The 136,045-nt window shown below is 41.4% G+C and overlaps 2 protein-coding genes across 3 annotated transcripts; both read left to right on the forward strand.

Annotated features, from left to right (window-relative positions):
• The first annotated feature begins 2,706 nt into the window (after nucleotides 1-2,706).
• Nucleotides 2,707-5,539, forward strand: LOC139680069 (D-dopachrome decarboxylase). The gene is made up of 3 exons (XM_071572331.1): nucleotides 2,707-2,884; nucleotides 3,166-3,341; nucleotides 4,145-5,539. The coding sequence occupies exons 1-3, from the start codon at nucleotides 2,777-2,779 to the stop codon at nucleotides 4,215-4,217; spliced, it is 357 nt and encodes a 118-aa protein (XP_071428432.1). The 5' UTR covers nucleotides 2,707-2,776; the 3' UTR covers nucleotides 4,218-5,539.
• Nucleotides 5,540-8,620: 3,081 nt separating this feature from the next.
• On the forward strand, nucleotides 8,621-119,154 carry CABIN1 (calcineurin binding protein 1). 2 transcript variants are annotated; one of them, XM_071571890.1, is made up of 37 exons: nucleotides 8,621-8,758; nucleotides 11,426-11,486; nucleotides 11,885-11,977; nucleotides 12,291-12,404; nucleotides 12,561-12,695; nucleotides 12,958-13,138; nucleotides 14,078-14,207; nucleotides 15,171-15,320; nucleotides 16,308-16,600; nucleotides 17,578-17,746; nucleotides 18,167-18,303; nucleotides 18,688-18,905; nucleotides 20,460-20,538; nucleotides 20,771-20,958; nucleotides 22,220-22,369; nucleotides 23,705-23,899; nucleotides 24,970-25,206; nucleotides 26,266-26,422; nucleotides 26,657-26,772; nucleotides 31,055-31,216; nucleotides 32,699-32,905; nucleotides 33,282-33,427; nucleotides 35,308-35,569; nucleotides 37,726-37,986; nucleotides 38,610-38,761; nucleotides 39,331-39,509; nucleotides 49,581-49,763; nucleotides 51,796-52,133; nucleotides 57,550-57,663; nucleotides 89,130-89,293; nucleotides 91,236-91,332; nucleotides 92,551-93,192; nucleotides 93,651-93,725; nucleotides 104,540-104,831; nucleotides 115,128-115,292; nucleotides 117,031-117,257; nucleotides 117,758-119,154. In XM_071571890.1, exons 2-37 carry the CDS (start codon nucleotides 11,484-11,486, stop codon nucleotides 117,899-117,901), a joined length of 6,555 nt encoding a protein of 2,184 aa, XP_071427991.1. In that variant the 5' UTR covers nucleotides 8,621-8,758; nucleotides 11,426-11,483; the 3' UTR covers nucleotides 117,902-119,154. The 2 variants fall into 2 exon arrangements, with proteins under 2 accessions (XP_071427991.1, XP_071427992.1); XM_071571891.1 differs by having other exon boundaries at nucleotides 16,308-16,591.
• The last annotated feature ends 16,891 nt before the right edge of the window (nucleotides 119,155-136,045 follow it).

Below are 136,045 nucleotides of genomic sequence, written 5' to 3' on the forward strand. Positions count from 1 at the left end.
CCTAAAATACCATCTTGATATTATAGAGGAAAAGAATTCTGAAAGAATGAATCCACTGTGATTTCTTGAAAGAAAATATAACAGTAAACAAATGATTTTTTCTGTGGTAATAGTGTAATAGCAATCCACATTTCTCCCTGAAAATGCAGAGGGGGAATAAATGCAGACATGCTCTTCTGAGACTGTTTTGGATGGAAGTTCACCAAGTAAGTCTCCCTGTGCAGCTGAAGTAATAAGAGAGATATTGTGGCATTGAGCAACATATGCCTCACAATTAAAGGACAGAGTTGTTTTGGAGCTTTTGGGCTCTTTTTTTGGACTATTTCTGGTTAGCTGTAGCTCAAATACAAAATCCTTTTGTACTGCAGCAGAATTTATGAGGTAAAACTGAGGAAATCCAACCATTTCTAGTTTCTTCAGTTGAAAATAACAAATTGTAAAGGATGCAGAAATGGGTGAGATATATGTATATTTCCATTCATAAGGAGTTGTTGTTCTTGGACCTTACCCTAAAATCCTTGCCCAAGAACTCTTCCTGTAAAGACTAAGACAAAATGAGTAACTAATTCAGGAATTACTTCTCTCACTAATCAAATAGCTGCTTTTTCTTTTCCCCAATAGTACCACATCTTGGCTAGTGATGCTTTTTTGTTCTGATGTGTATTTGTGATGTTTTGCACTAAGGTTTCAGTTCTAGGTACTATTTAGTCCAGAGCCCAGAGAGATCTTGAAATTACCTGTCTAGGAAGAGAACTCATTTATGTACTTCAGTTTGCATTAGCAGGAAATGTTGTTTTGTGATTATGTTCTCCATAAAGTCAGGAGACCTGACTGAAGATCCTCTCTTTTGAACCAAAGTACTGGAAATATGCACATGCTTATTCCCACCCTTCCTTTCTTTTCTTCACATGAACTGAATATGTTTTATTCATATAGTATTGTCCACAACTGGCTGAAGTTTTAAATGGGAAGTGGTTGATTATTTGAAAATACTGAGAGAGGAATTGCACAGTGAGGATGATGACACTGCAAATGTTTGCAAGAGAGAAAAACCTCATAATTTCCCAAAGGCTGAGCACGTTTGAGACTGCTTGCTGCTCTGCTGTCCTGTCTTGGTAGTTCATCCCCCTACAAGCATTTTAACTGCCTGATCCAAGACAGAAACAATAAAACAAATGTCTTTAGTTTAATAAAATCTCTGTGAGACCATGAACAATTTGCCATTCACATGGTGAACCATCAAGAGCAAAGGACAATGCATATCTTTAAAGATGTTTGTGCCAGTCCCACACCCAGTTGTAATTACTGATGTCTGATACTTCTTTCCCTTTAGAGACCTTCTGATACACTGGTTTCTTATGTGGGGGATTTTTGGCCATGAAATTGGAAGGGATTTTTAGTATTTGAAGGAATGTGAGAAAAATAGAAAAATGGATCCTAAATGGCATCTCCCCTGGAGTCAGTGACTCCCAGCAAACAGGCAGTGGGGGGCTTGCACCCCGGATTTGCAAGGCGGTTGAATACCCCCACTACCTTTGTTTTGGTGACAGGACCATCTATTTAGAAGATTATTCATTTCTATAAATTTGCCCTGGAATCTAACTTTTTGGGAGTAATTTCTTTTGCTGAATTTCTGGATTTAAAGGAAACATCTGTATTATTGCTTATTGCTGCAAGCAGCCACCCCCCTGCCAGCCTGCAGTACCCCTTCCCCTCTCCCTTTGGGTCTCTTATTTCACAATCTCTCTCCTAGAAATCTTTTCCCAGATTTACTCCTGGCTGGTTTATACACATGGCTCCTTGTGCCAGTATTGTCTTCATTAGCAGCACTGAAGGCCAAGCAATTCCCTCAGCAAAAGAATGAGCAATTCCATCATTGTCTAGGACTGTAGAAACTCAAGAAGTCACATTACACAGGGCCAATTTTTATAACAGTTCTGTGCCTTAAACAAGATGACCTTTCAGTCTAGCTGGTTCATAACCCTTTGCTGTAAATGAGCACATGGACCCTCACTGGACAGTAGCTCAGCTCTGAGCCCTGACCTCTGGTTAAGACACCTCTGATGTGTAGATTAGATTGGCCCTGCCAGCCAGTCTGCCGGGGTCACTTTTATTAACTCAGGAGCTCAAAGTCCTGATTGTTCAAAGTCCTGGTAATTAATACATACTGGATAAAGGAGTAAACCTCTCTGCTTGCTTTTTAATTTCTTTTAGTGCTGGTTTTTCTGAGAAATCACTGCATTTCCATTCTCAACCTTCCCTGCACAGACAGGTGCAGAGGTATCTGTTGTAGTGGTCTGAAACGCCACAAAAGGATGCCACAAAACTCATTTTACCCATCCGTCAGCAAGATGTGCCAGGTTTGGTCTCACAGCCTCTAAAAAAGCGTATCCCTGCATGGCACACGGTACAACCCAACGGCCCCACAGCCAGTTGGAGCAGCTGCGGTGAAGCAGAGAAAGCCCCGAGCCCTGCCTTCCTTTCTTCAAATGAACTGAATAATATGTTTTTATTGATGGTTTATTCACATAATATTGTCCATAAGTGGCTGAAGTTTTAAATGGGAAGTGGTTGATTATTTTAAAATACTAAGAGAGCAATTGCAAAGCCCATCGGCGGTGGGAGGGCAACACTCTCCCCGCACTGCTGCGGGCGGTCCGGGGGCTGAGCCCGCCTCGCCGAGGCACCGTGACGGGCCCGCTCCGGGGGCGGGGCGGGGGCCGGGCAGGGTCCGTGCAGGGGGGAGGCCATTCGGGACCGCGGGGGTAGCAGCGAGATGCCGTTCGTGGAGCTGGACACCAGCCTGCCGGCCGAGCGGCTGCCGCAGGGGCTGGCCCAGACCCTGTGCACCGCCGCCGCGGACATCCTGGGCAAACCGGCGGAGGTGAGCGCGGGGCCGGGGCGCCGGGGCCGGGAGCGGATCGGGGCGGCGGGGCCGTGGAGCGGCGGGGCCGGGAGCGGATCGGGGCGGCGCGGTCGGGGGCGGCGGGGCCGGGAGCGGCTGGACCGGGGCCGGGAGCGGCGGGGTCGGGGAGCGGCGGGACCGGGACCGGGAGCGGCGGGGTCGGGGAGCGGCGGGACCGGGACCGGGAGCGGCGGTGTCGGGGCTGGGGCCGGAGTGGTGGGGCCCAGGGCGGCGGGGCCTAACGGTGGCTGTGCCGGCAGCGGGTGAACGTGACGGTGCGGAGCGGGCTGCCCATGGTGCTGTCCGGCTCGGCCGAGCCCTGCGCGCAGCTGGTCGTCTCGTCCATCGGCGTGGTGGGCACGGCGGAGCAGAACCAGCGGCACAGCGCCCGCTTCTTCGACGTCCTGACGGCGCAGCTGGGCCTCGGCCCCGAGCGGTGAGTGCGGCCCCGAGGGCAAGGACACCGGGACAACCCCTGCGGGCAGGGAGAGGGGGATCGTCGCTTCCATCAGCCCTACAAGTGTGTGTGCTCCATGGATATACAGAACACGAAGAACCAAAGTACTGGGGGGAGTGTTAAGGGTAGTGAGGGTGGTGGCAGTTCCCACGTCCACCAGGTGGTTAAGGTGTAATAGAGATCAAAAACTAGGCTGCAAACCTTAAATGCTTTTGCATGCTGAATCCCAGACATGGATTTTGGGGCCAGATAAAACCATTTACTGGTTTGCACTTGTTGACCAGTCTGGGCTTTACCTGTTCTCTGAAGATCAGTAGTTGCGTTGGTGAAACTGGTGTAAAACCCCACAGGAACTGGTAGAGCCTCACAGTGGGGTCACCATGCCCAATGCGGGACTGAGGCTGTTCCTGAAGGTCGGCCATATCCCTCTGTGCCCCTCTTACTCGTCTCCCTAAAGGAGAGTGTTAATAGCATTTCCCTGCCTCTTGGATGCTGTCGGGGTAAATCCCTGCTGAGATTATGCACTGCTTGGGTCCTTCTAAAATGGACAAGTATCTCCTATGCAGTGTTGCAGTTCAGTCTGCTTTTATTTGTGTGGGCAAACTCTGGCACTTGTTTGTACCCTCCCCATACACAGCTTACATTTGCCTCTGTTAATACCCTGAAATATAAGACTGTGAGACTTTAGTGCAGATTTTCTACCATGTTTCAAACTGAGCAGGGATAATATTCAATTGTAAAATTATATTTCCTGTCCACATTTTTGCTGTTATACCCAAAAGGATTGTCATCCGCTTTTACCCACTGGAGCCCTGGCAGATCGGCAAGAACAGAACAGTCATGACGTTCCTGTGATCCCCTGAGCAGCTGGTTGGAGGAAAGCAATAAGGAAGACAACCCAGAGATGACCAGCTTCATCTATCTACTTGTTTTTTCTTATGATCAAATCTGTGTAGCTCTACACCTTCACCTGAATGATTCACTTTTGTCTCTCCATCCCTTGTACACAAAGCTGGAGAGTGAGGCAACCAACTGTACTGATTTTACTGAAGTAGTTCAAGGTCTGTGTCTCAAGTCTGTCACGTAGCCCAAAGGCTCTCATGGAGCTCTAGTGATGGCCATGCATGTGCCTGGACAAAGCTGTCTTGTTGCAGTAAAAATTTAATTCCAGAACATTTGGCTTTACTGAGGACCAGAGAGATTCTGAGGTTTATCCAGATTTTCTCATACTTCTACAAGGCAGAAAAATCCTTCTTTCTCTTTCTCTGTGACAAAAGCTGTCCAAGATGACCTGGAAGGCAAATTTTTCTGTTTTTCAGGCTTCCCTGAAAGCCCTTTCTGGGAAGAGAGTTATTGAGAGAGATATTTAGACATTGAAGTCTCATGTCAGACTTTGCGTTCTGTGCTCTGTCATTGCCACCCCCAGTGGCTGCTCCTACAAATTGCTAATTGTCCTTAAGATACTCAGGGCTGAATGTCTGTGTGGTGATGGCAATGTCTAGAGGAGGGAGTCACTTCTGAAGACCTGCACTGTGCCACAGGAAAATATTTTTAAAGTTCTGCTACTGCCAGCTTTAATTTCTGTTATTCACTCAGTTATTCAAGTACTTTTCCTCATCCCACTGTGGCAGGGAGTTTTAGGACGATACAGCACCTCAGCTGTGGTCTGTGGCTGGTGTTCCCAGCTCAGTGTCCCTGCAGAGAAGTGTTTTGGGTTTTTAGGACCCATATGCTCCCTCACTTTATAACTGGAATTCACATGGCATTTTATTAAAACAAAAGCAGGGAATTTTTTATGTATAATCTTATCTCTGCTTTCCACTGATAATGAAAATATTTATCAGTTTCCTTTTCACGTTATGACTTGGTCAGGTCAAGGTCAGGATGCTCAGCAGAGCTGAGAATGCATCCCTGGGGCATGGAGTCCATGGGAATGCAAGGCAGAAGAGGATTTCTGTGCTCCTCTGTCATTCTGGTTGGAGTTTTATTTGTTTATGACTTGAAGTCTCAAGATAGTTGAAAATATTTCTTCTATTTACCATTTGAATTTGGTTGTTCCCTATGCAACATAAGTAACTTCTCTTTGACAAATCTGTAAGGAATATACCAAACACAAATTTGTGTGTCAGGCTGGTGGGGCTACACCTTGGGCAGTTAATAAACTGTAGCAAAGCCTCTTTTGGTGTCAGTTTATTGGCTCACAGCACTGGGGGCTTGTAGGTTTAGTGCTTGAGGCAGATATTGTGGCTGCCCAGTTCTCTCCACTTTCACATGTCTCTTCAACCAAAAGTTTTTGAAACTCAGGTAATGAACAGGTGGGTGAACTGAGCCTGACACACAGAGTAACTCAGGAGTGCTGCGTTGCAGGGAATGGGGTGGACAGCTCTGACTTTGCAAAGGGCTCCAGCAGCCTGAAGTGAATATTCTGAAATGCAGAAAATAACCTCACTTCAGTTCTGATCTGCAGGTGGCTCATTTCCTGGAGGTCCTTCCACCTCATGAAGGAACAAACACAAACTCTTGTCAAAGCCTTTGCCTCCTTCAGAGAAACCTTGCTCTGCCCTGTGCCCCAGCTCTCCTGTTTTGGGCCATGTTGACCCTCATACTCTCACCCTTGGCTGCTCCCCATGTGGGCTTATGCCTGGGAACAACTTCCCCAGCATTGCAGAGCTGAGCAGGAAGAGATAAGGAAGGAGAGAGAACGCTTGGAAAAGTGTATGGATACCTGAATAAAATGGGTCCTCAGTGTGACTTTCCCACCCATTTCCAAGTTGTGTCTGTATTCTGGCATTACCTGCCAAAATGTCCTAAATAATGCAAAATCACAGCAAAAGTGCTGGGCAAAGACCATCTGGAGAATTTTATGGTCCATGGACTTTAGCTTTCTTTTATAAGAGCAGTTAAAATATTAATGAAAGGATTGATCATTTGGTGATGAATCATTTGGTCTGAGCTACTTGATACTTTTTGGATGCTGGGGATTGTCAGCACAGACTGAGATTCTGAGACTCCTGTAAGTTTTCATCGGGGTGTTTTCCCTCATAAGCTGCTGGGGCTGAATGTACATTTTATGTTCACGTTGATCTGAAGAGATGGCCTATTTTTCCCCCACTGAGCTAACGTTAGAGGAGGTTTGACAGTATTTTAGGACTCAAGGATACCCTGCAAAGGGGTTATGCAGTCCCCTGAAACTCACCTGACAGCATGGACACAACCCAACAGAAACAGGGAATACTTTCCACCCTCCAGTAGGAGAAAATCAGATACACCACCCTTACTTATAAAGCCCTTTTCCTTGAATGCTGTGTGCAGATTGTCCCTTTTCATGGGCTCGACCCTGCCTGACATCTGGATTTAGTACCTCCCAGTTATGGCAGATGCTTTTACTGTTGTAAACTTCCCGTGCTTAATCTCCTAAGGTTAACAAATATTCCTGTTCCCTTGTTGTTTGAGAGCTCTGTATGGGCCTATTTTCAAATTGAAAAGGAATGCCCCGATTCTGAGCACAAAGTAACCATTTTCTAGCCTCAAACCTTTGAACTGTGGACAATCTTTCTGTGTATTTACACTAGAGAGGGGCAGTGAGGCCCTGAGCACCCTGCAGGGCGCTACTGACAGAAAAGTATTACAGAATTACTAAAGCTTTGTAAGTTACTCTTCAACCACAAGGGTGTGATGCTGCTGCTCATGGAAAGCCTGCTCTTGGTTTGCCATGATGGAAAGATGGGCATCAACACAAATAGGACCTGGGAGATCATACGTTTGAGATGAAGAGAACTCTTTGTAGTGCAAAATGGTGGTTTAGTGCAGTGGCTTGAGCACAAGCTTACCTTCATCTGTGTGATGTGTTGTAGCAAGAGGAGGCTTTAAACATGGTTCTATCCCACAGGTGGGGCCTCATCTGTGCTCAGGCTGTGCTGACATGGTGGGCTCTGTGGGGCTGCAGATGGCACACCTTGCTCTGTAGCACTCGCTGCTGGATGACCACCTTGCACTTCAATAAACGCTGTCAGGACAGTCTTTGACTTCAGTCACTGCCTCACATTGTCCACCTGTTGTCCCAAAACAGCTTCTTTCACCGTGTGTGCAAGAGGCCAATCCACACACAGGGTCGAGATATTTTATTTATTTACAGTTCTGTGCAGAAAGGGGCGCTGAGTGGCAAATCCTCAAAGCCAGCATGAGGCCTACCAAAACTTTCTACTGTTTATATGTTTTATCAAACAAAGCCATTAATGTTCATTGGCTACGAGTTCTCTTGTTAATTAGTATCCTGTCTTCTATTGGTTAATGATTCTCTCTCTGCTCATGTAATTAGTCTGCATGCTCAGTCTCTTTTTTTGGGTCGCTGAGTTGCTTGAGTTGCTGGTCCCTGAGTCCAAGGGGGTCAGATCTGCCCCTGCTGGGATTACCTTTTACCCCGTCGGAGCTGCTTGAGCAGTTTCTGAGTTATCTTTTTTAGTTTCTTTCTTGTCCTGGGTGTTCCACCAAATGTCTTTGTGGCCCGAAAATTCTGCATTCTTTGTGTTCACCATCTGTGGTACAATCCTTCTTCCCAAGCTGTGTCAACCTCCCTCTGAGATCATCCAAGCATGTCAAGGCCTAAACCTTAACAAGGCAATTCTACAGACAAGTCATTTGTCTTCCTCACATCTCGACATCCCTTAGAGCTCCTTAGCTGCTCTCTCACGGATTAAAGCCCCTTTCTTGTTCATCAGGCTTGAAAGCACACAAAGATCAAACACCAGAGAACATCCTTTCCTAAGGAAATTCCCACACATTCCACAATTCTCAGCGCTGCTGCCCCTCCCGGGGGTCACTGAGGGGCTCTCTGTGTCCCCAGACCCAGCTTTGGGGACCCTGAGATTAGCTCAGTTGGTTAAAACTTGGCTGTAATAACGCCAAGGTCATGGGTTCAATCATAGAAATCACAGAATTACAGACTATTCTGAGTGGAAGGGAACAAGGATCACCGAGTCCGACTCTTAAATCAATGGCCCGGGCCGTACTCGATGATCCTTGTGGGTCCCTTGATTTAAGAGCTGGACTCGATGATCCTTGTGGGTTCCTTTCCAACTCGGAATAGTCTGATTTCTGTGGTATTTACGCTTTAATTCACCCTGGCCTGGCCCCGCTCCCGCTCAGGGCTCTCCCCTCAGCCCTCGCCCTGCCGAGCGCTCCCATTGGCTACGCGGGACCGGCGGCTGGGCCAATGAGGCGGCAGTTTGTTGGCGCGGGGCTGCGGAGGCGGTTGCGGTGGGAACGGGCGGAGCGGCGGGTCCCGCGGGAGCGGCGGAGCCCGAGAGGGACCCGCGCTGGGACCGCCCGGACACCCCCGGGAACCCCCCCGGGAACCCCCGGCAACAGCGCCGGCAGCCCGGGGGCCGCCCCGCCAGGTGAGTATCCCGTCTGCCCGGCCCCGGTGAGCGGCCTGAGGGGCAGCCGGCGCTTGGGCCCTGCCCGGTGAGAGCAGCGGGAGCTCGGCCGGGCGGCCTCTCCCGCCCCGGTGGTGGGTCCCGCCTTCTCTCGGCCCACTGTGCCACCCCCCGGGAGCGGCGTGAGGAGCGGCCCTGCCCCTCCGTGCCGAGGGTGTGACCGTGTTTCGGCAAAAAGGGCTTGTGCTGAAACGCAGCCCAGCTTTGCTGTGTTAAAAAAATATCAAAGCAAAAATCAAGTGGATTTTTTTTAAAGCAAACGTGTATTTGCAGTGTATGGATCCCAAATGTAGCAGCAACAACAAAAGCCAGGAAAGCCCATGTCACTCCTTTTGTTTCTCCCTCTAAAGTTCACAACACAAGCTCTGGGAGCAGGAACTGACATTTGCAGTTTTAACCTAAGTCTTAAACTACTAAGGTAAAAGGACAGAAAATTTTGAAGGCAAAAGGGTTGTTGCCTTTCAGGATGTGCACACTTGTCATAGCCACAGATTTGTAGCTGAGATACTCTTATAACTGGAAAAATTTCAAACTGGCAAAAATTTCAAAAAAATTCAAAATTTTGTAATACTTCATAGCACAGTAATTCTTTTTTCCCTGCCTATGTAACTCTGCTCCTCTGGAATGCTTGTAGTGACATACTCAGTTTCTAGGTGTTAGGACCCTGTTGTCACTCAGTCCACTGTTAGTTTTGCAAACACGTACAGTGCCTGGTTTAAAACAAAGTGAAATAACCTCCCCATGTGCCTGACAGACCAGTACAGAAGTTGGGTGGAGGCAACACCCTTGCCCTGTTTTTCAGGAGGGTTACACAGTTCTGTTTGGTCACGCACTTTCAACTTGTGAACCCCAGAAAGGAGAGATGCTGAGTATTTGTTACTAAGTTCCTGTATGTTACAAAGTGTTGGTATAAATGGTAATGGCAGTAAAATTGTTCTCCATGTTGCAGTTTCCCTGGCAGCCTAACCTTGGAAGGAAACTCTTGACCACAGTCTCTGCTGTTGACTTCCTCTGCCCCCTTGAGCAAAATTTGGCATATTTTAAGTGAGCTTAAGCCCACAGTTTAAATATGTGATTGACTTGGGGCCCTGCAGGCTTATTTAGATGTCAGAAGCATCTGCACTTTCTGGCAGAACGTGGAGCATTCAATATATCTGAAAGAGGAAAACATTAATCTCTGGGCTTGTCTTTTCTCCATATGCAAAGTAGCCAAGGAATCTTTGTCCTGAAAGAGATTTGAGGTTTTATTAATGTTTATTTAGTGACTTAAAGAGAAAAATGCTTTATTGCTGTGCAGTTGTCAGTCTGATTTAGTGGCAAGTGAGGGAAGCAAGTGGTGCATGGGCAAGCAAATGATCATTGCTGAATGAATGAAGTTCCTGTCAAAGCATTATTTTGTCTACACACAGAACTAATCATGATGATGTGTGAGTTAATTCAGCTTGTAGTTCAAAACTCCCACTGCTTCCTGCTGTGGTTAATTCTGGACTTACTGTTCTATTAATACATTCTCCTATATAAAAGACTGTTTTTAGCCTGTCTTGCATGTGCCATCTTTTTGTTTGAGTTGATGGGAAGGTTTTATCACACAGCAGTGAAGCTTTTCTAAAAAAGCATCACAGAACTCTTTCTTTTTCTTTTTTTTTCCTTTACTAACATGATGTTTCAAGCAGTTAATTGAATCTAAATTATGGGCTTAGTTATGAGGAAAAATTGCTTATAGTTTATAAATGTGTATTTACCTCTTTTAATCTTTTTATCATTGGTAAAAAGACTGGAAATATTAATATCATTCCTTCAGAATGAAGAAATACTAGTTAATAAAAGCTCAATTTCCTTTGTTTGCATAAATCTGATATATCTGAGTGTATTTGCAGTAGCCATAACTTGCTTTTGCAGTAGGGGTGGTCTGTAGAGTTTGTGAGTGTACTCAGAAAGAACTGTGTTACCAACACTGGTTCTGTTCTAGCAGGGATGGCAGTAATGAAAACAGTTTTAATCAGAGAGGTTTCCAGGTGCAGACAGTGCCTGGAACAGCCTCTGTGGCCTCCTGCAAACTCAGTCTGACACAGATAACCCTCCATATTTTTCTTTTCCTGTTCCATAGATATCTGTAATCCTGGGGCTTGTGCTGTAGATAAGGTGCAGGAAAACTTCCTTTTGTTTTTTTAAGCAACTGAAGATAAAAGCATCAGCCATAATAATTCATGCTCATAAAGTGTCCAAGTATTCAAGAAGCATTTTTAGGTTTAGCTTTTGCCTTTAAAGGGGTTTATGTTGTAATGCTTTTAGTATTGTGTATGTTCACTGAATGTTGCACAGTAATGGAATAGCCTCATAGTTGTAACTACACTGGCAAAACTTCCCCCTCACCAAAAGGACTAAAATCTTGAAAGCCACCCTGAAGTAATGAATATGTTTAACTTTGTATTTTATTTTCAGTCTCTAGTTAAAATTCACTTTAATGTTGTTGTTCCTCAGTGGTTGGGCAGTTTCTCTCGTGGTGTGGAGTAGTGGTGAAATAGAACAATTAATTGGTTATTGATTGAAGTATTCCCAGCTTGTCTTTTACTTCTGAATGATTTCTTTATGAACAGAATAAATATTCTAATCCTGTTTGCTTTCCAGACCTGTTTGCGTTGGGCCCTTCCTCTTAACCCTGGTGAAAGACTGAATAGCTGTGAACATGGTAAGGGCTTATTGAAGCAGCTTTTGAGATGTTTTGCTAAAAATAAAATGGACAATTTTCTCTTTCCTTAGATCCAAGAATAAATTGCCATAACGAGAACATTGTTTTTGGAGTGATTGTAGTTATTGATAAATTTAAGAATTTGAAAAACACCCCACTGTAATGCACGTGTCTGTTCAAGGGAAGCTGTTGCTTGTAAGACACTTGTAAGAGAAATTGTTTTGATGTTTTATTATTTGAAATCGGTGATAGCAAAACTCATTACAGCTCTTGCAACGTTATGTAGAGATCTGTCAGTATTCTCCCTGTAACATTTAAGTAAAAAAGAGAAAAAGTCCAGTTTGCAAAGGACACGTGTGGGTGTCCCACTTCTCGTTGCCTCCCGCCTGTCCCTCCAGATTCGAATCGCGGCGCTGAACGCGAGTTCCACAGTGGAGGATGACTATGAAGGCACCTTCAAGAGTCATAAGACACAGACAAAGGAAGCCCAGGTAAGTAAACCTACCATTTTCTTAGTGAAGTTTTGTCTTGGTGGGAGTTTTGTCCTCTTGTTGCAGGGGCTGTTCAACCATAATGTCTTGTTGTCACAAAAGCTGTGTCACTGTCTGATCTCGAGCACTCCTTTAGAAACTAAAACTTCACTCAAATGAGTTACTTTAGGTAGTAATGAGAATATTTTGTTGTAGAGCCAGAAAGCAATAAAAGTGTGAAACCACTGATATACATAGTAAATGTAAATATATTGTAATAAATATATTTAATAAAGTTGCCTTACAAAATAGGTTCTATTTTTTTTAATCCCAGGAAGCAGAAGCTTTTGCTTTGTACCACAAAGCTCTGGACCTTCAGAAACATGACAGATTTGAAGAGTCTGCCAAAGCTTATCATGAGCTTCTTGAGATTCGTCTTCTGCGAGAGGTCAGTGACTGTTAGAGAATGAAACTCCAGATTCTGTTTTTACTGTGTCTTGTCTTACTTTGTTTCTAATTGTTGGTCTTATCAATTGACACGTTACTGTTCTTTTTACTTGTCTGATTCCTATTGCCCACATTGCATTTACTTTATCATTTCTAGGCAGTTCTTTCTGGTGATGAGAAAGAAGGGCTGAAACACCCAGGTTTGATGTTAAAATATTCCACCTATAAAAACCTGGCACAACTGGCAGCACAACGGGATGACTTAGAGACAGCCATGGAGTTTTATCTGGAGGTACAGTGCAGCTGAAATGAAACACTGGAGCCTTAATATTTGTAAAAACTTTCTAAAATACAGACATACACCCTCAGCATACATCATGGGAATGTATAGCTGACTACTGTGTGCTTTCTGACTCTGTATGGGACACAACTGGGCCACTTTTCAGTCCCCAGAGCAGTTGTGATCTGCTGGAAACTAAAGCAGTGCCAGTCCCTGCAGACAAGTGGATATATGTGTCTGAAATGTGGATAATGTTGTTTTTTATGCTTTCTAGGCTGTAATGTTGGACTCCACTGATGTCAACCTCTGGTATAAAATTGGTCGTGTGGCAATAAAACTGATCCGCCTGCCTTTGGCTCGTCATGCTTTCGAAGAAGGGCTCAGGTGTAATCCTGATCACTGGCCTTGTTTAGATAACCTTATCACAATCCTGTATACACTCAGTGACTACACAAGTGAGTACCATCTGGGAAAAAAATCTCAATATATGTGTAATTTTACATACCAGTAAAAAATTCTAACGATGCAATTGTGTGGGTTAGATGTGTATCTTTCATAAGCAATACATGAGGGTATGACAGAGACTTCTGCTTCATGATAGAGTTTTTTTTATTTCCTTATAAAGTATGATGGGTTATATCAGTTCTGATTACCCTAAAAATAAATGCCTGGGGTCTCTTAAATCAGAGCCTTGGGAGGAAATTTCCTTGTAGACTGTTTTTTTACCTTTCCCTATATGTTGGGTTTGTCCTTCTACTGATTTCTGGGTATATAGTTCTAGGATTTGGGTATAAAACTACATAACTGAGTATGATTATTTGTAGTTGCAGCAGTGTATATAACTGACCATAAGATTTTACATTTGAGTAATACCCAGTGGATGAACCAATTCAAAGGAAGTTTGGGGAGAAGCTGCAAGATGGGAGAATTGTTGAATCTGATCCCTGACATTTGTCCTACTGGAATGGTTCTAATTCTCTTCACATCATTACCCACATGAGCAAAACCCCAGTGGGATACTCTGCTTATTTCACTAATGGAATCTACAGTTAAGACATTTGATAACATAAAAATGCTAAATAATTGTGATTCTGGTTTATGATTCTAATTTCTTCTGTGCCAGAATGGAGTCTTGAAAGTAAGTAAAAGATGTACTGCAAACATTGTTTAAACAAAAGTAATTATATTCTTTTTCTGGATGTAATACTTGGGAAGACATAATAGGCTGTTTTAACTGTATGCATGTCATTATTTGACATGTTGAAAGGCTGTTGGATTAATTCATGAGGTCATCACATTTGGTTGGAATGTAGGAGTGTACGTAAGGCCCAGAAATGGGAGCTTTGAAGGACCCAAAGCAGCCACTGACTGTTCCATTTCTGTTTTTCTGTCAGCATGTTTGTACTTTATCTGCAAAGCTCTGGAAAAAGACTGCCTGTATAGCAAAGGACTGGTTCTGAAGGAGAAGATCTTTGAGGAGCAGCCTTGCCTCCGGAAAGATTCCTTAAGGATGTTCCTCAAATGGTGAGTGTTGTATTACAGAACATACTGCCCTTGGAGTGTAAGTCTGGGAATTGGAGTTGTTCAGAAAAGCTGCCAAGATTTAAGTGATAGTGTTACCTTGCTGACCTGCCTTCTGAATAATGTTATGTGTTGGTGCTGCTGTCAGAACGTTCTTGAGTATTTACCTTTGTAGGGAGTTAGAAACAAGCAAATAATCCATTTGTTGCTGGTCACTTATTTTCATACCCAGATCTCATCATCTTCTATCTTTTTTTACCAATTAGTAGCTGATCCCTGCAGCATTCACTTTAGTTTTCCTAACTAAAACCAATCCGTAACAACTTGCGTCTCCCCAAAAAACCCACCAAAATACCCATATATGTTATTGCTTTTCCAAACTGTTACAAATTTGGGATTACTTTGGGAATGTTCCTGATTTTTACTGACAAATGAGTACAGTCAGATGATTTTGTATGTTTCATTAGGTGCAGAAATTCTTACTTTATTAAGCTTTCAGACCCTACTGCAACTCTGAAGATATTTTGAAATATTATAATTAAGATTTTAGTCTGGTATTACTTGGTTTTTATTTATTGCAGTATGTACTGTAAAACTTCTGGTAAAAGTTTGGTGTTATGTAGCTCTGCAAAGCAGACTGTCTCTTTCCATGAGGATTTTATAGTATGAATGGGTAGGAAGAAGGTGGGAAAAGAAAATAGAGGCCCATAAAATTTACAGGACCTGTCTAAGGTAACTGATCATTCAGAAAAAAGATTTCTGATGGTGGACACTTTTATATGCATCCCATAATGTTCATACAACAATGTTACTTGAATGCTGCTTTGAAAATTATATTTGTTACGTTATATGAAGATTTGAAATTAATCCACCCCAGACTTTAAGAAAAAAAACAACAAACCAATAAAAAGCAACCAACCAACAAGCACAAACTTTAACTTGTCTTCATTTCTCATTATTTCATAGTGACATGTCTATCCATAATGTGAATGTGAGTGCAGCTGAAACAGGACGGATCATAAATGAAGCCCTGGAGCTACGGCAGAAGAGACAGGCTTTGCTGGTGCGTGACAGGGCACCTGACCTCAGGCTGGTGCAGCCAATTCCCTTTCTCACGTACGTCTTTATGTTTTCTTTTCTCAGAAGGTTCTTCTGAAGTCACCTGTGGCCACCACTGTGTTGTGCTTCAGATTTCTCCTTGTAAAAACAAACCTATCCTCCCAGTGTTTTCTTACTCATGTATAGATTGGTTTGGTGTCCTTACCAACCCCAGAGCTGTCAGGTTTCAACTTTCGATTTAAAACCAGTGATGTAAAATAGTAATATGGTAGATGAGAATGATTTGGCAACTGTTCCAACTTCCACATGTACTAGTTTATGTATGAATTTCAAAATAAGTTTAGCTTTTTAAAAAATTGTACTATTGGGATAGTGGAAACTCAAAAAAATTGCAATTCTTTGTTTGCAGCAAGATATAAGGATACTAGTAAGTTGTTATGTATGTCTTTATTATGGCATAATGGATTAGGTTTTGATTTGGTTTTTTTATTGCACATACCTTTCTGGAATATTAATGGACTCTGCATGTAGGTCCTATTGCAGAGAAACTGCTTGTACTTGTGAATAAGGGCGAGTTCTTTTATTGTTGTTGATTGAATGTGGAACCTGAAAATTGTGTATTTGGCATTGCTTTTTGGCATTGCTTTTAGGGTTTGGTATATACTAATTGCTTCAGCAACCACTACATAGACATTCTGAGATCAGGCACATTATTGACTCCCATTTCCTTCCTACTGCAAGCAATATACCAGTTTCCTCTGAAAACTTTTGCTTGCTGAGTGGTGAAGGAAAGCTGCCAAGGACCTCTGTTCCAGGCCTGAAATGGTCCTGGTCCATGTGACAGGAACACAGAAAGATGTTCTCCAGCTTTTCGAGTCATGGGGCCGATATTTGACACTCAAATGTGTATTGCTCTCCCACTGAGAAGCTGCTCTTGCTGTCTCTAGGCTATTGGAGTAAAACAACATCGAATGCCATGAATATAACTTAGAAAATAATATGAGAAGAATTAATTATGTGATGCTGTTGTGTTTCCACATGCAGGTGGAAGTGTTTAGGAGAAGCTTTACTTGCCATGTATCAGCATCTCACAACGTGTGATCCTCCTCGGCCCAGTCTGGGAAAGAGAATTGATCTCTCAGAATACAGAGACCCAGTCCAACATCTGATCCTTTCTCCCACCTCTACTCCTGTCAGTGTTATTCAGCCAACTCCTGTCACTACTAACCCAGTGGTGACAACACCAGATCCTGTATTACCTTACACTGCAACGGCTCCCAGCTTTCCAAGTCACAGTCAGAGTTCATTGGAACCAGGAGCTGCTGTAGGTGAGCAAGGTACTTCAGTCTGAGATTCAAGATCTTTCCTACTTATCTGGGCATTTAAAGCACTTCAGAATCTTTGGGACATGCTGTCTTTAAACTGTATGTTGGTGGATTTTCAGCATATATATAACATCTCATAGAAAAAGTGAAGTTGAGCTCTAGAGAATTAAGTTCTGTTAACCTTTTACACTGGTAAGAGAAAGCCACCTAAGCTGCCTGAAAACCATTCATTCCTGACTGAGTCATAGGACTGGTGTTCGGGACAGTGGACTGACTTTCCTATCTAATGGAATTGAGAGTCAGGTTGCTTTGTTTTTCTTTATTGTTACTCCAGTGCAGGAGTGTCTGACCTTTTCTGGTTTTGTGCTGTTGACTTGCACTTGAGTTTTTCAGTCTTTCAGTGGAGAAGAATTGTGAATCCATCCAGCAGTGATGCATATCAAGCTTTTAATGTTGGGAAGGGCCCTGAGCTCCTTAGAATGACAAGCTGTTCTTCAAAACAATGACTGGATGTTTCTTCTGTTCATATGTCACTTTGAGAACCTGAGAGAACTGAGCTGTCAGTTACATTTATTTGCAATCTGTAGCAAGAGTTTTGAATATTTTATACTGTAGATGGATATGTATTTACATATCTAAAACTATCAAGGTTACAAGTATTTTGTTGATACTCATGAGAATTTACAGATGTTAAAGGCAGGCTCCTCTGGTTCCCATTTCAGAAACTTCTTGAAGAGTAAAATAATGAATTCTAGTTAACAGTGAAATGCAGAATTTTTCTTATGTCTGCTTCCTGCCTCAGATCAGCATTTTTATAGAAATAGCCAGTTTATAATTTGTGATATATTTTTGTCACTGCCTTCAGAAGGAAACCAATGCATCTCAAGTGTGGCTGTATAATTAATTTTTTTAAAATGAAAAATATTGTCCACTTTTTATTTGTCCATTTAACCTGTCAGATTTTGAGGGGTTTTTTTGTTATGTTTCAGGTGACATATCTGCAGGTGATAAATCCAAGAAAGGAGTGAAGCGAAGGAGAATTACAGAAGATAGTGGTGAGACAGCAAAGAGGAGATCTGCCAGAGTTCGGAACACCAAGTGTAAAAAAGAGGAGAAGGTTGATTTTCAGGAGCTGCTGGTGAAGTTCCTTCCCTCCAGGTACTGCACAGCAACAGCTTTCATTATGAGAGTATCACAGAGAGGAGGCTGTTTGGGACTGTGTTTGATTCATGTGCCCCAACCTTGAGACTACCAACCCCGTGTGATACATTGTCTCATCACATACTTAGACAAGTTACTCTTAGTGAAAATTACTGAATAAAAATTGAAAAATAAGAAAGCTTTTATTAGGGTGAAACTGAATTAGCAAACAATGGAGATGTCAAAATAGATAATATAAACCAAGTAATCTTGATTTGGACAGAACTGGGAACTGGATGTAAATCTCTGAACTTGCTTCAGTTAGTGTAGTTCTACTGTTAAAATTTGCACAATGTTGTGTGTTTAGGTTTCACTTAGTGATGAAAGAAAGAATGAGAACTTTGTTGATATTGTGGGGTTTTCTGCCCTTTGACACAGATTAAGAAAACTAGATCCTGAGGAGGAAGAGGACCCTTTCAATAACTATGAGGTGCAATCAGAGATCAAAGAGGAGAATTTCCAGCATGTTGGGCCACACAGAATGTCATTTGATTCTACAACATTTATGGAATCTGGTAAGGATTTCATTATAACCCCCCACTCTTTCTCTGTTGTTTTTCCATATTGTAGCTTTTATTTTCTGTATTCTCCTATCATATCTAGAAGATACAGAAGTACATGCTATTTTTAGAAGTACAATTTTATGGTATGGAAATATCCCAATTGGTAACAGGTGTGATTTTTAAAGTCTGGGTGGCTGATTACTCACCATGTGCAAGAGCTCTGTTGTGTGGTGTTTCCCATTTAGATGGGAGCACAATAACTGAGCTCTGCACATGTGCAGCACAAGAGGACTGCTGCAATATTAGTGCATAAAACACAGTGGAGACTTATTTGTTTCAAGTTTTGAGCTGCCTCGACCTTAAACATGTCTGGCTTTGTGTTTATCTGCCTCCTAGAAAAACAGGATGTTCATGAATTCCTGCTGGATAACCTGAACAATGGTGGGATCTTGGAGCTGATGATGAGATATTTAAAAGTCATCAGTCAAAAGTTCCTGGTGAAGTGGCCTCCTGGCCTGTGTGAGGTGGTCCTTAGTATCTATAATAGCTGGAGAAAGCATAGCAGCAGTCTTCCCAACCCACTGCTCAGGGACTCCAGCAATCAGCATATCAAGGTAGTGCACACTTTTCCTTATTCCCAGATTTGCTGCCTTGTTATTCTCTGTGTGCCAGAAGTACCAGCTAAAATCCAGCAATCAGACACAGGTTTGGCTTAGCTCTCTCTGAGGAGCTGCTTGTCCCAGCTGTTGGATCTGTCATAAACTGCTGTCGTGCAGCTCATGGAGTTGTTCCTGAGCTCCTGGGCAGACGTGGGTGGTGCTACATGCAAGAGTACCCTTTACATCCTCTGTTGTGTGTATAAACACACACATGCATAGAGATATTTTACCCCTTTACTCTGCTGTTGCTCTTTTATTTTTTCTCCCTTTGCTTCTGATATGACACAGTTTTGTTTTGTCATCAGGTGAGCAGAGAGACTGTTCTCACTGGCTGATTAAGGGTCAGCATTGCTGCTCTAGATAAATACAATGTAGTTTGTAGATAACATGGAATTTACAATTAAAAAAAACCCAGTAAACCAAAACAAACCCACCCTCCCAGAAGCACCATTTTGTTTGTAGATTTCCCAAATGCAAATAGAACAAATGGTAAGTTCATTAAAAAAATGCCAAACCAGCTTAGTGACAGAAGACAATACTTCTTGAATTATCAGCCAGTTCTGATACTTCTGTCCCCTGAGCTGCCTGTGTTACCTTTCAATGTCAGCAGTGTGCATTCATTTGGAAAGTTATTTGCCTTTGGGTAAGACTTCAGTTTGAAATTACTTTTTTCAGATCAAGTGTTTCTACTCCTTTGCAAATGAAATATGAATTCTGAAAACTGCTGGGCTCCACTGACTTTGTTTACAAACCAAACAAAAGTGGCTCTGTGTAGCAGATGTTAGATTTTATATATCCTGTGTCCTTTTTTATTTCTGTATATTTTTCACTTACACATGCCCTTTTTTTAAACAAATTGAAACATTTATAAATGTGTTCCCTTTGTTCTCATTGTTACTAGTAGTGTATGTGGACTTTTGAACCTTTTCACAAGCACCTGTTTTTTACAGCTGGAACTGTAACCCTTATTAATTTAAACAGAAAATATTCTTCACTATTATTTGGTGGAGATCTGTGGTGATGAGAATATAATATACTCCTGAACTTTATCCTGCAAACATTAATAAGCTGATAAGACTGGAGTTCTTACTCAGTCTCGTGCAGATAAATATTGAAAAAATTATAGAACATAGATTTCTTATTTTTCAAATATCAGTGCTTTTGCTATATTCTGGAAATAAACTTTTAGCATGATTTAGCAATTTAGTATAGCTTGGTTTCAGCCAGAAGTAAAAATAAGGAGGACTTTTTTTCAACATCAGGCAATGCAGTTCTGACCTTCTTTCATGAGCTGAGATTTTCTTTTTTAATGCTTCTTCTAAATACTGTTTTGTACCTGTTGATTTGTAAATGCTTTTATGCACCTTTTAGACAGAGGAATAAGTAGTTATAGCTTGGGAATAGAAATCCCAAGAGGACAAGATGAAGGTTTTCTTTGAAGTAAATTGCAAACTTAGTGATTTGGGGTTTGGTTTGTTTTATTTTGATATCTCTATACTTTTCCTGAAGGATATGATGTTGATGAGCCTTTCTTGCATGGAACTGCAATTAGATCAGTGGCTACTGACAAAAGGGAAGAGCTCTACAGGTGAGAACTGGATGTTACTTTCTTTAGATTCTAAAAACACTCAAGGTATATGAAGAAATATTTTCAGGAATTCATTGGATTTTGGAGCTATTTTTTCTTAATATCTTCCAGATCTGTATTTTATTGATCTATCAATTGTTTGCCCTGAAGTACCTTTGAGGTACTGGTATGTGGGACTCTCTCCACGAGATGCTGATAACTTGATGATAAAATGTAATTAACTGATTTTCAGTTTCTCCAAGAAATTGTCCTGCTGCCTCTGTGAATGGAAGGTTTGGTCCTGACTTCCCAGGAACTCATTTTTTGGGAGACCTGTTGCAGCTGTCATTTGCATCTTCACAAAGGGATTTGTTTGAGGAAGGCTGGATGGAGTTTGTCACTCGGGTGTATTGGCTGAAGGCTCGTTTTCTAGCACTGCAGGTTGGTTTGGATTTAACAAATGAAATTTTGCCCAAATTAAAATCAGTGTTGTCCAGGGGCAGCTGATTCATGAATCTCAGCTCTTTTAAGCATGTGGGTAAAATCATCTCCAAACGTCGTGATTTCATTTTGCTTTTACATACAATTAACTATCCCTAAGTGTTGAGATGGAAATGAAATAGGAGGTCTCACATTCTAAGCAAATATTAAGATATGTTTAATATATAATTCTTTGTTTAAATTAGCTTTTGTTCATCCTAAGAAAAAATAATTTGTACCAAAGTTACTTGGAATTGTACTGTGTAGCTGCAGAACATTTATTTTTGGGGTCCTGATCTTGTGGATACCTTCAAAGTCCCAGGCAGTCCAAAACACAGATTTTAACTGAAGCAGAGTCTGTGTTTTATTCCTTTCTCCTCTGCTTTTTCAAGGTAACACGATTCTTCTTTTGAAGACATCTAATTTAATGTGCAAATTTTCAAGCAGAGGGTTTTAAATGTATCACTGAGGGAATAATTTGAAACGTTATTTGATCCCAGTCTTTTTTTTCCTCTCTAAATGTTGCTTCCTCAGGACATCAAAGAGGGGTTTTTTTATGCATTAATTATGTTTAAATCAATTGCCAACTAGTTATGTGAGTCAGTTTTGGGTGAACTGACTTGTTCCTTCCATTTATTTTCCTTGTTTTTTTACCTAGGGATTCCTTTCTATTAAACTTACTTGAGGAAAAGTGAGAGTTCCTGCATAGCTCCTGACATTTTTAGTTCTGATATGCAAAGCTGTATTTTGCCTGTTCAGTTTGCATTCCTCTTCTGACATCTCAACTTCTGTAACTACTTCAGTTGCACAGGGAGAGTAGAATGCATTCACTTTGCAGAATATAAGAATGTTACTTGACTCAATGTTTTTATTTGCACAAATGAAAGAGTTATTTCTGCTGGTTTACTCTTCCATGTTTCTAAAGGAAAAGGATTTTAGTAATCCAGACTAACCTTTCAAATGTATGCAAGGTGAATTCTATTTTTCTAATTTGTTTTACCTGTTGTTAAAGTAATTGCTAAGATATATTGCAATTTAAAATATTTTTTGTTTCACTTGAAATTGTCGGTTAATTTGTTTTTTATTTGGGAGGACATGCAGTAATCACACTGGCAGTGCCTGCATTGAATTTTAACGTATTCTACATGGTTTGGAAACCCTTTCAGCAGTCAGAACTGAAAGATTTTGAGGTTGACTGCTTTTCTCTGTACTGTTTCTTTAGGGAGACATGGAACAGGCACTTGAGAACTATGATATCTGCACTGAAATGCTACAGAATGCCACTACAACACAAGCTAAAGCTGGCAATGAATGTAGCATCGTGATTCGGTTGCCAAATCTACATGTTGATTCTGTTGTTTCTTTAGAAGAGGTAAGAATGAATTTGCAGGTGTATGTACCCCATTCCATCCCTCCCACTCCACTTCTCCCAGTTTCAAATGTCATCTATGGATTAACTCTCATTATAGAAGTTTACTACATCTCAGAGTAAAAGGAGAGGTTTGTAGTTTGGAGAAGATGTCAAGACCATCCTCTCCTTTTCAAAAATTGCAGCTTTGGGAACTGTTGGTCTTATGCAAGTTTAGGATGCATTTATGCAAAACCAAAATACCAAAGCAGCTGCACAGACCGCAGTAGATTACTGAATTACTGGATCAGTGGCTTGTTTTTTGTTCTTAAACATTAATTTCACCTTTGCCTAACTGAGCTCTCTACTTCAGGAGTTTGTTTTTCACGTAACAAGTTGTGTGCCCTTTGAAACGGCATCTCCTGTGATGATGAAGTCTCCCTGATGGATGTTCTTGCAGTGTAGAAATGTTCAATTTTGGACTTTGAAGCAATAAAGTTTAAAATTTTTATAGCACGTTGCTGGATCGTGTTGAGCTTCTCATCCACCAACATCCCCAAGTCTTTCTGCCCAGGACTGATCTCGATCCATTCTCCACCCAGCCTGTATTTGTTGCTTGACATTACCCCAGCTCAGGTGCAGGACCTTGCACTTGGCTTTACTGAACTTGGTGAGGTTCACACAGGTTCTCAAGCCTGTGCAGGTCCCTCTGGATGGCCATCCCTTCCCTCCAACATGTCCACCACACAGGTTGGTGTCATTGGCAAACTTGCTGAGGGGGCCCCGAGTCCCACTGTCCGTGTCACCAGCAAAGACTTTAAATGGTGCTGGTCCCAATTCCAGCCCCTGAGGAACACCACTCATCACTGCTTTCCATTTGGACACTGAGCTGTTCACCACAGTTCTTGGAGTTGTGAATATCCATCCAGTTCCACATCCACCATAAGGTCTATCCATCAGATCCAAGTCTCTGCAGTTTAGAGACAAGGATGTTGCCTGGGTCAGTGTCAAATGCTTTGCACAAGTCCATGTTGATGACATCAATCACTCTTCCCTCATCCACCAGTGCTGTAACCCCACCATACAAGGCCACCAAATTTGTAAGGCATGATTTGCCCATAGTGAAGGTTGTCACAAATCACCTCCTCATTTTCCTTTTACCTTAGTCATACTCTGTATGTTCAGTAAAAATCTGCTGGATGGGTGAAGTGTTACATGGTAGGGGTTTTCTTTCTGGCTTATATGCCTGGATGTAGCTGTAGAGTTCACACAATTTTGCAGCTCAACTGCTGGGAGAAGTGTCAGCAATCAAATATATTTGAAAACAAAGTTGCCTTATATCATGTGTGATGTTTGTAGATTGAAAAGAACCTGAAATCTCTGGAGAGATGCCAGTCTTTGGAAGAGATCCAGCGACTGTATGAGGCAGGGGATTACAATGCAGTGGTGCATCTGCTTCGTCCAACGTTGTGCTTTAATGGTTATGGCAGAGCAAAACATCTGGAGTTCGTAACATCCATACCAGAGAGACCAGCACAGCTGCTGCTCCTACAGGTTTGGTTTGTTTCTTAAAAAATCTCTCTTGGTAAGGGTTTAAGCCTTATTTCTAAAAACAGGGTGAAAGGATTTCTGGAGTTGGGTGTTGATGGTTATTGAGTCCTATTTACAAAGCAAAACATTGAACCAAATCTGTAAGTGCTCTGAATAGCACAGCTTTATCAATATCATTAGCAATGTGCCAAGTTGTGCTGACTGAGAATGTGGCTAAAGATGTAAGATGTTGAGGCCTACATGAAATGAACAGAAGACTTTTAAGTTCAAATAAAATTGAATCGTTTACTGAGACATTTTATGGATGGGTTCATTCTGTTTGCACCTGCTGTGAATTCTTCCTGCTTTTGCTGCTGTTGACTTAGAACCATTCTGAAACTTAGTTATCCAGCCTATGAATGATTTTTATGGTACAATGCCTCTCTCCTGTGTGAATGAGAAACTGTTGATACAGATATCAGTATAATTGCTGTAGAGTTAGTCCATTTGACACTATATAAATCAGTGTATAAATTTGAGCCTCAACTATGGGAACAATTTGAGCATATCAGGTTATGTGGTGGGAAGAAGTTTGCACGAAAGATTGATGCTCTTTTAACTGAGCTAATACCATCTTATGACTCTTCTTTGCAGAGCAGAAAGCAGAAGAATGCTATTATAACACTAGCCTTATAGTTGCTATTTTGTTATTTATGGAGTAATAAAATGGTAGCACAAGATCATAAAGGTCCAAACCCTATTTTTGTAGGAGCTCTATTCAACTGCAGATCACTAGAATTACAGAGCTACAACCATCCCTTTCCTCACTATTTTCTTTCCTTGCACCTCTTATTATAGCAGAAAGATTTTGTGATTTTTTTTTTAAACTTAGATCCTACTTGTATATTTGTCATCCTGGGCACACACACCTCCTATTGTCCTTTTTAATGTTATGTTTAAAGGTGTTCTGTTATGTTTCATTAAAGTAGCCACATTAACTGGATATAGTGTTTTGCTTTGCCCTGCTGTGTGTTCATGTTTAAAATAAACTCTTCATTGTTATAATAGATTTTTTTCATATTTACATTCCCTAGGACTCCCTGCTCAAACTGAAAGATTACAAGCAGTGCTTTGAATGCTCAGACGTTGCCTTGAATGAAGCAATTCAGCAGATGATTAATATGACAGCAGCCTCTGCTAAAGAGGAGTGGGTTGCTACGGTAACACAGCTGCTCTCAGGAATAGACACTTCATTATCATCAGTTAACAGCATTTTGAAAGACTCTTCTGTAACACCAAGCCTTGTTCGATTAACAAACAACCTGATTCAGGTAACCTGTTCACTTGCACTAGGAAAGAAGTATTGTGTGCCAGAGACCTGCAGACATGATACAGCTGCTGTCTGAGTTCCCACCCACTCCCAGTGGCAGTTTGAGCTCCATTTCTGTTGGGGAAGATGAGCATTACCATATTATGTGAGCATTATCATAGGCTTCATTTCAGCATGTTAGAGAAGCACTGAGTGCACCTGTGCTACAATGGCTACCAGCAGGGACCTTCAGACACCAAGCTGCCTAAAACAATCAAAGAATGGTGATAAGATAACCCAAGGAACTGTTTTATTTGCCTATTGGAAATGGTGATAATATGATTGAGTTGCCTGGGTGTAGTTTGTAAGTTGTGGCACTGATCTTGCCTTTTGTAGAAGGTACTTTCCAACCTTAAAACAAGTAAAGGAACATTTTTCAGTCCAGGTAACAAATGGCACCCTCAGTCTCATTAAGAAGCTGGTCTGGGTAATGTCAGAATTCAATGTTTGCAATTCTCAAATGTCATTTACTTCAGTAAAAGCCAAAGATCTTCACTGCTCACAAAATCATATTCTCATTGTGTAAAATTGTATGTGTTATGGAATGTAGTGGAATTCTGGAGAGCAGAGTATTCAGGTGCATCAGTTATAGAACATCTATTGATGATTTTATTTGCTCTTTCACAGCTGTTGTAAGATCTGGGAGGTAATTCTGGAATTCTTTTTTTAAATTCCTCTTCCCTGCTGGATTGTAGATAAGTTTCTTATACAGTACTGAGGCCTGCTAACACTAAGAATTCATGCTGTGTATTTGCTTACTGTGAATTGTTTGTATATGGTATTAACAGAAAAACATCTGGATGGAAAATGAGGATGCAAAGGAATGTCAGGGTAGGGGAGATAATCTGCTACCCTTCCCCTGGCAGCTGATCTTACTTGCAGTGTTTTTATATCTGTTCACTGTGAGAGTTGAGATTCAACTTTAGATTATTTCCTTAAAGTACTTTGCAGCTTTGGAAAGGATTCATACCTGACCTTTGTTTTGCATCTCTTTGTTTTATAATGTCTCTTTCTGTATTAGATCATAGACTGCAGCATGGCAGTCCAGGAGGAACCTAAAGAGCCATATGTCTCCTCGGTGCTTCCCTGGATTATCCTGCACAGGATCATCCAGCATGAGGAAGATTCTTTTCGATCCCTTTGCTGCCAACAGCAGCAGCAGAACCAGGGAGAGGAAGGTGGGTTTTTTATTCACTTCTACATATTGGAGCTGAGCATCTTTCCCTATAAATTTGGAATATAAATAATAAATATTTGATTGTCTTCTTACTTCGTTGGCTAAAAAGGGAGTAGAGAGCTGTGCAAGCATCACTTTCTTACCATGAGGAAACTTGTTTTTGCCAATCGAAGCATTGACTCAATTTTAATTCAGTTCTGTGCTACTTTAACACTTACCAACTTCTTTCTTCCAGTGAGTCCCGATAACCCAATGTTGCCTTCTTCACTTATGCTGCTGAACACAGCTCATGAGTATTTGGGAAGAAGATCCTGGTGTTGCAATTCAGATGGTGCTCTGCTTAAGTTCTATGTAAGTGCTGGCATCATAGAATAATTGAGATTGGAAGGGATTCCTGAAAGTCATCTGGCCAACCCACATCTCAAAGCACCCAGCAAAAGTTTTGTTAGGTTGTTTCTTGCCTTGTCTTCATGTTAAAAATACACTTTTGAATCCACTTTCCCTGTTCTCCCAGACAAACACAGGAGAGTTTGGTCAGTTTAATCTGAATAGCAAAGGCTTGTTATTCCAGACCTTTTCCCATTGGTCTGCTCCTGTCATACTTTCCACTGTTCTCTGGACTGACCTCACTGAGGAGAAATAATCGTTTTCTTCTGATTTTACTCATCTGTTTTACTTCTTGCACTAGTATTTTATTTAGTGCTTGGATTTGAAAGGGAAGCAGGAATGACCAAGCGATCTGATAGTACTGTACATCATTCACAAGCTGACAAAAACTGTAGTGTCACATCTTTGAAATTGCTGCTAAAATAATGCAGTGGGATTCCATATTCATCTTGTCTCAGTGATTCCAAATAAGTTGCTCACTTCACAGAACTGAGATTCGTCAAGCGTTATGTGAAGTTTGCACATTTTCAGTGTAATTAAATACTATTTATCATGTAAAAAGAGCATATTTAACTGTCAGCCAGGAAAATTCAGTTTTGAATTTTTCAGTTAAACTTGGTTATTTTTTCTTTCAAATCACAGGAGTAAAGATCTGCAGCCCATTGTCTGTCCTCAGTTACACAATGGAATGGTACTGGTTGCTCACACATCCTGTTGTGTTGCCTGGACTGGGTCCTGAAGCTGCAATGCTTTTAGTTGTTCTGCAGTTGATAAATTTGCATTGTTTGATCCTACCTACCTTGATTTTATACCACAGACTGAAAAAAATAGCAATTCTGTTGTTTTCACATTATTTGCTAAATGTAACTTAAAATATACATACGGAGTTCATCTCTTGAACAGAAATAATGGGAGTTACTTGAGCCCTTCGCTTCCCTGTGTGTGAAGGTTGTTCTTTGCTCAGTTCTTTGTTGTTCAGAAGGGTGTGTTAGATCTAATATTCTCCAGCAATGGGTGTCTGGGCAGTAAAGCTATAGCATTATGAGATGAAAGGACCTAACCATTCATTGTTAACCTTTGTAAGATTATTCAGTGAGGTCTCATTGTTACACCAGAAAGAAAATTTCCTATGGCTGAAGGAGGGTGTTTCTGTGTGCGTTGCTGTTCTCTCACTTCATCCTTAGCACAGAAACCCGAGTGCAGTCAGTGTTTCCCTGAGGGGAGCACTGGCAGTCTGGGATAGCCTGGCTGCTGGCAAAGCCCCCATAATGGGGTGCCGTGGCATTCCTTGGGCTGTGCTCCATGGGGACATTTCAGTGGCACTTTACAGATTCAGCTTGACTTTGTTGAGGCTTATTACCTTCAGCCAGGAGAAAATCGTGATTAGTTCTGCATAGAGCTACTCAAGAATCTCCTAATTTCCCTTCTCAGCACTCCCTGGAGCCCATTAGGCACAGCTCAGTGCCAGAGCCCATCTCCCTCTGCATTTGAGCAGCAGCGTGTCTAGGACAGTAATTGAGGCAGCTGGGAAGGGTGGCCGGGAGAGCCTGAGGGGTTCTGCAGAAGCTGCTCACCCTGGTGAGGCTGCAATGAGCAAACAGGGTTGGAATTGAGGCTCATTCAGGGTAGAACTATTAGATTATCTGTGTCCAGCTCTCCTCAACCTCCCTGGTATGAGGAGTGTAATGCTGCTACACCTGAGCTGCCTCAGCAGCAACCTAGAGGGCTTTGTGAGCTCAGGCTTTGTGCTCCATGAAAATGGGGGGCCTGTTCCCACTGCTGAGCTTGCCCTCAGATGCTGATGAATCTGTGTCTGTACAGTGTGCCTGTATCCACAGCCAGGGGATCAGAGAGTGTGCTCTGTGAACTGAGTGAGGTGCAGGTAACTGAGAGCTACCAACATATTTACAGCTACATCTGGGCAAGTGTCATTAGGTACTTTAAACAAAATGTTATATTTTCACTCACAGAATTGCCCACTTCTTATACTGAAATATAACATAATATTATTTAACACAAGAATTTAGTTTTCAGAGACAAGAGGGTTTTGGAAGGATAAGGAAAGACAAAATGGGATGAATTACTTGAAGAGAAAGGCAGCTTCAGGATTGTTGTGTTTTATAGATCAGTATTAAATGATCACCTTCTGTAGGTGAACTGTCTGCTCGAGGTCATTCTGTCACTTGTTGACGAGGGTGATGTGCAAGAGAAAATGTTAATATGTAGTTAAATCCTTTAGCAGTAGTTTGAATAGTCTGAATTATTAGAAACAATTCTGTGTTTCTGCCAAGAACTTAAAAGCTGAATAAGAACACAGGGGATTGTTCTGAACTCTGTTCAAATGAGACTTCTGTTACTGCTGTTAGATGTGATTTTGTTGCAGCTGTAGGAGTATCTTGCCTTTGTTAACAGCATCCTCTGATCTCACATTTTCCTTCAGCTTACTTAGCTGCACTTTTTAAAAATTTCAAATGTTCACAAAGCCATACAGGGAGAGTGGTGACAATAAGATGTCTGCTGTGACTCAAAGTTGAAAGCTGTGACTCAAAATGTCATTGAAATGCTTTCTAAGAACTGTCTTTATTCTCATTTTTCAGGGATTTGGCTCTTAATAAGTGGTACCTTGATCTTAGCACAGATCTTTTAATCAGAAGAGAAGCAGCATCTTGTAGTTAAACCCAGCACTTGCAAACAAGCTTCTTACATGTAGAATGCCAGGCTTTTGTCTTGTGATGCTGTGCAGTGTTTGTATTGGCAGGAAAGCCCATCACAATGAGAGGCTTTTTGTTGCAAGTAGTGTCCATAATTAAGTTTGCAATCCTGGATGTGGAAAAATGATAAATGGTGCTAAATAAACAGATTAAGTACTGTGATAGTAATCTGATGAACTTCTTTATGAGTTGCAGATAAGTGCATGTTTTGCATTTTCTACTTATGAGTGCAAAATTTCAGCTGGGGAAGGTCCTAAAAATGATCAGTGTGTTGAGGAATGAATGTGACTGGTTTGGACAAGTCAGATCTTAGTAAAAGAAAGAAACGAAAGTCAGTGTATTTTATCAAAGGAAAAATATTAAAGGAAATTACTTATCAGTTAACAGGACTCTCCTGGCAGTAATAGAGCTTCCCCAAACTTTAGAGGCAAATCATAATGGAGAACTTGGTCATTTCTGTACTCTTCATTCTCCCAGATCACTGTTACAGTAAAAGCATTTTTCTTCTACCACCTCAAATGAGTTTTCTTTAGGCATGAGTGGTGCACTCTAATACTGGGGACACAGGCACTGGTGGATGTGTGAGAGATTAATAATGTAATTTCTGCCTACACATGTCTTCTTCTAATTTAATTTTCACAGTGGAATACATTAGAGTTGAATCTTAGACCTTAGTGGTTAAGTGTGTGTTTTGTTTTGGTTTTGAACTAAAGATCCAAAATCCCACTAACACAGATTATTTTTGGTGAACATGTTTTTATTGACTTTGAAATATCTTCCTGGGATGTGTTCCTTTTTGGTTTGCTCTTTAAGGAAGTTTAGTGAAGATTTTCAAACAATTACCTTTTGTCTTTTGCATTCAGTTGAGATTTTTAATGAATATCTTAGAGTATTAGCATCTTCCAAAATATGCTGCTGGTGGGTACTTTTTCTTGCAATGTTGAAGGTAAGGATAGCAACTTGCTGCAGTGTTCAGTCATTTAGGATCAGTCCAGCTGCTTTCCTTGGTGTGTAGCCATCTGTGTAATACTATTCATACTGTGCAAATTCTGTCATCCTTTTAGCCAGATTTTCATTAACTCTCCCTTATTTTTTGCAAAGTCTTCTCCATCCCACTTTTTCCATGCAGAGGAAATTGGTGTTTGTGAATTAGGGCAGAAATTCTTCTGTGCCTTGTCCTTATTCACAGTGTTGATGAACTGAAGTGTTTGTATGCACAGAAGCAACTTGGTGTGTAGGGGAAGGCTTTGAATGATCTTAAGTCTGAAACATGAAGCTGATGTCTAATCTCATTAATTAAAGATAAGAGCTTGTGAATTAACATAGGAACAAAAATAAAAGCACTTTAATGCAGCTGCAGTGCCATTGAAATGACTTGTGTGGAACTAGTTTACAGAAATGTGGGTGTAATACTTGGTTGTAACTGGGGGGAAATACATGTAGTTCCTTAATGTTGTTTTCATCATCTGCCTGCTGAGTAACCTCCTGTGATCTTCAGCTTGCACTTGACCTTCTCCTTGGTGTTTGGCTTGTAGGTTCAGGTACTACAAAAAGAACTTGCAGCATCCACTTCTGAAGATACTCATCCATACAAAGAAGAGCTGGAAACAGCCTTGGAACAGTGTTTTTATTGTTTGTATGGGTTCCCTAGTAAAAAAAGCAAAGCAAGGTATCTAGAGGAACATTCAGTGCAGCAGGTAAGTTGTGTGTCACTTAATGTCAGTGAAGTATTCTGAAAGCTACACAATTGCTTGGTTTTAATGCATCTTAATATATTTTGGAGAAAGATTACTTTTATTTCCTTGTAAAATTTGTGTATTTTACATGCTGTAGAACGTAAACTAAATATGGAACGTAAACTTCCATATTTTTTAAAATTATAAAATATCTGACTTGTATTTAAATTAGATGCCTGTGTAGTTTTATTCACATTGACTGCCATCTTGAAAATATTGAGAAATTGATTTTCTTAAGCTATCACTTTCCTGTTTTCAGCTGAGAAGAAGTTCGAGGTTGAGGAAAATTAGAGAGGAAAAGTCAGCTTGAGAGAAGAAAACTTTAGCAGCCAGTCTTGCAGTTTATGAAAGTGAAAAATGTCACTGTTAAAAATTTGCAAGTAAATTATATTATCACTTATTTTGACATCTCTGATGGTAAATATCTGGTAGCTGTTTATGAGAAATGTGAAATTCAGTTGAATTTGGGTGAAGAGCAACTACAGAGTGCCCTGGGAAGGGAATTGTAGTATTAAGGAAGGGAGAGAAAAAAGCAGATCAATGACACAATATCCTGCCTTGAAACACCACTGATTTTGTGCAAAAACCTCAGATGATTTTTGCACTTACCAAATGCAAATGAGCATGGAATTATCAATCAAAACCATTTTCATACAAGCAAAACAGTTGTCTAGCTCTGTTGGATACTGTTATTGCTCATTGAATATTTGGGAATTGTGTTTCTTAAATGTACTTGTTAGAACACTAAGATTATGAGAAAAAGGGTATAACAAAGAGAAAGGGAAGTATAAGGACATTACTCTCTGCGACTTCCCTGTTTTCAATACAGAGCAAAATTTACTGTAGGGGGTAAAGTGAACAATAAAAGGAGAAAAATCTAGTGTAGCAGAAGAGAACTGTAAATTCTGGGGGAGTTGGGTCTTTACTGCTTTCAAGAAAGAAAAGTGAAGAGAAAATGAGGAATAAATTCTGGAAGTAACTCTGTAGAGGGTTTGAAGATTTTTGAGTCTCAAAATTTTCTCTGATTTCAATTTCATTTATTATTCTTGTTTGACTCTGAAATTGATGGTACAGAGTTCTTCTTTTCTGTATCTTACTCATCATCTCAGTGTCACTCAGGATGTTTGCAATTGATTCCTGCTTATAAACAACTTTTCTGAGCAGCTCTTCTAAGCAAGTAGAATGACTTTATTTTTTGGTGGCATACACAAAGTTACAGCCCAGTGTCTTAGTCTGTTAAATCAGTGATCAGTGTGCTGTATTTGTGAGCAGCAGAAGTTAATAGGACCTTTAGCTCTGTTCCTGGGAGGTTGGATTTGGTTCCTGCTAGAGTAAGATGGATATTCTTAGAAACTAGAAAGGCCATAGAAGCTCATCATTAGTAGACCTGAATTTTGGAATGTGAAATAATCTCTTTGCTCTCTCATCTACCTCCCTCTTCAGGTTGATCTGACGTGGGAAGATGCTTTGTTCATGTTTGAATATTTTAAGCCTAAAACTCTTCCAGAATTTGATAGTTACAAAACCAGTACTGTGTCTGCTGATTTGGCCAACCTTTTGAAGAAAACTGCTACAATTGTTCCTCGAACAGACAAGCCTATGCTAAGCCTGGAGACTGTATCTGCCTATATTGAAGGAACATGCAGCAAGGTATAATTAACTGTTTTTAAAATATTAAATTGAAAGGAGTAAAAGTTATTTTTATGTTGACTTTGAGACTATTAGTGGAATGATTTTTTCCATGCTGTTGGATTTCCTCAGGTTATTGTATTTAAATAAGAATGGTACCACCAAAGCTTTCATTGAATGGCAAGGTGTAATATTGTATAATATGGAGTCAGTATGGGATATTCATTAGTGTTTGTAAGTGCTCTGTATACCTGTGAAATGCATTCACTCTCTTCATGTTCAATACCTTCTAATTCTCTGATGGAAAGGCTGTTTCCAGCACAAGAAGAAGCAAGTGTGCAGCTCATTAAATATGAAGCTTTTATTTCATATGAACCTTTGCTTTTCTTGTTTTCAGGCACCGTCTCTCCCGGAGGGTGCAGATTATTCTCCACCAGTGGTCACTGAGCTGTATTATCTTCTGGCAGACTATCATTTCAAGAATAAAGAGCAGTCTAAGGCCATTAAGTTTTACATGCACGACATTTGTATTTGTCCAGACAGGTCAGTATTGTTGAATCCTGCTGCACATCATTCCTTCTTCTCACTTTCACTACTGAAAAGCAGACAACTGTTTTCAGGAGTGAAAAAAATTCCAACCAACCCAAACCCCCTCCTGCAATCCATTGTCATAGATTGATTATATAGTTAAGGACATCTCTAAAACAACCCAACAAACAAAACAAACCCCAAAATCTAATGTTAAGTGTTTGATTGTTTTGAAATTAAAACCAGAAAACGGGAGGGGAGGGAAAGCTGAATTAAACCAAAGAGTAACTGTGTAGAATAAACTGTTTGCACCTTTTGTTGTTGGCTTTGGCATGTTCATACATGACAGGGAGTGAAAATATGTCACAGTTTAGTAGCGTAGCTGTGGCACAAATAACATTCTTCACTGGGTTAACTGTCTGGGCTGACCTCTTTCAAAAGTGTTGATTTTGCTGCTAGAGAACTAAGAGAATACAAGTCAAGTATTTAAGTGACATTTAAGCAAAACCACCTTGTTTCTTGATAATTTACAACTCTCTGAAATACTACCAAGATTAAGCTCTCTCGTCTTAAAAATAAAGCGTGTTTTGAATAACGGTCTTCTAAAATTAAATTAGATAATCTTTAAATATACTGATTAAATATAGAGTTTGCATGTTAGGTATTATGTATTGCTTTAATTCTCCTTGAAGTTGATAGACGAGGGTCAGTGACAAAACCCCTAATTTGATAGATTTGAGATAAGAAAATTGTTTCTAAATCTAGTCACACAGCAGAGACAAAAGGGAAGATGAAGGCACAGAGCAATTTTAGGTGTGAAATCTTCAGAGGAAATAACTGTAGTTTAATGTTATTGCATCTTCTGGTCTGGGACTTGTGACTAGCAAATGGCTAAAACTTTTGTTTGAAGCCTGATAGAGAAATTACTAATACTGCCCTGATCCCCATTTTTCTGTAGTTTTGATATTTTGAAATGTAAATTCATAAATAAAAGAGTGGAATGCATTTCTACTCTAATGTGGGACAGTTTGTTGCTCAGAAGATGCTGTATGTGGTACCTCAGCATTTCCACTCCAGTCAAATGAGATGCTGGTTGTGTGAATGTCTGTACTACAGTTCCCCTTCCATCCCTCTCAGGATTCTGACTGCTGAGGTCACTTGACCCAGAAACGGATTTTCAGTGGAAATCAGAAGAAACTACAAGCAAAAATATGAGAACATTATGGTTATTCCTTTGGTATTAGAATCATGATAAAATTAAAAAGCTCCAGAGCAGTTGACCCCAGGTGTTAATGTGAGTTTATGGCATATGGAAACCACCCTTCAGACTGTTGTCAAGGATGGAATAAACACAGGGCTGGACCCTGAAAAGTCCTGAAATCAGAAATTATAGTTCATCAGAATTTTCCTACAGCAATGCATTTTTGTTTTTATGATCATTGTGTTGGAAAATGATTATGATAAAGACTGTGCACAGCTCCGTCTGATGATTCAAGATGTCATAATGGCCACATGCTACAGAAATAAAGGGTGACAATGTTTGGACAGGACAGTGTGGCTACTGAGAAAAAAAATCACTGGGAGTGCTGCCATTAGAAGTACAGATATAATGGCTCTGCATGGCAAGCAAACTTGATTTTTCATCTGTTTTCCGTGTGTTGCAGTTACTGAGGACAGTGCTTTATTAGCAAACCCTTTTAATGAAATCAGTATGATTTAAGCTGTACAGCTTCTGTTCCACTCTGAGGGGAGGAGGAGATCCAGAAATCTGTTTTGAGGGAGCGTGTGATGAAAGGAAGAGAAAGTTGTAGATATAACAGGATGAATCCTGTCTGTGCCTTCAGTGTGATGTTTAGGGGGGTGTCTGTTCATGTGTTGTGCTCTTGCTTGCACAGGTTTGACTCCTGGGCTGGGATGGCTCTGGCTCGAGCCAGTCGTATTCAGGACAAGTTGAACTCTAATGAGCTGAAAAGTGATGGCCCGATCTGGAAACACTCTACCCCTGTCCTGAACTGCTTCAAACGAGCCCTGGAGATTGACAGCTCCAACCTGTCCCTGTGGATCGAATATGGCACCATTTCCTATGCCTTACATTCCTTTGCATCCCGACAGCTTAAGCAGTGGAAGTCGGAACTTCCCCCTGAAGTTGTGCAGCAGGTGGGATCTAACTGAGAGAAGTGTGAAATTATCTTTTCTAACATAGTAAATTTTAAAATTAAGTATTTCCATGCCATATTCCACATAGGAGACTGTAGGTTACTTAGTAATATTGTAAATTCTAATATTCATATAACCTGGTGGCATCAAGCAGCATTTAAAAGTGGGTTTTTTTCCTTTCTTTTTCCTGTATAAAATCAGTTTGAGCCTGATCTTTGAATTATCTTTTGAAGGTGACACAAAATTATTGTAATCTTCTGCAAAGGGGAATTATATTTACCTTACCTTTCTGTAAATGTCATACAATGTTTCCAGTAAAAGGTGAAATCTATACATATTTAAATAGTGGAAAGACCAAGAGTTACTCTGATATCTGTGTCCACATGTTGTCTCTTGTATCTGAAGACATCCTCCTTTTTTTCTATTTTTTGAGCCATTTACTTAAACAAAAGATCAAACTGAGAAGATTGGTAGAATTTTCATTGAAAATACTGTTATAAATTCATTAGCTCTTTCTGCATGAGGATGATGAAAAAGTTAGGGGTTATTAAGAAGCTTATTGCTGAGCCAAAATGAGCAATTCTAAATCCACACTGACAGCTTGGGAAAATGTTTTGTCTTTTTGGACCAGTGAACTCAATTTCTGATTGAGCTTTTCGACCTCCAGGTATTATGTTTTCCTCAACTGGAAGCAGAGTGAAAAAGGGTAGTGCTGCTCCTCTGCTGTAATTTGTAAAACTTCTAGTGTTTGAGCAATAGGGATGGGTGTTGGGAACATCCTTTGTTTCCAGGAGCACATCTCTGCAGCGAGGGGGTGGGTCTGGCATCTGAGCTGTCTCCATCGCTGTATTAACACTGCACTTCCCTCAGACACTTTCTTCTAAAGAAGAAAGATGGTGTAAGCACATGTATTAAAAGAGAACAAATTGTTAATTAAATAGTATGTTTGAAATGAGTTAACAATAGGAGGGTTATTACATCCCAAGAGCTCCAAAACTACTCAGAAAGTGAAGTTGCTACATCTTGTGCCTCTGAGCTATCGAAAGTTTGGTCGTTTGGTCTTGTGGCCTTGGGCTACGAGGGACTTGCTGAAGAATTACAGGGATAATGCTGGAGTTATTTCATATTATCAGATGAAATGAACAATGCAGAGCAGCCATCTGAAGTTGAGGATTAAATGAGAATATTTATTTAGGAGTACTTAAATCTTCATTTTTTTCCAAGCAAATATGTTAAAAATGAATAAGTTTCCTAAGGAAAGCTCTATTATAATAAAAAACAAAGAACAATATCACCTCACTTCCAGAGGTACATCTCTTCAGGAATGTGTTTCTTATACATAAAAACCTTATTATTATCTTCTCTTTTCAAAATGTTTAGGAAAAGAAAGGTTATGTTATAGTTCTCAGTTACAGCCACACAATGTTAAATGTATAAACTTCTTTTTCAAAGAGAGAAGATTACATTAATGCATCTTTTGACCTAGTTTTTTACATGGCTTTATTGGCATTTAATTTATGCTGCTTGTTTTAATTTTTTTATGACAGGGTGGGGTGGGGAAAGTATTCTTCCCTTACTCAGCTTAAAATTAGGTACATTGCAATCAAGATGAAATACATTTCTTCACAAACAAGAAAGGTCCGTAGTGGCTCTATGAGACTTCAGTTGCAGAACAAAGCAAAGAATATTTTTTTCTTTGAAGAATTAAGGTAATTACATCTGTGAAAAATTGGTAGAATTTTTGTAGACATTGGTTTGTTACTTTTCAGATTTATGCTCTTATTCTTACACTTATATCTTAGAATGATATAATCAGTTGGGTTGGAAGAGACCTCCAAGATCATCAAGTCCAACCCTTAATCCAACCCCACTTTGATCATGGCACTGAGTGCCACATCCAGTCTTACTATCTTACTATTTTGTTCTGGTTGTTTGTGTTAGCAGTGACTGGAATGAACAAAAACCCATCTATAAACACATTTTATGGGTTGTTGGGATGTATTTGATCCCTTGGGTGTATTCTGTGTTTTTAGTTTGAAATTGTTAAATCATGTACCTTGTTTATGCACTTTTCTGAGTGCACAGTAGCGTATTTTGGGGTGTGTCCCCTGACCCGCAGTGAATTGCTGTCTTCCCTCCCCTTGGTGTGCCCACAGATGGAGGAGCGCCGGGACAGCATGCTGGAGACAGCCAAGGTGTGCTTCACCTCCGCGTCCCGCTGCGAGGGAGACGGCGATGAGGAGGAGTGGCTGATCCACTACATGCTGGGCAAGATTGCAGAGAAGCAGAAACAGCCTCCTGTGGTCTACCTGCTCCACTACAAACAGGCAGGGCATTACTTGCACGAGGAGGCTGCTCGATATCCCAAAAAGATTCACTACCATAATCCACCAGAACTTGCCATGGAAGCATTGGAGGTAAAAGAACGTTAAATACATAGGCTGGAAACTTTCTTTCCAGATCACTGAACACCAGTTGTTATTAATTCAGGTTGTTAGGCACACATACATGGTGCTTTGCATCTGGGAACATTTGCAAGACAGACTTGGAGAGTGAAAATGGAACCTGTTATTCAGGCTGATTTTGTTTTAAAGGCAGTTTGGACAGGTGGGTAGCAATTCCACTTCTGAGTTCTGCTGCACACAGTTCATTAGTCAGTTTTTATAAAAATCAAATGTGAATAGGATTCACAAGCATCTCATACCTATGGAAGCATGAGCTCATGCGTGAGGTGAAACCTTTGCTTTCACTGTCTGGTAAAAACAGTGGATTAGAACATACCTGGTGGTGATTTGCTTGCAGGGAGACCAGCTTTGCTTTCTTTATTGTATTCCATATATTGCAGTTGTAAAATTTGTACAGTGTTGAGATCTTGTAACTTAGAAACAGCTTTCAAAGGCAGGAAAAATGCTGCTAGGTAAGTAGATAACAGTTAACTATCTTTACTAACTCCAGCAGTTTCTAAAGAGAAAAGATTACTTGAAATAGATTGCAGAGCTATGAGTTCTTCACTGACCAAATGGACTTTGGTATTTTTTAGGTATACTTTCGACTTCATGCTTCTATTTTGAAACTTGTGGGAAAACCAGACTCTGGAGTAGATGCAGAGATATTAGTTAGTTTCATGAAAGAAGCTTCTGAGGGACCATTTGCCAGGGGTGAGGAGAAGAACACCCCAAAAGTTACAGAAAAGTGAGTACTAGTTCCCAAGAGTGTCCTCTGAATGTATACTTATAAACTACTCTACAATAAACTATTAAAATGAAGCTGAATAAAATATAAACAAAAAGTGGTTAGAATTCATCCTAATGTTTGCAATTTTCAGGTGTCATGGGTAAGATTGTATGCCACACTGAGATCTTACCAGTTGTTGGCACAGAGGAGATGGGAAGGCAAGAAAACAGAATAATTTTGATCTTGTGATCCATTTTGAAGCCATTGTTTTTATTTATTAGTAAATTTGATTTTTAAAAACAACTATTAACAAATGCAAAAGCAAATGACCTTCATTTATAGGGCAAGAGATTTTATAATTTTTCTTTTTCGTAATTTGTCTCATTAGCAACCACAAAATAAAGAATGTTGTACTATTGACCAGTGGCAAGGGAGGAATACAACTTGTACTAAAAATCCATCATTTAGAATTCATTAGTAAGATTTAATTACTGTACTGGGAACGCTGTAAGAACACACAGTCTCACTTTGTTCTTTGTGTATGTCCCTAGTATATAAACTCTTCATGTTTTTTGTCACCCTCCCAGAGAAAAAGCTTGCATGATTGATGAAGACTCTCACTCTTCAGCCGGAACAGTGCCAGGCCCTGGGACCTCCCTCCCCTCCTCCTCGGGTCCAGGTCTGACATCCCCACCTTACACAGCCACTCCAGTTGACCACGATTACGTCAAATGTAAAAAACCCCGTCAGCAGGCAACGCCGGACGGTACAGTCCCTGTTTCAATACTGGCAGCACAGGGAGGTGCTCTAATCATGGGGGGTTTGACCAGGAATGATCAAACTGCTCATTCCAAGGAGGGTGATGGGTCTGTGGTACCACGGGCAATATTGAAGCTCATTATACTCTCGGTTCTTTAAATAGAATCAATGTACAGTCAGAGCTTTAAATACAAAACTCAGAGTTGTCACCTGCCACCGTGACATCTGCTGTTCAGGCAAAGCAGCAGTGTTGGTGGGGGAGTATGGGCTGAATGAATTTTCAGTGGTATTTTTCTCCAGAGCTCATTAGAAAAGTGTGGGTTCAGTCTTTAGAAGACTGGACACTGTTTCAGCCTGTGTGAAATGACCAGGTGAAAATTTGAGCTGTGTGTGAAACAAGTCAAATTGTTAAAAGGTACCACAAAACAGTATTGTCATTTTTTGAAGGAGGCAGGTGGCAACTCTTTTGAAATATATTGTGATTGAGCACGAAGTGATTTGCATGACAGTCCAGTAGATTTCATCTTTTAATTTTTTCTTTATCATTTACAATGACTGGTTAGCAGCTCATCTCTATAGAATATAAAGTGATATAATACATAATTGGCTTATAAAAATGCAGAGGGTGGGGTGGTATCATAGTGTTATTGAAGATTTTGCAATTACATGTATAGTAGAAATTAAGTTACAGTTTCAGTAACCTGACATTATTATTTGGCTAGGAATTTTATTCTGATTCTCCTCTTCTGGCCATTTGTTTATCCATCTGGATCTATGAGTATCAGCACTCAAGGCCTAAAATATCTCCAGTGTATAGCTTGGTGTTGGTAGAATGTGCCAGGCCCCACAGAAATGCTCTGCTTCATACAAATTTATTTCTGAAGGGTGGGCTGCTTCCTACTGTCATTTTCTGAAGAATGGTAATTTGTAAATAACTTCGTTGACACAGTTTTGAAACAAATGTTCATATGCCTGATATTTTTGCAGGGTGAATTTATTCCTTTTCCCCAACAAATAATTCCTATTGAAACTGGCAGACATTCCTTCATCTCTTTCTAAATTGACCAGAGAAATATTCATTTTATTATTGCTTGCATTTCAGTTGGGAGTGATTCTTTAGACTGTTTAAGGTTCATTCGTGGTGTGGAGGTGTCAGGGGGTTACGTAGTGATCAGGCTTTTCTGTCAGCTTTTTGATGCCTTTTGGCACAAAATATGTAGAAGGGAGCAAATGGTTAAATATTTTCTAAGTCCTAATCCCCATGAGAAGTGGTTCTGCCTAAGACTACATCTGCTTAGGTCCTGAAGACTGTCTTAAATGTTCCCAGGAGAGGCTAAAGTTAGATAAACACTCCAGTGTGTGTCGTTAGTACCTTCACTCCAAGTAAGAAATGATGGGCTGTGGCAGCTGCTGCCCAGTGGGAGCGAAGGTGGCTGCTTAGCAAAGCCTGAAGGTGCAGGCACAGGACCCTCTGCCTGTGCCAGGGCTGAGGGAGCACTGCCTGGGTCTGCCAGCTGAGCCTGGCTGGGACTGAGCCTGGTGCTGTCAAAGCAATTCAAAATGTCAGCTGCTGGAGGAAGCAGAGTTGGGGTGCTCTCCAGGAAGGCTGTGTGTAATGACAAGGAGAATTGCAGAGTGCTGCATCATTCATAATGTTTTGTAAGTTGCTGGCACAACTGAACTCAGGATACAGCATATTGAAGAGCCCCAGGAAGCTGAAATATTTGCCTTAGGGCTGTTACAGATGGAAGGAGAGCTAACAGGCTGAGCAGTGCTCAGAAGTCTTCCACTTTTATATTATTACATATACTGTGCTCTTCTGCATGCATTTGCATTTTACTTGTATTAAAATACATACTTTTGAAGTAAAATGCTCTTGACATCTTACACATAATCACATCACTGAAGAAAGCTGGTGCCTGCATTTCCATTGTACCATTCCTAAAAATAGCAAGAAAATACCCATCATTTGACTACTCTTTAGAATTTTTTTTTGTTTAACCATTCTGACAGAAATGAAACTGTCTATATTGTTGTTCATAGAATGAATAAGTTGGCCAAAATTCAGCATAGGTATTTATTCTTTCTGAGGCCTGAAAATACTCTTGTTTACTCTTGTATTTATCATTATATATGACATAAACAAAGTAAGGGTATTGTACAGTCTCACCTACACAGTTCTTTTCATATGTTACCACAAGCAAGATGCCATTTGGGATCCTGGTGAGACCTTTTTTGACCATTTTTGTGTTCTATGCTTCAAGAAAACATGATCTGTGAGGAAAGGAAAAGAAATTGGGATGATTTATCTGCAGAGGAGAAGACTTAGGGGAGATATGACAGCAGAATAACCTAAATAGTGTTGAAAGCTGTAGAGGCAGACCCCCAGCATTTCCATGCTACATGGAAGATCAAACAGATGATATTTGACTTAAATTGCGTTTTCAATCTGAGCATTAGAAAACAGTCTTAGGAAATGCTTTAGTGTAACCCTGAAACAATTTAGCACTGTAAGTCTTTAAAAAGTGACAGTACAGATGTCTGCCAGGCATGATGGTAATGTAATTTATCCAGGTGGAAAAAGGAATGGACTAGAACTCCTGTGGTTCCTTCTGAACCTTGCTTTTTCTGTTAATTTTGGGTTGTTTGCAGATTTGGGCTTTGGTCGGTTGTTAGTTCAGGTTTTTAACAAGATACCCAACAATGTGCCTTCTTGGAGCAGCAAACTATCTCATTACAAGCAGGAGAGAATTACTGAACAGCCAGGTATCTTTTCTTGAAAGTGCTGGGCCTCTGATCTTCAAGCTTTATCTGTAGGTAGGTAAAGCTGTGAGGGCAGACTTACTTTGGGTACATTATATTTGGGTAAGTGTCATTATTGTTCTGGCACATTGTGCTGGTAGAAGACCTTGACCAGGATATGCAGAAATCACCGTTAAAGTTGAGAGCACTGAAAGGCTTTAAAACCAGAGAATGCTGGTTGTACTAGTATTAATTCTTATATTTAATGAAGATGGGAGAAAGGAACCAGTAAATACAGCTTGTAAAATAACTAAACTTCTTGTTCCTCATGGCAGCTGTTAACATGTGTCTCCTTCAGGGAGACAGAAGTATTGCTGAGTGGCAGCTGTTATTTGCTGGCTGAGTGGCTGCTGTCATGTGTGGGAAATGGGCAGTTTCCTTTCTCTTTCCATGTCCTGCCCTTCGGCAACATCTTTTCCTTCCTTCTTTAGTCCTGTCTTTCCTGTCATCCCCCCTGCCTGTTTCTGTTTTATAACCCTCCAAAGTGAAAACTTGCATTTGATGGTAGAAGCCTGAGATTTAGACTCTTATTTTCCAAAGGCAAAGCAAGAAACAAGAAAAAAACCAGGAACTTGCCAGGCACTCAGACTATCGTTCCCTGGGATGTGACTGTATTTACACAGCTAAATGGCCAGTGTTATATACCAGAACAGAAAGGCCCTCTGTCCTCCTTTGTACAGACTGGATGTATGTAGTCAGTAAAGATCAACTCTAGCACAGACTTCAAACAGTTTAGATTTACCTAAATTTAGTGCTAAGGATTAAAGTTAGTTCATCAAGCAGGAAAAGTATGCAAATAAAATAAAAACACAATCTGAATGAGATACCTGTTTCCCAAAAAGTGGACTGGGAGATTGTTGGGAGGTCTCTTTTGCTGTAATATGCCTTTGTTGTGTTGATACTCAATTCCATGTTACTGTGGTGGTATGCAGATGATGTATCCATTGCTATTGCAGTGTTCAAATGTTGTGTTGAGTCTCCATCCACGTCATGTAGTGTGTTGTGAGTAGTTAGACCTAATTGTCCTTTTTTGTGTTTGTCTGTGCCCAATTGCTTTTGCAACCAATATTGCCCGTGCTGCCTCTAACCTTTACACAAATCTCTGTTCCCCAGGCATTCTCTTCCTGCTTTTACCTGTCACGGCTTGCTTGTAATAATTGGCAGAACCTGCATGATAAACTCACTGGGAAAGGCTACTTGCTTCGTGCTGTGGGAGAAGTCTCACTCCATAGTTTGTCGGTCTGTAATTCTGCAAATGTTATGAAGGTGCACAGGTTTTTTGTACATGGGGATTCTCAACATACTGATGAGACAAAGGTGATCTCTGAGAAACTTCTTGCACCAGGTTGTCACTCACAGTAAACTAAATAAGTTTCTAAGGTGGAGCAGATATGTCTCCAGTGCATAAAAAGAGTATCCACATTGCATTTTGGAACACTGAAATCTTACCCTTCAAAATTCTCTCTCTCCAGCAGTTTAAAATGAAATCTTTGGGTCTGCAGTAGGTATCCTGTTCTGGCACGTGGTGCTGAATGTTCATGGGCACTGCATGCTGAACTACATGAACAATGAACTAGACCCAGTTTACTGCAGAATGCCCCACTTTTGCTTTTCCCCAGTTTAACCTTTCTGACTGGTACAAGAGTCACACTGAGATGTAGCATGAGATTATGTAAGAAGTGTGGGGACATTGGTGAGATACTCTGTTGCTCTGCTCTTGAAGACAGAACAGCAGTATAGGACTGCAACTTATGGAAACATTGGGTGTTCACTGCAGCCAGAAAAACATAGACCCTCATCTTTGACTCATGTTAAAAAGAGAACTCCCTTTAAACATTTAGAGGACTTGCTGTCCTCAAAAAATTAACCTGCCCCATGCGAATTCTGCAATTTTTCTGTTTTAATAATGTGCAAGTGCCTTTTGATGCAGAGCTGAATGTTGTCTTCTGTTATGGGTGGAACCTGTTTGCAGAATGAGAATTCTGTGATACATCATGTTTCTGACTGCAGACCAGTAAAGCAAAATGCTCATACATGCAAGTGAAGAGGAGAGGGGAGGTGTGATGCCAGACAGGACAAAGGCAGTCTGTACCTCCTCAGCCTGGGAACAACCCACCTTTATTGCAGGAGACAAGATTTTTTTTTTTTTTAGTTATGTATAGTTGGTTATTCATAAGCTCTGAACAGTGCAGCAGGATTTTTCTTTACTGTAAATTGAGCTACCTTCCTGTGCCACTTGTTTCTGATTTTTTGACTTGTAACTGATGGTTTATCATGATTCAGATACCTCCTTGTAATAACTGGACTTACATTTTCCTTCAAATATTTAAGACAAAAAAGGATATTTTTCAGAAGTGAGTTGTTCCCTCTTGGCTTTCTGAGCCTGTAACCTGCTCCCACATGCAGATGTTTCAGAGGTCTCTTGTCTCTTCACTGAGCTGCACAGTAATGGACTGACACAGGCAGAATGCCTCAGTCACACTGGCACCACGAAGCTGTGCTTCAGCTCCCCTGAGAATAAATTATGTGAGGTTGTACCAGGAGCCCTGGTCCCTGGTCAGCACAGTGAGCAATGAGAGCTCTGTCATTAGGGCTGTCTGCCTGCTGGGTCAGATCACTGATATGTGACACGTCACTCTCTGTCCTCGTCCCTCTTGGTGCTGAGCAGTCACAGTTTAGGTAACAAGGCCTGTGGATGGTCCACAGGGTTTGTCATCATATGGGAGAGTGCTGGCACAGAGTAATGCCTGGTGCACTGCTGAGCCTTTGACTTCCTGTTGCATTTTAAAGTTAAATAGTCACTTGGGTTCTCCAAAGTTTGACACAGCCTTTTCCTGTTGATTGGTTGGTGTGCAGGTGGGTCTGGAGCAGTGACAGTGACGTGCCAATGGCTCCTTCTGCTACGGAGGAATGTGTGGAAGAGGCATTTTTGAAGCCCACACAGTAAACCTGCCTCATTCAGGATAAGATTAATTTTAAATGCTCTGAAGCATCAAATGATGTCAAATGGACTACAGATATTTATTTTCATATCTACAATAGGTGTGCTTCAGTAATAAGAGATACTAAATTGTCCAAGTGACTGACAGATCTCACTGTGATACAATAAAGGCCTTTGCTGTACAGATGAACATACAAGTTTTCCTTCCCAATAACATATTTTCAATAATAATTAATATTTTTGTACTAATGTCTTGGAAGGTTAACAAGATTCTTTCTTTTGACCTTTCTACATCTTCTGTCTAGAGCTGCTCTTTTTCACCTGCTGACAGAGCAGGTGAAATAATCTGGCACAGAAATCCCTGAAATGTCACAAGTTGAGCACATTATGAGGAATGAGGTAAAAAAAAATTGCTCTGAAGTGCCATTTCCTGAATCTTGAGAAATAAACATGAAATACTTAACTTTACATCAAACAGATTTCAGCTCATCAAGTTATTTGAAATCTTCCTAAAACTTAGGAAAGATGCAATGAAGTAATGAAACAAAATATAATTATACCAGGGAGAGACGTCTACTATCAGATCATATTTTTAATAGGAATATTGTTGCAGTTCCTTATGCACAATTTAGTAGAAATTTTTCCCTAGTCCCTTCATTTCCACTACAGATAATAATTTTGGGACATTAATACCCAGTTGTATTTTTATCTTAGCTTTTGAAATAATAGGAAGCTTTACAGGAAGGAACCTCAAAAGAATATTTAGTCCTTGATTTACCATTTTCTTACAACACAGGACTGCTTCAGCTTTTTGGAAAACTTTGCCCTGTTGCTGTTGCTGTGGGTGGGGGGACTAAGAAAATGGGTAAATAAAATAGTAAAAGCCAGAATTTTTTAACTCTTGAATTCCACTGAGTTGCATTATACTGCCTTTAGTTATAGCAGAAATGATTAAAAAGCACTGATGTTCTCCTTGGATTTGCATCTTTCCAAAGGACAGGTGTTGATAGCAGTTGGAATTTGGAATTCATTCTCATGTCTCACAGACTGCAGTCTTTGGCATGTAGGTTGAGTAACACTAGTGACTGTCTCAACTACAGCACAAAAAATGTAAAAATATGTGCTGTGTGTCCGTCTGGCATATCCATACAAGCTGTAAATGTGAGTTAGGCTGGAAGGGAATGGGACTTTCATGTACAAAAATATGTCATTTCTTTTTTTCTCTTCAGAAAAGCAGAGTTAGGATGTAACCTGGTGCAGTTGTCAGGAGTTCTGCATTACATGATGCAGCATTTCAATATTGACAGAGCTTTTTTGTTATGTTAAGGAACATCTTGGGTAGCCTAACAAATGATAGTTATTCATCTTCCTGTCCTGAAAGCCTCCAGTGATTCTATAGGTTCACTGTGCTATTTTTTAACTCTATGTAACAGTTAAGCTGGAGATGAGTAGGAAAAAAGTCAGTTTTCTTGCTGCAATTAAAACCTATTGCCTTTTGCTCTGTGCTTAGTGAATATGAACAGCAATTATTGTATTTTTATTTTGGTTAATTGTATGTATTTGAGAATTTTGCCTCATCTTTTTGAAGATAAGTCCAGTTCTCCCAACAGTTTTCATATATGCCATCTCATTAATCTCTCATCATTTTTATCCTCTCCTCCAAATTAATTTTACTTAATTCAGTGTATTTTTTAAAATGTGTGTCCCAAATACAGACACGATAATTAAGTTTAATTTTCATTAGTGCTCAGTAGAACAGGAAGACTGACTTTTTTTTTTCTGTGAAGTTACTGATTATACATTCTAGTGTGCTGGTTTGCTGAATTGCTTTTAGAGTAGCCTGACATATGGGCTGTTTTTTGTATGAGAATCTTGAGTTCTTCTCAGGCATGTAGGAATAGTTGTGCTGGGATCACTCACACCTTTTCTACTACTGATCATGTCCCCTTTCAGAAGGGTTTATTTATTTGTGCTCAGATAATTCAGTGGAAGATGCAGGCTGACAGCTTTGACCTTTCATCCTTTGTAAAGACAGGTACGACACTCTGCTTTACATTCCCTGGGACTTCTGTGGCCTCTGAGAAATTACTACTAGTAACTGGTGGCTGCTGCTGATTTCTGAAATACTCCAGTGTCTTCCATCTGGCTCAGTTAGTTTGAAAGCATCTGCTGCTTTAAAGAAATATGTAATATAATACAAGTTGTCTCAATAGTCATCTTCCTCTGGTTTTCAATGATTAAGGATCCCAAAGTTAATACCAGTATTTTTTTAATATAGTTATTGTATTGAAAGAAAAGAAGAATGAACATACATCCCCAGACCTCCACTCATTTCAGTAGAAATTCAAATCAAAATAGCTAGCTAATTGTAAGGAGGTATTTACATTTGTTCCCTATAGGGAAAATTGCCCATGTCATGCATACATTTGAAATTTAATGTGTTGAGTCATTGTCTATCTTTGCATGCTGAAAAATTAGTGTAATTTCCTACTGATCTGATCTCTCCCTCACAGATTGGTCTGGCAGTTCTTGATTTACATTCTAATGCTTCATCTGTCATAACCCACACATCAGAACTGACCTCCAGGCTTATGGCAACATTGGGAAATTTGCAATTTTTTTTCTTCTATAGATGAGTAATTCAACCTCTTTGCCACAGATGCAGAAACTTCCTTAAAAAAAATACCAAGGGAGTTACTGTAAATGTTTTTCCTGATGTCGACTGGGAGTTCAATAGTATCGATTTGTACCACGGAAGGTTATTAAAGCTTTATAAATGAGTCATTTAAAGCTTGACTGACCTCTCTTCAGAATCCTTCTCTTCCCATTCTTTATAATTATATTCTTTCTGTATGAAACTTGTCATCATTAACCAACTGTATAGCTTCCAATTAGGATACAAATACTGTTCCCCCATTCTTTTTCAAGATACAGTTTTATTAAGATCTGTTCACTGAAAGGGAAGGTTTTCTTTGTGTGATGGTGAAAAGCCTACGGAGTGTATCAAATTTGGTTTAAATTCATTGGAATCTTAATAAGCAGAACCTGATCTGCAAGCTGAAGGTTTGCAGAGGGATTTATCTTGATGAAATAAATTCATAGGAGGCTCTTAGCTCTCTCCTGGACGAGTGCAATTCAGATGGAACAGAAGAAATTTAATTAAATTATCCACTCATCTCAAAGCAGGGACTTTTGTTAATTTTTTTTCTTGATCTTATCAATAAAATTAATGAAGCAGAATGCAGTAGAACTACCTAGAGAATGGATGCAACACACCTCCTGGTTATGCCATTCCTGTATAGAATCATAGAATGTTTTGGGTTTGAAGGGACCTTTAAAGATCATCTAGTCCAACCCCTCTGCAATGAGCAGGGACATCTTTAACTAGATCACAGAATCAACTATTAGTATCTTGAGAAGAAATTGGAAATTAATCTTTTGGGCTACAGGTTTGAAGAGAATTTGCATCAGAATTGAACACTGAATTATGTTGGCATAATATTAGGGGAAAATGCCAGTTTCCCATCTCAGGGGGAATAGAAGTGTTCTTTAGTCATGCAGGGTTGCCTTTGATAGCCCTTGTTGTAGAAGAACCTGGGTTACATCAGGCAGGTTTCAGGCATGGGTGGAAGGTTTTCATTGCCTGTTTGTTCTGAAGTTTGTGTAACGATAAAGTCACGGTCCCTGTTCCTGTGCTGTAACAGCTTGGGTGTGACTGTAGTGTAGTCAGCAGCCACTGCTTCACTCTGTCAAGGCAGAGGCACTTCTGTTCTTCTCTCAGCTGCCTTGAGGTCCAGGGGTTTCCCTGTGTTAGGCCTGGTTCTTTGATGGATTGTTTATTCACCATATCAGATCACCCTTCAGAACATTGGTTGAACAGCATCTTGCACCTGCAGGATAGATGGCATCAGAGATCACTCCTGTAAGTCTTTGCCTTCTAATGGTACTGGTTTTTCTGTCCTTTATGAGTAATTTTTACTAGTTTTTCATGGTTTTGTCCTGACAATTGAGCTTTGCTTGTGTCAAACTCAGGATTGTACTGGGTGCTTTTCAAGGCAAATGGTACAGAAAACCTGGAAAGCCTCATGGGGCCATACTGGCTGTACTATTGTGTCCCCAGCCTAACTGCTTTCAAAGCTGAGCATTATTGCTTTTGAATCAAATTTCAGGATTACATTCTAGGAAGAAATGTGGTCAGAAATCCTTTTATGGATTGTTCAGGGTCCTGTATTACACTTGTAAGAGGTTTGAATTGTGGCTACAGTTGCTGTTACAGAGGCAAGTAACAGCTTGAAGAGTATGAAGTGGTGCATTCCTTCTTTATCTCTTTTGCAGAGAGGAGTCAGGATAGCACTGGAGCAGTGCTGTCTGACTCCAGTTCCACACAGGATATGTTTAATGAGCCTGCCAGTTCTCAAGACAGCCTGAGGAAAACTTACACAGAGAAGAGGATTTCTGCTACCTGTGCTGAGACACTGATGAGCAGCAAAGAGACCCTCGGATCTACAGAGGAAAAGGGTATGCCTGTTTAATGGATAATGTCAGTTGGAATATCTCATTAAAATGTTTCTTCTGGCTTGAAGAAGCTCTGAAATGTGCTGCACTGTGACTGAGAACTTTAACTAGGTGCTATTGCTGCATGTATGTGTGTAACTTAAATTTGGAACTGTGCTTTGTTTATGTGGCCACCAATCCAATTTGTTCTCTCTGTTAAGTCTTATAAAGAAAAGAATAATGATAAACTACTGTCTGTGGTGGCCCTTTGACTGACTTGCCTTCTTTTAGGTTATTTAGTTTTTCTTCAGAGTTTCAAACCTCTAAATAATTTAAGGTGTAGTTATTTGAAGATAATCTCAAACAAGATATTTTTACTTTCTCCAGATATAGATGCACTTTTGGTCTGGCCCAGCAGCATCTTGATATTCAGTACATAGAAGAGCACAAGTAATGGAATTAGATGTTTTATTCCACTGGATACTAGAATTGCTGTCTACCAGATTTTTCCATATATAATAGTACTAAGTGCTCTGTATTCCACTGGAAAAATTGTTTCAAAATCCATTAGCTGGAGTTTCCCTTTGTCTGATGTTTGGACAGTTGGATGTGGTAGTAGATAGACAGGCTGAACTTCATCAGGGAAAGATAAATACAATCAATGTCTAAGTTTTGCCCACCTTTCCAGGTTGTGGCTCTTTGTGGGATGTTTAGTCTTTTCGTCAGCTTTGTACTTTAGTCTTTTCCAATTTCATAGATCCAGAAATCATGGGGTGTGGATAGTTCTGATTCACTTCCCAGATTTCCCTAGGAACAGCCTCCAAGCAGTTATTTTCTTGTTTGCAGACTCAGATTACCTTGGTTTCTTCTTTTTAAAAATATTTTACTTCAGTTTTGTCTAAGCAAGGGAAGCCCGTGGTGGTGTTTGCATCAATATGCTGAAATAGATGCCAGTTCCTAGTTTTGTAAAATAGAACTTCCATAATCACTGAATCCAGTGGTCTTTTGGGTACTAGATTAAAAACATGGCTCTTTTTCAGGCTTGCAGTGAGTTGTGTCATTGTCCTTAGTTGTCTGTCAGAAAAACTATCAAATGCATTCTTACATTACTAATCTTTATTAGAACAGATGTTGGTTTTATTTCCTTAAAGATACCTACACAGTAAAATTATAATGAATACAGACATTGTGCAAGCAAATTTTGAAAAATTTGAGTTCTGGACTCAGAAGTTCAGCCTTAACAGGGAAAAAGTTCTGGAGCAGCTTTACAAGTTTATTTTAGTGTATCTCTGCACTGTCTGCTACGAGATAAGATCTAATGTAAGAGGCTCTTTATCCTGATGAAGACAAAGACACGCTAAACTTCCATGACTAAAAATCAAAGTTAAAGAAATGAATCTTCATGTAGCATGCATGTTTTCAGCAATAATGATTAGCTGCAGGAAATGCAGGAGCTCTCACTGGCACAGATGTTTTCTGAAGTAAGACTTGGTATCCATCAGGAAAAGATGGGTCAGTTGAACTAAGAGTTACCAAGTTAATCACAAAATATTTAGATGGAACTGTAGGTTCTACATCATGCAGAAGGCCAGGTTGGCTGCTGCTGCTCGTTCTGTCTGAGCCTGTATTGAATTGTGTTCTTCTGGGCAGATTGTTAAGAGTTAAGTTTTGCTTGGCAGGGTGACTTTAATTTTCTGTTTCTTCCATTCTTTGCAATAGAGTTTTACTGAATTTACTCTTTTATTTTGGTTTTTTCTCCTCCTCCCCCATCTTCCAAGAGTATATAAAATCCTGCATTGTGTAAGGCATGCTGAAATTGTACTGTTGCTCAGGGAAAAATCCAAATGAAGACAATGGACAGATTGGTGTGTGGCTCTGTTAATGAGATGGTGATTACTATTCAGTGAATATCAGGAATAGTCATCATTTTTTTCAGGAACTACTCAATGTTTCTGTCTGTGCTTTAATGAAGAAAAGGGTTACCTTGTGTCATATTTGATTTTTGTCTTTTTGTGTATTTCATTTGCCATGTGCTAGTGACAATTTCATGTTCCAGCTACAGGAAAGTCAGAGGAGCTGCTGGAGATCTCAGAATCTTACAATCCTGCTGAGCCCACTGGCCAGAAACTTGGGGTGGATCCTCAGTCTGCCTCTGTCAATCCCATCAAAGCTGCAATCCCCCAGCCCTCACAGTGGGACTGCAAAAAGAAAGCTGAACCTTGTGGAGATGCATCCGAGTTTCCGCACGGTCTCCCAGCAGACCTGGAGGAGCAGCGGAAGTTCCTGACAGAGCAGTGCATTTCCTCCTTCTGCCTGTGCCTCAGCCGCTTCCCCCAGCACTACAAGAGCCTCTACAGACTGGCCTACCTGTACACCTACAGCAAAACACACAAGGTGAGCAGAGCACCCAGAAAAGAGCTGTGGTTATTGCACACTTAACAACCTGTATCATCCTTTGGACTAATTCAGTGTTAAAATACAGCAGATAAGCTTGTTTGTTGGAATGACACTTTGGGAAGTCTTCAGCTCCTAGTTTGGCTGACTCCTGTGTGAGGTCAGTTGAGTAGAAAATTAATTTTTTTATTACTGAACTCAGTAGTTTTTTGTAATTCAGCAGAGAATGACATTTTAGATCTCCCACATAAATTTGGATGTTCTCATGAAAAAGACAGCAGTTATTTCTTTTACTGAATAAGTGGACTGAAAAGTGACTTGGAAGCAGAAATTCATCAGTATTGGTGTAAACAATTAATGTGACAAAGATAAATTTTCTGGGTACTTTGGGTCTTTGTTAATACAATGTGTATAAATACTACATTGAAATGATCAGAAAATTACCAGAGTTATGTTACTAATTGTCATAATCAAGATTTGAATTCCAAGATTTTGTATTTGGAAGTCTTGTGGTAGGTCATGTGCTGCTTTGCTTGGCTTCCTGAATTCTCTTCCCCACCAGCACTGGAGCTTGTGTGAATAACAGGGAAGGGAAACAAATCACACCCCTGGCCTCAGATCGAACACTTGTCACCAGCACCAAGCTCGATGTGTCTCCCCGGCCTACTCAAAGGTGATGAGTATTCCATTTGGCTGTACAGGCTTATCCAGAGAAATACTACCCTTTTTACAGAGGCCTTGTTGTGAAAACATTCTTATGCTGTTTATATGTAACAGTTGTTAATTTTTCCATGGAGCTGATCATTAATAGGAGCCTTAGATTGCTGCAATCTGTCATTACTTTTGCTGATATGATTTTGTATCAACACTCAACAAAAAAAGCTGCCTGTTTTCAATTTATTTGTTCAAATAGCATGTCCTTGCCTGGGGAACTACTTGCAAAATATTTTCTTCTATTAGTTTTCCCTGATGAAACTTTCCCTTTTGTTTTTTTTGTATCTCTCTCCCTATATAAATATCAATATCAATTTAGTGATGGTTTTCTATATGAAATATACATTGTTGTCTAAATGTTTCCTCTTAGAAAAATTAAATCCTGGCTGTTTGAGCCCACTGGTTACCAGGCTGGCTGCAACTGGCCCTTTTGAGTTTAATGTCCTTTTTTTTATTACTTCTCTGCATAACAAGCAACCACTTGACTCTTCCTTTTGATGTATGTATACTGCATTTTTTCATAGGATTTAATTTTCTTCCTTTCATAACTCATTCAGGTTCAATGTCAAATGCCTGGGCTTTAATGGCACACTAGTAAGTCTTTAGTGGGAGTTAAACTCTTGAATGAACTTAAACCACAAAATGGATCTATGTATTTTTAGCAGTAACTGGAGTAAGAAATAGACTTATGTATACTGATGTTAAACCTGATTTAAAAAATGGGATAAGTTACATCAGGTTGAGTGTTGGGGGGACAGAGTGGTAAATTTTAGAAAACTGAAATTAATTTTTAAATGCATATAACCTTCTTGGAAAATCCAGCCTTTATGTACCAGTGCCAGGAATTTGCATGAAGAATTTAGACTGATGGCCAAAATTCATGGTTGGCTGGGAAAGGAGAGGGTTGGCAGGGCTCCACAGTGCATAGAAAAACAAGTTTTCCATATGCAATCTGTTTTCTCCCATTTTACAATATTCCTGGTTTTGTTGTTGCAAGATCAGTAAAAATAGTTGTTAATGGGGTTTTTTAACATCTTTTCAAAATCTTTTAACGTTTTGTTTGGCTACATGTTCTGTTGGTTTTCGTTTTTCCCCTGCAAAATCCATCTCACTATTTGGAGGCTATTTTTCTTTGGTTTATTCTGTTACCAGAGCAAATTTGTACATAGCTGGTTTTTGTTGGACTAAAAGCACAGGAAAGTAGGGATGAATTTTCAGAAGTTACTGCAATTTCCCATTCACCTTGTCTTGAAGTAAAGTCTTCAACCTTTGTGATTTTTACCTCCAAAATGAGCGTTGGCACAGTTTGGAAGGAGAAGTTGGGACTTGGCAAGACACTGTCAGTGTAATTAAGAAGTTCTGTGAAAAGTATTTGCCTCATGGTCCTTACGGATTAATGTGTGGAACTGGTCTGATACTCTGCAACCAGCAGGTTGTCAGGAAATAAAAATACTTATGTGCTTTTATAATCTTGAAATAAAAGTACTCTGTAAATCCTGGAAGAATACGCTCACAGATACTGTTTGTGGCACTTGGGGGTTTGAGTTTGTATCTTGTATAGTGTCCATTATTAGCAGAGCCCTTAATGAGGAAATCAGTGTCAGGTATGACATCAGCTCAGTGGCATCACAAGTTAATCAAACTAGGCCTAATACCTGCATGTAAAAATTAAAATGCTATATATATGTAGCCTTAATACATACTTAGAGACAGATCTAATCTGTGGGCATAATAGGTGTAACCATTTCAAGCAAAGCCAGTTTGGTAATGACAGTTCATTCCAAAGGCTGCCCTTCAAGGTCAGCAGTTGTTTTATTTTGTGTTTATTTGATGCGGTAGTATGAGGAGCTTTTTGAGACAAAGCCTTCTATGTGCACTGCACATGAAAATGGAGGGAAGGATTAAGGTATAGTGGAGTGTTTTGTTCACCTCTCAGCAACACTTTGTGGAGTTTCCAGGTTAGGTGAAGGTGCTTCTGTCACTACTGAATTAAGGGGTATCCATCCCAGGTGACTCAGAGTTCCACTTGGTTGACCATAAGAGATTTTCCTTTTCCACTTCAGCTTGTTTTCAAGTTATTGTACCCTGTCAGTCATCCTGTCTTTGAATCTTGGGGTGATAAAGATGTGGGAGGCAACAGCTGAACTGGAAAGAGTATTTCATAATTGCCCTGAGTCAGACAGCCAAATCCAGCATTTCACTGGTAAGCAGAGTGCCAAGAAGAATAAATCCTTTTTGCTGTGTCCTGGATCCCTTCTCCCACTCTTATAACTTCATCAGCTAAAAACCAAGTGGGGCAGACTCTGAAATCTAATGAGTTGAGACCTGCTCAGTCGTATTTACTGGGAATAACTGATCATGCTGATTTAAGGAGAAGGGTAGTGGAAAATCTGTAACTACATCTTTTATTCCTATTAGTTTTGATTGTGTGAAGTTACCGTGTAATTGCCCCATTTGTCTGAATGATCTTTTCTCCTCCTGGCTGGGTTCCTGCCATTATCTTGTTCAATAAAAGCCTTGAGTTATGAGTACCAAACACATGCCTGTGGATGGTCAGTGCAGTGTGCACAGAGCACCACCAGAGCATGACGCTACAATGAACCATCTCTTAACCTTTTCATTATAAAACTTCGAGTTGAGTTGACATCCAGAGCCAAAATCTCTTTAGCCTGGGATTCTGCATTTAAGGTTTGTGGTGGGGTGGTAACTTTCTTAAAGGTTTTGTTTTCCTTGAATTTTTATGGGAAAGTTTTAACTGTAAGGTTCAGATTGCCACACATTAGGCAATTTTTGCCTGTTTTTCACTTGGAATTAACTTACATTTCTGATGACTATGATTGGCATAAATTAAAGCACTTACATGCCTGGATTTTGGTTATTATGATAGGTTTATTTTTGCTGGATTCTGATCTTATTCAAAACAGGATGACTTCCATGGAAGAACAGATTTTTGCAGGTTCTTTTGTGTTGTGTTTTCTTCTGTATGTATATCCGACTATTTTGCAGGATTAGGTTAACAGGATTACAGAAACACATATAAGGAAAGAAGCTCTGTAGAGAAAAGTTAGTTTACAGTTAAGTTTACATACTTTGCTTACTTCAATCTTAATTAAATTTGACACTCAGCAATAATAGTTCAGCTCCCCTGACTAGCCAGGAAGTACCTTTTGATCTTTATGAGTGAACATGTATTTGTTCCATACCAAAAGAAAGCTGTCCAGACCCCTGGACTGCCCTACACTGTAATCAGGAAGGTCCTGTGTAAGTACCTATATCAGCTCTCTGAATGAAGGATTTTTGACATCTGTGAATATCTGCTTAGTATGTCCAGCATTCAGCTCTCTTGCACATGAATCTGTAATCAGCATTTTGCTAGAGGGGATGCTCCAGTTCTGGTAAGACATTGGAGATTTCTGCATGATTACTGTCATTAGAACAAAAGCACTGATGACTGAGCAGAGCTTTTACTGTTTCACCAGATTATCGTAATGAAAAGAATCTGGAACATGGGATAAGAACTGTGCTAATACCACCACCCTGCCAAAAAAAAAAAGCTACTACAGCTGGAATATGTTTCTTGGATGGACATGACTTAATCAAATCTATGACTCACAGAAATGTATTTCCAGCCCCCAGAACACAAGCCAAAGTTCAACATTCTCATTTGCCTCTATGAACCAAACATCTTCCTCTTTCTTTTATCTTCTCTGTTGTGAAGTTGTCTGTAAAACAGCCAGTCAAATGCTACTTTCTAACACTGCAATAAAAAGTGAAGGAAAGCAAAACTTCATTGGTAAAGCCTCACAATTAATGATTGTCCCATCTGTTGGTGACATTCTGCCTGGAGCCAACAGCTGTCCCTGGTTCTCAGCTACACAAGAGAGGCTCATGCCTTGAACTCTTAGAAGGATAGTGGTTTTATGAATTTTTGGTTGTCATCTGTCAGTCTCCTACCAATGCTTTCTTGTTAACTCACTGTGCACTGTTAAACAAGCTTGATGATCATCATGGAATTTTTCAGAGAGGTAAAGTGAAATTATATGGAGAGCAATGACTGGGTAGAGGCAAAAGGCCTAAATTCACCACCCCAGTAAAAGAAGGCTGCAGTTTGAGCCTAAAGGTTGCCCCTCCTGTGAGGCCAGAGAGCTGGCAGCAGTTCCCTGCTAGTCAGCCTGAGGGAAGACTTCCAGAATATGTGGGGAGAAACAAGGAACTGAGAAACAGGGTGGGCTGGGGGGCAGTGAGGGGCCTGGTGTGCAGGGGGAGGCTTCAGGATACCCAGGACTGAGTTCTACTGTTTGCTGAGAAACCTTTTATTTTTACATATCAGTTATTCTCTACTGAGCACTACAATTCAGCTTTAAACAAAAAAATTGATGTGTTTGAAATATACCTACAGCTCAGGTTTCTGCAGGTGATAGGAGATGGAGGGTGGATATCAGTGAAGCAAAGAGAGGTTAAAAAAATTACAAGGAAGCAAAACTGGATAATGTGAGGCTGCATTTGGCAGCTGTAGGAGCCTGGCCAGGGATATCTTCTCCAGATAATGTGCCTCTGTAAATACTGTCAGAACAGCAGCTACACAGAAAATGAGAAATGACACTGCAGGTCAATAAATAAAAGCAAGTTAACACTTTGTAATTCTACCTGTGGTGGCATTTCCATCCCTGCCTGCAGCTCACCAGCCCTTCTCTGTCCACAGAACCTGCAGTGGGCCCGGGACGTGCTCCTGGGCAGTGGGGTGCCCTGGCAGCAGCTGAAGCACATGCCTGCACAGGGCCTCTTCTGTGAGAGGAACAAGACCAATTTCTTCAACGTAAGTTTACAGAGCTGGTAAACACTCCCACCTGTTTCCAGCCCTTGCTGTAGCACCTGCTTCTCCTTTGAAAGGTTTGTGCAGGGACTGTAATGTGAAATTCCACACAGGCACATTAAACAAGCCATGAGCGGCTAAAGGAAGGGAGGGTTGTGTTACAGACATAGTTACTGGGTAAATACTCCCCTCTTGAAGGGAACATTAGAGGATTTTTTCTCATGAGCTTGAAAACACGGGGAGAGAAGCACCAACATTTTTCAGTTATGTGTCATTTACCATATACTTGATGGTTCAGCCCTCTGCAAAAATTCTAATATTGTTCATCGTAATTTTCATCTTGTTTATCATTTCTCAACTAGACTTATACTTCTCTTGACACAAAAGCATTGCTAGTTGTTCTAAGAAATCTCCTGCAATTGAAGGAGCTGGTCCCACAGTGAGGCAGCAGCACTGGCACAGAGAATGTCCCCTGTCTGTGATATCCTCCACAGGGGTGGCTGTGCCTGTCACTGACAGGGGACACAGAACACTTCTGAGACTTACAGGAGCATTTATCTATCAATTCCCAGCTGGGATTGCCACTTCACACTGCTGTTGTCTTTGGTATCTTTGGCTTTTCTGCGATATGTTGTAGGGTTTTGTGCCTTCTGTTCTTGCATGGTAGGAATTCTGTAGCAATTCTGGCTCACAGTGCATGGTGAGAGCCTGGAGATGGTCTGTTTGTCATTCTGGACTGTGTTATAGTCCATATCTGTTCTATGTTTCCCTGTGATTGCAGTGGCAGAATTTTGTGTCTCTGCTTTCCCATCCAGTGCTTCTGTTTTAGTGCTGTAATTGTGATTTTATTTCCATTTTATATGTGAACATGTGTTTTCATTTTTGCTGTGTGTTGTGTTAATTATCACCTCTGTGCAAACTCTGTTATGTATAAGGTAAGTGCTCTTCTCTGATTATAATTGTTCAGATGGGTTAAACAAGTAAGGAATACTGACAATGGCTCAAAATTGTAGCATGGATCAGTCTGCAAAAGGGGTTTCTGTATCATTACATCTTTCTGGAGAGAACTTTTGCTTAACAAATACTGTCAGCCAGCATTTGTAAGTACCATTTGATCATAAGTACCATCTGATCACTCCCCTTCCACACCCCCTGATGGGATGGGGTATAAAATGAGAAAAAATACATGCATTCATAACCAGTTCCCAAGCAGCAGTTGGCCTCTCACGGCCAGCTCCCTCCAGTTCATGCACTGGGCATGATGTTCTGTGGAATGGAATAGCCCTTTAGCCAGTTTGGACGAGCCATCCTGGCCATGTCCCTCCCAGCTTCTTGTGCTCCTCCTCACTGGCAGAGCTGGGAAACTGATTTAGAGTAAGCTCTGCTTAGCAACAGCTACAACATCAGTGTGTTATCAGCATTATTCTCACACTGAGTCCAAACCACAGCACTGTGCCAGCTTCTAGGAAGAGAATTAACTCTGTCCCAGCTGAAACCACAGCACAGCCTGATAGGGTTGTGACCTGATTGATGGCTTTGTTCTGGTTATTTCCCTGCATCATCTGCCAGCTTTTCCCACAAGACTACTGCAGTGTGAGTAGCTCTTCAGCTGGAGAATACTTTGGCTCAGATTCATATAACATAAGTATTCTTGTAGAAATTAATGGAATTACCCAACATGCTTCAAGCCAAGTGTGAACTTTGCCTGATCCAGGCTGACTTGTTCATCACTGCAGGGTTGAGTGTCAGGAGTATCCAATGTTTTAATGTATGAGGAAGATGAGCAGTAGGGAACTGAGAAGTGTGTATAAAGGAGTGTTTCTGCTGGAAAATGTGAATTACCACATTAATAGAGATCAGTGGTTGACCTAAATCATGCCTAGTTTTTGAATGCTAATGCTGGCTAATTTAACTCAGATTCCACTGTGTCCCTAGGTGGAATTTTCCAACCTCATTTCAAAAAATAATTTTTCTTTACTCTGTGTATTAATATTTTTGTACTCTGAAGGAGGCAAAGTCTTAGTATAGCTACTAGACAACTGTGTAATAATTCTATTTTGTAAATCAGCAAAAACTTAATTCCCATAATTAACTTCTGTAATAAGAAATTAAATACACTTTGAAATAAAAGACAACCTTCAACAAAAGATATATGCTGGCCCAGTGCAGCATATTGGCAGTAGTGTTAGAAAAGAGAGAAGCTGTTTGAAAATAATGTTTTTAGTTTGAACTTGGGTCTGCCAACAGACAAAGATAATGTTAGTCTGGAGTCCTCCCTGTAGGCCACTGCCTCCAGGCGTTAGGAATTTTGGTTTGGGGTCTGAACTCTGGTGTGTCTGAGCTGTAGGGATGGTGTGGCTCACACACAGAATGCCTCACGCAGCAAAACAGCTTGCTGAGGCCTTTGTGAATCAGTGCTCACACCTTGACTTACTCCTGCATGCAAGTAGGTTGGTCTTCCTGTTACCAGGTACACTCTGCATTATGAGTTAACAAGATAAAATGTTTCGGTGGTCGCATTTTCTACCCAGTTATGTTTCAAAAACCCTCCTCAAGCCGCACTGTGTGGAGCATGTGGCACTAATCCAGGACAGATGACAGAGCCATAGCACAGTGAGGAAATCCAGATCTGAGAGGGAAAGGGCTGCAAGTGCCCGTGACAAAAAGCTGGTAGTGTCAGCTGACATTCCAGGATTGGACAAACCAAAATCTGCGAACAACTTGGAAACAAACCCCTCAGTCTGTGTTGACCTTGTCTGGGTTAAACCTCGACTAGTCTGTTCTCATGCAAAGCCCCAGCCGGGTGGTGGGTGAGTGACTGTGCTGCACCATCTGGGTCAGTGCTCAGAACACACTCTGGTGTGTCATCCCTTGTGCAGATGGTGTTGCAGCCCACTGTCCCAGCTACTGCCTTCACATAGAGTTGGGTGATAAAACACGAATTACAGCACTCTGCAAAAGTAGTCATGTCTAATCTTAGAAATTAAATGGCCAACCATGAGGTTTTCTAAGCATATTAATGTCCCCCAAGGTTATTTGCAACAGAAATCTTTGCCTAAAGTGTTTATTTGTTTCCATGAAATGCATTTGGTTTTATGTTGAGAACTCTTCAGCCTTCATGATATAAAAGAGTTACATCTCAGTGGTTTTCTGTAGATACTTTACTATTGGAATACCTTTTTCTTCTAGAGAAAGTAGCACTGGTGTTTTTATTCTCTTGTACAGACGATTCAGGGTTGTTGAAATTACAGCTGACTCAATTTTACAAGTACAAACAACAGGGTGTGAAAGAGAAAGCTAGCAGCTCCTCCCAGACATTTTATAAATCATGCATACTCTAGTAGAATTATTTATGAAATGTTTATCACAGCACTGTATGAAAAGAAATAAACCTGGGCAAAGCTCTCTCTTGTTAAATTTTACTGTGGAACTGCTGGTCTGGATCTGTGTGTCACGGGCTGTTGTATAATTTGTTAGCTGTCACTCAACTGGGACTGAAGTAAGCAAAAGCTTCTCATTTGACATATTGGAATAATGGCAGGATGCTCAGAATTCCCCTTTTTCAGTTTTAAGAAAAAGCAGTCCTTACTGCATTATTGTAGCTATTTGCTGAAAAGAACAGCCCCAGTTTTCCAGGAGAGGAGGTTTTGCAGTTCATGGCTCTGCTGTGATGGCAATCATTGTATGAATAATCACTGCTGTTAGGCTTACAGGATTTTTAGCTGAGTTCCTAGAAATTACTTCCTAGTCTGGTTTGTTTGGCTACTTACAAGTTTCTCTATAACCTGCATGTACAGGTGCACCCCAGCTCTTCTCCTTTTCTTTGTCTCAGTGTGAGTGTAAATATATACAGTGAGGGTTTTTTTTAAAGACAGAGCCAGGATGGTTTCTATAGTAACTAAATTAGAAATTAATTCACAAGGAGAAAAAAATCCCCAAACATTGCTTTATATAGTAGGGCACTTTTTTATATATTCAGATTTCATGGTTTAGCTCCATGTACCAGCAAGTTCTCCATATGGTTTAATGTACACTATTTGTTATTTTTCTGGCACATCTTCTGTGGTAATAATAATCTGTTGAAATGAAGATTTTGATGTCCATCTTTGGTAACTGTTCCCCACATACAGAAGCTGTGCATGCACAGTATATGCTATAATGCAGCCATTGATGTGCAGGAAGTGTTGCTGCAAAGCGTTACAGATAATTGTTCTATTTTTAATTCCAAGAGCAATGCAGTGTGTGCATTCTCTGCTGTAGCCCTGAAGCTCTTCATTCTGTGGTCTGAGCAGGCAGGGTCAAGTTAAGGTGGGAGCATCCCCTGGAAGGCAGAAGCTGTGAGGCAGAAGTGATTTCACTTTTTTTTGCCATTGTTTGTACCAGGTGTGACTGCAGTGGCAGGAAAGCTCTGCTGAGCAGAGTGGCAGGTTCTGGGCACTGAGTAGTTGAGGTTTCTAGAGGTAGTTCTTGTTACACAGCATGGTGATAACCAGTGGGAGCTTTCTCTCTTTCTGTAGAACGGGTTCTTTCCTTAGTTGTGTTTCCAGGTTAAGTCTGTCTGTCTGTCTGTCTGACCAGAGGAAAGTTGATTCTGAAAAGGAGAGCAGGGTGCAAGGCTGACTATTTGGGGATTCTGTGCAACCAGAGCCATGCAGGTGAATTTGAGGTGCAGGAAAGAGACTGCTACAAAGTCCCTGATGTAGGGGACAAAGAGGCAATATGCTCAGCTCTCCTGGGAGCTGGGAGTTACATGGAGGAAGTTTCATTATATGCCTCACTCAGTTTTATACCTTCCCTTGGACAGACATTACTGGTCACTGTCAGAAATATGGCATTGAGTGAATGTATGGGATTGTCTCTTGATCCGATACAGCTGCCTTTTGTTTCTCCCCCATCTCCTGACATGTAACCTCAGCACTGATGGTTCCCATGACTTGAATTAAAATGAAAGAATTGTGAAAGAATTTAATGTCTCTATTAGAGGTAACTGACTATGTATCATCCAAGGGAAGAGGAAAATCCATAAGGGGTGGTCTGAACCTATTCCAGACATTCTTTCTAAACCCAGTCTGAGGTTGCTGTTAATGTTGACCTGAAGAACCCCCAAATTCCACACAGTGCCAAGGGGCAGCTCTTACAACTTGCTTGAGACAACCTGACTGAAACTTCAGGTTCACCATTTCCTGCCATGTACTGGAAGAACTTGAAACTGGAGACAACATCAGATTAAAATCACTTTCCTAGAACTCTTACGCTCTGCCTTCCTTCCTGTCCTTGGCTGGTGACAGATCTGAGTTACTCTCCCTCCTGCTCAGAGCTGGTGTGTATCTTTTCAGTTGGCAAATGTACTTCCAGCTCCCAGACATCTGCTATGTGGAACATGAGCCTTCCCACCAAACTAGTGCCATTTAAATCAGTCTGGGGGGGAAAGGCAAAGAACTTGGAGAAACTTATTGTGCATCCATGTGAGTTGAGACTGTGGCCCTCAGCATGGTGAGAGTTGGAGTTTAATCCCATATAGGGGCACTAAGGGTGGCTGTGTTTTAGTTTGATCATGATTGGTTGCAACTTTTTGAAAAAACTGTTGGTCTTTTTAGTGCTTCTAACACTTTATGTGAAGATGAGTATGAGGGGTTGCCAACTCAAGTAAAAAAAAAAAGACATCACAAGTGACATCCCAGAAATCACAAGGATATAGTTATTCAGATATAGTTATTCTTGCTTCTGAGTGTTTTGTATGCCATTTTTATGCAACCTCAAGGGAACAGAAACCATAAAGGAATCATTTCAAAAAACCAAACTTTGATTCCGGCACCTAGATAATGCTTGAAAGAAATTATTAAACTTAGTACCATTTAATAGGGGCAAAGAAAAGTGTTTAGAAAAGGTGACCTCCACCATTAACACTGATCCTCTGTGTAGTTGCACAAAACAAAATAGTAACAATACCATAATGACAACACATATGAATAGTCTAATATTTTTATGCTTCTTTTTTCTTTTTTATGCTTATAGTAGGAAAATAGGAGCATCTGGGTAGAGGATAGTTAAATCCCTACCTCCTTTAAAAGACAGAATTGTCTTTAATCTCCTCAGGAGATGACCATATTGTAGCCATGAAATACCAGTTTTTCCCTGGGCAGGAGTAGGCCCAGTGAGGGCAAGTGCTCTGCTTTGTGGAAGGGCACTTCAGTAAATGCAGATTCTCACTCCCCCTCCTCTGCACTGACTGGGAGGCATTCAGGTGTTCAGTAAAAGACATCTCTTTGCTACATATTTTCTTGTTGTGCTAGGAAGGGCAGGAGACTTTGTGAAGTGACTTGCGAGTTCAGGAGCTGTGCTGTGAGCAGGGCTGGGGTGTGAGCAGTGCCGGGGTGCGTGAGCAGTGCTGGGGTGTGTGAGCAGTGCCGGGGGTGTGAGCAGTGCCGGGGGGTGTGAGCAGGGCCGGGGGTGTGAGCAGTGCCGGGGGGTGTGAGCAGTGCCGGGGGTGTGAGCAGTGCCGGGGGGTGTGAGCAGGGCCGGGGTGCGTGAGCAGGGCTGGGGTGTGTGAGCAGGGCCGGGGTGCGTGAGCAGGGCCGGGTGCATGAGCAGGGCCGGGTGCATGAGCAGGGCCGGGGTGCGTGAGCAGGGCCGGGGTGTGTGAGCAGTGCCGGGGTGTGTGAGCAGGGCCGGGGTGCGTGAGCAGGGCCGGGGTGTTGTGAGCAGTGCCGGGGTGTGTGAGCAGGAGGCACAGGCTGCAGGAGCCTTTGCTGCAGAGGTGCCACAGCTCTGGGGAGCACCCAGAGCCTCTCCTTGGGCAGAGACAGCACAGACCTTGCTGTTCTGCCTCACGGAGGGATTGGAGGGAACGCACTGCCTGCCTGGCCAAGCTGCCTCAGGAATTTTAACAAGCATTTTGTTGCTTTCCCTGCGTTCCTGAATAATGACATTATGGAGCTATTGTTCTTCATCTGTGTGAGGAAACCATTTCTGGTGTGGTGAAGACATATTTGTGTGGAAAGCTGCTGAGGAATAAATGAAAAACCCTCCAGGAGTCCCTTCTGAGCCAAATGGTTGTATAATCCTATGCCTTAATTTGTAAATACAATCAGCTGTATAAATGGCAGATATTTTATTGTTACAGTACAAGCTAAAGTTTGGAAGACTGAAGAATGAAAACAAATCAGTGTTTTCCCATCCTCTTTTTCTTGTTTTTCTTCCTTTTTGGCCTTTGTAAATTTTCTCAATTTCCCTTCTCTGCATCTTTTGCAGAACAACACAAATGTCAGAGGTGTGATCCTTCCAGCACCCATCACTGAATGTCCCTTGAGCCACAGCACAGAGAAACTCCTACTGAAAAAAATCATTGTCTTACCTGCCTGCAGATTAAGGAAGGCATATTTGCATTGATTAAATATAATTTGTATATACGTGGTTATTTCAGCATCAAATCTAGAAAGACTTTTTAATGAACACATGATGAAGTGATAGGCTGGCCCTTCCCTCAAACCATGACTGGAAGTCAATTTTATAAAAGTGAAAGTATGGAAGAGAATTAGTGAGTCTGACTCTACTGAATGTACTGAGGTTTTTGTGTTTGAAACAGGCACAATTTCTACGTGGTAAAAGGTAGCTTTTCAAAAATCCATGTATTTCAGTCAAGTAAGCATATTAATGCCCATTGTTTTTCTTGTCTGGCATGGCAAATGGCTTCCTCTGGGGAAAGGGGAAACAGGAAAGTGTGATAATAGTTGCCCCTATAGTCAGATTAATTATTTCTTTTCTAATTTACCCTTGATAGTTGTTCTTCTGCCAGTAGCAAGGCATTTTTTTGTCTTTGCCCCCTTTTCCTCACATGTAAGGTTAATGTAATTCTACTCATACATTTCCTGTCCAGATTTTCTAACCTTTTAATTGAAAGAATGCTTTTAGTAGGTACAGAGGAATTAGTTCTCTCATTCACTCTCTTACGGAAACTTGATACCAACTCTGGAACCGAAGGTAAGCAAGGAGTTAACTGTGCAAGTGAAACTTTCATAGTGATTGGCTTGAGCCCAGAAACCCAGTGAGCAATGAAGTCTTAAAGTTGCCTATAAAAAGCTAGATAACTTTTTCAACCTCTGCCCAACATGTTATTTACAGTTCTTCACTCCATCCTCTTGGAAAAACAGAACTCATCAGTGAAAAATGTCCGTCGTTCACAGAGTTTTCTGTCTCAATATATACACACTGTTCTTTCTGGCTGACTTTGCAAGCTTCCAAGACCCAGCCAGTAAAGATGCCAATAAATCTACATCCCTGGAGATACAAGCATGGGGGTTTGAGCTGTCGTTTGTGCCAGTGGATATTAAACAGCTATTTTTTTCCATTCGGTTTCCCTAGGAAAAGTTTTTTCTTGTGTTGAGTGGATGAATTTCTAGCAAAGGTAAGCTAGGGGAGAAATACCCATGAAATAAATGAAGCTGGGGCTTTTCAGAAGAAAGAATGTCATGAAGGTTGTAGTGTGTTTTATTGGACATAAAGCAGTTAGTTTTAAAGCTGGATCCTAAAAGTTTAATAGCAACTGTTCCACCCTCTCTCAACAGTATTTGAAAGGTTCAGGGTTGCTGGAATACTGTGATGAGTGGTCTTTTACAAATGTGTAATGGATAAATCCATAATTTGATTTTTCCACCTACCAGCTGTGTATCAGATACGGATGGCAGAGCTACCTTTAGACACTTAATGGGTTTAGTTTTAGGCTTAGGTTGGGTTCTTTCCTTTTAAAAAAATCTAAATAGGATTTTTGAAAAAACTAAATAGATTTTTAAATACAGTAGGTGAGCAGAGTTTTAAAGGTGGTGATTTATGCAAGGTCTTTACAACACATGAGTTTATATTTTAAGTCTGTTATCCTGTTATCAGACTAGTTTTTGCAGCTTCTTACTGTGAGTTATTTCTCCCAGTTTTATCATGGAAAGAACAGTTACGTCAGCGGTGACTGCTGGGTAAACAAAACAAAGCAAACAAACCAGAAAAGAGTAAATTTGGAATCTGAGAAGAAAACATAAGACATAAAATTGAGTCTTTCTAATTAGCGTTCCTTTCACCTAAAAATTCCTGCAGTCTCTGACTGAAAGCTTTGACATAGAACTCCTTTTAATATCCATGTGTGGAGTTCACACAAAGAGTGTTGAATAGGCAAGTAACATGTGTGTGAGTCTGAAGTTGTACCTCGTTGTATTCAGATACCTCCTTCTTTCATCTAAAACTGATGCCACTACTCTGAGGAACATCCATGTAAAGGATGTAGAACCAAAATCAAGAGCAGTTTTCTCTAATGCTTATTTCTTAGGTGAAACTGTGTGTGAGATAACCAAGATGAACTGTACTTTTTCTTCGTGAGCTGTTTGTACCAGGTGTATGGTTAAGAGGATTCTGTGACCTTAATCAAGGCAGTTTCCTCTTCTGTATATTCAATTTGGTAGATATTTCCAGGACTGCTTTCAAGGTAGATATCAACCTGCATCTGATCTTGCTCAGTATGGCACTTTTCTCATCCATATCCCAGGTATGGCAGGTTTTTTCATTCCTGTGTATGTGAAAATAACCAATCTCACTCTGAAGGTGAAAGGCCCCAGATTGCAGTAAGGGAGGACAAACCAGCTCCCATCAGGCAAACAGCTCATCCTGCCTTTTGGAACCCTGGGACAACTTTGTTCTGCACTGTGATGGTTTTAATTCACCTGGTGTTACAGTAATTTATTACAACTTTCATCCTTATAGAAAGAAGAGAATTAACAGAGAAATTAACTTTATTTTGTTAAAGTGGCATCTTTTGTGAGAAATATTCCTCAAATTGTAGTCCTCAGGAGAAGGATCTAAATCTCTTTCATGGATACACACTGCCTTAGAGTCAAAATGAAACCAGAGGACTGTGGGATGAGAGCAGCCTGATGCAAGACTGTGTGTACATCTGTGCAAGGGGGATAGTATTTATGGATAAATATTTTTAACTTAATGACTACAGCAAGATCCAGTTGGCCAAACTGAAAAGGTTAAGATGGAGAAGATATGATGGCAGATGATGATAGGTGAGAGCATATTTGCTGCCGTGGAGGTTGGACAGTTTGCTGGCTGACCTGCAGCATCACTGCATGGAGCTGAGATGAAGATATTGAAGCAGGAGTTCTCTGAGTAATTGTACTGCATATTTTGGCAAAATTCCTAAAGTTAGAGGAGTAAAACCATTGAATATTGTATAGTGTATTATTGTTCCAGACTGTTTGGCTCCTGTGGAGGAGGTAGGATTTCCTGGCATGATGTGAGCACTTTCAGAGTTTGTGTAGTAGCCACAGTGTGAAACAGCAGGGGTTGGCCACTTAGACAAGGTGACTTTCTCAGCCTCCTGAAAGGAATTAAAACAAAATAGGATTGAGTGGGTGAGTGAAAGTAATGAAGTCCACAGTGGTCAGTATTCCAGCTCCTCTGAACACTCAGATGTGTTACTGTGATCCAACAAGGGAAGTCCCTATAAGAGCTTGAGTGACAAGTGGCTTATTTTCAGGAGCTTTATGGCCTTTGTTCATTTCAGGTGCCTCTACTTATGTCCACCAGTTTGCTTACTCATTTGCTGTCAGTAAAGTTTCACAAATTTGGCTTTTATGAAGTTGTTTAATTTTTCTGTAGGTTAAAGAAAGCAAAAACATTAAAAAAAATCTCAGACTTTTCACTGGAAGCACTTCCTAACAGCTACTCAGAATGAATTATGAATTTTGCTGGCTATTCAATTTACTGACACAGGATAAAAATCAGAATTGAAACCTCCTACCAGGTAATTTTCTCTTTAAATCTTTTATCTCTTCAGCTGCTCCCTGTGTGTATATTCAAAGTGTATTAGCACTTATACTATGATCTCCTGCTTAGCAGACTGGAACTAGTGGGAGTCATTAATATAAAGGCATTTTCTTAAGTATTCAGAGGTTCAGGGTAATTTAATGAGCTTGGTGTAATAGCTGAAATTGTTTCTGTTTACACATACCTGGTTTATTCCTCCTGTCAGACTGCACTAAGGGTTTAAGAGTATCTGTTGGGGTTTGGTGCTTTTTTTCTTAATTAATGGTATAACTATCAATTACAGTATTTCAGAATCACTGAGCTCCACTTATTTCAGGGATACTGACTCTGAAGTGAGTAAGGTATTTCCAGAGGGAAAAATCTGGACAGCCCTGGAGACAGGACAGGGTTTATGTCCATTGAGTTTGTGTATCCCTCTCACTCTGGGACACTTTAATGCTGCCTTCTGTCATGGCTGGTCTGCTTAACAGAGTACACATTTTATGTTTATAATCCATGTGTGTCACAGCTGGTGGCAGATTCAGTGTTAAAATCTTAAATAGAATCATAAATCAGATTTTAAAAAGAAGCAGGGCTTGCAGGCCAGTATAGTTGTATAATGAAGACAGGAATTCTGATGTAAATGCAGCACAAAAGAAAGACACTCATAATGGGAATGTGAAATGAAATGCACATTCCAGATACTTTGTAAGCTGAAATACTGACAGTGGGATAAACTTAGTCCTTAAAAATTGCATTTAGGGACACATAAAGGTGCTCTTTTCATGCCTGTAATGCAGTAGTTGTTCCAGCAGGCTCGAAAGAAAAACATCTGGTTTTGTTTGTTTGCCCTTAGTCTGACAGCTCTGTACTAAAGGTCTTACTGAAAATTACTTACTTCCCAACAGTTTTAGGTCAGGGTATTTTCATTGTCATTTGCTTTCCAATAAACAAGACAGCAAAAGTATTTTTCTAAATTATTTATACTAAAGAGAATGTTTTGAGTTTTACTCTCTGTGTGTATGTGTATTTTAGGAGAAAGAACATTTACAGTGTTGAAGAACAAAGATGCTTTAAGGCAGGGTGAAAGTGAAAGAACTATTATTTTAAAATACATTAGACAATGAAACTAGTCTTAATGGGAAAGAAGTGTTGTCTTTAACTGGCTAACTGGGTAGAGGACTTTAGTCCTGTTCCCATGAGTGACTGAATTCTGAAACTAAGATATTGGTGAGCAGAAAGGAGCACAGTCCTGTGCAGGGTTAAGAGCTGGACTTGATCCTTGTGGGTCCCTTCCAACTCAGTATATCCTGTAATTCCATAATGCACTTTCTTCAAGTGTATCTTAATTTATTCAAATGTCTTGTAGAAGTATGAAGGTTGAAAAGAATGAAATGCTTCTCAGTCTACTTCCAGTCACAAAGAAAGGAATGTAAATTTGCCTCAGGTTACATTTGCTGTTTGTGGCTGATGAGGGACTGCTCAGTGTGTTCCAACTGGAGGAAATCTGATGGCTCTCACTCAGGAAATGGGCTTAGGTTCTCAGCATTGCTAGGCAGTGTTACAGAATTTCAAATGAAGAATTGTACCAAAAAACCCACTGTTGATTGCTTTGGAGCTCATCAGTGCCTTGATGTGAAATTTTAGAAGTCAGTTGCCCTTGCTGAAATTCAGAAAAATCAACTCCTGTGTCATAAAAATTATTATTTCAGGTTGTGCCACTTGATGTCAAGGCACTTAGAAAGCAAAGAGATTTGAATTAGGGAAGAAAAGAGGAGACACACAGACAGAACTTAACTGCATTTCACATTTCATGCCCATAAAATTCTCAGCCAAGGATTTAGACAATCAGTTGATGTGACCCTGCTGACAAAGTGTGGGAGAAATAATTTTAAGCAGAAGGGTTTCTTGGTTTTAAATTAGTAGTCAGTATTGGTCTCTTCCTGAAATCTTTGCTAGAAGCCACAGACACTGTATTCTGGGCCCAGCATCACTGTGACAACGTAGGCAGGTAAACCATTACCATGTAGGCCTATTTTCTGGCTTATTTTGTCACTGTCTTCTCAATATGTCACTTTTCTCCCTTCAAACTTGACAAGTCTCTGCTTGCTTTTTGTGACTAATTGAGCCAGAATAAAATTTCCTGCCTCTATATGTTCTCAAATCAATAAGGTAAAGCAAAGCAAAGTGTCTTTCTTCCTGAAGACTTGTGTCTGAGAGCTGTCTGCACTGGCAGCTGCAGCTGACAAAATGAAAGCCCCACCAGGAGATGAGGCTCAATCTGAAGTCTTTTAAGTATGTGGGCAGCAGGGTGAAGACAGCAAGGGGATACACCACATTTCTGATCCAAATCTCCTTTGTTTCACTTGTTCCTGTTGCTGCCTTTTGGCATACTCCTCTCCCATTATTCCATCTGCATTTATGCTTTCTTCTTCCACTTGTCCTCTTTAGAAGAGCAGTTTAAATGTAGTGTGTGGACAAATAATTTGGTAAGATTTTTCATTTGTTTGGCTCTGGACAGACAGCATATGGTCCAAAATAAAACCTTTATCAATAGAAATTCCTGGTTTTAAGAGGAGTAAATTTTTCAGGTATAAAATTATACCAAATTTGTTAAAATATTCTTTTACAATCAAAATTGTGGTTTTCAAGCAAAATAGTCATTGTCAGAAAGGGCTGAATTACCTTTGCTTGTGGAATATTGCAAGAGACAGGGTTTGAAAATGTACAAGCCCTTTGAAGGTCCAAACATAAACATCTGCTGGTTTATGTTTCTCTTTGAAATTCAAAGGGAATAAAATTACCTCTTAATAAACAAGAAACATAAACCTGTATATACAGGATTGCATTTTTGGGTAACAAAATTAGTGAACATACGAAATGTGAAATGTATTTTTCTCTCCTCCTTCCTCTTCACTGACCTTAATCTCTTTCTTTCTATTACCTGCTGGACCTCTGTGTGGGTTTAACTTTGTGCAGGCATCTTGCTGGTTTTGGGGTAGCAGCCAGTTCTGCTGCTCAGCGTTAGTGATCTCCTTACAGTAGTTCTAGCACTGATAGAACAGAGAAATTTTCCAGGAAAATACTTATATAAGGCCACACAATTTGCTGCTTTGGATTAGACAGGGTTTTCTGGGCAATTATTTCAATCTGGTAGCTATTGTTATCTGTTTGCAAGATGCAGTATATCTGACTTAAAGGAGGTAAATACTGCTGCTGAAGGAAGAATACTGTCTGGTTTGTAGGACTTCCACTGCACTGGAAACTTGAGATTACTCTTATCTCTACAAGGGAAAAAAAAGAAGCCATCTATAAGTGAAAACAATGTCCTACTTCCTTAAAAACAAGAGATGAAATCTATTCCAGCTAAGTGGAAATGGAGTTCATGGTAGAATTTACAGTGCATATCCTCCAAACTGAGGAAAACCATTTGCAAGTGGAACAGAATTTCAAATGTATTGACCTTAACAAACTCATACGCTGTGTTTGCAAGGAAAGCTGGCACCCTTATCTCAACAGTGCAGAGAGGTCTGGAGTCTTTCTGAGCATTCATTATTCACCTCAGAACATTTCAGGAGAAATCCCAGCGTGCAGAAGTGTAAAGTCGGTTCCATCTGGCTTCTGGTATTGTGGCACTGGAGAGCACATGCTAGAGCTTACATCCCATAGGTGATTCTGGCTGAGATGTTCCTCAAAATTGTTCTGGTTGTCATTGATTTGAAGATCTAAAGATATTTAAAACAAAAAAATTTGAATGAGACTCAAAGAAGGAAACACGGAGTGAAATACAAACCTGCCACCTTTTAATGTGCTGTAATAGTGCTGTGCACTCCTCCTTTCCCATAACTGAAAGACAAGGACAGGACATGGCCTTGGAGGATTATCAGCTGCGCTCCAGGCATGTTTCAGCTTCCCTATAATGGCTCTGTCATTCTTTTTCCCATCCATCTTTCTTGCCAAAATGCATAAAGCCACCTTGTTTTGTCCCTATATATAAAGCTCAAAGAGAGTGGATGTAGCTGTTTGTGTGGCCTTCGTTTGCACAGTGTCTCCAACTAATAAAAAAAATTACTGTATCATCTTTTAGTGAGCCAGAATACTTAAATAGCATCACAAATACTGCACCTGGGGTGCAGCTTAGAGGGGTGTATGGGTGCCTGGGAATAACTCAAGGACATTTCCGACATAAGCACCAGATGTTTAGTTCCTTTTTGTAAACACCAGGTAAATGGTTTTCTCCACCTTTTTTCACAACCCTGCAGAATTTAGAACATCTGTGTCATGTATGTCCACATGCGGAAGGAAGGTGGAAGTCCTGTCATATGTTGTCAGTTCCTACAGGTACAGGCCATGGCACTTCACCAAGCAGCTGTATTTTTTACCTTGGTAACTAATTTGGAATTCTTTTGCTCAGTAGCACCATAAGTTATGCACACCTGCATGTGAAAATACAGCAAAATTCCTTGTGCTTGTGGTGATCAGACAATGGAATGATGTGTGCTGGAGGAGCCTGCAATGCAAGCATGGGAAATCTTGTGGTGATTAAAGAAAATGCTGATCAGAGAGATAAAAATTGCTAAGAAACCTTTGGAATTGGGCAGAATCAAGGATAAAAGAGACAAATTTGTTTCCTTAAGATCGTAATGGACCTTTACTAGACAATATTACTGTACAAAAGCAATAATGAGTCAGACATGTAGTAAATATTCCAATGGGTAATATTTTAAAAATTTGCTTGTTTGTAAAGCAGTTTGGAATCTAATTATTATTATAAATTTTCCTTACCTTTTATTATCATTTGAAGATGTCTGTATTCTTGCTACTTTTTGTGATACCATGACTGTTCATGGATCAGCTAAGAGGTATTAAGTATAAAACAAAATCCTTGCATTGCCATCCTTATGGCTTTAAGGTGTTAAATTGTGCAGAACTTTTATATGACATAATTTCAAATCCAGTGAACAGCAATGATGTATTTAATTCCAGGTACAACAACTACTTAATTTGCATAAAAAATTACAATACATAGGGAAAATCTCTTGTGCAATAGAAGAGAAAGAAGCTCTGCTGTTAACGGTGATTAAAGGAGCAGATGAAAAAGGGCAGGTCAGAAAGAAGCCTATTTGCATAAATACATAGAAAGTAAGTATTCATTTCAGTTCTGTATTTAAAATATAAATCTGTGTTATGCAGTCAAAAGTGTAAAAGTTAATGGATTTTTGAAGTGGTAGTGCCAAAGCTGCATTCTTAATCAATATAGAATTTGTTATTGCCTTGGGTGGAAAGATGTGAGAGGCAATGAAGACGTGGGGTTTGTTAGTGCATGGTAATGCCCATAGTGAAGTCTCAGTATTAAAACAAAAACCCCCTGCCTTTTACAGTGTGAATGGAGACACAGACACAGGATATTGCTGATTAATGTAATTTATAAAAGATAAATAGGATAGCTAAATTATTCTTTAGCTATTTTTCCAAGATGCAGTTAAGCATAAAAGTGTATGTATGTGTATATGAAGTATGCAAGTAAGTAGAAGGTGGCAAGGTGTATGGGGCTTTCAATGGGAGAGCACTTGAATGGCTGTGCTAAGAAATCAGGAACATGAAGAACTGAAAAGATGGGTAAAAAGTGGCTAAAACGATGGGAAGGGAAGATAATCTTAGCAACTGCCTTCTGCCTAGCATGTGGGGACTTGCAGTTGTGAAGCAGGGTATTAAACCTGAGGTGTTAGTAAACAGGACGGATTTTGAGCACTTCAGAATAATCCTAGGAATCAGGAGGGGGGGAAAGAAATCCCAAAACAAAACAAGTCCCTGCGATGCTCAGAAAGGCAACGAAGGGGTCAGAACAATTACCTTGCTTGCAATTGGAAAGTGAGAGAGAGAAACAAATAGAGATAAAATAATTTAATTTATGTGATGAAGGTAATCTGGAGCAGAGCCTGGGGAAAAAAGATGAGTTTAGCTGTGCTGAACTCAGATTGAGAAAGATGTGATGTGTCAGTGAGCTTGTGAGGCAGGATTAGATAGACTGAGGTTGGCAGTGGACTGGCACACGTTTTGCATCTCTTAATGCGGGATTGACTGAAATCGTCGAAACTAGGCAGAGTGAAGTGGGGGGAGGGACAAGCGGAGTCCTTTGCTTGAGAAAAACAGAAGGACGTAATTAAAGAGGTGACAAAGGGCTGGTGAAAGAACTGTGCCAGCAGCACCCCCTGGTAACCGCAGGGTGCGGGGAAGATGTGACAGCGCAAACAAACACAGGGGCAGGGTGTGCGGAGCCATGCGGGGGAGCTGCGGGGCGGCCCCAGCGCTCCGCAAACACCCGTGCAGGGTGTGCGGGGCCGTGCGGGGGAGCTGCGGGGCGGCCCCAGCGCTCCGATCCGCGCCGCTGTGCGCTGGCTGCGGGGGCGGCCCCGGCCCGGCCATGGCGGCAGCTGCGCCGGGGAGGCGGCCGGGGGCGGGCGGGCGCTCCGCCGCTCCGAGCATCCCGGCCCGCCGCCCCGCCAGCCCGCGGGCAGCGCACCGAGCCGGCCCAAAATAGGTCACGGACGGGCCTGCGCTGGCGGCGAGGTGAAGGGCGGTGGAGCGGCACCTGCGGGGTTAAACTGGGTCAGGGGAATATTTCGGGAAGGTTTGGCGGACAGGTGGGAGCAAATAGCTGGGTTTTATTAATGCTCGCGAAGCGACAGCAGCAGCTGTTCGCTCCGTTGCCCTAAGCGGGGTGGCTGCGAGCCAGGCGCGGCGGTAATCGGCACCGACATCCTCTGTCAGACGCGGCCGGCCCGGCCCCGCAGTCTCCCGGCGGCGAAGAAAAGAGGGAGAAATAAAATAAATAACCAGGCGCGGCGGCAGGAAATCCGAGGTATGCGGCTCCCGGCGCTCGGGCAACTCCGGTGCGAGAGGAAGTGCGAGCCGGGCGGGGGCGGCAGGTGGGGGCGCGGGGCCCGGCGGGGGCGGTGCGCTCCGGTCCGCGGCTGCGGGAGCTCCGGCGGGGCCAGCCCGCGCCTCGGGCATGGTGAGTGAGTGCGGGGGGCGGCCCCGCAGCCAGGGAGGCTCGGCGGGAGCTCCCCCCAGCCCCACCTCGCAGGGCAGCCCAGGGCGGGCGGGTAAGGCGCGGGGGCCGCTGCACGGCCGGGGCTGCGGGGATGCCCCGCGGGGGGACCGCGGTGCTCGGGGAAGTTCGGTGTCCCTGCCCGCGGCAGCGTGAGCAGCTGCCGGCCCCCCCTGCGCTGCAGGGCGTTCCTCGCCGTGCCGTGCCGTGCCTGTGCCCCTTCCCGTTCCGCTCGCCCGCGGGGGCGCGAACCCTCCGGAGCAGCCGCCGTGACCCGCGGGGAATCCCTTCCCCGGGGCTCACCCCGGCTCCGAGCGGCGGGGAGGGACATGGGAGCTGATGACATTTGGCGTCGTGGTTGGGAAATACTTATTTCATTAGTTCGGTTCGCCTGCGGTTAGAGGCTGGACAGAGCTGCTTTGCTGCACAGAGGAAAATCCCGAGGGCCATGGGAAACGGAGGAGTCGAGAGAAGTTTGGAAGGGGGGACAAAAGGGTGAGGGATTTTTGTTTCCTACGGTCTGTATTGTTTGGGGGTTCTCGGTCTCCTTCCTCCACCCCCTTTGTGGGATGAATTACTCAGCACCCTCGTTTACAACACAACCCTGGAGCTTTGCAAGGGGCGGCTTTCGCGTCTGGGAGAGCCGGGAGCCAGCGGGGCCGTGGGAGCCGTGCCTGGCCCGGGGCGACCCAGCTGGGCGCTCTGCCGAGCGCTCCTGCCCTGCCTGCACACCCCAGCCCAGCTGTGCTCTCTGCCGAGCGCTCCTGCCCTGCCTGCACACCCCAGCCCAGCTGTGCTCTCTGCCGAGCGCTCCTGCCCTGCCTGCACAGCCCAGCCCAGCTGTGCTCTCTGCCGGGCGCTCCTGCCCTGCCTGCACACCCCAGCCCAGCTGTGCTCTCTGTGTGCGTTCCTGCCCTGCCTGCACACCCCAGCCCAGCTGTGCTCTCTGCCGAGCGCTCCTGCCCTGCCTGCACAGCCCAGCCCAGCTGTGCTCTCTGCCGGGCGCTCCTGCCCTGCCTGCACACCCCAGCCCAGATGTGCTCTCTGCCGGGCGCTCCTGCCCTGCCTGCACAGCCCAGCCCAGCCCAGCTGTGCTCTCTGTGTGCGCTCCTGCCCTGCCTGCACAGCCCAGCCCAGCTGTGCTCTCTGCCGGGCGCTCCTGCCCTGCCTGCACACCCCAGCCCAGCTGTGCTCTCTGTGTGCGCTCCTGCCCTGCCTGCACACCCCAGCCCAGCTGTGCTCTCTGTGTGCGCTCCTGCCCTGCCTGCACACCCCAGCCCAGCTGTGCTCTCTGCCGGGCGCTCCTGCCCAGCCTGCACAGCCCAGCCCAGCTGTGCTCTCTGTGTGCGCTCCTGCCCTGCCTGCACAGCCCAGCCCAGCTGTGCTCTCTGTGTGCGCTCCTGCCCTGCCTGCACACCCCAGCCCAGCTGTGCTCTCTGCCGGGCGCTCCTGCCCTGCCTGCACAGCCCAGCCCAGCCCAGCTGTGCTCTCTGCCGGGCGCTCCTGCCCTGCCTGCACACCCCAGCCCAGCTGTGCTCTCTGCCGGGCGCTCCTGCCCTGCCTGCACAGCCCAGCCCAGCCCAGCTGTGCTCTCTGCCGGGCGCTCCTGCCCTGCCTGCACAGCCCAGCCCAGCCCAGCTGTGCTCTCTGTGTGCGCTCCTGCCCTGCCCACACAGCCCAGCGCACACGGGAGATTCCCCCGCTCAGCGCTGACCTACCAGGAAAGCCTGTTGTTCAGTATCTACTTTGCATGAGCCACTCTGCTGCTGCTTCATTCAGCTAAAGCGACAGAGAGGATAAGAGGATTCCAATTTAATTAGCAGTTTGTTAAAACCAGTCAGCTTTATCTGGTCACATGTTTATAATTTTAGAACGTATGTCTTAATTGCAGTAAATTCTGGTGTTGTGCACAAAGCAAGTGCCACATGCTGTTTGCAGCACTGGCTGTGGCAGCTCCATGTTTCTAATTTTTTTTTAATTTACTGCAGCCTGTGTTTATTTGTGCAATGGCAGATTTTTGAGTGTGCTTTGGGCATTTTCCATGAAGCAGACCTAGGAATTAAAGCATATGCTGTAGCGGGTTTTATTACCCAGGGAGCTGCAAGTTGTGTCTTTTTTTATTGGAGCATGTTCAGGTTGACATCTTGAATACCCAGACACTGTTTTCAGTAGTAGGACTGTTGTTTGTTTTTAGCATTTTTATCAGAGTCTGTAATACCCTAAATGTTGAGGCCTTCTTGCTCCTCCTCCCCCTCAATAATTACTCTGGTTGTTCTCAAATAATTTCTATCTCTCGGTATCCCTGAAATCAAATACCAGCAGACTGTACCCTGTCTTCTGCCGAGCTAACTGAGTCACTGCTGTGCCTTGAGCTAGATTAAGCTGTTGTAGTATTGCTGCTGGTTGAATATTGAAGCTCCCCTGTGTATACTGTGATTTATGATACTCTAAATAGGGTAATTGAATTATCGTTTCCCTGCAATGTCTTGTTCCTCTGATGTTATCAAAGATCAGTCAACTTTAGTTGGGGTGCTAGGCAGGCTGCTGCCTAAATGTACTTGAATTAGGCATTTCCACTAACTCTTACAGTTGGCTAAAGAACTATTTTTGCTATTCTGATGAAGCCCTCTTGAGTCTCTGAAAGCAAGACAGTGTTAGGTGTTAACACACATACAAATCTACCCCACAAAAAAAAAAAAGGTAAAATACTTGAATAATAGAGTTAACAACATTTTTTTATTGCTTGAATTCTTGTATTAGAGGAGAAAAGATACGCCAGATTAGCTGCTGGGTGCATTAACAGAAAGATTTTTTTGCCTTTTATAGCCGTCAGGGCTCCTTCAGGGCCTCCTCTTGCTGGACAGAGAAGGGAAGTGTTCTCTGGTTGCTGCTGTAGTGGGAGGAGAAGAGATAATGGAAATGAACTACCTGTCAGCTCCTAATAACTTAATTTGAGGCTCTTAGTTGGTGAGGATGAAATGTGCAAACTCATGTAGGGTTTCAGTTGTTTGAGAGGAGTCTGTCTGCTCTGAGGCTTTACCTCTGCATATGTCTTTTTCTGGTTCATAACAGCTATTATGGGATATTTGCTTCTTCCTACCTACTTTAAATGAGCTGCTTCCTGCCCTCAACTTCAGCTGACAAACAGTTTGAAATCCAGGATGTGTACTTCTGTCATTCCTAAGCCACTATGAAACCCCACACAGAGCTGTGACCTTCAAATGTGAATTAAGTCATGTATTTACAAACATATCTTTATGAAACTGGCATTAGAAAAAGGAATAGGAAATCCTAGTCAGATCTTACAGTATTCTGATTTGAAAGGCTTTCTTCGCAGCTCCTGCTGTCACTTTACCTCTGCCAGAACACAGAGGAGTTTAAATTTTTGTTCCCTTCACCTCTCCATTGCTTTTGTTCTTCTCAACACTGACAAAAGATGCAAGTATTTCTCTGTGCTTCCAGATTGTGTGCACATACCAAAATATCAGCTTGTCGTGGAATATGCCATTGCTGTTGCTTTCCCAAAGTGTTTTCCAGTAGTGAAAAGTTGAGTATAATTTTTTTAGTACCATTTCTGGTATGTATTGCATTTTATATTTCCTACTGGTTAGTGGTGCTTGTTTATATTGATGCAGTTGAAAATATTGACAATTCTTCATTACAGTCCAATATGCAGCTCTATTAGTTTTTGTAAATAACTTTACAGTCTATTCAGTGAAGTTTATTAGCTTTTTTCATAATCTTGGTTTGTTCCTAAATAAGCTATTTTGAAATCTGTGGTTTATAAGGTACTGAACATGAGTCTGAGGTCACAGCTAAAGCTGTTGGTTATTTCCAGTAGCCAACCAGAGCTGGTTGTTGCAATTGCATATCGATCTGTCACCTCCTAATAACAACATGGCTCTTTTCTGACCAAGTTTTAGTATGTAGAGTACAGAAAAATAATTTTATGTTGCATTATCTTGAACCTACTTCCTTTTTCATAGTTTCCAGGGTGATGGAGAGAAGCTACTCAGCAGGTCACTGGGGAAAAATGTGCTCTTTTGAGAAGTCCTTAAGTGGCCTCAAAGTCAGGTGAAGGGTCTGCATGATCACTGTCAGTACTCTGGGATGAGAGAAAGGCCTGTGTCTGAAAGATGCATCTTAGGCAGGAGGTATTTTAAAGAGAATATTTTTAGGTATTTTTTAGGAAGATGCCATTTTATGTCAAGATAAAATTACACCGAAGGCTCTTCTCTAATAGTTTTAAAGATTATCACTTGATTATATTTTATGAGCTGCCATATGATGCTGCAAAATTAGTAGCAGTGTTTCTCTGGACCTTTTGATTTGTGTTCCTTCAGACTCAAAGATCTCTTTCCTCAGGATCTCCTAATGCCAATGCCATGTATTCTAGTGATTTGCTGCTGACAAGGAAGAACTCTGAGTGCTTGTTTGGTGTTGTTTTCTGAAGTTACAGCATTTTCCTCCATGCTACTGATTGAACCCTCTGGCTTTTGATATTTTCTGAGATTTTGAGTCTAATTTGGTGATTATAGATGTAAAAGTACAGGTGGATGATATATTTTTTTCTAATTGTATGAATATGCTGAAATGTTCTGCAAACACTGGGATTTCAAGTTTCTCATCCTGATGTTTTAGTGTGTGTGTCATTATAGAAGAGAGTCTAAAAGCTGAAAGACACTCTGCTGTCAGTGCAGGGGTGCTGGGTGTCAGCAGTCAGGTGGGAGTGGGCAGTTGGGCATTTTGTTTGTTGAAAAGTAAGGGATGTAGGATTGAAGAGCAGTTTGTGTTGACATAGAAATTTGAGTATTTTGGTAAAAGAACTTTTTTGCATTCTGACAGCCTAATTTAAAATATTCAAAATCAATGAGTCTTTATGTGTTGGTAATCAGTAATTTATGTCTAAAACTTGGGTATTTAAGTAGGTGAAAATGTGTTTCTTCAAGCCTACTGAAATAGCAGAAGGTGACAAGAAGGTACAGGGAGACCTTTATTGCAGTGTGAAAAATCTCTGAGAGACTCATAATTCTACAGTATCAGTGTGGTGAATCTCAACAATTAGCATAGCTCTTAATGGTAGGAAGTTCTTGTGCTCTTTTCCTTTCTAGTAGTGTACACACTGCACTAGAGGATGAGGTGAATTAGTGTCAGTGCTTGGAGACAGACTTAGGTGCCTGTAAGGCAGACAGGTAAGATTTAGCATCTTGCCTTTACTGCACTCATCCACCCAACCTGAACATTAGCTGATGTGCTTGAGAAAACTCTGTTATCTCTTCTTGCAGCAGCTCCTTGCCCTTGTCTCATTTGGACACTCTACAGTTTGTATTATTCTCCACGTCATTTTGAACATCTGGCTCATGTTTAACTTCTCCATTTAAGCATTGTCCTGTTGTAATTCCCAGACTAGTGGAAAGGCTGCCTTTAGGAGAGTGAGACATTGGAAACTTATCTCCAGATTTCTACAATTCTGTCCCTGCATTAGATTGCAATTATTTCCCATCTCTCTTCATACCTAGGCTTTGTTATGGGTTTGTACTGCCCTTGTAGTCTTCTAAGGCAGCAGTTTTGTCAGAGTAACATCAGTAATACACTGTGCCAGCTATTTTTGGGTGTTGCAAGGTGTAGTCAGAAATGATAGCTGGTAATTCTGTGTTCTAAAGCAATTTTCAATTTTCTTAAAATTAGGCTGGGGTGGAATCATAGAATAGTTTGGGTTGTGAGAGACTTTTAAAGGTGATCCAGTCCAACCTCCTGCAGTGAACAGAGACATCTTTGACCAAATCAGGTTGCTGTGAGCCCCATCCAATCTGGCCATCAATGTTTCCAGGGATGGGGCATCCCCCACGGCTCTGGGCCAGTGTTTTGCCACCCTCCCTGTAAAATAATTTTCCTTATATCTAGTCTAAATCAGCCCTTCTTTAATTTAAAACCACTGCTCCTTGTCCTGTCACAGCAGGCCCTGCTAGAAAGTTTGTCCCCTTTAGTATTGAAAGGTCTTCCCAGAGCCTTCTCCTCTTCAGGCTGAACTGCCCTGACTCTCTCAGCATTTCCTTGTACCAGAGGTGCTCTAACCCCCTCTGAGCAGCTTTGTGGCCTCCTCTGGACCTGTTTCAGTGGCTCCCTGTCTTTCCTGTGCTGAGGACCCCAGAGCTGGATCCAGTGCTCCAGGGGGGATCCCCAGGCAATCCTCCCTCTACCAGAGAGATTCTAATACAAATTACAGTGAATGTGCACTACTGCTGTTTACTTTGCAACCCCTGGGGAGAGGGGGACAGTCAGTCACTATAGTGACTCAGGGTTAGAAGTCTATATACAAAAAATCTCCAAGATCCTTAAACTTGCCCTTCCCAGTTCTGTGTTAACCCTGATTCTCTGTAGCACCTCCTTTAGAAATAAAACTGAGTTAGTGGGGCTAGGCCTTGGCATGCCACTCATAGATAGCAGGACCAGCTTGCAGACTTTCTAGTTGTCATTTTTGTCCCCTGACATTTTTCATCTTTTATGACTTAGCCATCATCCTTTGTCTTGAGGAGAGGTAGTCATTTCTAGCTTGTAACTTATCCTGAAGTGGAGCCCATAAAAGCTCAGTTGAGCCACATCCCCTAAATGCCTTTTTCTCTCTTTAAATGGTTTCTGGGTATTACCATTAAATGTGTGTGTCTGTATTATAGTTAGGAGGAGTTATATTAAATGAATCCCCCATGTTATCAAAAAATGAGAGTTTGCTTATGTCTGCAGGGGGCCAGTGCAGGAGCCTGCCCTCTTTCAGGCTGAGGGATGGACTGTATCAAGCTGGTTTTATTCACTTTGAGCACCATTTGCATCCGATGCCAGGCAGTCAAGTTCTTGCAAAACAGTGACAGGCTCTCTGTTAGACAAAACCAGAAGCCCTGTCACTCTCTAGGTGTGCCCTGCTAGCCATTTATTTTGGTGGTAAAGAAGTCTTCCTGCATCTGGCCCCAGAAAATGCCTAAAGAAATTCAAAATTCTGGTAAAGGGTTTTCCCATAAAGGGTTTCATATTCTTTCATTAGGTTTCTGCATCAAGTTACTTGCCTACTAAAAGATCTGGAAGCAGTCTGTGTTCTTTGGATTTCTGTGCTTTACATCCTTCTGAAGAAAGAATTCCAAACTTTTTCAGACAGAGACATAACATAAAACCAAAATGTACCCCAAAAAAGGGTAGTGAAGTCACCAAGGCAGAATCAGAAATTCCAGCTTGGGTGAGCAGACACCCCTCAGTATTTTCTGTTGAGTAGATGGAATTGCCTGACTAAGTCTCTGGAGGAGTTCTGCTCTTCTGCATCCCTTTGGCAAGCTGCTTTCTCTCCTTTTAAAACCCTGAATTGGCTGCAAGAGACAATGAATCAAACTTAACTGCTGATAATTTATTTCCTCTCCTAATCAATTCCTTTTTCTCTCTTTCCTAAAATACATTTGGTAAAAGGGAGCAACTTCTGCAGGAAAGACGATAAATGTACTTTGTAATTAGTTCCAAAGTCTTTTTATCAGTAGCTGACCTTCCAGCTTGAGAAGTTGTCCAGCTGTCTGAAGTGGAACCTTTGTTAGTATTTGCAACAGAAAAAAAGAAAAAAAATCAGTTTTCCACAGCTTTATCTTGAAATCCACGTTTGGTTTACCACCTGGGATTTGCAGGTTAGAGAAATGAGGGACAGAACAAGGGGGAATGTGAGGATTGTTTCTCAGAGTACATTGGAGGAGGACACTGCCCTGGCACTGTTGGCATGGACCCGGATAAGCAGTGAGGGAGCACACACCTCCATCCCGAGGGGAATGTGTTGTGTGCACCCCTCCTGTGTTCTGCATTTTCTCCTGGGAATGTCTGCCCAGGGCACTCTGTGGCAGAGCTCTGGAGGGAATGGAGCTGTGTCACTGTTTGAGCAGGACTGCACCTTGAAAACAGGCTCTAAGAGACCAGTCTGTTGCTCCTCCTGACCTTCTTCTCTCTCTTTCTTTCCATCATAGCCATGGAGAAGGATGGATTTTTTAATTTCCTTTTCTAATAGTCTAGCTAGCTGTTTCCCTTTAAAAAAAAGATGTGACTTTCTGTTGACATGGTTGTGAAATCACATGGTACATGGGAAGCATCTTGAGTAAAAGCTCCTCAAGCCTTCTGAGGAGTGAACAAAACCCTCTAAATTCTGTCTGGCAAAAGGCCAAACCCAGGGCTCTGCAAAGGCCATCTGTAGGCCTCACTTTCTGTTTCATTAATTCCACCTGAAGTGGTAACTCATCATCTTAACAAGGCATTTCTGGTTTTATGTAATTGCTTGTGCAGCAAGGAAATGATTCCCTTTCCCTGCCTTGTGTGTGTCCCTGACTCACGCTCAGCCCCACAGGGGCTGTGGCTTGGGTGTTCTTTTCATGGGGTTAAAACAAATTTAATGTCTCAAGTCAAGTGTAAAATGATTGTTCTGGAAATTGCAAAGTCTGAAATTTAAGACTCTGTAAATACATCGTATTTTGAACTGAGACATAGGAGTTGAAAATTGTCCATTATGTTTCTTTATCAACTTATGATGGTGATGATTTGAGTATGTGGAGCATTTCCATTTGTCAATATTTTTTCATTCTGCTCTCTTGTTAAAATAGTGTTGCCAAATTCCACATTTTTTCCAAAAAGCATGCATGCTGCTTATGGATTTCCAAATATGTGTGTATTTAAAAGAGAAGAAAAAGAGAAATAGACAGTATGTACCTTATAGACCAGGATTTGTAATCCTGCTCAGTCCTGACTTATTGAAAGGAAGTTGCTGCTGTCTTGCCTTTGTTTCCTTTTCCAGGCTAATAAAATGTCATTTATTTATTTATTACCTTTTTTTTTATATTCTGTTACTGTACTATGGAGTAATTATAGTCTGAAAAAGTTTGTAAGATTTTCCTGAAATTGGCCAAGTTACTCACAGTAAGCAGGGGCTGCTTTTTTTTTCCTGGATGACACAGGTCCCTGCAGATAATATTTTTTAAATTCTGAATATAGCTGCTTTTCTTTCCTAATGCTTTTGTGCTCACTCACATTCCTGTTCACAGAGGTGGAATTGTTCCATTACATACTGAATAGCAGTGTGGATGAAATGAGAAATTGAGGCAGAAAAAGAATAGCTTTCTAGAAAAGAAGAAAAGTCAGAATCAGGTGACAGAGTGAAATGGCAAGAGCAATGGGAGCACATTAAGATTGGATGAGAAAAGGTGGTTTAGTAATTTGCTAAATGGGGGAGGGGGCAGTGGTTTTAGTGGTTACACTCAGAACTAGCAGGAAGTCGTGAGTCAGGCAAAGACAAGCTCACGACTTGAACACAAAAAGCAGAAAGGAGCAAGGTCTCAGATCCTGAGTGTTGAAACTGTTCAGCTTGAGCCACATTACTTCCCTTTGCAGTGTCCCAAAGCAAGATCTGTGATGGTGTAAGTAACTGAGAAGGCAGGACACGAGTAAAACAAGTAGTACTTCAGTATGTTGTGCTTAAACCCTGTGTTAAAGCAAAGGCTTTTAAAAGCTTAGGAAAGTGTGAGCTTTCCAGGGATTATGCTGCTGTGCTTAGTTCAATTTAATGATTTTAAAATACTGAGTAGGTTGTTGTGTTGTTAATTGGTGCCTTCCCTGCACCAATTGGTTGGTTTGTTAGTTTTGTCATACTTTCTAACAGTCTTAAAATAATATTTAAATTATATTTGTTTTTACTGAAAGCTTTTCCTGGCAGGACATTACTGAGAGTGACAAATGAAGAAGGGTTTGGTTGTCCTTTGGTTACTTGGAATCAAGTTTGTTGCATGTGGTGCAACTTGAACTTCCAGTACTCCTTGAGAATAAAAAAAAGAAAAATAAAAGAAAAAAGAAGGAATTGAGTATTTGGAAGCTTTTATTTGTAGCAGTGTAGGTTTTGTGTGTTTGTGTGTGAGTTGGATCATCTGAAGCATGACTTGCATTTCTCCATTTCGTTCAGAAGCAGAACCAGGGAGCCCTGAGAGGAAAGTTTGATCTCTGCTTAGAAAATGGCTCAGCCTGGAGCTGTGCCTGCCAGCACAGCCATCCCCAAGGAGCTTTGGGATTAGTTGGGAACTGTCAGCCTCTCCTCCTCAGAGAGGAATTCCTAAGCCCCAGGGAATCCCTTCCCCTAAAGTTCTGGAGTAAGCAGCGTGGAGGAATAATAAGCACTTCCTTCCTTTCTATTTTCAGTGACTGAACTAGAAAGTGCCACCACTCTGCGGCTCCGCTCGCACGCCCTGCACAGCACCAGCCTCTCCTCTCACCCTCCCGAGCCTGCAGTCCTGCCAGGGCAGGCTGGGCACCAATTCCAGCCTGGGGAAAAATCATAAACCTGCCCCCAGGATTATGGTAGTCTGACTTCACGATTCAGTTTTAGTGTAAAATTCAGTATTAAGTTCTCTGCAGGATTTTTCTGCCCTAGATTTATTTTTCCCTACCAGTGTGTCTCAGGCTCCCTTCCCAGCCTGCACTCACGGAGTGTTTGTTTGCCAGGAAGGCACGGAGAGCAGCCTGATGGTTTGGATCTTGAGAGGCATTTCGGAGTTGCTGGAAGCATCTCCCTCCTTCCTCTAGGTTCGTGTAAACAGCTTTGCTGACTGAGGCAGAGGGAGGAGAGCCCTCGGCAGTGGGAATGGGGCCAGCAGAGGGGATGGCAAGGTCTTTTTGGTGGCCAGAGTGGAGACATTCTGTCAGGTGGCCTCAGTGGTGATAATAAGGGAAAAACCCTTCCAAAGAACTGGAAATGTTTGTCACAAGGATCTGCACTCCTCTATGGGTGTACTTTCAAGAGAGGTACTTTGCTAACAAATCTGAATTTTCAAGTGATGATATAAAAATTTTCATTTTATTCAACCTGAATAAGGTTTTCCAGCCTTCTCCTCAGTTACTACAAACCTTTACAAGCTTTGCATTTGTATATTTAAGTTTTGTTAAAAAAATACAGCCTAAAGTGCAGCTTTTTTTTAAAAAAATTGAATATATGATCTGAACTCAGAAATACTCTTCCTGAAGTTTATTGATATTTAGTTTATTGATATTTTATGAAGTTTATTGATATTTAGGAAGGAAAAATTAATGCCTGATGGGCTTTGTTTAAATGAGACATTCTTTAGTTTGTGACTGAAATTGCAGCCTTAAAAATTCCATGTCACTCATGAAATCAATACTGATAAAGTCATTTTAACATCAGTGTTTTGCATATTGCTTAATAAAACCAGAGTGGGTGGAATAAAGATTGTTCTGACTCCTGATGGCATGTTTGTTTCTGCTCTTGGCTCGAGGCTGCCTGTGAAACAGGCAGGAGTGTAACATGGGACACTGATCTTACCTATTGCTGTTTTGTATTTATAAAGCTGCAAGTCAGCACATGAAAAGTTAGTGACTTTCCTTTTTAAAGCAGTTCTTCTTTTGTAATTGTAATGATGAAATAAACACTCCTAATGTGAGTTTTACTTTAAGCTCTTCTAACGTACCCTGTTGTAAAAGGCAGCAACATTGTCCAAAATGTGCAACTTTGTGTCTACCAGAGGGACTTTTTCCTGCCTTTCTGGCTGCAGTTTGTATATTCTGTCATTGCAAATGGTTCTACTGCATTATTGTAATTTCCAGGGTGGCATTCAGATGTATACATGGGGCATGTGAGAAGAAGCTGCAAAATTATTTCCAACTGATTCCAGTTCCGATCCAAGTGATCCTCCTGGCTCAAATGAAGGATGAGATAATGCTGAAAAAGACCAGGAACCTACCTACACATTGGCTGTGTTCCACTCCTACAGTGTGCTGTCATTGACCATAAATTGTTTTGTGTAGTTAAATTGGCTAAGTAGGTTGTTGCAATGTGGTGCCATTATGAGGCATTCACTTGTTTTAGGATTTGGCAGAAACCCAGTTTACATACGTGCAGAGAAGCAAAAATAGCAGCTCCAGAATGTTGTTCATCTGTAGCCTGAAAGGAAAGCCATTGTATGGTTTGGGGGAAGAAAAGGCATCTCTCTTTAAATCAAGTTTGTGCTGCTTTTTGAAAACGTTGCCTACAGGATGATCTGTAGGTGCCTGTGAGCAGATGAGCTTTTGGCCACTGAGCCACGAAGGTGTTTGTGGATGTTGGTTGTTGGGAATAGGAGGAAGCAACAGTTGTGCCTTGGGGGTTGGTCAGGGTACAGTTTTAGGTACTTTCTGGAAAAGGGAAGCTATGAAAAAACTTTGCAAGAAAGCTTCAGGGAGCAAAGAGGGAGAACGGCTTTTCTGTGATCACTAGGGAGGGAGAGCAGAGAGCATGAGGAAAAGCAAGAAAATGTGGCAATTAGTCTGTGCATTATATCTCGTTGAAGTCATTGTTTTCCATGTGAAAACACTGATACTAAAACACTGATATTTTTTCTTAAGTTCCTGTAAAACTTCTGGAGTAGAACTGCAGATTCTCTGCAGACATGCAGTGGGAGGGTCTGTGTAGACAGGGGGTTTATGGATCTGCTTTTCTGGTCAAATGTCATTTATGATTGCAGTAATCATTTTCTTTGCTTCCGCTTGGTATTAAGTTCTGAAGGGGTTTGCTCACATTGAAAGTAAAGCAGAACAAATCAAAGCAAGACCTTTAAACAAGGATAAAGAGTAAATATTTGTATATTCTGCTCCCTGAATGGGTCTGAAAAGCCAAACTCAGTCTCGGGTACTCATATCAATGAGACTGTTCCTTCTTTACGTAACCAGAGGGTTTTCATCTTAGAAATCTACTGCAGGAAAAGCTTCAGAACCAAATTAAGCATCAGGGAAGGGTTTGCACTGATGCAGCAGCAGTTTTTGTGACTGGTCACAAGCCCCATCCTAACATGGAAGCATAACAGCATGCGCGGTGCTTCTTTTCAGCTGTGGTTGACAGCACCCACAATAAACACCTGAAAAAAGTCTCCTTAGATTACTGGAAATTGCAGAATCTGAGCTGACTAACCCTAATGAAATTATATTTCCCGTCAGTCTCCAGCCTTGCTCCCCAAAGATTCCCATGTCCCCAAAATTTAATTAGAAGGCTCAGGATGCATGCACAAGTATTTGAATCTGCCACTGAAAAATGGATCCTGCTGAGGAATCTGATTCTTCTTGTGAGACTGATCAGTGCCATGGTGAACAATGATGGTTGCAAGGCAGCAACCAAGTTCCTAAGACATTTAGTAGCAGATTATTTGAAGATAGAAACTAGCTGTGATTGCATACAAGTAACAGCTTTGAGGCCAGGAAAACTTAGTTTAACTTAATTCCTTGTTTTTTGTGGTAATTGAGCTTTGGCTTAGGAAGGCATATTTGTGGACATCTAAGAAAAATGCACAATATAATTTGGGCTTTGCTTGCTTTTTCTGGGAGTAGTTCAGAAGCATGTTTTAGAGGGTATGCTGTGGCTTCTGCAAACCTTCTCCTTTTGCTGCTGGCAGGAATCGGTTGGCTTCAAATCCAGATCTAAATCCAGATCTCCCTGTCTATGGGACCACAGCGATTGTGTGTCCGTTTTTGGCCCTCAGTGCAGTTCAGAGTGCTTCAGAATCTGACCCGTATTTCCATATTTCTGTCCTTTTCAGTTGGGCCCCTCTTTAGCAGTTTCCCCTTTGCCTCCCTCCCTCCGCAGGGAATCTGGCGCATCCCGGTGGATGAGATCGACCGCCCGGGCAGCTTCGCCTCTCATATGAACCGCTCCATTGTCCTGCTGCTCAACGTGCTGGCGCAGCTGAAGGATTACAACACCTTGCTCAAGGTCTCCTCTATGCTGCAGAGGACCCCCGACCAGGGAAAGTATGATACATTTATTTTAATTGTTACTTTTTAAAGCTTTGAATATGTTTTGTTCGCTGGGTAACTATTTTATTCTTTGTTTAGGGAAAAAAAGCCTTTAGAGAAATTCCTTTGGGAATATAGTGGAATGATGGTTAATTTTTCTCAGGGTTATAATTCTGTGATATAATTTAGAGTTTCTCTGTGTTTCTCTGGGAACTCAGAGCAGCCATACAGGTGCCTGAACAGGCTTACAGAGGTGTTGTGTCACGTGGGGGGATCCACTGGGGGAGTGGAGGATCGTGACCCTCTGCTGGCTCTTGCATAAGAGCTGTGTCCAGCACAGGAGGTCATGGCCCAGCATCCTGCCTTCCTGTAATCCTTAACGGGCTGAACAATGGGTATGTGCCTCTTGGCAGCTGATGCTATTTAAAAAGCTTATCCTGTTCAAAGGGTGATCTAATTTTAATTGCATTAACCTTATTTAAGAAAAAAGCAGCTATTAATGTGAGCTATATACGGCTTCGTATCAATGGGAAGACCAAAATAAACATCTGAGGAAAACATTGAAGCAACTGAGGTGAAATGCCTGTACCTTGCCATGTGGGAAATGTTGAAATTGGTCTCTGGCAAATGCTTAAGAAATCGAACTTGAATGATTGATGGTAATAAGTTGGAGGCATTGAAGGTTTCTTCATGTGTTTTCCAGTGTGTGTGTGTGAATTTGCATGGATTGTAGTGCTTCTGGGAATATGTCACCACTTGTTCAGCAAACTTGAAGCCAAAAATACTTTGACTTTTAGCATATCTGAAGAACTGGACCATAGAAGGTTTAAATTCTGTCCTGAGCAATCCCACAGTTGTACTAAAAATACTATGTTATTTATAAGTCTAGACTGAATTTAAAAAACAAGCAATTTGACATGTTGGATCAGCCAGTGCCAGCCATGGTGAGCTGCAATGGTTACAGGAACTTAGAAATGCAGAGATTCTGGGTGTGTCTGGTATATGCCTGGAACAACCCTAGTTTTAAAAATAGGGAGTCTTTAGTTGTTACTGAACTAGTGAGGAGTCAGATGTTTATATCTTGCGTCTGACAAGCAAACAACAAAATTGTACCATAGAGGGAAAATACGTGTATTAAAAATGTTGGCCTTTTGACTGAAATAGTACACCTCAAAGTTACTTACTTGATTTTAATCGTCTCATTAAAACCAGCCAATTCTGAAGTAGAAATTCAGTTTTCTATCAAACTCTGATAGGTGGAATTGATGGCTGGAGATGTTTTCCTTGAAAGCAGATTAAAACCTTGTGTCAGAATACACTCAAATTACAGTGCTCTAGTAAATGAAATGAAGCTATAGAGTCAATGTTTTATGCATACTGTATTATTTTTTGTAATATTAAATAGCAAAAAAGGTATTAGCACATCAGTGTTGTAGCTCTAAAATTCCTAGATTCCAAGGCAACTGATATGACCAGTGAGAGAGGATTTGCTTGTGTCCTTAATCTCATATGCTTTATCCAGAACATGGAAGTCACCTGAGAGTTCAGCATAGCTTCATGTAACTAATACCCTTTTTCAAGAAAAGGTTTGAATAAAAAGCTGCTATTTGAGGGGCACAGAAGGATTGATACAAGAAAACTGTAGATCTGGTTGTCTGGTTTGCTCTGGGTTTACTTGTTCAGTGTTGTTCTCTTTTCATTCTCCCCTTCCCTCTGTTTGTAGATTGTGTTTTCCTCTGCAGATCATCTTTGGTGGTTGTGGGGAAGAGTGAAGAAAAACAGCTAAGGAGTTACATTTCAATATTGTTATATTTCAATATGTAACTGTAAATGTTTTGTTTGCCTTCTTGTTTTAAAGTTGTTGTGTTGGCTTTTTTTTTCCTGTCCTGGTTCTTGCTTTGCCATTCCTGTAAGCCCTTGGCAGTTTAACTGTGCCTGTTCTCTCCCCGTGGCACAGGAAGTACCTGCGGGATGCAGATCGGCAGGTCCTGGCCCAACAAGCCTTTGTGCTCACAGTGAAGGTGCTGGAGGACACCCTGAACGACCTGACACAGGTGAGGCATCAGGCACTTAATGGCTGGGATTCACTAATTAGATTTTTCTGAGTTCAGTTCACCCATTCCTCAGCTCTCCTGAGACCACAGGGCTATGTTATCAGCACTTATTTCTAATACCTTTTGTTTATATGCCACTACACAGAAAATTTTCTTCCAGCATTGTTGTGTTTTGGTTTTGAAATCCAGTAACAAATAAAGCTGTTGGAAATGTTGCAGTAAGTTTGGTTTGCCTGTCCATTAAATTTCAAATAATGATAGATATGTGGAGTGTAAGAAGGTTCCATTTTCAGGTGGGGTCTATTGGAAATTTCTGTTTAAAATGAACTGAGATTCTTGTTGCAAAACAAAGCCAGACAACTGGATGTTACAGGCCTGGCCACTTTTAACTGCTAGTCCTTGACAGCACCACACTCATTATTACATATAATTGTAATCTAGATTTAATTTTTATAAGTCATCCTGGAAACTGATTAGTTTCTATATAAGATAACTGAAAATTGGAGCTCTATTTGGTAAACACATTCAAGGAAGAACTTGCTTCTAAGGGTTCATAGACTATAGATTTAACAAACTAAATGAAAACATCCTTAAGAACACTGGAGCTCTGTATATGAAATAGTTTGTTCATAAATCTGGATGAGAGGATTGTGTCATTAGCAATTTTTGAAAGAATATATGATGTTTTGAGGGTTTTTTTACCTTTGAAACATCACCAAAGTAAAGGTACAAAAATTAAAATACTACAGCAGGGTTTGCCTACTTCTTGATCTATTAACAAGAAAGTTCTGTCAGAGCAGCCAAAGGGAAGATTCGTAAATTTGAGATTGATCTGCAGCTGCCAAAAGAAACAGGTTGAGTTTTGATTTCAATACATTAAAAGAAAAATTTCTGCTGTTAAACCTTGGATTTCATTTAATTGGAGCCCACAGCATGGACTGAAGTAGTGGGGGAAAAAAACCAATGTGGCTTTGGTTCAGCCTGTGCTGTTGATTTATCTGTGGTGTTTTCACTAATTAAAATACTTTAATTTTAAGACTTGTGGCTTGGATTAATTAATATTCAGGAACAAAAACGAATGAACAGAGAGTAACTGCATTTTCTTCAGCAGAGGCAGTAATGAAAGATACTTGTTGTCAGTGTTCATGGTAGTCATTGCTGTGCTCAAATGCTTTCTGATTTCAATAATAACAGGGAAGAATGACTTCTTTTATTAAGGTTTCAGAAGATCAGGGTGCCAAGCCTTCTAACCTTGGTTCAGGAAGGATGACAACAGACGTCTCGAATAAAAGTAGTGCTGAAGAAGGGAAAGATGTCCTTCCCAAAAAGCCGGTTTTATCAGATGGAGCAGTGCACAGTACTGAAAACGGAGTAAAGGAGGTGACCCAGGGACAAATTCCCAATGCTATGGACATACTGGAACAAGAGGACAGGAATGACAAGGAGATTAAGGAGCTCACTGGTCCTGGTTTAGTTGAACCTATGGATCTTGATGGTTATTCCAATGACCCTGAGAAAATTGATTCTTCGTGCAAACGCAGCGAGCCAGAGCGGCTGCAGTCGGGCAGGACCTCCAAGGACAGAGCTGCAGAGAGCAGGACTCCAGAACTTTCTTTGGAAGAGCTGAGTATCAGCTCAAAACATCATCAGCAGGCAGCTAAAGGACTAGTTCAAGCAGTCCCTACAGAAGAACCTGTCCAGAGATCAAGCAGGAAGAGGAAATTACTTGAGGATGTGGAGTCTGGAAAAACACTTCTGCTTGATGCTTATCGAGTATGGCAGCAGGGGCAGAAAGTTATGGCCTATGACCTGGGTAAAATTGAGAAGATCATGTCTGAAACCTACATGCTGATTAAGCAGGTAAAGTATTGTGTCATTAATTGTGATTTCTCTGTGTGGTCTCAGACATGATTGTAGAATAACAGTAATAGCTAAACCAAGCAGCATTAAATTGGCCCTACATCTCTTCAAAAGTTGGGGAGATAAATATCTCCCAAATAATGATTCTCTTGACAAGACCACTACTGGAAATGGGGAGTAGGACCCTCCATGTTTTGGAACTAAATATCTGAAATCAGTTAGGAGCTGTATTACCAGTTTTGGGGAGTTTGTTCATGCTAAATATTAGTTTGAATTGAGAGAGTTGAGTATGTATCTTTGGATGTGTGCTCCTGAATAACTTAAGGTCATTGTTCTGCCATGGAACTGTTGCTTCTCCCCCTCACTCCCATGCTCTACATCCCATTTTATCTCAATTTAATTAGATTTATAGATGAGCTAAGTAATGATGTCTTCATTAGTTGTGATTTTGTGTTCAGGTGGATGAAGAAGCAGCACTTGAACAGGCAGTCAAGTTTTGCCAGGTGCATATGGGAGCATCAGCACAGAAACAGGTAAGCTCTGAAGTCTCTGACTGCTTCTAACCTTTTTTCAGCCTGGTCAGGTATATCTGTTGGTGAGTGTCTGCAGCACTTAGAAATGTCTGTTTTCCTTTTATTGTTGTCATCTGAAATAAGTTGGGCTACGTTAGTGTAGGCAGAACATCCCCTTGACTGGTCATTGCTGCTGTTTATGTGAGGCTTGAAGGACAGTTTGCATGCCCAGAAGCTGTTGGGGAAACCCCAAACCATCTTCAAATTGGAATATTTATAGCACACTACTATTTTCCTACTGTCCATGTCGTTCCTCAGCATTTCATGGATGGTAATTACTTCCTTCTGAGCCCTAAAGGCAAACAACCTCATCAGCTCTTCCCTGGCTAACATTGCACTCTGCTCCAGAAATACCACACAGCTTTTCTATCAGCTTGCATGGCTGAGGACCTCATTTTAACACTATTATGTTACTCAGTTTGTTTTTAGCTTCAGGTTTCTGATTTTGTCCTGCAAACAGTTATAGAGCTTTAAGGGGATTGTTATTTATCAGTCCTTAATGTGAAATCAAAGCCAAGAATAAAACTGGATGAATGATGTGTTCAGTGGTCATTCATTTTGCAGCAAACCATCATTGGAAAGCCCCAAAGCATTTAGTAAGCTTTATATTTCCCATATGTTTGTTTTAGTTAAACTGTGCATTTGTATAATGCATCTCCTAGCAGAGTAATAGGATAGGATGTAAAAGTAGGGGGGTTTCTTTATTAGATTTTCATGGAAGTAACTTTCTCCAGTTAATGCCTCCCAGTCATTTTTCCACTGAATGATAAAAATTAACAGAAAAGTATTTATTCTGTTTGCTCATAGTCTGGTATTTAAGGTTTTAATTGTTTTTTAATAAAGAAATACTAGCTCAGCATGTTAAGTCTTTTTCAGTTTATTTTGGGGAAAAAATAGACTTTATCACACTTAGATTTTTTTATTTCAAAATAAAAGTAATTTGCTAATAAGCTTCTTTAGAAAGTAATGTTGCCGTTTGGTTTTGGCAAGTATTCACCTTTCTAAAAACCATTCCCCAAATTCTCCATGGACCAGCCCAGTTCCTCGCTGGGCTTCCTAGAAAGTTCTGGGAATGTGATTGCTATTCCAGCTCCTCAGGAGAGTCAGCGCTGGCTCAGACATGGCAGAACATGAGAGTGCTGAAAAACCTGCACACAAACTGATTTGAAAGTAGACACAATAGGTGAGCTTGTATTTAACTGCACTGGAAGTGATAAGATTTCCTGTTAAATCACTTGAAATGTAACATACCTCTTAACGTGCTGCACTTTGAAGCTTGGAAGCTTTCCCTGGTAGGAAGCAGTCCCAGCTAACGAGATTATTATATCCTGCACTCTGGAGCAGGATCCTGCAAGCCATGTGAGGCTGCTGCACTGCTCATGTAACACTGGGAATGAGTGTGGAGACACAGGAATAGCCACTCTTGTAGACATCTGTCTGTTTTCAAGAGATTGAATCCTGTTTTATTTAAAGTTGGCAAGTGTTTGCCTTCTGTAAGCAGATGATGTCATGTGTGGAGCTGCTGCAGCCCCGGGAAGTGCTTTGTTGCTGGGGAGTTGAAGTAGTTTTGCAGGGCCTGTGGTGCTTCAGTCACTTACCCCAAGCAATTGACAGTCAAAAAAAAAAAAGTGAGCATAAAATCTACCTTGTTATATACCTTTCTCTGCTGGCTGTTGTATTTTACAGTGCCAGGCATTATATGGTTTCTTAATGAAAGTAGAGCCTTTCCCAAATCTTTGCAAAGCCCAACCATCATCAATGAAAGTTTTCACTTGCTACTAAAATTAAGAATTACTGAAATTATGGCTTTTCAACTTTCATCTAGACTGGTCAGTGTTTTTAACCTAAATATTTAACAACTATGTTGAAATGTTTTTCTGTGCCTCATCAGGCATGAGCAAGCAGGAAACAATACAGCAATCAGTAAATGGAATTGGACAAAGTGGGTTCTTACAGTTGTGTGATGAGATCTAATCTTTTTAATAGCTTGGCAGTGCTGTGACCCTTTGGCTTGGTTTCAGAAATTCTCTGTGGTTGTCTTGAGGGCTGCAGTGCTAACATGAGACTCCCATCATGTTCTGCAAAGTCAGCTCAGTACATGGGAAGTGGCCTGGAAGGGGTTTGGGGTTTCAGAAGGGCTTCCTCTGTCCGTGGAGCTGCTGCTCACAGTGCAGGGGATGCTCAGCATCTCCACGGGGTGCTTGGACCGTGGTGCCTCTAACAGAAAACTGTGTCTGTGTGTGCTTGGTGCAAACTTGGCCAAAATGCTGTAGTGTTAGAGCTTTGGTCAAACACAGTCAGTTGGGCATCATCTTACCAGTTAAAACTCTTCTCAAACTTAATTGGATCCAGCTCTGATGAGTAGTTTGTTTCCCCAGGGCAAACTCGAGTTCGCTTTACCAAATCCTGCTAAAGGAGGATTTAAGTTTTTAATGTCTGAAGATCTGAAAGAGTCATTCAAAGAGACTACTGAAGAGAAGCTTGTGGGCTTGAAAAAAGCTGCTAGTAAATACAATACAAATTAATCCATGTGTATTACCATATTCAGGGGGAAGGAGGTTTTAACTTTATGAATAATTCGGGCTGTCTTTGTATCTGACTGGGTTCAGTGTTATGTAATACATGTTTACTGCCAAACCATAATGTTGAAGAAAAATCTGAACTTTTAACACTTATGTGAAAGTGAAATAGGAAGAAAAAGACTCAAAGGTACGCAGGGTTTTTATGTTTTAATAAAAAGGAAAATCTTTTATGGAGTATGGGAACAGAGTAGCATAAATAGATGAGATCCCAGGAATTGATATAAAAATGTATTCACTGAGTTTCTGGGACATTTCTTTCAGGAAATAATAATAATATTAATAATTGTGGTTATTATTTTAAGTGGTATTTTCATCAACTTCAGCACATTTTGGTTCAAATCTAGAGAGTAGTGATGCAACATAGTTGAATGCTGATAATAATGGTGTTGTGGAGAATGGGTGTAGCCAAAAGTAATTCCTCCTCTTCTCATCCTTTTCCCTTGAAGTTCTAAGTGTGAGCAAGACCTTTGTTATACACACATGAAATGGGCTGAAATTACTGTTCAGTGTCACTGTGTCATTAGTGATTAAGTAACTGAAGTTACACTAGAGATGAATTGACTTCATGGTCAAGCAGCATTTTGAAGGATTCTTGTTCTTTTCTTTGATTTTCTGTCTGAGAATGTTATCTAGAAGATTTGCAGAGATCCTGAGAGCAGTCAGCTATTGCTCTGAGTTATAAGATATATTTTTAGCCTTGCCAACTATGATTTTCATATGAAATTAATGGTCCCTGGAAATGGAATACGAAGGAGGCTTTGTTGAGGGAGAATGAAAGATTGAGGCAGACTAGTTCGACTTTGAAGTAGCATTGTACTTAAATATGTGGTCCTGAGAACCAAGGAGGGGCATGCTGGCAGAAAGCAGTTGTGAGGCTTGTAGATAATTGGAGAATTTCTGATAAGCCTTTCCACTGGCTGCCTAAAATTGGTCATATCGAATTCTTCATTTTATACTGTTAGGACATATTGACATGGGAAAGATATTGCAGCACAAGGTACTATGAAGGTTTGTAGTGCACAGAATATTCCATAAATGCATGTGGAGATACTTCAGTCTAAGAACGCATCTGTCTTCTTTTTTTCCTGGAGTTGCAATTTGGTAAGGTATTTTTATTACTGTGGACTTAATATTGAATGCCTTTTTACCAAAATTAAAGCTTTAACCCATGTTGAAAGTCAGGACAGATAAAACTCTGGTGGTGTGTTAGGGTACAATGTATCTCTAATCCTGGGAACTGAATTTATATAAAACAAATAGCTTAAAACATTGCAGACATCAGTGCTGCACACAGAGCTGGATTTAACATTTCTAAAAATACAAAAGTGTTCAAAGGCAAAGTGCCAAAATGCCACTAAGTCTCTGGTCCTGTGTTGTGACCCTTGAGAATATGGGACTATGTAAAAGCCCTGGTAATGGGGAGCTGAAATTTCTATTGGCTCCTCATGGTATAGTATATCATCTAAATGTCATGAGAAGGGGCTATTTCAACATTGCTGAGTTATTTCAGACTCACTGCTGCCTTAGCCAAAAAAATCCTTGCTCTGGGACCAACTCCATCCCTGAAGTGTGAGGGAGAGAAAAGAAATTTTCAGCTGCCCTTTCGTGCTCCAACTGCCAAACCTCGAGCTCTCCCTGCACTGTTCTGACTGATCAAATGCTCCCTTTCACCTTTTGCCTCACTCACCCCTTCCACAGTAACCCATCCATGGCATCTTCTCCCACTGGCTGGTACCAAACTCTGTGATTTCCCTGTTTCCCTCTGTAAACCCACAGTCAAAACTCATCAGCAGATTTCAGTGTCAGGTCTAATTAAACATGATGCTTCATGAAGAAGCTGCCACCAGAATCAAAACAAGTAAATTTTCTTATAAACACAAAGGCACAATCAGGTTGTGCAAACAAGCTGTGCCTTTCAGGCTCTTGGCAGCGTGATCCCTGGTTTTATAAAGTTTTGCTGCTTCTGTAATGTAAAAACTATTTCGTAAGTGGAGGTGCTGGATTAGTGCTGCTCTCACTGCCCTTCTTTAGTTCCAAATGGGGTCTTGTTTTCTCCTGTCATCAGTGTTTGCCTCTTCGCAGTGCTGGGGATGAGTTGTCTTAATTCACAGCCTCCTGCTGGAAAATTTTAGGGGATCATGAGTGATGGGTTTGCTGTCCAGGGGCTGCAGCTGGAACCACACAACGTCAGAAATGCTGAGATTGACTCTGGAGCATCAGTCTGATGATGGTACAATCCTTGTGCTGGTCCTTACCGTGAATGTGACATTTGCTTGGAACAGGAAAGGATTGTCTCCTGTGAGTGAAGCTAGAGGGCACTCCCGTGGATTTGTTCCCCTTCTGCTGTGGAATGCAGTCAGCACTGCAGTGACATGGGCTTTTAGGCTTTTTTTCTTCAAGGAGAAAACTTGAGAGTGACTTGTTTGAACTGCTTTGGGTGTCTAGAGCGTTTTCTTCTCGAATTCTCACATTAGAAAAGCCCCCACAAAGCAACAAACCACCAAGCTGTTCTCTTCAGGAAACTGCTAAAAGCCTTCTGTGAAGGCACTTTGCTGGGCATGGGAGGAGACTGGGAAAATATTAAATAATTAGAAAATAATCATCTCCAGTTCTACCTCATGTGTTTTCTCCCCCTTTTTGTTCCACCCACATGCTGCTAATTTTCATCTTTTCTTCCTGCACATCAAGACGTCAGAGACTGCTTACAGAAAAAGTTGTTTTTCCTGAGTTGTCTGTGTGCTTTATTAATGCAGCAAAGATGACAAGAAAGGAGGGGGAAGGAGGAGGTGGGGATGGGGGGGACAAAAGGACGAGCTCTTTCGTGGTCTCCTACCAAAGGGTGACCATTTTGTTCACTGTTGCATTTGCCAGTTGCCATGGCATCCCCCTCTCACTCTATCCTGGAGGTGTATTCTTGATATAATTAACAGCTCTCCTCCTTCTGTCTCCTGCAGAAAGCAATCATTTGGTGAACATGAAGGAAAGAACAGACACTTTTTATCTTTTACTTTGTATATTAATGTTTTTCATCCTGCTACCTGATCTCTCTTGGTCCAGTAATGATGTTTTTGTGTATGGAAGCATTGCTGGAGTGTGGCTGCCTGTGTGGAGTGGGACACTCAGCCCTTGCATATATTTGTGTAAATGGGGAATTTACTTAGGCCAGAGTGCAGTTCAGTCATAGGTATTTAAACCTTTGTTGTTTTCTATATACAAAATGTAGTCTTAGGAAATATGAGGTTCTTTAGACGCTGGATCGTGGATACTGCTGTTGTGTCTAATGCACCTGGAAGAAAACTTCCAAATGAGATTTCTTTCAAATACTGCTGTACAGAGATTGAGAACCCCCCCCCAAAAAAAAGAAAGAATAGGCATACTTTAAATAAAACACAGTATGGAGAAGTTGGAGTGGTAATACTGTGGAATGTGGCCAGCATATTGCTGATCCAGTTTGTGTGACAGCTCCCGGGCTGTGTGGGGATGTGCTGGCATCCTTCTCACAAGGCACACCTTTATGAGGTACATTCTGACTTCAGTCCCACAAGTGTGCTAAACTCAGGCATGGGAGTAATTTAAAGGGAAAAAAAAAAGGCAACAAGAAAATGTTATGTAACAGTTGCAGTGACAGCATCTTTCATTAGGAAACTTCTGTTGGGAAAACCGTCACTTTCCCTTTCTTTGGAACATTTGGTTGTTCCTTTTCCCCACAGCCACGGGGCACTGAGCCCTCCAGGAGCAGCAGCAATAAGGTGGCTGCAGGAGTCCTTTGATTTTCAGAATGTGTTTTGAAAAAACAGTCAGGATGGCAAAAGTAAACCCTTGGTCAGGCAATCTGGTTTATGACTTTACAAATAGGCTACAAAATAAATTTTTTCTCATATTTTATCTTAATGCTCTTTTTTTTTTGCTGCTGTTGTTGTCTCACTACTGAAATGCCTCACTGGGAGCTATTTTTCCACTAATGTCTGTGAAAAAAATTCTGCACTTTTGCTGATACTTTTATTGGTGAAAGGCTGTCTCAGTGCTGCTTTCCAGCATTTTTCTTACTTCTTTTTCTACCAGCTTCCAACGTGAGAAGGGTTTGTCCATAACCTCACTGAAGCTGAATGAACATTTTGAGGAGTATGCTGAAATATAGTCAAGGTTCTAACAAATGGGGAAACTGATTTTGTAACCTGTGTAAGTCAGAAATAGTCACAATTTACACAGACATGCCTCCTAATTAGTGATTCAATTTTCAGCTTTGTACATTCTTCAAAATAAGAAACATTATGCTAAGTTTTTTAATGAAGAACAAGTAAGATAATGGGTCTTTATGGAACCAATGGAACATCTATGACACATTATTTGGATATTAATAAGCCTTAAATGTTTCTTCCACCCACCTTGGTCATATAGTAGTCAATACAAAAATGGTACTGCATACCCTCAGCACCTCATCTATTTTTTTAAAAATCTAGAAGGAACTCCAGTCTTGACTAGATGAACCTGTAATTACAATGAAAGACAGGAAGAAGGCAGATAAGAGTTTCCATCTTAATTCAGTACTATGCACTTGTTGTGTAAGTAACATCCTCATCCATGTAAGAAAAGATTTGTTTCCTCTTCATGGCTAAATCCACTTTATAACAGTGGTAGTAACAGAGACACTGAGCACAGTGAGGTGGATTGGAGAGAGGAAAGGAGAAGTTCTCACTGAGTCGTTATGACTTAGTGCCACAGCAAAGTCAAAATTAAAAAGACTCTCCTAATGAGGAACCACATCAAACACTGGTGAAGGATTGTCTCTGCCTCTGTTTCCTACAGTGTCTAAGCAAAGATTATGTCTGTGCAAAGATTATGCCTGACTGCTGGTTTAGCAGTAGTGAGTTTTCCCATGTTATTCCTCAGCTGTGGTGTTACAAGGTCCTGTGTTCTCTTGCAGGCAGCACCTGCAGGATGTTGAAATGTGGCCCCACAAGTCTTGAGCAGTACAGTGAGTGACACTGGCCTGGCCTGAGCTTTGTGAGTGGCATCACTTACTGCTCAGGAGTGCTGGAATTCTTGTCCCTTCACTAAAACCAAAATCTTTTAAAGAATGTGTGCCTCACTGTGGTGCTCATCTTAGCATTGTGCTCACAGCTTTTGGGTGGTCTTCAGTTTCTGAGTCCAGTAAAACATAGGAAGCAGGTTTAAATCCCTTTTCTTAGTGCCCTGTGAGCTGCAGAATGCACAGTAGCCAGCGGTGGGTTTTTTAATTCTTGGCCCTTACTTTAAAGGAAGCTTTCTCCTTTTATGTCCAGCCCCTCTTTTGAGAAAAGAAAGTCATGCAGAGGATTTTTTTTCTCCTCCCAAGGTCTCTGTTTCATTGGGTTGAATAGAACCTGTCTGTTTACAGCAGCCTTACACAGCTCTTCACCAGGTCACATCTGAAACGTTCCTTTTAAAGCCATAAACACAACTGTCTCTTTTGTTGCCTTCCTTTTGTATAAGGCTGCACTTTTTGACTGCACATTAGAATTTTTGGTCAGGATTTTACTGAAACAGAAACATCATGTTATTTTCAGCTTTGTTCTTTTGTGCAAATAAAATGTTTCTCGTATTATGAGGCAAGCTGATCTTCTGAAAAAGAAAAAATCCTGCTTGCCCAAGCTACAATTTCACTTGGAGGAACTGATTCAAAGTAAAAACTGACTTCTTTTTCTTGCCCCCAATACAGCATCTTAATTTTGAGAGAAATTAAATATGTGTTTGGTTCCATCTCTGCATAACAGCAGGGGTTGTTTCAGTCTCAGCCTTTTCTCTCTCTCTGTGCTTGATCATCTACAACTTACAAATGGCCTCTCTGTGTTTGTCCCTGCCTGCACTGCCCAGTTCAATGTGTTGGCCAGCTGTCCTCTCTGATGCTTTGGTTGGTGGGATGGATGGAGTGACACAGCTTGGAGGGCATGGTCAGTGTGCTGGAGAGCTGGGCCACCTGCCATTCCAAGGAGCTTCAGTAAATGAGGATTGCACTGACAGGAACTACCTGAAGGTTCAGAGTCCTGCAGCTGGTGCAGAATGATCCCTGTGCAGCCCAACTGATGGGAACAGCCCTGCCAGGAAAGGTTTGGAGCCCTGGACAAGAGGTTGGACACAGGTCAGCAAGGTATCTTTACAGCAGTGAAGTCAGAGAGAACTGGGATGGTTCATCCTGGTGAGGAGGAGAGTCATGGAGGATGGGATTTGGAATTGTGGTCGGCAGCAGAAAGAAACCAGACAAGAGGCACCACTTAAAGTTGCAGCAGGAGAAATTGGATGAAGCAGTTGGAAAAAAGTGTTTGCTGGGAAGGTGGTAAAACACTGGAACAGGGTCCTGGAGAGGCTGTTGGGTCTGTCCTTGGCAGAGCTTGGAGCTGGGCTGGCCACGGGCCCTCAGTGAGCTGATTAAGCTGTAGGGTCAGCTCTGCTCTGAGCACAAGTTGGGCTGGAGACTCCAGAGGTCCCTTCCAGCAGCAATTACAGCAATTACCCCACGATGTTGTGCTCTTTCTCTCCCCAGTCATTTTTCTTCAGAGTACCATCCAGATACTGCTGACTTACTTTCCAGGTGTCCCCCTTCTGTCTGGAAATAGCTGTGTGTTTTTATAGAAGTACAGTTTGAGATGCAGATAAATTTTAAATGTCCCTGAGTAGTGGTACCTTCATGTGTTCCTGCTGAAAAAATTTTGGATACAATACAAGCACAGAAAGGTCAGGTTCCACATCATGTATTATGCAAGTTAATGAAGCACATGGGTGTGAAGGGTTTTCCCTTTAAATCACAGCTGAAAACATTTCCTCCAGTGATCTCACTTCTGGCTTGAGGCTTCTGCAGTTTAATTTCCATTCGTTTTGTGTGATCCCATTTGTATGTGGAGACCTTTAGTTTTGGAACTGAAGCACCAGAAACTTGCAGGCTTCAGAGGCAGAACAGACCTTTTTATGATCCAATGTGGTAATTGTTGTGAGTGTAGCTGCTGTATTTTATTTTTTTTTTGTGTACACAGAGAATCTGGCAGGTTTTAATTGTAAGCTTTTTAGAGATTGATTAATCAAGTTCAGGAACTTCAAAAATACACTCCACCAATTATTTAAAAAATAGTACTTGTGTGCTTTCCACCTTTGAATTTTAAATATACATTTTCTCCAGATGAAAGTTGCTCTGTTCTCTCAGTGAAATTCTACTGACTTTTCTGGTATTGTAATGAGTCTTTGGTCATCTAGGCCATTAGGGCCCAATTTGAATTTACATTTACCAGCAGAACTCTGTTTCTATTTCAAACATTCATGCTCTATCACCATGGTTAAAATGAGGCATTTTTTTTCATGGTAGAGGTATGAGACAGACAATTAAACATCTGAGAATTCCATTCAACTATATCTTTTACAGTCCAATAAGTTTCCATTAAATGAAGACTGTAAAGAGTGTGAAATAAATGCTTTCTGTGGCCTCACAGGCAAGAATATTTGATTACTGATAAAAATTATAGAGAAGTCACTCATGGATACTTTTGTTCTCTGCTTTGGTGCATTTATGTTCCCCTTCTACTTTCTGTCTGTGTAATAAATGACACCGTATTAAATTTTTAGCACTGGCTTTGGAGAAGAGCATTGCTCTTGGTGCCACTGCTGATTCTGCACAGGCAGCAGATCTCCCCGAGCCTGTTCCAGTTGGACACCAATGTTACTCAGTTCTGTAGTACCAGGATTTATGATTTGGGTTTAGGCTGATGGCTTGTTTTGCAAGCACATACGTATTTCTGCTTTCTCCGTTTCTTCTCACATCATTCACTCCAAATTATTTCTTGTAATAATTTGCAAAGTCTCTTAAAGCACTGCAGATCTGTTTGTTCTGGTCAGGCCTTTGTCAATATATTTTTAAATTAAATAAATGTGTTTCTGTTTATAGGAGATTGTAATTGACTGTTAATTACAGAGTCCAGAAAAGTATGTTTTGTTGTTAGAGATGTGTTAAATAGAACTATGGGAATGTGGATAAGTGTTAAAGTGCTAGTTTGATAAAACAGACCATAAAGAACAGAAAAATAATCCATAAAGGAGAAAAGATAATAGTGATTGAGTCGCTGGTACATTATTTTCACTTTGGTAAGAGTGTTTTCTGTCTATGAAATGTGAACATGCAGAATTACTGATGTGTTTCTCACTGTCTCTGCCTGCCCTTTTTTTGTATAGTCCACAGGAGAAGCCCCCACGACCCCAAAGCACACAAAGGACAACAGGGAGAGCTTCTTCCCAGTAGCACCGGCCACGCTGCCCCCTGCCCCAGTGAATCCAGACACTGTGACTCCTGAAAGTCTCCTGAGACTGAATGATCTGCATTCCAAATCCAAACCAGCCTCCTCTTCTTCATCCTCCTCCTCCTCAGCATCCTCAGTCCCTCCATCCCAGGAGTCTCACAGGGACAGAGAGCACCCCCGAGGTCAGACTGCAGAGGCTGTGCCTGCCATGAGTGAGATTGTTCATGGTAAGTCTCAGGGAGACAGATTCCCAAGGCCACATGGTGAGATAGTGCCTGAGTTCTGATTCTGGCCCGTTTTCTGATCACTAGACCACATTCAAGAGGGTACACAGAGATTTTTGTCTTGGTCTTGAAATGGGCATGTGTGTTAATCTGTAGGATAGATGGAAAGAGATTATTGTCTATGTAACTTGTATGTGAAATCATAGAGTAGCAGCCCAAAAATATTCATCTGTTTTAGAGAATTCAAGTCTCTAGCAGCATTAGAATTAAAATTGTTAAGCTGTCTTCAAAGAGGTGACGACCTAGTTCTTTTAACTTAAAAGATTTAAGGTATTTTAAAGTGATTACAATTGAAATAAACTGGTGGGCAGCCTCCATCTATCTTAGAGGTGCCTGGTTAACATAATTAGCTGCACAGTTCTCACTGCCCTGCATATATATGGAGATACATAACACTGATGAAGAAGACTCTGAATGGTTCATGAAGTTAGTTTATCATCACTGTTGCTTTTCACATTTGAGAAAAGAAGCATCTGACAGGACCAGAATGTTGGGAATATATTATATATAGCCCTGGTGTGGTTATGTGCCAGGTTAGAGCACTGAAGAATCTGAACAAATGTTATTTATTCTATAGTATGATTGTGTGATTTGTTTATGACTGTATTATGTAATTGGTCCTATACAGTTTTCTAGATGAGGAAAGAATCAAATTAGAACACTGTCATTTGCTTTACTGCTGTCATGGCAGGCTGACTTGTTAGCAGCCAAAAAGTCTCTGTGCAGGGCAGTGCTGATCCACTTTGGGAATGAAGTAAGATTAGACCCAATTTCAGTCTTGCCTTGGGTGCCCAAAGAGGTGGCTGTGCCCAGAAGAGGTGGCTGTGCCCATTTGTGGGACACGGTGCACGTTAAGGTGGCAAAGCACCTGCCACAGCCTGTACTTCTTGCAACCTTTGCAGAAACACTGTCTGAAAAAGCATCTGCTGCTGGTTGTGCTCACTCCATCTGTTCCCAAGCCTGGGCCCCAGCACTGCTTACAAAATGCCTCAGAGTCAGAGGAGCTCAGATAAAGTTATGAATGAATCCTATACAGAACAGGTATTGTGAAAAGTGATGGATGAAGATAGGATGGAAATAGTGTCCAGATTTGTGAGATGGGATGTTTTGTTAGGCTGGAATTGTGACTTTCTGAAGTTTTTTGTCTGATTACTTCTGGTATTTCATTTCTTTCCATATGTATTCAGCCTTGGCATCTGAATGCACATACTCTGAATTCATCAGCAGTGAAGAGCAATTTAGGGAGAAACAGCTTTTCCCAATTTGCTAATCTCTGGGTACAGGACAAAATTGAAATTTAACATCCAGTATTAGCAGTGGTATTATAATAGTCTAATTTTCCTTTTTCACAGTTCCTGGGAGAGATTGTCTTGGGAGGGGAAGAAAGAAAAGGGGAGTGATAAGGAAGGAATGACTTAGGCAATGTGTAAACCACATTTGTTACTGTCCTTATGAAGCTAAAGAATGGAGTTTCATGGTATCATAAGACATCTTGGCAGGCTTGTCCAACAGAGAGTAATTCAAGTTTGTGCCGAGACAACAGGGGAGGAAAAAATGAATCCTCTGTGAAGTTGTTACACACTTGCTAAAGGAGAATGGTGTAGGAATGACAATGCAGATAAGAACTCAGGCATTCTTTTGGCTTTCAAACAAAACTCAGAAGCATTTCTGATGTGCAGTTCCCCAGGCCACTCAGGGATTGGAACGTTTATTTTAATCTTTTGACTTCCTAGGCTCTGTTAGGGCTGTAGAGTTTTATATTGTGCTTTCTTCTTTCATGCTTTCTATGCATCATCTTGGCTGAGGGAGGTGGAAGGGTTAGCTGCTAGAATTACACTCCTGAAACTGTCTGAAGATCAAGAGAGTCTCTCTGCAGAGCTGAATGCATGTGTTGGATCTGCTTTCTGCCTCTCAGACCCATCTGACAGGTCATTTCTCTCCCTGAGAGAGACACCAATTACTGCTGTGTCCTTTCGTCTTCTTTTTAATACTCCTACCTTTGCATCCACCTCCTCTAAAAAGAATTATTTCTAATTCTGTTACAACCCTTTTTCATCTACCTTTCATTAGTTCTGTTTGTGTTAAAACTCCTCCCATTTCTAGAGTAAACTGTTTTCATCCTTTTTGTCTTACCACCTCCTCCTGTATCTCTTGGTTCATGTGAAACTATTCCACATCAGAGAGTATTGGCTGCTCTCATTTTCTGTGATTTCACCCAGAAAAAGGAACAGTTTTCCAAGCAATGTTGCTGCTATGCCACTCATTTCTTATGTAAATATTTTACTGAGATTTTGTCTAGTACATGACTAACATGACTACAGAATACAGCATGATGGAGTCCAGCAGCAGAGTGGTGATAGTGGTGGTTTCAGCACAACAGCTTCCTACATTTAGGCATAAATGTACTTAGGACTATTTGCCTGTGTGTCTCAGCCTAAAATTTTCTCAGGGGAAACTAAAATAGGACAATGAAGGTAAACTCCCTCCAGCCTGTCACACTGTTCCAAAATTATCCTGTTCTAAATTGCTGAGAAATCCTGACATTTTCTTCTTCTCTGCTGTCCTTACTCTAATAATGATTCTTTTAAGGAATGAGCAGTAAAACATTCACATTTGAGTTCTCATACCAAGAGAAGACTCTGGCACTTGGAATTATTTAAAGTTCTGTGTTTTGCTTAAAGCCAACTATCTACCAAATTGGAATTCAAATCAGAGTAGAAGAGTTACACTCCCCCACTGTTAAATTTCAGTCCATTTAAGGCCTAAGCATTTCAGTATAAAAGCAAGGTCATGATATAGGTGTCCAAACTAAGACATTCAGAGCTAAGGAAGACAGATCTTTGTGTTGGAGTGCAGGGATGTGGCACTCCATAAGCCTTGTGAATATCCTGCTGTAATTTCAGGTGTTTGTTGTCTAAGCACAACAAGGCAAGCAGAGGTGTAATTATAGTTCAATTTGCTGAACTTTCAGTGCTTTGAAAGCACAAGATGACTCAAAAAAAGTTGAAACAGAAGAAGTTAGGCAGGTCAAGGACCTGTGGCCTGATATGAGCTGCCTTCATATTGCAGTTTCCATCCATGAAGGTTCTCTCTTAAATGCACATAATATTCTACTCTTTTTTCTTGTGTCACTCTATGGACCTTACTTTCATTGGTTTCTCTGTCATTTCCAGTGCTGACTTGGTTTTTATAGCTGTCTTCCTCACTGTCCAAGGCTTTAAAAGCTCTTCTTTAAATACTTGTAGCCCCACACTGTTGGTACCATCCTGGGGCAGAAGCTGCTTTATCCCTGTGAGTGACTGCAGAGTCATTAACACAAGTCACCCAGGCTGCCTCCAGCCAGCTCTGTGTTTGCTCTCTCTGATCTCTTGCTGCTTCAGCCCCTTGGCACTGGTATTCTCACTTCTTGTCTGATCCGTGCTTTTCTTGAAGCTTTTTATTTCTCACAATGGGTGCACTCTGAAAACACCTTTGACAGCTGAATGCCAGCAGGGGTTTCCTGTTTGTGAATGACTTCTTCATTCCTTTTGCTGAGTGCTCAGGCAGTACCAGTCACCCATGGCTCTTTTTCTTCCCTTTGTAAGTGTGCTGATTTGCCTTCTGTCGAAACAAACTCATTCCAGGAGAGTTTTTCAGTACTCTAAATGTCTATTTCTGATCTCTGCACTTCAGATTTCTTAAGTTTTATTTATTCAACCAAATGCTGTGCATAAAATCCTTTCACATTAAAACTGTTGTTGTTTTTCTGTACCTGTGTTGGGTCAGTAAGAACAAATAGGATTGGGCTGGCAGCTGGCCAGATGTGACTTATGGTGGTGTGAAGCCAGGGATTTGGTGCAGTCAGGGCAGGTTTGTTGTCCAAGAAGCTCTCTGGCCATGTGCACCCTTGGATTCCCCTGGAAATCCTGGGGAGTCCCTGGCCTGTGGTTCTCTTGCACTAATGAAACACATTTTTCAGAGACCTTTAGTGCAGACCAGGGTAACGATGCTACGTGGCTACAACATGTTTCAGTTTCACTGGCTTTAGATGGCTGTCAGCAGCATAAAATGTACATGTGTTCCTGTACAAAGGAAGACTGAAGAGAGCTGTGGTTGCAAACCTTCTGCACAGGTATTGCATTGCTTACAAAGTTGTTAGAAAATTATGGGGTGTCATTGTATTAATTTAAGAGATTTTTCTACCAGCTGCTTTTGCTAATTTCCTTGTGCTTAGCTGGCTGTCAGGGCAGAGGAGGAGATACTGGTAGTGAAGGAAAGGCCTTACAGCTTTCCTGATAACTAGTACAGAAAATGCAGAAGCACTAGCTGCAAATGAGTGACTGTTCCTATCCACAGGTGCTGCTGTGTGATGCTCTCCAAATGTTGTGTGCTTGCTGAGTCAGATATTAAACACAAATATCAATTAGCTGTGTTTTTATAATGCCATTTGAAAGTTCACATAGCTGGCTGTCAAAATGTTGCCTTTTGGATCTAGGCTGATGGTTTGCTCCTTTAAACTGAAGTTTTGTTTTGTTTAAAAGAACAAGAGAGGGAAAACTATGATTGAATTCAGGGCCCTTCTTTCCCAGCATGCATGCCAGCTTTCTGCACCTCTGGGACACCTGGTGTTGGCAGGAAATGCTTTTGGACACAGGAATTCCACAGTCTGTGCTCTTAGACTGGCCCCAGCATGGCTGTCAGAAGGACCTGGTAGCTTGGGAGTTAGTAGGGGCCAGGGACTAGTTCCAAAAGCACTTTCAGAGCACCCACCTGTTCTAAGTTTTACTCTCATTCATGTTCTGTCACAGCTGATCTCAGCATTAGGGGCATTTTGGGGTATGTCTCTTGTAATTGTACAGTACTCTCTCCCTGCACAGGACCCCAGTGATAAATATAGCAGCGTGCCATGCTATTGCAGTGAGAACTTCTGTTCACCAGACTGCTTGAATTTCTCTCATTGCAGAGGGCAACAGAACTTGTGTTCTGCAGCTTTTCACTGCCAAAATTACTCTGATGCCTAATTTTTAACATACGACTTTGTGTCAGTGATGAATGTAATTTCCTGGATTTGGCATTTCAAATCAAATACTTATTTCTACAGCTTTAACTTGGTGGTGGATTTTTAGAAATAAATCTTGTGGTAGGATATTTGGAATGACTTTAGAGAAAGAAAACATGAAAGGAAAGGCTATCAAGTATACCTGCCACGTCCTGTGCTGAGCTGGGCAGTGGTGTGGTAGCTCATGGCTGATATTCCCATTGTGTCTGTTGCTCAGCATCCTTCTCTGTGTGAGCTTCCCTGTGTTCCAGGGCAGCCTTTCCATTGACTCAGTAGCACAATTTATGAGGAAACTCTGAGCTCCTTCAAATTCAAGCTTTCCATGGCCTTTGCTAGTGCTGTGTGGGGAAAAATGCTGTATTAATTCCCAGCACACAGGAGGGCAAGGCAGATGGAATACAGAAAAGGAATTGTTTTCACATTAGCACTGTTCTTTGGAAATGTGGTAAGGTACTTACTCCAGTATGTCAGGGAGAAAAGGATCAGACACGTTTCCATCACCATGAGAAACCAGTCTGCACATTGTATGGTAAATGAGTTCAGTGAGCAACTGTGTGTGCTGTGGGTGGCCAGTGAAACACAGAGTAAACCAATTGTTACTGGAACTAGGAAGATAAGCATTTCCCAGAGTCTGTAGGCACACAGAATTCAATCCTTGCTCTTTTGAAGTGGTTGGAAGGCAAGGTAGTACTGATCAGGTAAATCACACTGATGTGTTTTCAGGCTTTTTTTCTTGACACACAGAACTGGTGGGGGGAAGGTGTTTTACAGAGGGATGAAGGCAAGTGCTACAAGTGCTTTACTTAAGCACTTCAGGTTGTTGTATATTCATTTCTCCTTTTGAAACCATGTTAATAGTCTGTCCTGGATTCCAAAGCTCAGCTTCCTCCTCTTTCCTATAATGAAATGGGGCTTTGTCCATGCACTGTGTGTTGCTTATATTCTTGAACGTATCTGTGCTGTAATACTTCAAACTGCTTCTGTCAGGAACTGGAAAACATTGTTTTTCCAGGTGCTAGTCACATTTTCTAGACTTGTCTTTCAGTTGTCATGTACGAGGTTTAGTGCATGACTAAAGGATTTTTTGAAATTCCACATAAAATGTTTTATAACACTAATGTTAATGTCTCTCATACCTGACAGCATGATGAAATCAAATGATTAAGTGCTCAGTGCAGAGAGACCAGAGCAGCTGTTTACTGGTTATTGTACTACTGCTTTTAAACTTTCTCCACATCCGCAAATTTCCAAGTGATTAGTTTAGTTTTGCCAGTGCTATTTTTCATTTTAGATACATCAGAATAGCAAAGAGAACGGCCCCGGTATACAAACGGCTGCAGGGTTGTATAATATGTGTGTTTACAGTGTGTGGATGTATGTATGGAGTATATTCTCTGTATAGAGAGAGACAGGGAGAGGATATTAACTGGGATGAAGTCATGAACCCCGGCGCCCGCTATAGGCATCTGCAAACACTGGTTGCCCTGGCAACAAGTGGGAAGAGGTTGGAGAGGAAAGCTGGAGTAGGTTGTTGCACTGAATTGTTGTCAGCTTGTTTCTTCCTCAGTAAAGCAGGGAGATGTTGAAAGGTATGATGTCCCTCTTTCTATGCCTGTGCTGTTTTATATGTGTTTAGGCAGCTGTTGGGAAAGGGAAGGCTAAAAAATACTTATAATTCAGCTCGATTGGAGACGAACTTTTCAATATCAGTAGTATGTGCCTTGCAAATCTGTGCTTTTCTCTGTGTGCTTCATTCCTGTGTGTTGTGCTGTAAGGTGAGAGGGCTAAAAGGGTCTCCAGAGCACAGGACCTGTCCCATCCTCGGCCTGGGGATGGACAAGTGTCTGTTGCATATTATGCCTTCAGAAACTGGTTTTATTTTAAACTGGGTTTATAGAGCTCGTGTTTGAAAACCTGCCAGGACAGTACAAGTGCTGGGTAATACCAGAAGACTTATTAACTGATATTAGATCTGAGCTTCTGAACACCTTCAGAATGTGCTGCACTTATATTCTTGTGTTCTTGTAATTGTGCAGATTATTGTGGCTCATGAGTTAGTGGAGTCTTTACCTCCCTGGGGAAAGTTTTTATTAGAAGAACTAGGACATTATGTTCGGGGCTATAGCAGCATCTTCCTCAAGACAAATACCAAGATACTCTCTTCAGAAATCTGTTTTAGACAAATAATAAAGAGATCCAACTGGATATGTCTTCTTGATTGTCCTTCTCTGTTTTGACCTTTTGTCTGTAATGAAAAAAGATAAACTAATACCTGTGCACTGTATAAGTATAAATACTATAAATTGTGATATATAGCCGTGAAACAACCAATTCTCATTATTTTCAAGGTTTCTAAAAATATTTTGTTCATTAACTTTATTTTTAACTTAGAAATAATGCCACTCAAGTGACTATTTAAACAAAAAACTAAAATTGCACAGTCCTGAAAAAATAAAGTGAGTGACCCAGTTAGGGAATAGAATTCTGTGACTGTATTTAACAGCTCTGACAACAAGAGATTGATTAACAGACAGTGGTTCTTGATTTCCCAGGTACTGACAGGCACAGCCTAATAGAATATTAGCAAGTGTTGTTTCCAGAAGTGCAGTGATAGAAATACACACTTTAGTGTGCCAGACTCCTGCCTTTTCATTTACTTCTACATTAAAAATGGCTGACAGATCATTTTATTCAAATTTAAATCTAATTTTACTGCACTATAAAACTGCATCTTCAAAACTTAACAAAAATATGTGGATGATGGAGATGAAAGAACAGAGACTGATACCAGTCCTGTAGCATCTTTCTAGAAATAGACTGCTGAAAAGAGATCTTGTCAGTGGGGCATAATTTAGTTAAAATAAAGTACAGCAAATCAGTTTAAGCAATGATATATCTTATAATTAAACGAGTGTTATAATCAGCATAAGAGGTAGAGTTTTGTCATTAAACAATAATGCAAATCAGAGCTCTTATTCTGAATTGTGAACTAATAAGCCCCTAATACAGTTTAGTAGTTGAATACTTACAAAACTGCTCTCAGTTAGCAGTGTGGTTGAGGCTGTAGGATTTGCAGTTTGTTTGTATGTAGTTTTGTACCTGCTAAGTTAATTGCTGGTTTGTATCTTGGTTGATACGTGGATAAGAAAGATTCTATTAGTACTTACCCCAGATACTTAAGACTGTGATTCTGGAGTGTTGCAGTAAGTTCAAAAGCAGTTCACTTCTTAGCTGTCTTGTAGAGCAATGATGTGAAACCATCCTTTTCATCCTGCGTTTCTCCAGAGGTTGGTGGGATGTTTTTCCCATCTTTCTGCCCAGTGTTCTGTGGCCATTGGGGTGTGGAGTCTCTGGGAGTACAGCACGGCCTGGCACGTGTGTGTTGTGCCATGCTGGGGCTCCCCCTCCTTCCTGTGGCTGCTGCAAAGGGCAGGAACACCCACAGGGATCTTCACTGTCCTCTTCTTCTGCAGCAGGGAAACAGTGAATTAGGATTTTCCTAGTCAAGATTCCCGTAGTTAAGCACTTCCTTCTGTGCTATATTGAAGCTGATCTGGTCTATTAATACTTATGTAGATGCAACTATTATTTTCCTACTTCCAATGCTGTATTTTGAAATATCCAGAGGGAAATGTGCAAGAGAGTGCTGAGAATGAGAACTACGTTCTTCTGCATTAGACCTTTCCATTTTGTGCTTGGTAGTGAGTGGAACATCACAGAACAGAAGCTGCCTGTGATTTGTGCTGTAGTGGGTGACCTTTCCTTTTTGGGAACTATTGGAGAATTTTCTACAAGCAATTTCATTTATCTTAAAGCTTACATGGGCTTTCAGCTACGAGTTTAGATGATGGGTTCTTTTCTTTACCAATGAAAATTAGTGGAAGAAAGGACTTACAGCCTGCTTTGGTAAGCTTTTGTCTCATACAAGTTATTCAAGAATCATAGAAAGTCTAATTCTTTATAAAAGTTCCATCTTTCAAACTGCATGGATCTGATGTTAAGCTGTTATGTTGTCTTCAGCATTTTCTGCAAGGGGAACTCTGATACAGGAGAATATTACCATGGTAAATTCCAAGTTCTTATCTATATTGGTGAAGATGGAGAAGTGTTTTCAACACTTGAGTGGGTGGGAGCATTTTTCCAATGAGGAAAAGTTAAAATATGTATTCCTTTTAAGGCATTGCACTGTCAAAATCCAAAATTACTGTAGAGTGTGGACATACAAAGAATTTTAGAGCAAGTGAGACTGAGTACCCATTGCATCTGCTGGTCCTTGATAGCTGTCTGTGCACACCTCAGCCTGTGTAAATATAAGGTGACTCAAATTAGACTAGACAGCCCTTTGTTTTTGAAGGATGTCTTTGTTTTTAAGAGAAAATAAAAGCTTGTTTGTATGTCCATAGCCTTGAAAGGCTTGCTGCTGTTTGTCTGCCCTTTCCAGAAAGGGCACCAGTCCTCTTATGTACAATATGCAGCTCAGTGTGTAAGAAAGGTGGTTTAACTCTGCATTAATTTAAAAGCAGATACAGCTGGTATGTAATAATGAGATTGTACACACACATACATGGGTTCAGAATTACAAACATCCCAAGTTCTAGAATAGCAGGAGGTGGGAATTTTAGGATAATGTATTTATAAAGGTACAGTGGACAGAGGAGTGAAAGGTGGGCATTCAGTATAACTTGATATTGGTTTCATGAAAAATGGCTTTGGCCATGTTATTTGCTGTTCACAGTAATTAATCTTACTTAGCAGTGAGCTGTGCTGCTGTGTAGGATATCCCTGTGGTTGTAGATCAGAGAGGGGCCCACTGATCACAGCTGGCTCATTGTTAAGGGTGATGGATTTTGCTCTGCATGTGTGGCAGGTGTTCCAGCCCTCACATCTCCAGAGGAAAGGCTCAGTTGCACATGTTTTTGCAGATGTGCAGAGATAACAAAGTGTTATATAGAAAATTTTTTTCTTTTGCTTTTTAAATGGCGTTTCCTTTTTTCCAAGAGTTTGACTTGATGGCACCAAGTATGAAAAAGTTGGTATTGCCATCTCAGCTTGTCAGTGATTTCACTTGGTCATGTTATGGTTTAGAAATAGAGCAAGGGTTAAAAAAAAATTCTACCACTTGGTTAGACAGCAAAAGGATTGAGGCTTAGCAGAGAGATCAGGATGTCTCTTAATCTGTGAATTATATTTCATTACTAAAGAGGAAGAAGAGCTTGAAGTGCCTTTGGAGGGGCTTGGATTTCAGCAGCAGGAGTCGCGGCTTTGTCAGCAGATGAAAATGGCCACTGTCGCCCCATCGCCAGAGCCCGTTTGCTGGCACGTGGAGTCTGTGACCAGCACCAATGCAGGACATGTGTGTACCCCAGGTATGAGCTGCCTGTGCTTCAGGGAATTCTGAAATGGGCTGGAGAGCTGTGGCTCAGTCTGTAAGGACCGATTGATTGGGTAGTTGGGACTGATATTCCTCAGTTTCTGCGCTTGCCTTCCAGTCAAGTGTTCCAGAGTTCAGAGACATTCCTGGCCATGTCCCAGCTTCCTGGGCCAGTGCCTTGTCACCCCTGAATGGTGATTCTCTGATCTCACCTGGTAAATATTACCAGGGCAGCAAAGCCAAGGAAAGAACCTCCCAGTACCAGGCTATCAAGCAGTATGGTTTGTGCATCCTTTAAAGCAGAATTTTTCTTTTAATTGAAATCTCACATGGGGCAGTATGACAACACTTTGGATTACACTATTGGAATATTTAGCAGAAGGAAACATTTTTTCACGAAAACTGATTCAATCTGAGTAAACATAAACCCAGCATTACAGCAGTTAATGTGTTCTATCCCTCTTCTGCCCTCTCCCAAGAGAAGAAGTTGATGTTTTAATTTAAACAAAAATGTAAAACCTGGTATTTCAGGTGAGCATAACCTGGATATTAAGTTTTGGGGTATCTTGTTTTTCCTTTGAGAGGCAGATTATCCTGTGTCTGATTACTGTCTGAAAGCATTGGCTGCCCATGGGGATGGGTCACTGACCTTGATGGAAAGCTGTGCCTCATCTGTTGTGACAGCTCTTGCATTCCTGTGCACAGTTGAGAACATACAATTCAATTTTACATCACTTAGTATTTTGTTGTGCTGCTGCTTGTTTCTCAGGATGGCATCAGGAAACTGGCATTTTATTTTGCTGGGTATAAGTGGTCATGTCCTTTCCAGAAATCTGTTAGAGATGGATTTGACAATCCTGAATCTGAAAAAATGTATATGAGCACTAGTCATTATCATCAGACTGAGAAAGGCTCTGGTGTTCTCTTTTATATGTCTTCTTAAAAAACCAAATTGACTCCATATGAGGTAGCATTATTAGTAAGAAATATCTTCTAACAAATATTCAATTTTAAATGAGAAACTGTTGTCATCCACTGGTTATTGTTGTGTATATATTACTTTGTAATGTGCCTGGGAAAGGGCTGGATCCTTCTTGGTGAGACGTACTTAACTAACTCCCTGAGCAAGTTTGGGTTGTAAAGACCACAAGCTGAGACACTTGGGAATAATGTGGAAATGATGCCAACTAGTGTGGGAGACAGCAGCATGAGCACACCACCGAGGGGTTTATGGCAGGATCTGAAGAGAGCAATGAGGAAATTTTGATGAGTGTTACCATTTATTTTCCTTGTTGAGGAGTTCCTCTGGAGATGCAGCGCTGTGGTGGAGGAAATTAAGACTCAAAACTAAAGCTGAGGAGCTTTATTTGTTGCATTACAGAATGGACAGAGAGAGAATGCAAAGATGAGGTGATTGTATCTGAAACAAGTGGGAGGATGGTGTTTGTAGGGGCCTTCTAACTAGGTGTACCTGGGTCAGTGCTACACTGCTCCTTGGTCAGATTGAGCTTCTGCTGCCCAGTAAGATATTTTTTAATTATTACTGTTTTCCATTTGTTATTACACAATCTTGAGGCACTTCCTTCTGGTGTTCTAAGCTTCAACTTATGCAGGGCTTGAAAAAAGACCTTTTGAGCCAGCCCTGTGTCTAACAATGAACTCTTCCCTCTTTGACATATGAAAGCAGCCTAGATAACTTCTTAACATGTTTTTTCTTACTGTTTTCTGTTTAGCCTCCAGTTCCAAGCCTGAACTCAGCTCCAGTTCACAGACTTTGGGAAGTCAGCAGAACAAGACAGATGGCACCCGAGTAAAAACTCGTGTTCTGCCCAACATGCCAAAGCTTTTCATACCCTCATCTGTCACCAAATTTCCACCTGAGATCACTGTCACTCCACCCACTCCCACCCTCCTTTCTCCAAAGGGCAGCATTTCAGAAGAGACCAAGCAAAAATTAAAGGTAATAAAAGGGAAACAGTAATTTTTTAGATTATTGTTTTTATCTTAATTCTCCCCTCAGTAAAATACTTGTATGAAGGAAGCAGAGCTCATGTCGCCAGGTCATAACCAGAGGTAGTGTAAGTACTGGAAGAAGGTGGTACTTGTTACCAGCAGGGGCCATTTTTTTAAGGACTGGTGAAATATTGGCCCTGGGTGAAATCAGAGCTCTTCTAGACCTTAGTCCTTTTCTGAGGGAATTGGAAAGAATTACAAAAATGGTTGAGTGAGACAGTGAGGCCATTTCAGTTCTTAGGTTAGTGGAAGCCACCAGAACAATTAGCTGTGGGGAAGCCCTCTGGTAAATGTTATACTGTTTCACATTAGGATACCATACCTTTTACAGAGGTAAGAGAGCTATTGAATGTGAAGGAATAGCAACCAGTGGGCTTTTATCCCTGTGATCATGGGTTTATCCTGACTATTTAGCAATATATTCTCTCTCTCTCTTTTTGGGATCAGTCTGCTATTTTGTCTGCTCAGTCTGCAGCGAATGTAAAGAAGGAGAGCCTTTGTCAGCCAGCTTTGGAAATCTTAGAGACCTCAAGCCAGGAATCCTCACTGGAAAGTGATACTGATGAAGATGATGACTACATGGACATATGAATGAATTCTGGCCATCATCAACACCAACCATATAACCATTCTTCTTGTTGCCAGCATCTCTGGGAGTTGAAACATCTTCATTGGCATTACTCTCCATTTGATTGGCATCACTGTGTTCTTCACTTCCATTACCTTTGTTATCACCACAGCCACTTGTATTGCCTTCAAAATCTCCCCATCATGGTGCTTGATGGAAAGAACAATGGTTTACCAGGAAGTTCATTAATTTGGATCACACTGCCACCGTTAACTTCAGTAAACACAAGGATGTTTTGTGCTGCAATTCATATCTCTCGACTGCTCCTGCTTCTTCAAACCAGAGCCTTGGGAGTCACTCAGTAGCTCTTTTCTATAGCATTTTCTTCCCTTTAGTTGTCTTGCATTTTTCCCTCTAGCTAAGTTTTTCTCCCAATAATTCAGCAACCTGATGTCTGTCTAACCATGCCATGATTAGTCCAACAGCTCCTTTAAAGGTGAATGGAGTAGGAAAAATTTGCTGAGCTCGTCAAGGTTTTCATTGCATCAAGAAAGTCTGTGGTTTTGTCATAGGGTCAAGGAGGGTGAGCTGAGTGTCTGTCAGCTCCTTCACACTGCTAGGAGCTTTGTTGGAATTGGACTCAGTGACACCAGACAAAGGAACCAGCTTTTCCAGGCAGACACAGAGCTTGGTCTCCTGGTTGTGCTCATTTCGCACCAACGTGTGAGGTCCAGCAAAAATTATCTACCTGAATGTTGGCTTAAAGAACTGATCTTTCCAGAATTGTCTTACAGTCCTTTCTCTTCTAATGCCTTGGACAAGCATTTTGAATTGGGGGCTAGATGATATTTTTATGGTGGTATTGAAAAAAACTTGAAAGATTTCAGTACCATTTCAGTAATGTCTGTTTTTTACAGAATGACACGAAAAGGTGTTTTTTATCTATCTGCAGAGGGACTGCTCACAGTTATTTATATGAGAAAATAATGGTAACAAAGATCCTTTTTTTTTTTTCTACTCAGTGTTAACTTTGTAAAATAATGAATGCAAACCATGCAAAAAAAATACGTCAGACACTATATATACACACGCGTGCGCCCACACACATATATATATGTGTATGTACATATATATATATGTATGTATATGAAAACAGAAAATGCATACAGCTTGCAATGTCGGATTTCTTTGTGATTGGGGGGTTGGTTTTCTGTAAAATGCAGAGCTTTGTATAAACTTTTGGGGTTTTTTTCTAATAAAGTTGAAATGTACTGTCGTCTCTGTTTGTTTGAGAGGGCACAAGGCCCTGTAGTTCTGGAAAGAGAACTACTCCTCTTTCCTTTTATTTCTTGGATAAGAAAGAAAGACAGGATGGATGGGAGGCACTTTTTCAGCTCTTGGGATGGGTTTGGTCTGTATGACTCAGAACCCAGGTCAGCCAGTGTTGCCAGGATTGCCTGCAGTGGGTTCACTTCCCTGTCAAGATGTGATCTGAATTCGTTTTCACCCACCCTGATATCTTTGAATGGTGATGAACATCATAAGGGGGAAAACATCACATGGGAAACAAGTTCACATGGAATATTTGGCTGTACAAACCAACACTTAATCCATTATTACAGTGATTGATCTCATTGACTGTAAGAATGGCAAATGGCTGTTGATAAGAAGCAGCAGCAAACTTTGTGTCCAAGTTTATTCTCATGTTCTGGGTTTTTTGTTTTGAACAAAATGCAGTTTATAAGCAAGTGACCATGTTCATTTTGGAGGTATTAGCAGTGTTTGTGTAACTTGTTCTCTCGTTATGAGTGATAGTTGGGGTGAATGCAACTGATGTGGAAAAGGTGAGGCAGTTGAATGGTAAAGCAAACAGGTATTTTCGGTAGTAATATGTTTCCTGTGTTTACTCTTTAATTTGCTGTATGTTATTATAAATGCAGTGTATAGAGTACTGTGTGGTCACTGACTGGTAAAAGGCTGAGGGAGCTTTAGATAATCAAGCATGATCTTTAGGGTTTTATAGGAAAGCACAGGAAAACATAAATCAGCCTCTTACGAGAAATGGAAAACTGCCTCAAGGATGTTGTTCTAAATAGGGTTTTTTCACTCAAATGGAACAACTACACAGAATTTTTGGCTAATGTATATTCTTAAATGTATTGCTAACTTGAAGATCATATTTAAATTCTTAGGTCCACACTTTAGCATGTTTAATGTCTAAAGCATTTCATTTTCTTAACTGAATTGATCCCTGAAAATGGTTCTTTTGTTATTCTTAAGGATTCCTTGGCATTAAGCTTTTTGCCTATTTTTTATTGTCTCCAGAGCTTCCTAAAATGCCTGGTCTTGAGTTTTCTTTTGGCTTCTAGTCCTGCTTTTTGAAAAGCATTTAAATTTTTGCTGGTTAAGGAAAGCTAGAACCGTAAGTGTAACTGTTCCTGTCAGCAAAGAGAATTTGCTGATCTGCTCTAAACCCATTTTAATGTTCAACCTACACAACTGTGCAACTTGTTTTATCCTATATTCAACTCTCTTGCCCAATTCCTTTTTGGTTTTTAATCTATTATTTTTTTATGCACATGATGCCCTTGAGCAGCTCAAGGACTTTTTCTCAAGCTCAAGAAGTTACTGAGACTGAACTGCTCAGGCCCCTCCTTCCAGGCTGCCCTCCTGTCTCTGACCAAACAGTGTGTTGCTCAGCTGTGGCCCTTCTTCAAAGGGGTGTAACTGCTGGTGTGCACTGGAGGAGCCCTTCTTCTTCTGTGTGTGTGAAATCATCTCTGTAAGTACAGTTTGTGTAGTTCTTCAGTTCAAGGAGCTGAATCCTGGAATGAAGATGCCAAGATCACTGGATGAATGGAGACAGGACCTTTGAAGCACCATCCCTAAAGGTACTTGCAGCAAGAACTTCAAACCCTTGCAATCAGAAATACTCACTTAGTGGGATAACTTCTCAAGTTTGGCCATAGAATTTTGTGGAATTTTCAAGGAAAAAGTATTAAAGTAAAACTGCAGTGAGCAATGGGTTTAATTGAAGTAATCTCTTTTATTTCAGTTTAATCCTGGTCGTAATAGCTTGAAATCCAAGCCTAGCCAAGATCCAACTGACCAAGTTGCATATCAAATGTAAACACTACATCTGTCTTCAGGATTTACTGGGTAACCATTGATTCTAAAACAGTGTTCCCAAGTGTCTGTCTCATGTGCCAGACAAATAAGTGCATTGCTTTGGAATGGTTTTGGTTTGGTTTTTCCCTGTGAAGCCATAGGGACAGCAATGTCTGCTGCCTGAAGTGAACCTAAAGGTGAGGTCTGTGAGCAAGTAGGGTGAGGCTTTTACTTCTTTCTTTTTTTCCCTGATAGTAATTGATTAAAAACCAAATCCTTTTTGGCTACTGAAAAGCCACACTGTTAAGATTTTCAGGCAAATAACAAAACCATTTTTGTTCCAAAGCAAATGGAAAAAGAAATTATTTTGAATCACATGATTTGAGTGATTTGTGGAGAGTTAATATACATCCTGTGCTGTTCCTGGGCACTGTTTCTGCACACAGTAGGGTGTTTGTCACTGTTAAGGTGAAAGTACTGTTAAGGTACATAGGACTGGGGTTTGGCTGTTCAATGCAATTTCATGTCCTAGCACAGGGATTATATAATCTATGTAAAGTTAAGACCATTGAGAATTTATCTCTCTAAAGCAAGGACTAGTGTTTTACTAAGAATTAATTTTGTTGGGCACAGCTGTCATTAGTGGCTTCTGCCCACTGTCTGACAAATGCTGTAGCATTTTCTTCAAAAGCTAATGTTTCTTTCCAGAACCAAAATAGCAGATCAAAGAAGATGCTGAGTATCTCCTTAATTTTATCATGTACTAGGGTTTGTCAGTTGTTGTGTCTTGGTTGTTGGGTTTTTTTCACCTTAATTAGAGTCAGATATCCTCATGAATAATGAAATTAATGTCTTTTGCAGCCAAAATAAACACCATATGGTCAGGGAGAAAGGGACCAGGAAAAAAGGAAGGCCCAGCAGCTGAAGCTGATCAGAGACAAAACTGACTGAATGAGGGGCCAGGTGAGAACAAAGTCTGACCATCCAGGGTGGGATCACACCACTGTTAAATTCAGTACCCTGCTTTTGCCCGTGGTGCTGCTGTTTCAGTGAAGGTGAAATGTCTGTGGTGTATGTACCTGTGTGTACAGTGTGACACACCAGGCATGGCTTGTTGCTGCTCCTGCAGGTGCTTGTCATTTTTAGGGGAACTAAGTGTCAGGGTAAATGAGTTGAGATGCAAACAAAGCAGCAGACAAATTCTGTGATCTTTTGGTTAGTTACACAAAGCTGGGTTGAAGAAGATTTGCTCTTGCAGCTGAAGATGATGATAAGAAATTCACTGTAAGTGTTGACTGTTACCATCTTTCCCTTCTAGTTGATTCCTGGAGATCCATTCCTGTTAAGTTGTGATATTGTTCAGATTTTGGGGAGTAACTTCGGGGTGCTGTACCACAGGCTGTACCAGCACAAGGTGTGCCTGTGTGGGACTCTCTGCTGTCCTTGCAGGGCATGGTGGAACAGGTAGCATTACAAGCCAGCACTGGGTTAATTTCTGTCAAATGGCTCTTTCACATTAATACTTGAAGAACCCCATGCAAATCTTACTAGAGAGTTAAAGACACATGTCCTAGGATAGACATTTTTCTTCCTGCTGCTGTTTATTTAATGCATCTCTGAGGATGGCACCCATCAGCAAGCACTTGTCACCCAACCCCAGAGCCCGTGTTCAGTCTTAGAGCTGTCCCTGAGCTCCCCCTCCTCAGACCAGTTTCGTGCCCGGCTGTGAGTGCATCTCCGGAGTGCCCGGAGTCCATCCCGTGTCATTGGGAGCTACACCGGCTGCTCCGGTAGCACTAGAGGGGGCCCTAGGACAGAGGAGGGAAGGGAGGGAGGCAATAAGGAGGGAGACCAACCCAAGCCTGAAATGGATGACCAAGATCTATCTTGAAACTTCTGACAGACTCCATTGCGTTGCTGGGTTTGACCTCCCTCAGTTCTAAGGGCTTTCTGCTACTGTACCATATGTCCTCTGCATAATGTATGGTCTGATTCAAGGCAGAGGGACTGAGAATCCTCATAGGCTGTTTACAGGATTGTGTGTTCCTGGCCATGGCAACCAAACACAAGAGCTCACTTTGTTACCATTAATATTGACACTTGGCAGGAAAACAGATCCACTCTATACTTGCTTTTCACACAAAATCTGTTTGCCCCATGACTATGTTTTTCCTTTTTTCCCTGCATTTCTCTATAAGAAGCCCACCAGGTGTTTCCATTTTCTTAATGTGCAGCAGATTATAATGGGGAGAGAGAGTATCTCTTGACAGTTAGTCTTGTGTAAAAGGGCTCAAGTAATGTGTTCAGCTTCATCAGTTTAAATCCTGATTAATTCAATCCCAGTGGGGCGTGGGTTTGTGCTGGTGTAACTGAGCCCAGCAGTAGGTGATAAACACAAATTGTGTTTTGAGAGACTTTGGAGAAGTAAACTTATAATCAGGGACGAAAATGTGTTTGAGAATGATGGAAGAAATACAAAGCTTTCAGGCTTGGATAAAATCTTGTGAGACAGTCTGGGTTCTGTGAAGCAGCCCAGAGGTGGTATCAGGTCCTGGAGCCACCTGGAGCTCTGCTGGGGAAGGGGGACAGGGACATGGAGCTGAGGCCACGCACTGACTGCACAACCAGGAAAACCAAATCCCTTCTACCAAGGGAAAAAGGAAAATCACACTTCTGCCTGCATGTAAGATTTATCTGTGCAATTAAATTATTGTGTCTATAGCTGGTACAAAAACATTCCATTATATAATCCCAGTGGGAGGAACACTTTGCAATGTCTCTCTGAGTACATTGTCCTATTGAAGGAAACTGCCTATCGAAAGCCAAGTCAACATATATGGTAAAAAGTAGTTTTTGCTCTCAGATTAGACATAGATATTCCCCTCTCGATTTTTATTTCTCAGCCTATTTTTTTTCTCTCCATCTCTTTCAGAGACCCTGCAAACAACAGTGAATTCCAGTATAAGTGAAATCTAAACAAAGTTCATATATGGTATAAGCCTATGAGAACCACATGGGAATGGTATTCATTTCATTTTAGTTGAGCGATACTGTAACTACAAGTGAAAGGCCATGTAAAAGGGCAAAGGTGTTTTAGCCATAGTGCTTCATGTGTGAATTATTACATAGATCCACAGTTAGCCTAAGGACCTGCCTACATATTCCCATTCTTTTCCTTTTCCTTGTCTGAGGTGTTGGACAGAAATGGAGGGCTGTTCACAAGGAATAATATGCAACTGAGTTTTACTTGCAAATATGCATTACATGAACTATGATCTAATATAGCCCTGAACACACACTGTTGAGTAATAATTAGTAAGGGATGTTCTATGAGCAGAAAAGCTTCATATTTTAGAAGTATTCTTTGATTCCTTGTAATTTAATTTGCACCAGAGATTTAATTTCCTTAAATTACACTGTAATGTGCATGAAGAGTCACATTTTCTCTTCCAAATGTGTGGATGTATATAAAATGTAACTCCTTCAGTGAGATTGCAGTGATAATTTTCTTCTCCTCTTAAAAGATGGCACTAGATGTATTCTCAAATAGTTACTTAACTTGTTAATTGAGCCAACATACAAACTCCCCCCATGCTGTATGGATGTCAGAGAGCAGTTGGAATATAGAAATGTGTCACTTAGAAATGTCTGGACTGTATATCAGATTTGCATTAGGTTAGAGTGGATTAGGAAAAAAAAATTAGAAGTTTAGAAATTCATAGTGGAAGTTCTGAGCTTGCAGCATCAATTTGCAGTGCTGTGCCTGCAAGTGAGCAAAGCAAGTTCAAGGAACTGCTGCCATGGCTCTCCCAAAAGACTCCCTGCTGGAAATGCTTCCTATACTTAATAAGTAAATGGGTTTTCCTGGGAGCAAAGCAAACATGATGTCTCACGGCCAGTAGCAGTGGGCAGTGGCACAAGGGGATTTTTCAGTTTGGCTTTCTTGGAATGTAAGGCGGGATTGCACATTGTAAAGCATTTCTGCCAAGGGAGGTGCAGGGTGGTTGTGCTGATAACCTGGGTCCATTGATCCCATTGCTTTGCTGCCTAAGGAAGCCTTGGAGTTCTGCCAGTGCAATCAGAACGAGCTATTGGCATTAGGCAGTGCTGGCAGCTCATGTTTGAGCTGTGGTGAGACAGACGTGGGTCTGTCTGTAGAGGCCAAACAAGCAGAGTGCCTTTACTGGTGCACACTTGGATGCACCGTGATGCTTTTTACTCTCTCTGTAATCAGTATTCCAGTGAACTGGGCAAGGATTCTCCTACAGTGGCACATTCTGCCAGGCCTGTACTTTTCCTTGGAAGTTGTTAATATAGCTGGTTTCTCAGTGTAAGTAGAAAAATGAGAAAGCAGTGCAGGATTGCTGGAAAGCCTGCAGCCTTGGAGTGGGTTCAATGCCTCGCTGTGTCCCACTGCCTCCCCCTCTGCACAGAGCTGCCTCTGTGCAGCTGGGATGGCAGGTGCCCCCTCTGTGAGCCCTCCTGGATGTGTGTATTGGCAGCTGCTGAGGGGCAGACACAGGGGCCTTGGCAGCTGCACATAACTCAGCTCCCTGCTCTGGAGGTGTTACCCTCAAACGGGGAGTTCGCTTCCAGGTAACTCCATTAAAATGTGAGAGGGTAAACAGTCTGTGCATAAAATGCACTCCTGCTGTGGTTTATTTTTTTAATAAAATGAACTTGTTGCAGTTTCAGTGAAACTCAGAAATATTTGTATTACTGTTTTAGTGCCAGGCTGTGTGTATGGTCATGGTTCAGTTACAACTCAGACATGGAGATACCAGTGGGGCAACTGTGTTACCTGGAACCATCAACACACATGGAAAAGTAGCTGGAAAGAGTGTGAAAATATGGAAATGTTATTTCCAAGTGCAGAGAGTCTGATGGGGAAGAGAGAGAGAGGAGGAGGGCAATGTTTCTTCTGAAATATGTGCCTGATTCAACAGGGTATCTAAATGTAAATAACTACCATTGATTTCAGCGGAGGTAGCAAAGGGCAGCATCAGGTTACATGTCACCATAGGCTTACATTGTGTACAGTTTCTTCAGTGCCCTCAAGTATTCCTACAACTAAAATTTCCATAAAAAATAGATGCTTTAAAATACAGAGATTTAACTTCCTTAGAATGTGCAAACTTGCAAGTTCGCCTGAAAAATGCAGAAGGCCAAAGAAAGGTGGAAATGTATCTCCTGGTAAAAAATTCAGCCCTGATTAGTTCTCCCTGAAATTATGATGGCTATGACATATAGATGAACTTGGAGAGCAACTAGTCTAATCCTGCAGGTTCCAGAAAGGGAGGTCATAAAATTAAGTTCTGTTTGGTGATACCTGTCTTTGTGATCCCTGAGGCAATGATTATTAGGAATATAATTTTCTTTAATAGCTTTTCTCCACCACCCTCAGGGGCTGATACTGTTCCAGCAAGGAAACCCTGGTGGCTTTCAGAGCAGTAGCAGCAGAACTGGTGATATATTCTGAATAAGATGGACTAGAAACTGCTTATTCTTTGTAGGTGATGTATCTGGATTTTGTCAATATTCACTTTCTACACCAATTTCATAATAACACAATTGATTTATTGGTTAAACCGTAGGTGCCAAAAGAAATGAATTGTGCATCAGAGCTTTCCCAGTAGCTGGTGAGTTTTTCAATTCATCTTCCATTTTCTGTCTCCATAAATAGAAACGCCTTGTCCAAAACTGTCCCCCCTCCCTAAATTGCCACTGAATTTACAGCTAGGATATTTTTATATGTCTTAAATACTTCATAATTTTATCTTTTAGCCAATTTTAGATAAAACCATGGCTTTTTTTCATCTTGAGTGATGGAATATTAATACCCACTGGGAACCATTGCCATTATTGAGTAAATGAGAGCAATATAGAAGCTGAGTTTTTGTCCTGGTAAGTAACCCCAAACAACTCAGAGCTTCCCATGAGCAGAGTTCTGAAGAAGATTAACAACTCTGCTCATGTGTAGAACATGCTCAGTTTTTTGGAGAATCCTTAGCTCTGGATGCTGAGAAATTGGGATAATTCAGTGCAGCAAAACCAAGTCTGTTCTAGTCGAGACTTACTCGGATTTTTCAGTTTTTCCCATTCCCCACTTGAAATTTCCTGTGTCTTGTAACCATTTAACAATATGTTACTAACCATCCATTATGTCCTGCTTTATTCTCTTTTAGATGAAAGAGCCATGTAAAAAAAAGAATTCACCAGCCCCTGTGACTGAATTTGAGCGATAATGTCAATGGAATTAGCACATTGCCATTGTTGAATGGTCTCCTGTGGCTATATAAACATCAAGGTAACACATTTCCAAAGCAGAAGACATTACTGCTGTGATACTGTTGTTGTGAGAATATTTCCTTGCTGACAAAACACTGATGTAGATTTAGCATTTTGCCTGCTGGAGAATGATGGTGGAAGGGAGGGGGAAAGGTTGATTTTGCTGCTTTTATTTTTGCTGAATTCTGGTTTATTTGCTGAAGAAGATCTATTGCATTGTTTGGCTAAACATGGAATGAGAGCATAAGTACGTTGAGGCTTATTTAAGACAAGCTCTGATTGGTAAATACATTTAAATGACAGCATTTTAAGGGTCTAATTCCATTTCTGAAGAGGACTTTCTGGAAAAACTGAGGCAGAACTGCCTTCAGGAAACCCAGGATTCTTCAGCCTGGGGAGAGTTTGCTCAAGAATTAGTGTCTCCCACACTATCTTCATATTTGAGCGTAAAAGAGTCTTTATTTTTTGCATTTCACTTGGTTCCAACTCCCTTGTGGACAATCCCCCCTTCCTCAAATACTTCATCCAGATTATCCAGCTCTTAGGAGTCAGTGGAAGAAAGCAGCAGTCTCCTTCCAGAGAACTGAGGTCTCAGTGAAACTCTGCAGGGGTGTGATCAAGTAAGAGAAGCCTGGACGTTTCCCCCTCCTGGAATCCGTGTCAAAGGTGTAGTGCTGTAACCCCCAGTGTGCCAGTGAGCCCGGGTCACATCCCAGTGGGCAGCACTCTGTTCACTGCCAGTGGCACATCCATTCTTCTTGTGGCCCCAGAATTCATTCAGTACTCATTCGAGGTGTCACAGGAGTAAGAGATGAGGAGGTATCTTGGAGCTCTGTCTGCTGTTGTGCCAGGGCAGGATTGTTCTCTGCAGTACCACTGGTGTGTGCAAAAGGCAGTTAAAAGCCTGATACAGTCAGGAATTTGTCTGTTCCCCTCTGAACAGGCTGCCCTTGCACAGCTGGAATACTTTTTCCTGGATACTCAAATTGCTTCTCTCTCATTTTCATCCTAACTAATGAAGATAATTATATCCCTTTGTAGCACATTCATTTCTCTGTCATCTGTATGTTTATACCCTGCAGACATGTTCATCTCTTCTTTGTGTACAGGGCTGTCAATCAGTGAAGCTTTACTTAACCAACTCCTCTAATCTTTTCTGGTTTTCAGCTCATCCAGTCTCCCTCCAGTTCTCCAGTAGCTTTGATAATGAAGTGATAAGAATTACTTGTGGTTTCACCAGGATTTTTTTACAGCAGGCTTACAGAAAGAAGTCCTGCCACTTTCCTGCTCAACTGTGTTATTTTCACATATGCAACCTGTGGTTATATTTCCAACAAGGAAGTGAAAGCATCTCACTTACTGCAGCAAACCCTGTGAACTGTCTCTGTATTGGAGCCTCCTTAATATGACCATGTTTTTATAGGTGGATGTGGCTGAACATCAGTGCCTTCAAAACAAAAGTTTAAGTGATACTGTAGTTCTCTTAAGGGAAAATCTGGAATCAGGGGTGAGGAACTCCAGAAGTCAGCAATTCCCTTGAACAACTTCTTCACAATATGATGCAAAAGGAGGAGAGGGAGTATTTTCATCTTGGAGAAGAAACACAAGACAAAAAAGTCAGAAAGACATAATGAGGAACCATGAATGGACTTAGATTTCGACTTTTTGCCTCAGGTTTCTGATAATCTAAACCAGCTCTGCCAAGCTGTTGTTTCAACTTGTCCACTCTGTCTTGTAGAGCACAGACTGAATCTGAGGCTCCCTCTGCACTGTGAGCAGTTATTTGGAAATGAAGCTCCTTGGCAGTGAGTCCAAACCTCCCTCTCAGGCAGGCTCAGCTCACCTGATCTGGCCCAGCAGTAGCTCCTGCAGAAGCTCAAACCAGTAACTGCAGGATTAGAGGGTGGCAAAACCAGCTACCTCATTATTGATAACCATCTAATATGTGCTTAAACGTGACTCTGATTTCCTCCTGCACACTCCCCAGCACTCTTCTTGGCAGAATTGAAATATTTCTATTGAATTTACATTGTGTTGTTTGTATCTCCATTTGGTTGGCAGGCATAGCTTAGGCTGTGAAATAGCAGTCATTTTAAAACAGTTTTGCCTTGTAAAAGCAGAGTTTGTGGTTTTAAGATCGGTACCTATTATGTATATTAGTGTTTGCAAGGTTAGAGGGGAAAAGAAATCTAAGTCATTTATGCCCAAGTAGGTAAGATCCAGTATTTTCAGTGTAATGCAGTCATTGCACATCTCTGTTTGTCTTTGTCCAAGTGAAACTTGTCTGTATAACTTTGGGTAGGACAAAGCCATGTGTCATCCCTTGATTTCTCAAGGAATTGCAACCAATATATTTAAATCATTCAAGTGTCTGATGTTCTTAACAACTTAGAAGCATTTGTTCGCTATAGTAGGGCTAATTTTTAATTTATTTTTCTAAGCACATCTATCCAAAATGATGGTAGGCTTTTATATTCACAGCAGGGAGCATTGTGAGGTTTAAATATCCCTTTAATCACTAAGGATGTAATAAAAACAAGAAGAGTTCTTTGAGCTGCAGAGTGTTACCCAGGGAAAAATCTACTCTGGAGCTTACAAATGTGAGCTGAAGAGACAAACTGGGCAATAAAATCCACAACTACGGACCAAACCGGCTAAAAGTTGGTCTGTAGCTGCCCATCAGGAGCTGAGACTCGAGGGGGGAAAAGGCCATTCAGCACCTCTAGAGCCATAAGAGCCAGGTCATAAACATTTCACAATCTGCTGGGGAGGGGGAGGGAGCCGTGGGGTGGGACCTGCCTGGAACCTGAACCCCGATCTGACTGCAGCAAGGAATGGGCATGAGAAATTGGACTGAATGGGAGGAATGGAGGGGAAAAATCCGGACAGATGAGGGATTGCAGGGAGAAGTGGCAGCTGCCAGTTCATGTCCATTTGTGACAGCCCCATCCCACTGCTGAGTGAGGGATCCATGAAATCTGGCAGATGCTTTTCTCTGTTACCGGTGGTGTTGCAGGATTCTTACCTGAATATTGTTACTGTGGGCCCAGGAGCAGTTTGCTGCGAGGTGGTGAACGAGTTGGGTGAGAAAAAGTACAGCTCAAGAGTTTATCCCAGGGGTTTCTGCTTAAAATGAATACATATTATCAGCTCTTTGTTACTGACCTCAGGCTTTGCTACAGACTGTGAATGTCCCGTCATAATGCTCTAGATCAGCCTTCAAAAACCATCTTGAGGGATATACTGCATGAAACTATCTTGGTTTTATGGGAGACCCTGTAAAGCTCAGCTCACACACTACAGATCAGTTAGACATCCTGTGTGCTGGGTTCCCTTCTTCCTGTGAGATGTATGAGCAGTTGTATGTATCCTATGGCTATATAATTTTTATAGTTCCTTTTATAAGAAATTATAAATAATGCTATAAAAGGAAAATAAATATGCAGTAATAAAATCATAGTAAAATGAAACATGATTTATTGTAAGATGCTCTGAATCAAAATCTACTGTGTATGGTTTAACTGTTCTCATGATTTCTGATAATGATAATTATCTTCCTCAAAAAGATGCTGGGTTGATAGTGATGTTGGAGGAGCTGAACTCTAACTCAGCTCTGTAGAGCTCACAACAGTTTCTGTTTTTAAATTCCAAATACTTTAAATCTTAACAATTTTAATGTGCTCTTTGAAGGTAGTTCCTCTGATAGGATTTACACTGTTTATTGACTCCTGATTTGATTAGAACCTTACTCTGATGAACGGTATATGGAAAATTCCTTATGGAACTGATAGGAGAGATCAGTCTTGGCCAGACAAAGTAACTTGCACCCTTACTTGCATTATTAAGTCTGGCTTTTTGTTGGTTTCATGACTTTACAAATGTCTGATCACCAATAAAAGTGATCTTTTGCAGAAACCGAAGTAGCATGGCAGTGTATGGACTGTCCTCAAAGTCCATAAAGTTTAGGTAAAATCTGGGTTTGAGCTGCTGCTTTTTTTTTTTTTTCTGGAAACATCAGCTTTTCAATGGAGATTGCAACAGCATTATCTGCTGGGCTTCTGCTCGGCAGAATCCATTCTGCCCAGGGTTTTTGTCTGGTCTCAATTCATGATTAAGTAAACTGCCAGCAATTTTTAAGCTCAGCATGATGCTTCTCTTTGCATATGAGTGTGTGCATGTGTATAAATATAGAAGTATTTGTGGATGGATGTTAAGCCAGAGTTATTTGCTGTCTGTTTTCTCAGGCTGCTCCTTTATGGCTCCCGGTGGAGGGCAGGGAGTTCAGGCAGGGCTGCGTGTCCCCGGTGCGGGAGGAAGGAGCCTCCAGTGCAGGGGAGTGGAGGCATCGCTGGCACTGTTTTGTGGATTGGAGTGCTGAGCTGTGTCTGGCTAACACAATGGGTTGACAGGAAAACAGTGCACCCAACATCAGGAGTCTGTGAGAACTTGAAAGGGCTCTAGACAGACATATTTTGCATTTGACTCTGGACTGTAGCCTTGGAGGCCAAACTCAGCCTGCAGTGTTAAGTGGCTGCTAAGTATTTCCTTTCTTGTCTCCATGCTAACGAACTGCTGGGAGCAGGGGGAGTGTTGCAGAGCGCTGGGGAGGGCGGATGTGAGAGAGGGAAACAAGAGAGCATCCTCTTTTTCTGTAGTCGGGGAGCACAGCTTTGTGGCCAGGTACCTCAATCCACAAACCTGCAAGAAGAAAAGCCTTGTCTCTAAAGTTAAAATGTACAACTTTTCATTTTTGTGAGCTGCTTTCCCACGTTCCCTTCCAGAACAGATCCTGTCACAGGCTGTGACCCATCCCCACAGCTCACTGTGCCTCTGTCCAGGGATCCTGTGGTGAATTAGCGCTGAGATGTTACCAACAGGCCCTCTCCAACCAACTGGCTTGGTTTGCCAAATGTCATTTTTGCATTTTTGAGAGCACAGGGAAAATTTGGGGGTGATACAATTTGGGGCTCAGTATGGGGTTTTCAGGCCTACAGAGCTCTGACTTCTGTGGGGCCCCTTGTGGGGCTCCGAGGGTAGGAAGGTCTGGATGACACTGCACGTGCCATATGCCTGAAGACACCAGACAGCTTTTCCCAGGAAAAATCAATCAAACCCGACCATAAAAAGGGAGGAAAAAGGTGCCATTTCGCTCCATCAGAAGAAAATGTGTTATGTGAGCTCTCCTCAGGAGCTGGGTAGGAACTGTTCCTTATGCTGCCACATGATAGGAGGTAATATGTACCACTCTTGGAGCATCTCAAAACACTCTGCAGGCTTTTACCATTCCTGCAGCCGCCCACAGAGACTTGCTCGTGGAACTGCCCAGGTTCAGGCTGTGCTGCCAGAGCCCAGCACTCTGTCCTGGCCAGCCCTGCACTTGTGTTTCCCATTTTCCTGTATGAAGTGTCAGGCACTAACAAGCACAAGTAGTCACATGCTTTGAGACTGGAACAGCTGTAGGAGCAAGAGTCTCACCAGGCTTTTTTCCTGGAAAAATACGGCTTTTCCCTGTGGCCCGGTGTGCATAATCAGGCCCAGTTTGCTCTGCAGTGAACTGAGCCTGGATTTAAGGAGCTGGTTTATGGATTCTGGAGAGTCTGAGGCCACTTCATGTTTTTAATGAAGTATCAAAGTAAGTAGCTGTCAGTGTAGGGCTGTCTATTTGCTTTTGGGTCCTGTTAATGACATGGTCTCTTTTCACTTTTTCAGTACTCATCCTGTGCAGATGGCAGTGTCCTTCATAAAGAGTTGCCAAGATGCTCTGGGACTGTTGCCTACGTGTGCCAGGTGGAAATTAGCTAAATGAGTCACATTTAAACTGCAGGAAGGCTTTCCTCATGTTTCAGAGGGGACTGTCTCTTAAATGCAGTTTGTATTGCTCCATTTTTGGGGATTTTTTTTTGCTTATGCAGATTCAACACAGCTTTGCTTAAGCCCAGTTTACTAAAGCTGATATAAAAATGCTTTCTCACACCCCTGTGTGCACCCACTGTCACACATGAGCAATAATCCAGGGCTGATTCCTTGGAAAGATGATTCTGTTCCAGCAGTGCCCCAGGCAGTAACTTTATGCCTCACACCTGAGCTTGCTCTCTGGGCAGGATGATTCCCTGGCAGCTCTGCCCGAGAAGAGGTGGTGGTGCAGTGGGCACAGCCCCTTGCAGACTCCTGTTAGGCAAAGCCTCCTGCTCGCTGACACAGTAGTTATCTGTTCTCCAGCAGTGTGAGAGCCCCAGGCAACAGCCAGCGAGAGTGAGATGATCCCTGTGGACCACAACACAGAAGGCTTCTGTGCAAACCAGCTCCCTAAAAGGTCCTATTGAGCAGTAAGTGTTAAAGCTTCACTTAAGGTGGGAGAAATGCCAGAAAACATTTGCCTTACCACAAAACCCAGAGGGGAATGTTTCTTTCTAATCTCCTCCTCAAAGAGATGCAAAGCAAAAGCTCTTGGCCTGTGGTTTTGTCATCACAGGTCCCCTCCCTCCCGCACTGCCCTACCTGCTCCCCTGGGCACAGGGCAGAGCCTGTGTTAGAGCTGGGCTCGGCAAGGTTCAAACCTGCTGCTGTGAGGGGCTCGGAGCAGAGCTGTGTGTGTCGCCGACTTACACATGTCACATCCACACTCCCTCCCATCGCTTTCCACACCCTCAGCCTCCCATTTGCCAGGGAATCGTTAGACACCAGTACATTCACCTATGACTTCCCATCAAACTGCCTGAGGGCTCTCCATAGACAGACAGACAGACAAGGGTGATGTGCTAAATTCCCCCTTTGCTAGGGATGAATTTCCTGGGGATTGCCTCCTGTTAGCCACGCTTTCCAGCAATAGTAACAAATTCATTTTTTTTTCACTTTTAAAACCTTTCCAGTGCAACTAGAATGGCTGGGAGAAAGCTAGTTGTTAACTAGTCATGGGTAATTAATGACTCCACCTTCCCCATCAATCAGCTGGGAGAAGCCAAAAGGATTTGAGTACTTGTAGCAAATGTGTGTTCCCTAGACATGCTGATACGCAGTGTGCAAATGAAGCGGCAGCGGGAGACCATCTCATACCCTTTGTGGAAGAAGCAGAAAGTCATGATACACATCCCACGCTCCTGTCAGGTGAAGTCTGAAATTCCCAGTGCTGCTGCTGCTGTTGTGCAGTTTCTGACTGTGTGGGATGTTGATTCATCTCGCTGCTAGCTTGAATCTGACCCAATTTTTGTTCTATTTTTCCTTTTCAGATTCTGATTATGGTTGTCTTTTCTGCTTTCTACAATTAAAATACTAGCATTAGAAAAGCAGGGCGTGGAGAGGGAGCAGATTTGATACTGGCTTCCCTTCTGTGGCAGAGCAGAAAAGCATTTCAGTATCCTATTTGATTTGTGTCTGGCCGTGGCTGTGCAAGTACAAGCAGAGGTTTGACCTTCATAGCATTTTCAGCTGATCTTTTCCCTTCGGATTTATTTTTTCACGTATGAAATAATCTTCATTTGAGGTACAAGTTGATGTTTCTCCACCATGTGAAGTCCTTTCCTCAGTGGCAACAAGACTCCAGGTTAGCTGAAGGAGAAGAGCCTGTGGTCTCCTGTGTTATCCAGTGGTTTAAAAGGGATGTCAGGAAGGCTGGATGTGGTTGTTCAGAGGTGCCAGGAGCTAGTGGACCATCTCCTGCTGTAAAATCCTCCTCAGGACTTCTCAGACTCTTCAGCCCCTTTCTTTTAAACCTTCTTCCTTGCCAGACTAAGCATTGGCTTTTCTCTCCCTGACTAGTACTGGGATGCCCAAAATTCAATATACCACTGAAAGAGAGCCAGTCCCTCCTCTTATTAATCTCCTTTGTTCTCCTCTGCTCCAAAAGGCAGAACTAAAGGAATGCTGCTTTGGTGTAGGAACTCAGTAAAGAAATTCAGAATATGTTTTGCCTGTCAGACTGATGATCAGATGTCCCAGTAATGTCACTGACAAAACCGAAAAATGTTTATTTTATTTGGAGTAAATCTAGACACTGAATCAAATGCAGCCTTGTACATTGCAAGATCTTTGAAACGAACAGAGGTCCCAGACTTGCTGTGCAGGACCCATTGAGACTGATATTCTGCTTTAGACCTCCACTTTTTGACTGTCTTGGTCCTGTGAATGTTAGTACAACCATTCTGTGTGCATGCACAGAACCCCCTTCATCCCAGAGCTGCAGGGGCTGTGCTGTGCCCTGGAGCCTGAGCCTTGATTGCTGTCTCTTAGCACTTGTAAGCACTTATAAGCACAAAAGCTAATGGTCACACTTGCAGAATAAACTAATTAAGGGAAAATGCTCAAGCCCTTGTTCCTGCTCGGCCTTCGTTGGGTAAAAGCAGCGCTTTCAGCAAGGCCTGAACCCAGTGCCTGATGTACCCTCAGAGAAGTTAACGGTGTAGTTCGGGGCTGGGAATGCAGAGACTGGGCCGGCAGGTAACGTTGTGTCATCACAGGTGTTTAGTTGTTGGAGAAGGAGCTGTCGGGGAAGGGATGTGTTGTGGCAGCGTTCCAGTTGTGAGAGCAAACTTTAACACAGACTGTTAATCACCCACTTGGGAGGGAACAGGCTCGATGCAGCCCTTGTTCTGAGACCAGAAATCAGGAGTCAAATGAGTCTGTGCGCTGGTGATGAGAATTATCACAGTCCGTGGAATAGTCGAAAGGAAACTTTCCCTGCTTGCTGTTTAAGGGATTTGGTTTTATTTTGTAGTGAGTCCTCAACTGATGTTTTCAGTTTTGTCTCTATTTGTTTAAAAGTGCGTTAGCAGTAA

The sequence above is a fragment of the Pithys albifrons genome, chromosome 17 (genome assembly GCF_047495875.1).
Source record: "Pithys albifrons albifrons isolate INPA30051 chromosome 17, PitAlb_v1, whole genome shotgun sequence".
In the NCBI taxonomy this organism is placed as follows: Eukaryota; Metazoa; Chordata; class Aves; order Passeriformes; family Thamnophilidae; genus Pithys; species Pithys albifrons.

Bases quoted from the DNA above. Each gene is read 5' to 3' on its own strand.
- LOC139680069 (XM_071572331.1), top strand. From the start codon at position 2,777: ATGCCGTTCGTGGAGCTGGACACCAGCCTGCCGGCCGAGCGGCTGCCG. The intron at 2,885-3,165 runs GTGAGCGCGGGG...CTGTGCCGGCAG, and splicing joins TCCTGGGCAAACCGGCGGAG to CGGGTGAACGTGACGGTGCG. The intron at 3,342-4,144 runs GTGAGTGCGGCC...TATACCCAAAAG, and splicing joins CTGGGCCTCGGCCCCGAGCG to GATTGTCATCCGCTTTTACC.
- CABIN1 (XM_071571890.1), top strand. The intron at 12,696-12,957 runs GTACAGTGCAGC...TATGCTTTCTAG, and splicing joins CCATGGAGTTTTATCTGGAG to GCTGTAATGTTGGACTCCAC. The intron at 117,258-117,757 runs GTAATAAAAGGG...TTTTGGGATCAG, and splicing joins AGACCAAGCAAAAATTAAAG to TCTGCTATTTTGTCTGCTCA.